Here is a 137,249-nt window from a genome sequence, read left to right on the forward strand (position 1 = left end):
GATTAGGATTAGGGTTAGCACCCTATATAAGGTTGCTTATAGATTTCTAAGAGGAGAGACATAATTTTTTTATAGAGAGAAGTTTTCTTCTTGAGTTCTTTTGAGGACTAGATCTTATCAAAGCTCCCTTGTGGCGATCGAATTAAACTTATCGAGCAAGATCGCGAATTCTCTTGTTCGTGGCGTTATAGCGTGGATTGGTTGACACAGGTTCGTCAACAGGTCGCGTTCATACCGATATTACCAATCACAGGTTCGATTGGGGGTTGAGGTCAGCAATTCGTAACTCATAGATCTTCGTAGAACGATCATCTTCCACACAGATTCATATCATACGGTGGATGAATGTATTTGGCCAACTATGGAAGGTGGTGTTCTAGTATGGAGTTTTGGGATTTTGGATGTGCTTAAAAGGGAAGGTAATAGGAATGGATAGGTGAGTCTGGGCTGAGCTTTTATAAATTTAGGTTCGGCTTAGATTAAATGAATTTGGGTTTGCTTAATTTGGTGAGTGGAAGTTTGAGTTAGATTCGACCATGATATGGGCTTTGGGCATGACTTAGCATGGTTAGACTTGGACTGGGCTTGTTTTTCAGTGAGTTGGCCTTATTTCTAACTAAAAGGGTGGGAGAAGAACATTAGAAGTGCCGAAAGTTGTATACGATGCTCATTTTAGTGCCAAAAGTTTTTTTCGGATCACTTAAATGCTACTTTTTAAAAAAAACGATCACTTAAGTACCAACTCCAATTTAGGTTATCGGAAATCCGAAGTGGCAATTTTTTTATTAATTTCTTTATCCTACGTGGTTCGTTGGTGTGCCCAGTCAGCATATAACCCATAAATGACGTCATTTATGGGTTGTAAGTAGTGATAATTTTAGTGCCAAATTTTGTTTAAAGAGATCACTTCAGTGTCAATCATTGTTAAAAAACAATCACTTCAGTGCCAGTCGGATTGTACGACGTCATTTTGGATGTCCACATGGATCGGATTTTTTTAAAAAATATGCCAAGTCATATTAAAAATTTTAATTATAAATGGCACGTAATTAATTTGGCCGGAATTAGCACTTAAGTGATCGTTTTTCTTCGATTTGACACTTAAGTTATCCTTTTTTCTCCGATTTGGCACTAAAGTGATAAAAAAAACTTAGATCACCAAAGTGAGTGCCGTACACAATTTTTGGCACTTCTAGTGTTCTTCTCTCCTAAAAAGGGGTTTGGCGTAGTAAAGCCCATTTTCGTGTCCATAGCCCAAACTAGAGCCTGAGCGTTGACCCACGTTTAGGTAGGGCTCCGAGGTCTCCATTTTTGAAATAAAATATTATTTAAAAAAAGTTCAAAAAATTAATTTAAAATTTTAAAAGTTTTGAAAATAAAAAAATTGCAGATTTGGTCGAGAATTGTCGTGTCTTGCTTTCTTAGTATAATCAAGTTTTTTTTTTCTTGCATGTTGATTATATCGCATGTTTAATTTGTGTATTTAATTATGCATGTGTATGTTGGGTTGCACGTGTTAAACTCGGAAGCATAATTAGGGCCTTGGTTGTTCTATATACTGCACTGCATTTCAATAGATTGTTTGTTAGTTTCTTTTCTAGATTATATTAGGACTAGTTTAGATATTAAAGAAACAAAACTCACAATGCTTTGATACCTCTAGGCTCATAATTGATAAGATTGCATGACCACCTTAGATATCACACTCTCAAATTAGGTACCGAAAGGGCGCTAACAGTAACATTAATGTAACCAAGTCCTCATTCCTAGAAATCTCTGGTTGCGTAGGAATTTTGACGATACTCCCGCGTCTTGATTGGTTTCTAGCCGACCCCAATAAGCTAGTGGTGACTCCTAGAATTGCATAGATTGTTAAAGAACTAAAACAAAACCCAACATCACGCGGAGTATGATGTTGGGAGAGACCGCGCCTAAATTGATGGACCACTAGCCTGCCTTTTGGGCAATACCCCTAAACCGTTTCTTTTTCCCTCGATGGAAAAAGAAGGTCGTGACAAACATAGAAAAGGAATTCCGTAATAAAGTAAGCATGTTAAAAGTGTGTATGCAATGTATGTGGCGTGAATTATATGTGTGTCGGTGCAAAAGATGCTTGTACTATGTAAATAGCATGAATTATGTGTGTTGATGCATTTACTTTAAAAGATGCTTGCGCTTTGTAAGTGGGAATCCCATGCTTTGGTGACCACATCAGTTCGGGTCTATTTTAGGCAATGTATTGTGTAACAAGAGGGCAAATCTTGCCCCAAAAATAAATCCATGTTGTGTTCAAAATTCATAGCTTTCTAAGTTCTCCTCATCTCCTCCTAGAATGGTCCTTTCTAATTAGGATCTTGTTGTTGGTTCAGTAAGGTGATACGACTAAGTACGCTCTTCACTTGCCATAATATGGAACCTATGGATCTTTGGAAATTTGAAGGTGGTGGTGGTTGGCAAGATTCAGAAGGGGGAGAAATTTTTTCTTTAGGAATTGGTTCATATGAGACCATAAATTGGTACCTTCCTTCATCATTCCCAAGAGGGCCAATAGTGGGATCTCCATCAAGATATCTTTGGTAAAGATTATCCTTATGCTTCATTTTTCTTTTTTGTGAAGATGGCCTGTCGTTATCTTCATGATTCGAAGGGTTTAAGCATATGATGATCCCAAAAGCAATGGCCTGTGCATGGATCTTTAAAATAATGAAATGGCCGCCCTTTTGTATGAAAGGACTCAATTAGCTCTTTTGAGTGTGAAAAACAATCTTCCGTGGGAGTGTCCGAGACATAAGGCCTGAAGGTGAGGATGGTAGGAAAAAAAAAAACTTACTATTTTTTCATGAGAGTGGCCAAAAGTGATAACAATGGAGCCATCATTTTTTTTAGAAAATTTAGACTCGGTGGCTTGAATGGGAGTAGCATTCTTGTGGAGCTTCTCATAATTAGTCACCCATGTGTCTGGTAAGAGCTTGACTAGTTCAAATTGAGAAATTTGTCTGGTGACATGAATGCAAGATGGTGTCTGGTTGCTATCAACAGAGATGAATAGAGCATCTTCTGTAGAAGACAACTTCAAAATCCAAAGCATGATTTTGGACATGATATACCATAATGGAGAGTAGCTACAAAAGAGTTAGGGGTTTGAAGTACACCGGTTATTTATAGTTGGACTTTAAGGGCGTTTAACAGGCGGGGATCAGACAATGCCATGTTGAAATTGGGGAAAAGAGTCACAAATATTATGCCAACATTAAGGGTGATTTCAACTGTTCCTATGCAAGCATGTTGATACTTAAGAAATCGGGTATCAAGGAGAGCCATGCGGGCAGCTATGGGAAGAACTTTTCCGGTATGGAATGTAAGAGCAAGGCTAACTACTCCAAAATAAAGATGGGTATATCCTTGAGAATGCCACTATTGAACAAACTCGGGGCATCTAGATTGACAAAATGCTTTTGCTGAGTAGCACGGATGAGATGGTGGTCAAAGTGGTTAGATTGAACATATTCCTTAACATCCTTAGGAGTATGCTGAATAAGTTTCTTGATAGAACAAATGAGTGAAAAAGAAAGTGGTTTGGCAAAAGTAGAATATGGATTAATCAGAGGAAGCTGAGTGCTGGAAAACTTGTCATCTTCATTGAGGTAAGTAATCTCATAAAGATTATCAAACTTAGAAGCATTGGACTTGCAAAACTTCAAAAGATCGAGAGAAAGAGGGGAATCAACAACAGGAGGCTTTTTGTCGGACATCATGGAGGAGGTCATCTTCTCCTAGAATTGATACCTCATCATAGAATAATGATCTCAGTCTGGTCTCAGTGATAATGGCTCTGATACAAAAAAATGACCAGGCTGAAAGACACAAGTGAGACAAGTATGCTATCCTTAAACTTTATCGGCACTCTTGGCCATTTCAAGAGAATCGCCTTTTAGTCTCTAGACTTGCTCCTCAATCTGAACATTAAACGATCACACGAGTTTAACAAAACACATATGCGTCTTCTTTAGACTTCACAAGTATTACAATACAACATCCAAGCAAGACACTATTACACAAGTCATGGGAACGGTTAGGGTCATCTAACTTTAACACTATACTTCTACGCCCAAAAGTCTGCATGTACAAAAGTCAATCCATTATCTATAAGTAGATACCTTCGTCTATCGACTCGTTGTCGTCGCCATCAAAACCCCTCAACAATCAAACTTGTTTACCCTCGATGTTCATGTACCAAGTAACAAATCAATGGGAAATCCACTCTAGAAGCCTTACGTCGACCCATTAGTGGAAGTACACATAGAATATACTATCGGTGATCCAGGTATAAGTATATCTTCAAAAACATAATCAAAATGCATGGGAGCTCCAAAAAGCAATGGCGGTGGGGGATCCCTCCTACACATCTGAAAAATAACGAGTGAGGCAAAACCTAGTAAATGAAATCTCTAAGTATAAGGTAGGAGATAATCCCACTACTCATCCTGGTATCCACAAAGTAATGTTAAATCAAGGCAAGGACAAGGTAATTATAAGGAGCAATTTAACGAATGAATGTACTATTTTTCCTATCATAATATGCCAATGAAAATCGATCAACAATGATATATAAAATGATTCACTCAATACGAAAGGACGGCAAACATACTGTGATGCACGATTATCATCAATTTGTTCGTTCATAGACATGTGCACATGTAGACATGAATCTATTCATTATTCCACCTCATTCTAAACACTCCTGGGGCATCCTACTCCGAGGCATCCCAAACACTCCTGGGCATCCCGATACACAGAGCATCTCAACTTCAAAGCATCCTGACACACGAGGCATCTCGACTCCCGAGACATCTCGAACAAACCTTAAGCATCCCAAATCACGAGGCATCCCCACTCTAAGGCATTGTTGCCACCATTAAGTGGGCGACGGAAATAATATCATCATAATTTCTATATTTGATCACATAACAATAGTGCAAGTAATGACGCTCAAATCTTGTGATCTTCCTTACATCAGCAATCAATTCAACACCCATTTATTATTTCTAACATATCCATTCCCAAAATTAACATTTGGTACACGACTTCATCTGTGACATCCTGATTCTGGCTCACCTATTTTAATGCGTAGAGAATAACATTTGGAAATGTTATTTCGCAATGGCTATTGAGGAATAGTCTTTGGGTGATTAATTCATGTTTTATTTATCTTTCTTTTGTGAATGATCGGTTTTGCGACGATCGTGATTTTGAGGTGCACGAGCTTTATATAATTTATGTTGATGTGGCATGGAATCTAAAGGGCTTAGTGATGGTGGCGCCTTACGTTTTTGGCTCATGGTGTTTATTAGCAAGTAAAAATGGTTAGGTGAAAATATTGTAAATTTTTGGAAATTACAAGGGTATTTTTGGGAAAAAGGTCATTTATAAGTCAAATTTTATTTTCCTTTGAAATCCGGCCGAACCCCATCTCTCTTCTCTTTCTTCGATTTTTTATCGTAAATTTTGGAAATTACAGGGGTATTTTTGGGAAAAATGCCATTTATAAGTCAAATTTTATTTTCCTTTGGAATCCGGTCGAACCCCATCTCTCTTCTCTTTCTTCGATTCTTATCTTGCTTTATCGAAGAAGCTTTGAGTCCAATTATGTGTGAGTAATGATAACTTTTGGGCAAAAGTTTTTCTTCTCTTTTCTTCTCTCTCTCACGCCAACCTCTCTCCCTCTTCCCTTTCATTTCTTTTGTCTTGTCTCAATTGATAATCTTTGATGTCCATATGTTGTATTAGATAATATTTAGAGTTGCATTGATTGAGAATGATGATGAGTCTTGACTTTATGGCTTTCTTCTTTCTATCTTTCTTCTTATTCTCTTTCTCTATTTCTTCTCCTCTACCGACCGAACCACATCTCTCCACCGTGCTCTATTTGCTCTCATTTCCTCATCGTTTGTCTTCTTGAGATCTCGCTCGTTTACTCTCCATTGAAACTTGAGTTCCGGCGTACCTCGAGAAAGACGAAGGACGAAGCTTTACGATCGTATCTAAGGCGATTATTCTTGCCATTTTTCTTCGTTTCAACCCATTATGTTATGATTAGAGGTGGAGCTTGGATTGTACGTTGTACGTAAAGCCGATCGGTAGTCGCGCGAAACTCGTGAACATTGGTGGAAGCTTCGAAATGAAGTGGTTTTGTGACAACAAGGTTGTTTGCTTTAAATACTGTGGAAAAATGTGATTTTTCGTCGGTTCGAAAATTCCGACGGTAACCATTCATGTTGATGATTCGGCTGGTACTAATTTGGAGGAAGTGAAAATACTGTTTCGTAGTTAAATCAGCACGATGAGGTCATGTAGTGGTTCCGTACGTAAGTGATGAACGTGATTTGCTTTGCATGGCTAGCTTTTATGGCTTACATGCCTTTTACAACTTTCAATATATCTTCTGAGTTAGTTGTGATGAACTCAATGATGTGGTGAACACCAAAAAATTTCAGTGGTGGGATTGAACGGTATGGCTAGTGGTGCAACCATGGACTCTCTGAATAATGATTATTTCAACTATTGTCGATTGTATTTTATTTACGATATTGATATAATAATTGTTGAGTATTGAAGTTGACATGTTACATTTCCGTCATGTCATCCATTTACGTTACATTATGAGGATTACGGTGAGGACCATCGGCTGGAGTATCGGTGATGCCCCGTGGGAGCCATCAAGGGAATTCAGGAAGCTCAAGGCCGTTATACCTTGAGGCCGTGCTGTGTGGTCTCGGTGATAGATGCGTAAGTAAGTCGCATAACCTCGGAGTAGGAGCGAGACGCCTACTGCTGTGTGGTCTGCAGAAGATCAGTTCTTAAAATCAATGGTTACGAATGAGAATGCAATTTGCAGGGAATTCATGGGCATATCATATGCATTCTCATATATATATTATCATTATTCATATCATGATGGAAATCGATGATCTTGTGGTAGACTCTTTAATCGTGATATAGCTGTTTGAATAGAATAGTCATGGTTTGATTTAGTTGCTAAGTTTATCTCACTGTTGTTGCTTTCCATATTTTTTAGATCGCTAGCATGGCATTCTATCCACCCACTGGATCTATCCCCACATATGATTTGGTACTAGATATCGAGGGATCGTTCGTTGAGCGTCCCGATCCCGTCGTACCTGGAGTGGTGTGGGAAGGCCACTTGACCATTGTCTGGGTTGACTGCTTTATCTCCTTAGGACGGATGCCGTTTTGTTTCGTATCGAACTACTTCCATATAGATGGTCGCCTGTTTGGAATCGTCCCCTTCCCTTGCTAGAGTGTGAGGAGGTTCGCAGCTGGTGGTTGATCAAGCCAGGTGTTGATGCAGCAGCCCGTTTTGTTTGAGCTGCATCATGGCCGTTGGCGGGTAGCCTTTTAGGGCTTTTATATGGCAACTTTAAGACAGGCGTAGATGTGATGTTTCGTAGCTGGTAGAAGGAGTAGACTAGATCCTTGCTTCCCAGTTGTCATTTCATTTGTGATGTAAATATACTAATCGCCTGAAGAAAAAAGATAAATAAGAGCTGTCTGTTATGTTTCTTCTGTTATCTCTGATTTACATTTTCGTCTTTTGCTTGCATTTTTAATCAAATTAGATAATTAAGCCACAATTTTTATGACGACCTTGGACGTCACGGCTCAAGTCAATATCATTACATCATCTTATTCATCATTACCAAAATACAATTGCAATGTCTTTTTTATGAATCACTTAGATAAATAGTAATAAAACACTTACCTTTTTTTCATTTCTCATGTAAGCAACGATAGTATTCTTAGAGAATCGGTAGCATGAACATTGACAACCCAAATAATAGACAACACGAAGATTGAAAAGTCAAATATTGACAACACGAACATCGACAACTCAAATAATCGACACGTGAACATTGACAACTCAAATAATTGAAAACATGAACATCAACGGCTTAGATAATCAACTATGCGAACATCTACAACTCAAATAATTGACAACATGAACATCAATAACTCAAATAATCAACCACGTGATTAATCTGCAACACTTAGCTAGTAAATCGAGAACTTAGTCGAATTACAAAAATCGCTTTCTTGTTACATGCCTAGGATGTGTTTAATGGATTTCTAAGGGGATATTTAATTGTTTCTTTAAGATGTGACGTCAATCTTTTAGTGAAAAGAATGTGAAAATGATGAATATTAAACCTAAAAGTGATATCTTTGTAATTCAACTAATTTACCGATTTACTACCTAAGTGTTGTCAATGTTCCCGTTGACGATTTTTTAGGTTGTCGATGTTCACGTTGACGATTATACGAGTTGTCTATATCATGTTGTCGGTTATATGAAATTATCTAGGGATACTAAAGCGGGAGTCTCTCTAGTAGGTGTGTAGTTTAGGGTGAACCAGGTGGAAGTTGGTGCACCTATAACGATTCTATCTAATGAAGGCGGGGAGTAGTTGCCAAGGCTGGAGGGCTCGAATAAGGAGTGGCTTTTGGTAGGTTTCTAGGATGGTGAAGGGGGCGAGAATGAACCAAATTGTATATCGAACATAAGGAGAGCGTGTTTAGGATGCCTCATGAGTCAAGATGGATTCTAGCCAATGATTAGTACAAACTCATCTGTGTATATTAGTGAGCTTTTTGACTATTATGAACTCGCCTGTGTGTGTTGGTCATCTTGACGAGTATGAACTTATCTATGTATATTAGCTTCATGATAAGTGAGGAATAGACATTCTCTGTGTATAGTGATGAGTCGCTAGGTGATACTAGCACATCATGAAATAATATGCTATCTGCTTGCATTTGAATGAATGATCTTATGTTTGGTTTCTATGGCATATCATGATAAGAAAGATAAAGTATGTGCTTCTGCAATTGTTCTTCATGGTTATTTTGTATCGCTTCAACTCGCATGGTTTGTTGGTACTAGGTTGAGTGGTAAGATGATCTTCTACTTTAGACCTAAATATTTCATTTATTAGATTTCGATTTACCCATTATTTTTCAACTTTGTAGAGATGACGATGGAGGAGGCGAGATAATATCGGAGGCCATCAACCCTTGGGTTGGATGGTGGTTTGGTTAGTATGAGTGTAGCCGATGTTATGTGACCCTGATCTTTCTCAGGACTATATATTTTGTTGTGATAATTAATAATGGTGTTTTTTTAAAAATTGAAGACATATATATTATTAAACTCGTGCGATTTTCTTGTAAGGGATGTTGCGAAAATTAATTGTGCTTTCGCATGCGTAATTATAACTATAAATATAAACGGAAAGGACACATGTCACGGGTAACATTCTGGAGCGTCACAACAGGCCCACCAGCTTCCGCCTGGTTTGTCTTCGAACCACACACCTACTAGTTAGGGTCCTACTCTGATACTATATTGTGACATCCTTGAATTAACTCATTGAAGTTTTGTTCGCTTTGGTTCGTCCTATATCGAGCCTCACAGTTTTGTCCTTTGGCTTATAGGGGAGCACATTTTCAAGAGATCACCCATCCTACAAGTGCTCCCACCTGAGCACGCTTAACGTTTGGAGCATTGCCATTACACCATCACGTCAAAAAACGACTCTGTGAGTTAATTCTAGTTTTCACATTTATATCTTGGAATCGCTCTCCCCCTTTTCGGTGCACACTTCAGTTTATTCATGCCCCTTTCATCGTACCAGAAGCCGCTCCTTGTCTAAACCCTCTTCCCTAGCAACCACTCTCTCTGTAAGGGATACTAAGGTGCAAATCAAGGAAAACAAAGACAAGACTCGTGGCAGGTATGCTATCCCACGCACAAACGGCTCTTTAGACCCCTATTAAAGGGACTGCCTATTAGCCACTAAGCCCCCCTTTGAATTTTCATTCGCACCTTAAAACTGCTTTATAGTAGCAGAATTCTGATGTATAGGTTCCATATCATGGCAAGTACAGAGCATACTACCAGGACTAATCAGCACACATACGTTTGTTTAAAGAATCATACTAGTCAGAAAGGCATAAGTGAAGATTTAGGGATTCATAATGCACACAAATTTTATTTCTCAAGGCTTTTTCTGGAGAGTAGATCCTGCCTTTAAATATTACAAGCATGGCATTATATAGGCACCAACAACGACTAATTATTGGTGAAGTTCACTAACAATTTGCCTTGGACACCTTATTCATAGACTTTTCAGACTATGGACTCATTATAGCTTGACAAACTACCGACAGACGACTGGCAAACTTATTACGACACTGACTGGCGATTTTTTCAACTTGTTACAGTATTGCTACAGTGATAAATAGTAACTGCTACAGTGCCATGCTACAGTGATTTCTGACAACGGACCACTTTTTTCCAACACACTTTCTACGTCTTTAGAGGTCGTACTTGCAAATGGGCTCTTCAATATTGTTATCATCGGAATTGTCCAAACTGTCGTTGTCCTTTTGTCTTTTGTATTATCTAAGGAGCCATTCAACTTTCGTAATTTCTAGGGCCACCTCTTCACGAAGTTCTAAGGATTTTTGTTTTTTTTTTGTGGAGACTCATAAGTAGATGGAACGTCCGCAAAACTCGAGGCAAAATCAACGAAACATGATGGAATATATGGCTGGGGTAGGTTCCTTAATTACAGTGAATGACTGTTTTTGTCAAGACCTAGACTGAGTGCAAGTTGTAGCTCACTATAATCATATGGGTCTTGCGATAATGGTTCTTCCCATGGATCTGTGGTTAAGGGGCTTGGGATGAGAACGAGGCCTCTTAGGATGAAGACGAAACAACATCATCCATATTAGCTTGCATATCTATGCCATAATATTACCTAAGCGCAATATCAATCAATGTTTGACACATTATGATTAGTAAGATGATCCCAAGATGCGCTGCTAGAACCTATTGGCCATACTTCTGGTGGTATCATTTGGTTATATTGGCATAGAAATCTCTAGAGCTCTCTATATTCTTGAGGGAGTGCCAAGATTTTACAGGGGAGAGTTTTAAAAAACTTTTTCGGAATTGGTTGAGGCCTGTATGTGGTTACTCCTACTTCATCAAGAGTTTTACTTACATCTCCATTTGGACGAACAAACAACCATGGCCTGTGAAACAAGATTGTTGTATGTAATTCTGGATTGGGTCAATAGGCTCTAATTTGTTCCTAAAACATACATTTCCACGCTCCCAATGGTTTGAACCAATTAAGCATATCACCTAAATGCTTAAACTTCTTTTTTCCCTAGAGAATTCTGCCAATAATGGAAATGATTATGGCTCTTGGAAATTCAATGGCTATGGTATAACTATTAAACAAATACCAATAAAACTATTTGAAATCTTCTGGGAACTCGTCTTCAGGATTGAGGGAAATGGGAAGGATGAAAGGATACTCCAGGTATAATCCACTGTGCCTGAGACTTAATCCTCCACACCTACTGAAAATCAGCAATTTATATTTCTATATCTGTGATGGCAGGTTTTCAAAAAGGGTATTATTTTGGATGTGCATAGGAATTTATGGCAGGTATTGCCTTCTGGGTCAAGGAGGTTTCATCTTGATTGGTTTAAATCCACCAAATGGGTTTCGAGACACATACATGTTTATGGATGTAATTGGTGCAACAAATTCTTTAGGCCGTGATAAGAAATCAGCAAGTACATTCTTCTTTCCTACTATATGCCTGGTTTCAAATGAATACTTTGAAAACTATTTTGTCCATCCAAAGAGTTAAGGATGAGGAATTTGCTTTTGTTTGAACTCAACATTTGGGAGAAAGAGGACATATCTAATTCTACTAGAAAATGATGTCCAAGAAGATGAAATTCAAACTTTTTGATGCAATAGTTTACTGCCAAAATTTCCTTGAAAGTAGAACGATAATGAATCTCGCTTTGTGTAAATCTTCCACTTTTATGTCCACAGATTTTACGCTTACCATTAATTTCTTCGAAAAGAACAGCAACCTAGTATTTATCACTAGCATCTGTCTATAAAACTCTCTTCCTAGTAGAAGAAGTTTGTAAGGGAAAAATATGCTATAGGGCTTCCTTAGTCTGTTGAGGTCCCCATGGAGAAGCATCTTTTTTGAGCATATGTTGTAGTGGACTCACCAATTTGGTGATCTTAGGAACAAAGTCTCTAAGAGAATTGACTATCCCAATAAACTGTTGGACTTGTTTGAGAGAGAGGTTTTCATCCGAAAATTTATGCAACTCTTTGGCAATATGGGGACCAGGATAATATGACCTGTCCTTAAAATGCATTCCAAGAAATTCAATTTCTTGTTGGACAATAATCATCTTTTTTTGGGATAGTATAATGCCATATTTCTAGATCAATTCAGCAAATTGGCCTAATAGTTTACAATGAGAATCCTCATCAGGGCTATAGATGAGGATATCATCAATGTAAATTTGGGCATTAGCCAAAATAGATTGGAAGATTCTGCACATGGCTTTCTGGAACAGTGAAGGAGTTGTTTTAAGACCAAAGGAGAGTACTGTCCACTAAAAGTGTTGATTGGGATGTAAAATTTAGTTTTGTGCTTGTCATCAGGATGAATTCCCAATTCCCAAAATCCGGCTTTAAGGTCAAACTTAGAATAGACCTTAGCTTGAGTCAGACTGGAGAATAACGAATTTCGATGAGCCAATGGAAATTTGTCATCTTGGAGGAACTGATTGAGAGTTGGTAATTGATGACCAGCCTCATTTTTCCTCTTTTCTGTTCAGAACGCTTATTCATGTAGAATACTTCACAAAATCACTAAGAATCATATGGTTCGATTAATCCTTGATGAAGTAAGTTTGAGCATTCTTGCCGTGCCAAGATCAAATGATCTAGATTCATCTATGAATGAGTCACTTGGGTAGGATTGATATCTTTGTTTTTCTTAAAAGAAAGATGGATGAAAAAATCAAGATTTTTCCACAAAGGGTTTGTACATTTAAGCACAAACTCTGAATGAGATTCTGTGCATGCACCAAGAAAAGTTTGTACGATAGGATCTAATATATTCATTTGGATGGCATAAAAACATTGTATATTTACAAACTCTTTGAATTTCCCTTTGAACCGAAATCTATTAGATAAGATTATAAGTTTGGGAATCTAGGTCAAGATGTCCCATCCAATGATAATATCTTCATCTGCTAAACCAGAATCGAGGATTTTAGTAGTGAGAGAACATTGTGGGAAGAATTGAAAGGTAATGGGTTTGCTTCAAACTCTTGTGGCAAAAGTCTCTCCAAAAGCAGAATTAAAATATCGGGTGTATGAAGTCAAGTATTCTTCTAAAAGAATTTTGGCGTCAATAATCGAAGCACTGGCTCCGGTATTTATAATGGCTATGGGAGAAATATATTTATCATATTTAGGAAGATAGATATTGATGGAAAATATGGAGAAGTAAAAGGAGTGTATGCACAAAGATTCTAGATTGTGGGAGATTTTAGATTTTCGAAAGAGAAGAAGTAAACTCGTTTTTCTATTTCTTTAAATGAGTCGTCTGTGTTACTGGACTAAGACCATGTCTGGATAGCACATACAGTGTGCTTGGTTGATTCATCTTCTAAGGAGAAGACAGATTCAACATCATCATCCTGAAGAGAAATTGCAATTTCTTTTTTAAGCCTCTAGATTAAATAATAATTTCTTCTCTGGGCCTTCGGGAAATTCTTTGCAAAGTGGCCTCTTTTGTTATAGATGTAACATTTGTCAGATTTTTTACATCTTCCAAATTGGTCACGTTTGGAACGTCTTCTTCTTAAGAATCTCCATTTACATTTTCTTCCTAGGCCAAGGGAGAATCGTTTGAAGCGTTTCTTCTTTTTGCACCGATCTTCACAAGAAAGGTCATCACACAATTCTTTCTTCATATACTTGATTCTTAACTCAGGTTTTCGACAAGCTCTGTCAAGCTCTTTATTGCTCTTAAGATAACTTCTAAATGCCTTCCGACAAATGGAGAGGTCATCACGAGCCAAATGTATCTCTTACTGCAGCTCTCCTGTTGAAACATCAGCAATTCTTCATTACTTATTATGGAGAGATCTTTCTACAACTTGACCAAATAGAGGAGAGAAATACCTGCTTCAGGTTTTGATCAACTCTAAGGGCATAAAATAATTTAAGCATTTCATGGAAATGCTTATTCAGATGTTTCGGTGTAAGGAGCAACATTTTCTGTCAAAGAACTCTCTCCTTTTTAGTTTAAGAAGATCTTCTGGCTTGCTAGTAAAGAACTAGTGAATGACACGAATCACATAATGAAAATCTGTTTGGAGAAAGAATGTATTCTGATCTTGATTAGAAACAATTTTCCACCAATCCGCTACCAGTAAATCTGCTAATGAATTCAGTTAGTATATTATACCAACTTTCAACATTAAGGGATCTAGTGCTGAGCCAAGCATGTAACTCCTGTAGTCTTTCTGGCCATTTAGTGTATGGAATATCATCAAGTGTGAAATAATATTTGGAAGTCGAAGATTCAAACTGAGAGTTCTGATCATGTAGGTTTACTATTTATGGCATAGATGAATTTGATTCCATATCCGCTTCAGGGGGATCGGCCATAAGAGTAGCAGGTTTGGTGAAATTTGGTGTCTCAGGATGAGAAGGTAAGGTTTTTTCTGAAAAGAAAGAGATTGAGTTCGAGGCTAATTCAGAGTTGGAAGAATCGTTCTGCCTGGTAGAGTGAATTGCAGCAATAACAGGCAATCTTTGTTGACTTTGGTCTCATAGAAAAGCTTCCAATGGATTGGAGACCATGTGGAAGAAGGAGATTCCTCAAAAGGATCATGAATATCTTTTTTCTTTTCTTGTTTCACTTTCTTCTGTTTCTCCATTTTGTGGATACGATTTCGAAGCATAACAATATCACTTGGATCTTCTTTTGGGGCTTCTACAATGATTGAGTCAACCAAAGTAACTTTTGGAGGAGAGATCTCCATCTGAGTTGGATGCCAAGATTGAGAAAATGGATTTGGCGTAGGAATAAATTTTCCTTTTTGAAGGAGTTTAATTTGCCTACGTAACTTTTCCATTTCAGTAATCTGGTCTTCCAAATAATGATGGGAAATATATTTACCCGATTCAATCTGCTGTAGCTTCTTTTGGAACGTATCAAGCAATTTATTTGTGACCAAAGCCGTTTGATCAACCTTTTAGTCGACATGATCAAGACGGGCTTGGATAGTTGAAAGTTTTGTATCAATTGTCTTGAGAACATTATTTTGTGCCAAAGCATTTTCTGATTGCTAATTCATGACAGCTTCAGCAGCAGCAACTTTCTTTTGTTTTCCATCATCATTGACATCCGTAGGATTTGAGATTTTAGGCATGTGTCAGAACCGATGGTGAGCATATGTAAATTCTTCTAATGTTGGAAAAAAGGAGCACTAGAGTTGGGCTTTTCCAAAGGTGGCAAGTCGGAGGGATGAAATAAATAGATAGCTGGGAGTACTAGTGGTGGTTCCTGCTTTAAAACACATGAAAGTTGGGTTGCTTTGGGTACTTACAAAGGATAGGAATTTTTCTTAACCCATTTTTGGATGGGCTTATAAAAGGGTGAAACAACTCACTTATGTGGCGGAGTTTTTCTAGGTGGTGATTGTGGTGGTGAAGGAGGTTTACAAGGTTCAGGAACTAGAGGAGGAGTTTATGGCCGAGGTGGTCTATATAAAACCATAAATTGTTATCTTCCTTCACTTCTTCTAATGCTAAAAAAGGAGCACTAGAGTTGGGCTTTTCCAAAGGTGGAAAGTCGGAGGGATGAAACAAATAGACAGGCAGGAGTACTGGCGGTGGTTCCAGCTTTGAAACACATGAAAGTTGGATTACTTTGGGTAATTGCAACGGATAGGAATTTTTTTAATCCATTTTTGGATGGGTTTATAAAAAGGTGAAACAACTCACTTATGTGGCAGAGTTTTTCTGGGTGGTGATTGTGGTGGTGAGGGAGGTTCATAAGGTTCAAGAACTAGAGTAGGAGTTTGTGGCCGATGTGGTCTATATGAAACCATAAATTGTTATCTTCCTACATCTTCTTTAAGGGGTCCCATGGTAAGATCTCCATCAAGATATTTCTGGTAGAGACTATCTTTGGACCACTTCTTTTTCCTTTTGGATGGTCTGTCATCTTTTTCATTGTCTAAAAGGCTTGTACAGAGGGAACATTGGCAATCAAGATCCTAGAAACAGTGTTCTGTTCGAGAATCCCTATAAAAATAAATAGGCTGTCCCTCTTGATCAAAAGAGTCAATCATAATTTTCGGATCCGAGTCACCTTCTTTAATATCAGCATTAGCATGACAGGGTTGCATTATAAAAATAATAGGAAAAATAGAAGAAGAGGTTTCTTCCTTTTCCTTACTAAATTGAATAACAACCGTATCATCTTTCTTTCTTTTTAAATTGGGATTCCATGGACTGGATGGGCCTGGAATTCTGATGAAGCTTTTCATAATTAGTTACCCAAGTATAAGGGAGTAACTTAACTAATTGATCTCGAGGAATTTGTCTAGGCACATGAACACAAGAGGTTTGATCATTATCCACTGAGAGAAGAAGGGTATTGTTTTGGATGTACATAGGAACTTCTTGTGGGTATTGCCTGCTGAACCAGTCATTACAACCTAAGTGTACTCACTCGTTGAGCAAATCTATTCGGGAGTAAATATGAACTTGCATTGATCACATCAATTCTAGGATTGGTCACCACTCACCGGCAATTGAATAAATGAGTACTCATATGGCTTAAGAACTTCTGTGAAGTAAGTTTGTACAGGCCTCACAAGGGCAGTGATAATCAGACTCAATGGTCTAAGACTAGACATCATAAATGTGCATGACTTGTTCTGCAACCTGCCAGTCGCATAGATTCAATGGTCTAAATAATGTTGTGCTGATAATGAAAATAAACACTAATCATGTGAATATGGAAAAAAAAATTCAATGAATTAAATTATGTCTTATTCCCTTTATTTTAAAATTGAATTAAAATTTGAAACTTCTTAGCCTTATGTTTTATATTCCCAAGTATGGAAAAAAAATCCACTTTTCTTTACCATTTGAAAGCTTATTTTCCTTTTTTTTGTTTTGGCTCGGCAAGGGTTGTCATCTCAAATTTTGCATCCAACCTCATAAAATCTAAGTTTGACCTAATGTTGATAGTGAGTTGACAAACGGTTAACCGGCGAAATATAAGGTCCAGAACACATTTAAACATGAAAATGGGCTCTACACATTAAAACGAGTCTTTTGACAAATATATTGCTATTCGAATCTGACAGTCAATTTTCACCCTTTGGGATTGTTCACTCATATTTCTTAGAGTCGAAAAATTTGTGATTTCCTGATTTCAACTACACATATTGAAAAAAGAGATTGCAAGCATCCCAATGCAATGTCAAGCAAATGTCGAACGATGATGTAGTTGCTAGTCAAGCTTGTTCAACCCTTCGAACGAACATTTCCAGATCTTTGAGTCATGGCAAATAAAGATTTAGGGAAAAGTGCCAAAAAAGTCCTAAACCTTTTGCATTAGTGCCAATTTAATCATAAACCTTTCTTTTTGTGCCAATTCAGTCCTAAACCTTTTGCATTGATGTCAATTTAGTCCTAAACCTTTTTTTGGTGCCAATTAAATCCTAAACCTTTTCAATTGATGCCAATTTAGTCCTAAACCTTTTGTTTTTGTGCCAATTTAGTCCTTCCGGAAGGACTAAATTGGCACAAAAACAAAAGGTTTAGGACTAAATTGGCATCAAAAAAAGGTTTAGGACTAAATTGGCACCAATGCAAAAGGTTTAGGACTGAATTGGCACCAAAAACGGTTTAGGACTAAATTGGCATTAATGCAAAAAGTTTAGGATTTTTTTTGGCACTTTTCCCTAAAGATTTTTTGATATGACAAGTCACGGGAATGAAGCCCAATTTGTAGACATGTTCCTTAAGCCTTACTACGGGCAAAAATTTTGGGTCCGTGGTTTTGTGATTTCACCTAATAATAATGGGCTTGTCAACAAGAGCGTTCTAATGGGGCAAAAATCACTGGAATCAGATGTCGAGCGAAGGAGGCGGTCCCAAAAAGAGCGAGCCTTGACTCGAGGCCTGCGCCTCATTCTGAGGCCGCTCGAATGCCTACGTAAACCCCATCTCCCCATCGTTGTCTCCTCTCGTTCGACCATCGGATTTCTCTTCTTTCGCGTGTTTTCCTACTCTATGTAGGTACCGAGACTCGTGCTTTCTAGGTAAGTCTCGACTCCCTCATTTTTTCAAATTCATATAAAATGGCATACTAGAATGGTGTAATGTCTATTTAGAATAATAAATTTTACAGTGCCTCATGATGCTGCTCATTTGAAAAGAGAAAAACTGTGTGTTCTTAGGACGTTGTAGTGCCGAAAACTCAAAAGCCTAGCATATGTCGTTATGCTTCCTGTCTGAATAGCCTAAAACACATATTCTAAGGCCACCATAATGCCGAAATAATATCTCGAGTGATTAAGATACATCGTTGTGTTGCCAAAATATCACTAGATATTATGCATCTTATTAGGCAGTTATAATAATTTTTTAGATATGAAATTAAGCTGTTATGATACTGGTTGTAATAGAAATTTGAGAGAATGCAATTATTTATCCGATTTGTCATATCATATTACATGTGAATATTCATGTCATGTCATTTCATTGCTTTATCTCGAGTCTAACTTGCAATGTCTTGCCGCATGTGATTATTACCATATTATGTCATTTCATTATTATTTTTTGCATTTGACTTGTTATGTCACGCTAAATGTGGTCAATGCCATGTCAAGTCAAGTCAATCCTACTTATGTTTTGTATTTGATTTGCCATGTCATGCCATATGTGAAAATTGTCTTGTCATTTTATTATCGTGTGTTACATTTGATTTTTCATGTCATGCGACGTGTGATTAATGTCATGTCATGTCATGTCATCTCATCGTCATGTCTTGTATATGATTTTCCATATCATGCTGCATAGGATCATTGTCATGTCGTGTCATCTCATTGTCATGTCTTGCATTTGACTTGCCGTGTCATGCTGCATGTGATTATTGCAATATCATGTTTTTATGTGGTTATTATCATATCAAACCATCTCATCATCATGCCTTGCATCTAACTTGTCATGCTATCTCATAACATATCACGGCTATATTCTGCATTTGATTTTTCATGTTATGCTGCATATAATTATTGCCATGTCATGTCACTTTACCATCATGTTTTGCATCCAATTTGTCATGTCTTATTATTGCATGTGATTATCATCGTTCTACGTCATGATTGAATTGTGCACTTTGTTTGACATTTGCATACACACTTTCAGTCACAAATGCCAATATACATGAGAAAACAACCTCCTTAATTAATAACATAATCGAACAAGTATTTTTGGCGACATTTCAAGATTTTAAAACAAAAATATCGTGCATGCTTAGGAAATTAATTGAGGAATGCTTTAGGATTTAACAAAACATACGCTTGTGGTGCCAGAAGGGTGTTATGGGATGCCAAACTGTCCCACGTGTAACTTAACCCCAGGACCTAAGATCTCAGGTTATTCATCGACCAGTTTCTTCATACATGCACATGGTTAGTTGACTTTCTCGTCACTATCTGAGCCATTTGGGTATCTAATCAACGTAAATTTACCTAAATTGATTGGCAACGACACTAGTCTGGCATTGAAGTTAATGACCATGTCTTGATCTTGTAGATTCACCGACCCTAAGATTTGGGAAGATCGTATAGGGAGTGAAGGCACTATTAGTTAGTGAGTGGCTAACAGTATCACCTTGAGGGGGTGAATCGAATAAGTGATATCGAAAAATCTTGACAAATATTGCGGAATTAAAAGTGCCAAGTTTGAAAAAACCGTAACCGGGTAAAACAACGTGTCGATATAAGGAGGTTATGATGATATTCAATAGTGTAGTATAGTGCTTCTATCAAACAGTAAGTAAATAAGAGTAAAGAGACAGAGAACAATGTGCAATAGCTTATAGTGGCTTGGCTTTCTCCCAGACTAACAGTCTACTGGTTAGATTCTACTAGTCGATCATTGAGAAGTTACAAAAGTAGGTGCTGCTTACACTCAAACACTTCTCCTCAAAGCTGGTGCTGTTATCTCCAAGCAAATTGATCGCCCATACAATCAAATCTTAGTTTCCAAACATGAAGTGCTTCAGCTAAGGAAAAAATTTGTCTTCGCAATAATTATCAATCAATCAAGATATCTCGCATATTTGATTTAAGATGCAAAGATAATCTATAGAATGATGGTCAACCAATGTCTTCTAAATTAGGAATCCATATTAGATCATTAACTGTTATCGATAAAATATCTCGATAGTAATCTTGAAGTTTGAGATAAAAGTTGTTGCGGGTTGTATGAATGCTCTGCTCATATTCACAATTATTGCTAATATTCAGCTTTCCAGAATGCTTCTGATATCCAGCATATACACTGCTGATATTCACTCAGTACGATGTTTATATCCACACAGTATGCTGTTTATATCCATGCAATACCCTTTTAATATCCACACGGTAGATGTATTTGACTTCTTGGATATATTTAATTGTACTTCTCTTAGACACTTCGAATACAATACTTATATAGATCCTGTAGATTTAACACATTGGTGTATCCAAGATTATATATGCTTCACATAGGTTCCTCAAATCAATTAGAATTTTTACTGATTATATCAAAGTACTTTTTCAATCTAAAAAACAGACAACTCATTCAATTATCAAGATCAATGTAAATTATATATAGTTTTGTCAACTTCAAAATGTAATAGAAAGTTTTCTCTATAGCGAGTGATCCCTCCCAGCCCACAAGATTCGAAGTGCTGCAAGCTGAGATTTTTCAGCATAAACAAGAATAGGTATTACAAGTACCGCGACCAAGACTACTGCATATCAAATGACAACTTCTCTAGCCGCGTTCTCCTACCACTGAAATTGGACAACAAATATTACCAGCCTGCATACCGCTAACTCTGAACAAAACGTCACTTCCGATTCTAGAAAAAATAGAACTACGAGAAAAATTTAAATCGGCCTTTTCCTGTTTCTTTGCAGACCGAAATGTAACAAATGGTTGCACACCGAGCAAGCTTAAAAATGACAGCTCTTGATAGCTTTCCCCTTCCAAGATGAGCTAGCCCGCTGTAGATCAAAATACCAGCCTTGCATAGCTCGAGAAACTTCACATCTACCATATACTGTCTCCAAACTTTCGTGGAAATCCCACAATCAGCAAATAAGTGATTCCTGGACTGAGCAAAGGAATAGCATAATAAGCATGCATCATTTAAAGAAGGATTCCACTTCATAATCCTGACCCTACTAGGCAACCTGTTCAAGATGGCCAACCAACAAAGAAAACTGGGTCTCGGGATGTCAGGGGAGATCCATATCAACTTGAGCCAAGGGATCTCTGAAGCACACTATCGTATCTCACTCCAAGCACTATTAATTGTGAAAGCTCAGAAGAAGCATTCCAGACAACCCTATCAGCTTAATCTTTTGGGAAGGATAAATGCCATGTAGAGCAGTTTGAATTTAGATCCAATCCTCAGATCTTGCAGCAGGCCAATGCCATCCTTCGTCTGCTATAGCAACACCTACTTTAGCATTAATAGGGACACCCATATGAAATTCTTTTGAAAAAAGCACCAATTGAAGTCCCAAATGATACCAAGGATCCAGCCACAAGAAGGTATGTTGTGCGTTCCCAATGATATGTTTGATCATGGGCTCGAACTCATTCCTCAACTTAAGAAACTTCCTTCACATATAGGATGGAAAAGTGGAAGAATCGATCTGCCAGAAGCTCTGCTTTTGTCCAAGCAATCTAGAAAGAACCCGACTCAACAAGGATTAACCAAATTAGCTTCATAAACAGCAGCCTTCTTCCACTGATACGCCTGTTCTAAACCCGGTCCACCCCTTTTCTTCTCAAGCACACTTCAGTCCACTTAACCCTCGCACTAATACCTTTCTCCTCAGAACCAGTCCATAGGAAAGAACTACACAGCAGCTTTCAATCTATCTGATAACCTTCTTTGATAAGATAACGTCCACTGCACCAATAAGAGACAACATTATAGAGGACAAAACTAATTAATTGAAGTCTTCTAGCAAATGAGAGCCTTCTAGCACTCCAACTACATATCAAGCTCAAGATTCTGCTTGTCAAAGGTGTTACAGACATTTTCTAGAAAGTTTCCCTGATTTAAGAGGAAGTCCAAGATATTTCGCAGGCAATGAGCCAACTCTAAAACTACTCAGCTGAGTTAAATCTTCTAATGCATCAGCAGAGATTCCGGAAGCATACTCTAAAACCACTCAGTTGAGATCAACTCTGAAACCACTTAGGGTTCCAATTCAATGTTGACATTTTATAAAAGCTTTGGAAAGTACTCTAGACTTCTCTCATTGAGGCAACATTATCATCAGGAAAACATGAGTGAGTTAGCTTGATCCTGGATCACAATGAATCGTATTTCAGTCAGCCCTGCTTTAGACATTATTGATAACACTTGAATGATTAACACAGAAATGTGGGGAGAGATAGGATGCCCGTCTCAAGCCCATTGCTCCTGTGAAAGATCCTTCCAGTCCTCCATTTATAGCAATAGAAAAAGAAGGAGATGTTATGCAAATCCCAACCCATTCAGTAAACCTGCTAGGAACCCGAACACTGCCATAATATCAAAAACGAAAGGCTACAGCACAGAACCGAAGGCCTTAATGAGACCAACTATTGTAGCAAATCAAGGGATTTTTTTCCTGTGATATTGCTTTATAACCTCATGTACAAGTAGCATGTTATCAATAATTTTACTTCCTTCGAGAAGGACAAATTGATTCAAACTCACAAAAGCAGGCAAGTCAGCTTTCGATCAATTATCAAATATCTTAGTAACACACTTTGTAGACCATATTGCAGCAAGAAGATAGGTCTATGATTCATCATCCTTGAAGCGTTGGAGATCTTTGAAACCAGAGTAATTTCTTTCGAGTTCAGTACCTTGAGCAGCTGGGAATCCTAATAGAAAATTGAGAACATCACTTGTGAAGTCGTCGCCAATGATGTGCCAAGATTCCTTGAAAAAGTGGGAAGGGCAGGACCAGGACTCTTATCTCCACTGGTGGACCACAGACCTGCCTTAATCTCCTCAGCAATTGCTGGAGAACCAAGCAAAATCTTCATCCAGAAATATGAGAATCCAACATCTGAGACAATTCTGGGATAGAACCACCCTCACTGGCAGAATATGAAGTGCCAAGCAAGCTTTTGTCAAAACTCACTGCGACCTCTGTAATCTCTTCATGCTTTTGCAGAACCGTACCGTCTCGTGATGTTAAGGATCGAATAGCACTCCTAGAACTTCTTACCTTCACTACACTAAGTCTCGATACTCATGGTGTGTAGTCCAATAGTAATATAATTTAAAAGTTCTATTTTTAGCTTTTCACCTCCTCAACATCCAAGCAAATTAAAGCATAAGCGTGAGCAGAAATCAGCGCCGGAATAACAAACTCTACAGTATAAGTTGGAAATACATCATACCACTCATCGGGAATCAATAACCTGTCAAGTTTTTAAGCTATTTAGAGTACGTTTATTTCACGAAAAATAAATGATATGAAAAATATTTTCTAAAGTAAATAAATAAAAAAGATTTTTATCATTCATAAAAATATTTAGACATAAATTGTTGCCGATAATGAAAATATTTTTCATTGACTAATTTTTTCAACGGATACTAACGATTACTTTTAGAAAAATGTTTTCGAAATCATTCATTTTTCGCAAAATAAACGGAGTTCTTGAGTCCTCTTAAAAGCTTATTTTCCATATGATTGTATCCATGAAAGATCGTACTTTACCTTACTTTCTCATCCATTCCACTTTCCACCATGTTCTAGCTTATTGCATAGGACATCATAAGAGGATGGGTTTATGTCGTGCCATATGTTGGCGAATGTTTGAATATAGCACATTGTATTATCGTATCAAAGCATATCTAGTATATAGATTAGGCTCATGGCATAAGTTGTTATGTCCCTCACCATCAAGTGCAAATTTTTTTTATCTCTGTACACCAGTTCGGAATTTTTCTTGAGTTTTAGCTGATCTATAAAGTTAATGGAGTATTTTGTATTGCACGTATCCGGAGTTTTTCTAACCAAGATGAACTTCTTTTGTAAAAAAAGTAAAAGGAAAAGCATTCGAGTCCATTATTTTGTTTTTGATAAGTGAGAATTGGGTGATTTCCCTCTCATTTAACTTAATTAGAATTCAATTATTTAGGGAAGCCTCTTTTTGTAGTTAAATGCTAAATTTAAACCAGTGGTTGCTTAAGAGGTAAGAGGAGCATCCTAGTCCTTCTCGCTGCAAGCCTAGGTTTGCATCACCATACTTGTGCATTCTCTTAAAGTGATCACTAGGGCACAGACCTATGTGTCTTCGATAATTATTCGGTGCTTGTAGAACAAGGGAATTGCCGCATCCACGGGGGATTACTAGGGTGCTCAAACAATTTCGAAACTCGAACATTCTATTGATATACTAAAAAAAGAGATTAAATTAGATTTATGAAGCACCTTAATAACATTTTAAACTGAAAGATAAGACGCTAGCCAAATCGTGAATATTGTGAGCCCTATATGGGATTACTCGATATTTGATAGTGCTAGGAATTGAACCAATATTGTGAACCCAAATTAGACAGATCAATCAAGTAGAGTGGACTGAATCTCCAAGGTAGGCCCAAGAATAAGCTCTTGGGCTCGCTAGTTTACACTAACTTACATAATGGCGAAATTATACGAAATTTCTCCGAACTTTAAAGATAGCACATGATTGCCCATAAACTTTCAATTGTTATACATTATCCTCATAAACTTTCATTTTTTTACAGCCATTAACCCAATGTGCCGTTAGCATTTGTGACGCATATTGAATTTTAAGGGGTAAATGTGTATTTCCATCTCATTTTTTTGACGGGAATATATCTTTTACCCTTGACACCTATAAAAAAATGAAAAAAAAACAAAGAAAGCAAATGGAGCAAATAGAATTCACTCAAAAATTAATATAAAAAAAATTTAGAAAATGAGATTAAAAAAATAACTCTAAAAAATAGATGAAAATATTGATATAACTAATAAAATATTTAAAGAAAAAGAGCACAATTAAGTAAAAAAAAATCTCAATAACAAGAACTTCAAATAACAAAAATTGGATACTTGTTATATAATTTCAACTGGTTAATTAATGCAAAAAAAATGATTGACAAATTAAAGTACATTTTAAAATCAGTTGGATCACGTTTGGTTATTTCGTTTTATGAGTTGAGGACATCATTTCTTTTTGTAATTTTTTAAATATTTTTGTTGATCAATCACATTTAACAATAATTAACCCTTTATATATACATAATGCTAACCAATTTTTGTCATTTGACCTTTTTTCTTATTGAGGCCCTTTCCCTTTCATTTAATATATATTTATTCTTTTTCTTAAATTATCTTATTTAGTTCTATTAGAGCGATTATATTTGTCAAATTTGTTTAGCATATCATAGTCGATGCTTATTTTCTCTAATATTAGTATCTAGTTAATTTAGCATTCTCCCATCTTCTATATTTTTTTCCTTTTTCACAGCAATCAAGGGTAAAAGAGAATCTGCTTTCAGAAAATGAGATGAAAATATAATTTCACCACTTGAAAGCCATGTGTCTTACACATGCTATCGGAAATGGAGGGTTATCGACGGTAACAAAACGAAAGTTCCGGGGTATTGTGTAACAATTGAAAGTCCAAGAGAAAATGTGCACTGTCCTAGAAATTTCACGAGTAATTTCCCCTAAAATATGTACTTTGACTGAATTGTAGACGAAAAGGGGGCCTTAAATTATGTGTGATGGTCCTTGAATTCTACGTCCAATACATTCCAATCGTGAGAAGTTACCGGGTACTGTGTAACAGTTGAAAGTTCGAGGGCAAATGTGCGCTATCCTGGAAATTTCATGAGTAATTTCCTCTAAAATATGTGTTTTGCCAATAATGCAGAGGAAAAAGGGTCCTTGAATTGAATGACTTGTTGGATCAACAATCCTACGTGCACTCCATTCCTGTCGCTGTGGAGTTGGACTTGGGCTTTCTTTTTGCTTTCCTTTTGGTGTGTGTTTTGAAGTTTCCAACTTGGCCCTGGCTCTGTTTCCTCCACACGCCATGAATATTCTCATGCTCTCTCCGCAAGCATCACATGTGATGGTGAATACCATATGACAAAAACTGTGAAAAAGCACCTAAGCAAGGGAAAAAAAAGAAAAAGAAATTGTGCATGCACCAACAGACATGAACCGTTTTCCATTATCATAAGAGAAAAAGAAGATAGATGCTAAATGTTTAGCCCTCGAATGCGATGGAACTCACATGGATCTCGCATTAAGTGGCAAAAATGTGTAAGAGCACGACAACCTCTTTCAGTGGGGATCAGTCGTGATTCAAAAGTTTGTCAGCGACGCTTAATTTGAGAAATAAGAATCTCTAATCCAATAGTATAAAAGAATTTCATAAAAATATGAGTTGCTTTGTTAGTCTAATCTATATTTATTTAGATTAACGTGAGGTGCTTTTTATTTAGGTTTATCAAGTTCAGTTTGGTTTTATCGGCTCTCCCGATGCGATAAGCCGACACCCAATTGACAAACTAAGAACAAAAGGATCATCTAACCAAAACCAGGTATGTGATTCGTATATGCTTTTACTTGCTAAATCAGTAATTCACCATACTCCCAACTATTCCATAGACCAAAGATTTGATGTTGCTAAATTCCATTAACTGTAAACAAAGTCTATTGATTCATATTTGATATAAAAAGAATTTTTTTATATTTTTTTCTTGCAAGTCTCAATCTTTTCCTTCCTTTTCTTTATCTGTTATCGGAAATGTAATTCTGTAAAATCACCCCTAGCTCGTTTCATTTGTTTACTTTTAAATTCAACCCTTTGATGAACAATTGCAAACAAGGTAAAAAAAGCCATTTTCCGCAATAGACATTACCAAAAGTAGACCAGGCAAACCTAGTCAGTTTAGCCATATGAATTGCGTAAGATTTTCCTTCGAACTTGTAGCATATTTTCCATTGATGGTGTTGCTTTCTCACCACTCATCCTCTGGATCCGTCCCCCATCTACCATGACGCACTTGGCGATGATGACGATGCAAAATTCTTAGTGGTTGCTAAACTACTTGTAGCCCACACAACAAGACAGTTCTTTGACTTTTGACCACATTGTTTTCTTACGTACACCCCCTCGAAGAAATTCCAAAAAACAGCATCCCTGGTCAAAGTTGTCATCAATCAATGGGACATGGAAGACCAGGAAGGCACACTCCCCCCACGAAAGGGTCGATGAAGAATCGACAGGAAGAATAAAAAACCAAAGCCAAAAACCTTGACTACTCGCCCCTGTAAACCCTCTTGGTTGACGCGTAATTCAGCCTGACGAGTTTAGGGCAACCCAAAGAATCAAACTAACGCACCAGAAGCCGTGTTTCGAGCTAAAGACTTTGAGTTTTAAGCTCTATGGTGACAATAATTATCTCGAGCATATGTGCTTCGTCGCGTGTCATTCAATAAACGATTCGATAAACGAACGGTCTGTGCTCCCTTGAATTTAAAGATACACAAGGGTTGCCTCCAAAACTGATTTCTATTCCCACCCCCCCCCCCCCCCCTAACTGTATCTGCTTGCAAGATGGTATTATCAATGTGATAATCAAAGTCTTTTGGTCACCTCTTAATCCCGTCATCTCGTGCTCGCGTGCTTATGATATGTAAAAACCGAACTACCGGCGAACTCTCTTGGAGGAGGATCACGTGACGACACTTGTGTAATGTCCATGATAGGCGAAAGAAGAGTTATCCGTGACTTCCATACAATGCGGTCCTCTAGAAAGATTAAATTAAACTTTTTATCCTCCTCCGCGGCAAGCCATTTATACTGCACGCGAATACACCGTCAAGCCTTAATCAAAAAAAAAAAATTCCCACTCATCAAAGTTTTTTTTATTTTTGGGGTAGCACACTCATCAAAGTTGAACCATCTCTTATCTATATCTTCAGTCAAAAAACAGTCTTAAGTCTGGTGTTCATACACCCAAAAGACAAATAAAAGACTTTATTAACACTTTATGGGTGGATTTATATCCCTTTTTATTTTTGAAAGAGATCCCTCCATCCCAAAAAGCCTAAGCATAATCACATTATTTTGCTTTAGGTAGGACCCCATAAAACTTTAGTGACAAAAATACACTTAATAATTAAATCTTCGTTTGTCAATTGGCATGCAGCTTTACTGGTAAAGGGATCGGAGGGTGGGAACGCTAGTATCACAAGTGCGGAATTCGACTCCCGCGCTTTCCAAGAGGCAGAGCAAAAGTCAAAAAGTGAGGAGAATTAGACATACGACTGGCCAAAAAAAAATCAAATCCTTCTTTTCCTTGCTCCAGTGAATTTTCACGTGATATATCTACCACTTGATCTTGTCTTGAGCAGTTCAAGCTTTGTAACGATGTGTGAATGCTCTTTTGCTTCACGCCCATAACTGCAAAGGGCAATTATTGACCCGGGGACCATCATTCACATTTCCCACCATAATTTGTTTTAATTTTTGCAATTTTTCTTTTCCTCACTTTATTTTTGGGAGAATCTTCTGCAATATAATATCAGAATAGGGTCGGCAATTGCAGTAAAAAATCGAGATAATCCCTTCTCGAAGTCGGTTTGCTTTTGCCAGGAACAAGAGGCGGGGTTGGGACAATCACACAACCCACTTCGAGAAATGGTTGACTCGATGCAATTGTTTATTCAAGTGATCTCGTATCTGATACACTTGCACCCCAATTAGCCTTTGTTTAGTGGAACTTGGACCTTTAAGGATAGAAACATGACTAGTCACGTGTATATAATAAGAGATGATTTCGCAACCGATTCTAAACTTTTCTCCGGGAACGTGAATGCACCGATCTTCTTTCTCGTCTCACAAACACTCAAAGTCCGACTTGGCGCTGTCCATGCATGATGTCGCATCGGGTTTTTTAACGGGCCATTATGGATAGATTTGTGACGAAAAGTACTTTTAAGTCACTTTTACAAATTTGGGTTACTGGTATCTCATGGGAAAAAGCTTAAAATTTTTTGTGAGATTTTCCCATATGAACAATTGTAGTATAATGGGGTTGATTACACGCGCAAAATATCGCTCGTTGTGGTGTTATTAATGACACCCTCCAACTTTTTCAAAATTCATTGAATTTTTTTTTTTTTTTTTGGCTACTAAAACTCACTGAATTTGTTAGGGGAAGTAGTACATGATCTTCAGATGGGAATTATTGGTTATCGTTGGCCTCCATCGTTAGTCTACCCAATTTATCAAAGTCACACATTTTATGGCCAAAAAGAGAGAGCCACTTATTTTTACAAATGTTAATGTACACTTTCTAGAAATTACCAATCTTCAACGAGTTTTTTAAAGTGTGATTATTACATGACAAAGTGCGGAGTCTTTTTCATATCATCTTCAAGTCTGAATACAGAGATCACGCAATCCCAGTAATGGATGGCATTTTGAACTTGGATTTTCCCCTTTGGGTCAAAGCAGGATTCCCATCGATTGACTTGGGTCAAACATCTTTGACCAGAGAAAATCAGACCAAAAAAAAAAGTGCACAGGAATTCACAATTTGTAAGTCCACTGTGCAAATACGTGTAAATTGCACGTGCCTTGCTTAACCCGCCCAGCAAAGAAGAAAAGCAACAAAAGCCATCTACGAACGAAGTCGATGATACCCATGTAAAACAAAGCATTTGGCCGTGTCCCACGTTCCCTGGTCAATGGTACACATGGTCAGGTTCATTTGACACGATTCATTAGTGATCCTTTTGGCCATAGACAAGACCTGGGGTTCAACTCGTGCTTTTGAGACTGAATTCTGAATTCCCACTCTTGTTGATTGGACTTGACCTAGGGAAGCTTTCTGCGCATACCGAGCGATTAGCCGTTGCTCGGGTCCAGAGGGGGTGGGAAATTCACACCAAATGCACCCGGGAAATTTCGTAAACTATCGTATATGCTCGCCGGAAAAAAAGGGTTATTTTTCTAGGCGAATCCTAATGCTGAGTGAGATTACTAAGTTATGATCCTACTTAGAATGCAAGCTCCACTAGAATTTCACGGGAAAAGGGCAAAAAAAGTCCTAAACTTTTTGCATTTGTGCAAATTTAGTCCTAAATCTTTTTTTGGTGTCAATTCAGTCCTAAAACTTTTGGATTGGTATCAATTTAGTCCTAAACTTTTTTTTTGTGCCAATTCAGTCCTAAACCTTTTTCATGGTGCCAATTCAGTCCTAAACCTTTTGTCTTTGTGCCAATTCAGTCCTTTCGATCAATTTTAGCCGGATTTTGTTGACGTGGACGCCGGCCGGTCGGCGGCTGGTCACCGGTGCTAATGTGGACAACTTTAATAATATTTTAATATTTTTTTTGAATTTTTATTTTTTCTTTTCTTTTCTTTTCTTTTTTTCCCCTCACCTCCCTCCTTCCTCCAGCCGGTCACCGGACCGATGACCGGCCAGAGGCCGGTGCCGACGAGGTCAACCTTGCTGGCCACTAGCGAGGCTCGCCCTCGCCAGCGACGGTGAGGTCGGGCCTCGCCCAGCCATGGTGAGGCTCGCCTTCGCCGTCGCTGATGAGGGCGAGCCTCGCCGGCGCTGGCCTCTGGCCTCTAGCCGATCGCCGGTCCGGCGACCGGCTAGAGGAAGGAGGGAGGGGAGGGGGGGGAAAAATGGAAAAGAAATAAAGAAATAAAAATTCAAAAAATATTAAAATATTATTAAAGTTGTCCACGTCAGCGCCGGTGACCGCCGTTGGCCGGTCAACGTCCACATCAGCAAAATCAGGCCAAAATTGGGCGGAATGACTGAATTGGCACAAAAACAAAAGGTTTAGGACTGAATTGGCACAAGTACAAAAAATTTAGGACTGAATTGGCACAAATGCAAAAGGTTTAGGACTGAATTGGCATCAAAAAAAGGTTTAAGACTAAATTGACACAAATGTAAAAGGTTTAAGACTTTTTTGGGACTTTTCCCCGAATTTCACAAGACACAATTTCATTCAGAAAGAAAGGCAACCGAATAAGACTCTTCTATTTCGTTGGACGGGTGCAAAAAAGGAGCTGAACATGGGAGGCGGGGGTGGGTTGCACTCGCGTCAATAATGCTTCCAACAAAACAGAAAGTGTCTCGTTCGGTCCCACTCCTCCATAAGCCCCAAAAAGAGAGGGCGGCTTCTCAATTAGGGGGACGACCATGACGCCACCGCCATGTGTTGCTGAGCTCGGAACTTTAAATCGCGACCGTGCGGCACTTTACTCCTCGATTTTCGCCTTGTTTTGCCTGAGTTTCACTTGCTCTTGAGGGAATTTTAACGAGAGAGACTTTCGAGATGCGTGTATTGCTAAGATACTTGGATGATTCCAAACGACACGAGCCCACCATTTCTTCACACTCGTAGATTTACAATCCGACCTAATGATGAAGATCGATAGAAAGCCCTTAGAATACAAGTACGTGAATTTCCTTGTTGCCTCTCAAAAAACTCTAGATACGATAAGGTTTTGTATTACATGGTTCGCTTGACCAACGCATGGCTATTTTGGCCAATTTCTTTAGCCGGATTAGCCCGGATACCTTTTGTCCTTGACATAGGGCCTAGGTGCCTCTTTGTGAAAGACAGATCTAAAAAATTAATTTTAAGTGATAGGATAAACCGTTAATTATTCACGTCGACATTTCACTTTTCAATATCCATTCTCGGGGATACGATGCGATGCAACTTCTATGTTTCGCAAGCTTCTTTTGTCGAATATGGCGGACCGCAGCTTAGGTGAGAATTGGTATCTACTCAATATCATCGTCTAAATTCAAGAATCAAACCAACTCGATCATCCAATCGAAAGATTCACACAACCACATTACACCGCGATATGCCGTGCTAGATAAACTGGCTCGTGGAAAGTACCTTCCCTTTTCTTCTCATGCAAAGTCGGAAATACCAAGATCGATATTCAACGATGGTTCATGAACTGGTCGGTTTAGAAGCTACTTTGAGAAAATCAACCTTCGCCGTCGTCGGAAACAAGTTGGTGGGATGGCGTCATCAACGCACCTGGAGGCACGCATGGGAGTTTTCCCGCATTCGCAGCTCTTATATAGTCCTACCCCACCCGCATATTCTCCTACCACCATCTGCTTCGTACAGTTATTTCTCGCACGAACACATACCGGGAAGAGCTGCTCGCATCGCACTCTCTCCAGTTTAGGTAGTGACCCCCCACATGTATTTGCATCTCGGCGATCTCTCCATTCAAACAAGTCTAGACTTCGATAGTCCTTCTCTTTTTCCTTGCCAAAAGATCAGGTCTCTCGTGGTTTTCTGTTGCTTCTCTTTATAGACAGGCGTTTTCATGTCTGCCCTGCAAAAATTTGAGCCGACCCATCTCACAGTATTGTTCCTTGAACAGGGTCCTTCGTGTGCGACCATGTCATGATCTGTTTGTCTGTTAAAGTTCCACCGTTTTCGTTTTGTTAAAAATGGATAAGACCCATTTCTTCTCTTCTAGCAAACTGGGTTCGAACGGTTGGGTTCTTGGCTATTGAAAACGACTCCTTTAGCCACTTTGATGCAGTCGAATGTTTCGTCAATTATGTGTCGCGGAGACTCTGCTCACCGTGATCTCTTGTGCATGTTTTTGCAGTTAGTGACAAGCTTGCGTCGAAGTTGCGAGAGAGCTTGAAGAGCTTGGTCTGTGGTTGGGAGCCAAATGTCTCTTTCTATGGATGGGAATGTGGCAGGAGGAGTTGGTACAGTGTTCGAGAATGGGTTCGATCATGACTTGCTCCCTTCAACAGAGGACCAACATGAAGGGGTCATCGTGGAGAATCTGGAGATCGCTGCCCCTATGGGGCCTGAGGTCTTCGGTGCCAGGCTCAGAGCCTCAATCTCCGAATGGAAGAGAAAGGTACACGTGAACTCTTCGTTTTGATACCTCGTGTTCCTGATTTCTCTTGCTGCGTGGGATGTCAACTTGATTGCTGCAATTGGACTTGGAGTTTGCTTGGATTGCCCTCTGGGTTCGTCATTGCCCTGGCAAGCAATTGAAGCTTATTTAGGAATTGCCCGCCCGATCATTTAGCGATGCGGAATCCTCGGTTGTTCTTCCGTGAACCCCTGAAAGCTAGGCCTACCTCAGTTTGATTAATTGCCCTAATTCATGCTTGTGAGAAGTGACCACTCTTTTGTCCACACTTAGTGAGATAGACCACTGTTATCAGTTAGACTCGCGCAGTCCATGCTCTGTTGTTTTAGCTATGATATTCAGTTTGCTAAATCTGGCTTCAGCAATTTAAATCTCTGCTGAAACACATTTATTTCTTCATCTTGCAGGGAAAAAAGGGCGTGTGGATTAAATTTCCCCCTGAACTCGCGAATCTTGTCGAAAGTGCCATACAGGTTTCAATTTTCTAATCCTTCTGACATATTGGTTTCCACAAAGTCTTTTGACAGTTAACGATTACATGGTCTTAATATAGGTTAGCTGAATGTATGATAAGTTTGTAGCTGGCAATGTAGTGGAAAGAAGCTGCAGATTAATCGTGTTTTGAAAGAATTTGTGATTTCATCTATTTCGATAGTGGATTTTGGTTCTGGTGTCCTGTTTTCACCACTTAGCAGTTCGGCGCGTTTAGAATAACGAAACAGTTGAGGAAGTTGTAGCATTGATTTTGGACTACATTATGCCTTCTTCTTAAAGGGGTTCTGGTGTTTTGCTGTATTGCTTTAATCTACCATACTGCTTCACCTATGAGCATTTTAAGTGTTTCCTTTACATATGTTGTATTAGGTGGGCTTTCGATACCACCATGCTGAGCCAAGTTACCTCATGATGACATACTGGATTCCTGAAAGTACTTGCATGCTGCCTGCAAATGCTTCGCACCGAGTACGTGTTGGGGCAATTGTCTTGAACGACAAAAGAGAGGTATAGTAGCATTGGGGTTGATGTCTTGTGTCTTAAACATTCTCAATTTTGCAGAGGTTAAAACCTAGAAACTTTTAGGACATAGAGAATACCCTCATTGACGCTTCATCTCTTTAGCTTAGGCACCATTGACACGTCGACAGACTTCTTTTTTTGGCTGTACATATCAAGGGACTTTAATAATCGTGCTCTAAAGATAAATATCTGCATATTGGAGACCAAGCTGCAAATCAGTGTCACTGCAAAATTATAGAACCCTCGGTGATGTCTCACTATTAATGCTGGTCAAACATCTGCTGTATATATCGTGTTGGAAATATCTGCTCTCTTTTGTTTTGATGCGAAAATTTCTGATACGCATTCTTATTGTTGGTTATTTAACGCGAACTTCATGCATGTTCTCGCATAAGAATCGAGTTAATATACAGCATGTCCGTTCATTCAAATATTTCACGTTCAGATATTTCGGCTTTGTCAATCTGGTGTTTGATGTCATCGATTACTGGTCGGCAGGTACTTGTAGTCCAGGAAAAGAGCGGCGCTCTAAAGGGAATGGGTCTGTGGAAAATCCCCACTGGAGTGGTCGATGAGGTGAATCCTAATACTACAGCACAAAAAGTCGTCCTAAAGATTTGTCCATTGATATTAAATGACATTCATTATGACAGGATGAAGACATAGAGGCAGCAGCCACGAGAGAAGTGAAAGAAGAGACTGGAGTAAGTGATAAGTATATATCAGTACCTGTCCATAGTTCTCGTGATTTTTGGTCATTAATGCGCCTTTTGATTTACATGATTTTCGTCTGTCCAGATTGATACGGAGTTCAAAGAGATCCTATTGTTCAGGTAAGTTATCTCTGTATTCAGTTTATTTAAGTTACGTCTACACTTAATTATGTGAGCTTCAACTATATTAAAGTCATGAATCACAGTCAGAAGAACTTATGCAGATGCAGGGCGGGGTTTAGATAAAGTTTGTCAGGGACCTGTTTCTTGCTTATTACTGTACGCTAATGATACTTTCAAAGAACCATTATTATGGCGCTAACTCTGCATTAACTCGTAAGGAATAAAAGTTTAGTATATAAGAAATCAAAAGGAGGTAAGGAAATAGTAGGTAAAATAGTCGGTCCGTACTTCTAAAATTCACATCTTGGCCACCACAAGAGCATTCACAAAAGGGCTCTTTAAGTTCACTTTGAACCTCATTATATGTCCATCCTTGGCTCAATAATACAGTTCTGATACGTGTGCGACTTGCTCATGTCTCGCTTAGGCAATCGCACAAAGCATTCTTTGAGAAGTCGGAGTTATTTTTCTTATGCATTTTGCGACCGCTGTCCTTTGACATTCAGAAACAAGATCTGGAGATCGAGGCAGCTCAGGTAACTTTTTCACTTCAAAGTCGTTAGAGAACTGTTCCGTTCCATCACACATGTATGTTACACACGAATGTTTCACAGTGCCATAAATGGCCCGATTCTGCTGATACGCACGATTCCAGCCCCTGTTCTAATTGCCTTTTCTGTTTCCCCCTTCGCAGTGGTTGCCGTTGGAAGATTTTGCTGCTCAACCTTTCGCCCAACAAAATGACCTCTGTGAGTGCATTACTGAAATATGCTTAGCGAGAGCAAACCACGACTATTCCCGATTCGTCCCCGTGGATACACCTACGAGGTCGATTTCTGACAACGGATTACAGTACGTCTATCTGAATGCTAAGACCTTACTGAGGGGATAGTGCTTTTAGATATTTGTCCAAGTGCCAGTTTACTCTAAATTCATGTGTAATTTAGTCTGCTAAAGTTTCTTCTTCCCCTAGCTCGGCTGAACTGGCATGCCAGTACCGAGTTGTAATTGCGGCAAATGCTAGAAATAGTTCATAGTACAGAGGACAATCAATCAGGAATCATTAGCTTGAGTAACCAACGTGGGCTGAAACAACGTGGCCGTGGGCTTGTTTCTGGCTAGCACTTTGTTAAATTTGAGATAAACCCCACAAAATCACATGGTTCACAAATTATTCCTCTTTTGGAAAAACAAGTAACCACACTCTTATTTTCCATCAGCAACAGAACAATCTAAACCAAGCTTATAGCCATCAAAACAATTCATCGCTCACAGAAACACCTCAAAAACAACTCAGTAAAAAAAAGAATAATTGAAAAATAAAAACAAAAGAAAAAGTTAGCTTCCCCAGTTAACACCAAAAAGTCACACTCTTACCTGAAAATGAAAAGTAGAGAAAAGGGGTGGCTACAATGCCAAAACCACAAGCAACAAACTCAATGCCATGAAGCCAAATCTCCCACAGCAAATCCTAACACTTGCATTAGCCGTCTGGTCGGCCACAGTACCATCCGGTGAATCAGCCGGCGCGTCTGATGACCCCGACGTTGGTGGGGCTGGTGGGGACTTGTGCTTCGCTGCAGCCTTTGGCGACTCGGCTGCCTTCTCTGGCGTCGGAGCCGGTGCTGGTGCAGGCGATAGCGCCGCCTTGAACAGCTCCTGGGGGAGCAGGACCTTGTCAAGTGTATAGATTACCAGTGGCTGCTCATCAAGCAATGTCCCTGTGATCTTCACTGTGTTGACTTTGGTCTTCAGGGTCACATCTTGACCGTCGTTCTGCACCGTGAAGTCGAACTTCCTCGACCCATCGGTCGCCAGCGTGTTCATCAGCCCATTGTTCGACCTGAGCATGGACATCGACATGTATATAGGCACCGCAAAGAACTCCAGGAACGAGGCCCTGTCTGCCGCGGAGAGGTTGTTGAATTTCGGTTGGAATGCCTTGAAGGGGTCGTCGAGCGGGCAAAACGCCGTTAATCCTCCGACGACATTGTCCTGGAAGTCGCGATCAGCAATGAAAGACGCAACCATGAGTACTTTATCTTTTGATCTTACTCAATCAAGAAGTTAAGGATTTGATTTGTGCATAGAACATAAGAACTTGCTGTTTCTGTGATCAATGGCATGTGTATAAAAGATGAATCATTAAGCCGCATTAGCCATAAAATTCTGCATCACCAGAAATGAAACTGGATTTTTCTGGCCCTGTCGACTGACCTTCAAGTCCAAACCTGCTTTTGTTCCTGGATCTGCTCATTTGAAAATCCATCTTTTTCTATTGTATGACTCGTCTGTCTTTTTTTACCCGAATATTGCACATAAGGTGGTAAAGCAAAAGACAAAAACAAACATATGAAAGGGCTGGAAGATCAATTCATTCCATTTCTTTAATTTGGCTTTAAAAGGAAAACCAAAGATGTCAAATTAGGAAAGAAAAAAAATGTCCCTTATATTTTAAGAAAAGACCCAAAAAAATCACTAAGAAAATTATATAAATTATTTCTTCAAACAAGAAAATAACTCTGCAGCAGCTATCTATACTGCCCTTTAGTCCACTAGCAAAATACGCATTTCTAATATAGAATCACCACATTTGCGCACTCTATCGACACACTTCTATATGCTCTTTTTGATGTGTGCAACATATAGAAATAAAGAGCATTATATCCTATAAAGATTAGTAATTAAAACACGCATTCGTTACTAGAAAAAAAAATCACATTTCTAACTTTTCAAACTAAGTACTCTTATCTGTCAAAAAAAAAAAACTAAGTACTCTTATATTTTTGACAAAAAAAAAACAAAATGTAAAATACCATTACCTCATAAGTCTTCATGGCATCAGAACTATTTGACAGCGCGTCGGCGAACTCCTTGCAGCCGTGCGCCGCCATCACTTCCGTCACATTCACCTGGGTCGGCTCCGGAGCCGGCGCAGCCGCGATGGCCGACGGCAGTACCTTGCTGATCTGTATCACCGATATGTTGTACGGCACCTCCTGCAGGGACTTCACGAAGTAGACCCCGACGTCGCTGCTGCCGCCCTCCTCCGGGGCGAAACCCACCTTCCCGCCCTTGACGTCGGTGATGTTGACGAAGCCGGAGGAGCCCGGGGCGGAACCGGTGGACTGGAAGAGGGTGGCGGCGAGGGCGAAGCCGTCGGTGAGCTGGTGGAGCTTCTTGGAGTCGAAGTAGTCGAGGAGGACGTGGAGGGAGAGGATGTTCTTGAGGGTGGCGGTGGAGGGGTGCTCCGCGAGGAGGTCGTTCATGGCGGCGTTGGAGACGGCGAGGACGGTGATGGTGGTGCGGCTGTTGATCTCGGCCGCGAGGTGGGTGACGCTGAGGTAGTGGTTGAAGGTGGAGCAGTCCGGGTGGCCAGCGAGGATGGTCGTGATGTTGAGCGCGCGGGCTGGGGAGGTGGCGGCGGCGACGGCCAGGAGGAGGAGGAGTGCCGCCAGGAGGTGCGGCGGTGCGCGGTGGACCTGCATTGTAGAGAGAGAGAGAGAGAGAGAGAGAGAGAGAGAGAGAAAGCAAAGAGACGGTGGAAACTCAAGGACTGATGAACTGGTTAGTGAGCTGAGTGACATGTGATGGACGTTCTTGAGAGATTTAGAAGTAAGGAAGAGAGAGCTCTCGAGGTGGTTAATAATTTAATATCGAATTAATTTTAACATAAATAAATTTTTTTTTTTAAATCTCCAAAGACCATAGACTCCCATCTCGAATAAATCTCGAAAAATTAGACATGCACCAAGTACCATAAAGAAAATTTTACATAAATGACTTTTATTCATCTTCGATTCAAAAATTTTAATTACGTAATCCTTCGATCCTGTCTGTTGATTTCGGAGTCTTTTCTTTCCGGCTTTTGCTTATACTAAGATTGCGAGGGTTAGCACTAGTCTAATCAATTGATAAAGTGGATATAAAGATGAAAATCGCCAATTTTTATGAGATTAGCGAGCTCAATGAATCAACGGGTCACAGACCAGGTCCCTTCTTGCCGTATAACGTGAAAGTTACATAAGACATCGTCGGTCGAACACGATTATCTTTACACAAAGGCTTATTTGCTTGAGAGTGATTTTAGATTGTGAAACCGAGAACCCATCTCTTAATGCATGAAATCCCTAATATCCAAACCACTTCGTCAAAGACAAAAGCATCGGAAACCCATTAAGGGAGCACGTAATGGGGAATAAAAAAAAAGGAGGAATTCAGACCCAAAAAGTCACAGAAAATGATTTTTTTTTTTTTTTAATTTGTTGGAAATTAAGGAAGTTGGTCAGATTGTTGCACAGACAGCTTCCGGACGGGGCGGCTGAAAAAACTGAAAATTAAATAAGGGGTCAAATTGGAAAAAGGGCTTGTGTGGATTGTACTAAACTTCAAGGGCAATCCAAATTTTAAAAAAATATATATATATTTTTAAACGTAATTTTTAAAAAAAAATTGAGTAAAAAGAAGACTTCCTCGGGAACAAACTCCCGTGATTTTAGCATCGCTTCCACAGAAATCCATGTGGTAAAGTATAGATATTTTTATTTTTTAAAATGCAGCGAGGATGGTGGATTTTAAAAAAGGCCAAAAAAAAATAAAGGGGAAAGATTAGACCGAAAACCAACTGCGCAAGCAAGAATAGGATATATTCGGAATCTTCGCGACACTCTTTTTTTGAGGTTGCGTGATCGCTAATCATGTAACGGCAGTGGCACGACCGGAAAGTTCCGTTAGTCGGAGACCCCGGTGGGACCCACCCACTTCGGCTGCGACTTTTTATTTTCCTTTTTTCAGTTTTGCAAGAAAAAAAAAAGGAGGAAAAGAAAAAGGAAGAAATTGCTAGTTTCTTCCCAAAAAAAAAAAAAAAAAAAAAAAAGGGTAGTCCGCGAGGCTACAAGTTTAATTCGTTTTCTTGGGCAACTTAAACCATGCTTTTAGTATCAATGCCCACGTCTCCCTCAAAATGACGACTCTTCCAACTTCGGCTATGTCCAATACATCATTTTCTCCGGGGTTTTCGGCTCCGTTCGTTTCGCGAAAAACATTTTCTTTTCATTTTTTAGTGTTCGGTTCGCTTAGGAAAATGGATCAACGGAAAGCCTATGTTTTAATTCAAGGAAAATTATTTCCCCTTTGAAAAATACAAAAAATATTTTTCAAAATATGATTAAATATTGACGGTTAGATCCAAAACTCTACGTTTGAACACGAGAGCCCCAACGCTAGTTCTCGAATCTCCAACGCCCCGATTGGGACCAGGTCTCTAACACCTGGGTACGAGTCCATGGAGGCCGGACCTGGGTCCATTAAGATCGGGCTCGGGACCCCAGTGCCCAGGCCTCCGTGCCCGGGTCCATCGAAGCCAAGCCCAAACTCCTAATGCCCATGCCCTATGCCTCGGCACCAGAGCCCACGTCCATAAAGCTGGGCTCGGGTCCCCAACGCACAAGCTCTCGTCCCCGGTACTAAGGCCGGAATCCACAAAGGCCTTGCACGAGTCCTCGCCGCTTGAACTGGTCCCCTTGATTAACAAAGCATTCGTTCTTATAAAAAAATTCTTTAAAAAATAGAATTTTTTTCTTATTTTCTTTCTTTTTCTTTTTGCTTCTTCCTTGGCTAGCCACCAGCCACGGCAATGGCAAGCGACCGATCACAAGCAAGTCTTAAGTGCGACCGGCCTCAAGCGAGACTCGAGTTCGTTGGATCTGTCAAGGTCGAGCTAGCCGGCCTTGGGCTAGCTCGACCTCACCCGAGGCTCCACATCGCATGTGGCTGGTCTCCGGCTGTCGCTATGGCCGACGACCGGCAGAAATAGAAGTAAAAAGAAAAAGAAAAACTATTCAAAAAATTCAAATTTTTGATATTTTTTCCAAAGAAAAGCAAATTGCATTTTCCATTTGACTAAGCCTAATTAGGACCTACTTAATAACATTCTGACCGAAAAGAAATGGAATTAACACGACAGGATCGCACCATGATTTTCCCCTTTGGTCTTTGGCCAAGAGATAAAACGAGGATGGTTGGCAAGTGATTATTGAGTAAATTATGAAAAAGAAAATTCATGAAATAAGGAGGGAAAAATAAATAAATAAATAAATGGACCGGGGTCTTGAGTTTGGCGAATAGCGTAAGAAAAGAGGGAAAATGTGTCCGTCAAGAGTCAACGGCGCTAACCCCGAGGAAATCTCCAGCTTAACGTGTCCCGTCCGATGAGCGAAGCCGAAGCTTCCGGTCAGAGAAATGTTCGCCACGTGGCTGGTCAACGGTGGAAACTGAAACTTCCACCCACCGACGGCCGAAGCAGGGGACGGTTTGGACGATCAAATTTAGGGTTTGTGCAGCCGATTTGGTTCTACCCGAGAACGGGATCCACTCAATCATAAAAATAGATCCGATTCCCAGTTTCAAATTTTTTAAACTAATACTGTACGAGTAGATTCTAAGTTTTGGTGCTAAACCTACTCAGGAATCGACGGTTAGAATATGTTTTATAAAAAGGTTAATACTACGAAAAACCTCGAACTGGTACGCTTGCGATAAATTTACCTTAAACTAATTTTTTAACCATAAAAATACTCCAAACGGGTGCATCTGTGACAATTTTCGTCTTTATTAATTTTCGTTAAATTTCACCAGTCAAATTTCTGAGTTGGATGACACGTGGCAGTTGATAGATGTACCAGTTTGAGAGTCATATGTACCAATTTGTGATTTTTCGAAATATTAATTTAATTTTACAGAAGATAAATTTGTCACAAATGTATCAGTTTGGAGTTTTTAGTATTCAAAAAATTAGTTAAAGGTAAATTTATCATATATGTAGCAGTTTGAGGTTTTTAGTAGTTAAAAAATTAGTTTTGGGTAAATTTAAAATGTCACGCCCCAAACCCTCGAGCGCACAAACATCCTTCTTTGGTCGTGGAATTGCGACGTCCCATAACGCGTTGCCGACCCATTCATTTTAACTTTCAATTATGCACATGCGGAAGCACAACATCTCCAGACGACGACGACAAGGATAGATAGGAAAACATACAACAATTATATACATACATTAACAGCAGTACATTGGAAATTAATATATTACAAGTTCATCATGCAGACCTTCCCGATTACAACCACAAAAGGTAGGGGGTTAACCTAACTCCTCTATCCACGAGGACAACCTCAAAAGGTGTTCCCCCCTCAAAACAGCCGGTTCGCATGAAACGCAACGCGTACTCATACATGAGCACCTGAAAAATGGTTAACAACAACGAGTGAAATAAATCTCAGTAAGTTAACGGCCTAAGCCTCGGTTAGGAAGCCAACTCGCCTCGGGCGCACCTAAACACGCAGCCACACATCAACGGTAGATCAATAGCAAAGCAACCCCTACTTTGCCCTAACTATACGCACGAGCAGGCTATCCAGCCCAACATAAACAAACGTGCCATTAAACAATCGCAGGCATTCTTACTTTGCCTTGGCACACATGCCATGCACGTTATAAACCATCATGTGCAATCATAATGCAACAAGCATATAATACAATCAAAACATGCAGTAGCATTCACATGCACACGGCATCCACACGAGTCCCGATTATAAGGTGAAACCGTTTTGACCCGTCCCATACCATACCTCACAATTTCATCACATAATCAAGCGCAATGCATCCACACTCTTTTACGCGTGTTCCAAATACTATGATCTCATAGGGCCACGGCACAACCCGCATTACTCGCATCAGGTTGTCGGTTTTCCGGCATGACCAGGCATCGTCCTGCCCTATCAGGAACAGCATCATCTGAAACCCCCGCCCAGACGACATTCAATTAAGAGCATCGGCCCCATCTCAACAGCGACTTGGCATCCGGACCCCCGCCGGGCATCCGAACTTAATCGGGCAACATCCCCAGACCCCTACTAGATGACGGATTCCTTTATGTGATTACACGAGCACAACAGCCACACAACTCATTTATATCTTAGCATTTAGCCAAATGCAAATGTGGTTCGTGCTCACACAACAAATTACTGCAACTTCCACACATAAAAATGCAGTAATAAATTCACACGTGATCACATACACACAATCAACCCATCAAACTTTGCACGATTTCCTTTTTAAACATCATTGCCCTATTTAACTCATAAAACCTGGCATCCAAACACGACTCCTTGTGAATTACCATTTATATGCCCATAGAACAATTCTTTAAAAAATAGCAACCCAAGTCCTTTTACTAAAGCAACCATTTTCCATGGCAATTCATGCTTTAAACAACATAGAACATGCATAGCTCATCTCATAACTCAAGCACAAAACACATATAATCACAACTTATCACCTTACCAACGATAACTTATCGCTCTTCCTCCGGTAGCTTATCACCTATTTTCCGATAGCTTATCACCCAATTCTCGATAGTTTATCACCCCTTCGATGATAGCTTATCACCTAATCCACGATAGCTTATCATCATTTTAGTGATAGCTTATCAACAAATACCCGATAACTTACCATCCCTTTGACGATAGCTTATCACATTTTCTCGATAACCTATCAAGTCCGCTTATCACCTATCGCGATAGCTTATCACTTCCGCCTATCATTTATCGCGATAGCTTATCAACTAATCCCTTATTAATTAGCACTAAGCATAATTAACTTAGTCTAATCTAACCCTAAGCGAGTTTAACGTACTAATTAAGGGATTAGAGCGTTAACTCACTCGGAAACAGTTCCGACGACACGGGCGAGACGGCAGCAGCAAGTTCTACGCGTGGCTCGGTCCAGAACGACACAGCGCGGCGGCTCAAAAATGGGTCTTGCTAGGGCAACTGCTGGACAACAGCTTCGGTGGGCTGGACGGGCTGCTACGAGCGGCAGTGGACGGCGCACGGTGGTGGCTCAGCAAGGGCAACTCACTGCGCAACTTGGGGGCGATAAGGGCAGTGAACGGCGGCCAAAAGGAAAGGAAAAAAAGAGGAAAGGAGAGAGAGAAGGGGGCGGCAGCAAGGGGGACCGAACAAGGGGCAGTGAGAGAGAGAGAGAGACAGAGAAGAAGAGACTAGTCTTCTCATCCAAGCCAACAAAATGCTCGGCCCTCCTTCCTCCTTGACCAACAAGCCAAGATGCATGGCCAAGATCCACTCTTGCAAGACTAGCCAAGATCAATGGCTAGAAATTGATCTTGCAAGACAAGCCAATGATGGCTTCTATAAGGGGCAATTTGGTAATTGCAGCACTTGGCACTATTCACGAGCACTATTCACATGGGCATGGGCTTGGGCCAACAAACTTGGGCTTGAGCTTGAACGGGCCCAATTTTGAAGAGAAATGGGCTTGAAAAGGTTAATGGGCTTTCTTTAGGCCCATTGGGCTTTGGCCTTGGGCGTGAGGCCCATCTCGGCCCATTGGTGCGCTTCCATTCTCGGCCCAATAATTTCTTTGTCCAAAGTTTTGAGGCCCAAAACTATTCTCGGAGGTCTATCTCAACTAAACCGGAAAGGAAAGTATCTGAACTATCATTAATCGAAAACTAATAACCAGACCGAGGCTCGTGGCTAAACTTTAATGGGAAGTGCTCCTAATACGGCCTATTCGAGTTAGGCGGCCTCTTGGGTGTCGCTAGCATGACTTATGGTTGATTCGTCAATCAATCCATATTCGAGTCTCGTCAATCCATGGATCATTCTCGGTTGTCATGTAATCATGTGGAATTGACTTATTTAACCAGGGCACATGGTCTTGTGAAATTAGCTTAGGATTGTTCAGGTTTAGTATAATGATAGTACGGAATCACCTGCAATTCGACTATATATACTTCTGTTGAATCGATTCCTAACCTTTCACTAATTGACCCGTGACGTCATAAAGTCATCCCGCATCGATCCTTATAGTCGAGCTATTTTCCATGGTCAAGTACTCTAGTCTAGCGCATTTCCCGACCCTCAATTGCCCTTCCTAATCGAATAGTTGACCCATGCACGATTCGTGAATCAACTCATGGTCTAACCTTGCTATTAGTGTGCATTGACAGTTTAAGCCACTTCTTTTACCAAAATAGAGTCCGAATTGAGGATGTCATAATTTGCCACAAGAGTACCAGTTTTGAGTTTTTCGTTGTATTAACCTTTTATGAAATTGGAAGAAAATTATTTATCTTTCTTAAATGAATTTAATTTTCCTATTGCTTTATATTTCTATTTGTTTTGTATCAATATTTAACCGCTATTTGGCTCGATTTTTATTTTAAAAAAATGAAGCAAAAAATAAGAAATCGGTTTTTGGATAGACCTTGAAACCGAATAAGAAAGACAAGGTAAGTTCTAGGGCAAATAGCGTAGGTCTCAAGTTCCAAAAATAGTAACCGATTATAACATGGTACGTTCCAAGTTTTAGATTTGGAACCTACCCAAAAAACTGATCACCCCTAGAATTCTTCTCTCTCTCCACCTCATCATTGACCCTTACAACTTTGATATATATTGTTGTTATACTAGCTTATTAAGAATTATAAACCTTTTTCCTAGATTATCGAGAATGCAAATTGAATTTTTTGTTAAACATAAAATTCTAAGAGTTCTCGATATGGATTACTTTTTTACTGATATAGTTCTAATGCGTTTAAGTAATCACAGCTAATATATGACGGGAAAATTCCTCTTGGTCTCACATTTTGGGAGATTCCAATTTTATCCTCGCATTAAATAAACCCCAAATATATAACAAGACATTATATGAAGGAAGAAGCACATGAGGGGAGGTTCCAACCATTGCGGTTGCGCACTGTCTTATCTAAACATTTTTTGGTCCATTAAGGTCGTTGAAATGGGTACTAATTAATTCAACTTGGTCCTTCCGTTAATAACTTAATAGATATACTAATGTGGTTGTTAGTTGTCATATGCTAGCACTATGTGTCTCATGTCGCCTATGTAGACATTAAAATCTAAATTTTTTTTTTAGAATTTTGATGTAAAGAGTCAAAAAGAAAAAAGAAATTTCTTCCAAGGCAAGAGAGAGGTAAGGGAGGTTGGCGGCATTGGGCGGCCATGAGCAGCACAGCTTAGTTAGCAACATAAGTCCATCGGCGCTTGTCACCGACGCCTCCGACTCCATTCGCATCCGAACACGCGCGCATACAAATAGAGAGATGGGTATTGGAGACTAGGCCCTCGCCATGAACAAGGTAAATTTTGCTTGCGAGAACAAGGAGACCTACCAACTGCACGTTTGGGTTGCTTTTCAAAAGCAAAGATGAGATTTCCAGAAATAGAGCATTCTACTTTCATCAGATGTCTAACTTAGGGATGATCGATTCCTGAGCGGTCCAGTTCCCACCCAGCAGTCGATTATCGGACCAGAGAGACCGGTTTCTTGTTCTGGAACGGAGAACCGAACCGGTTCGGTTCTCGGGTGGGTAAATGGAACCCGTTGCATGTTCTTTTTTTTTAAAGCATGTAGTCCATGATCCAAATCCATTGCAGTATTGGTAATGAGAAGACACATATAAAAGAACTTGCAATGATAGCAGCCGAAAGATACTCTCCTGAAAAGGCAATGAGAAGCATCATCAATGAAAAGGGACATCAGTTTGGCTCCTTGGGCAGGAAAGGAAATGTATAAACCAAAGAGACAAGAAATGATCAATACAGCACGTTTCGAATGTTGTCTGAGTTCTCGATGGTCGATATGATCAAACACATCCACAGTCTACAATGGTGTAGGAAGAAAAGCAAAAAAAATAGAGCATTGGATATTTACCTGGATGAGATGTGATTGCAATCATGATCGGCCAATAACAGAGCAAGAGAGGGAGGCAAGAGTCAAGACTTGAGATGAGACCGCGAGAGGAACACATCAAGCAACTCAAGTGAGAGGGTGGCGTCTGAGAGTCGAGTGAGACTAAAAGTGACTGAGTCAAGCGAAACTGAGAGTCGACCAAGAGACAGCGAGCGACTAAGTCGAGCAAGAGAGGCATCAAGAATGAGAATGGGATTAGGGTTTTGTTTCAGATTTCGGAAAAAGGCGTGAAAGAGCAAGGTTTGTGAATATAATAGGGATTTTTCACATTTATAAGAATAAAAAATATAAATTAAAAATAAAAAAATCAGTCCTATCCAAATGATCCAGGTAGGCAATTCCACACCTAGAATTGGGAATTGGACCTATGCCCCCGGTAATCGGCTAGAATCGGCCGGTTCGGTTCGATCCGATCCAGGCGGTTCCTTTTGCTTACCCCTAGTCTATTGTCTAGGTTTTTGCACAAAAGAGGAAATACTGCTTTGGTTTTGTCCAAGCTGTTTCTTGCAGGTCTAGACCTTAAAACTAGTTACTAGACTCCAATGACTTCCATCAAATAAGAAGATGATCTGAGTCTTCTTATCTATGTTAGAGCCAGTCAACCTTGCTTCCATTCCTCAGTGGTAGGAGCTGTTTTTGACTCCAATGACTTCCATCAAATAAGAAGATGATCTGAGTCTTCTTATCTATGTTAGAGCCAGTCAACCTTGCTTCCATTCCTCAGTGGTAGGAGCTGTTTTTGACTCCAATGACTTCCATCAAATAAGAAGATGATCTGAGTCTTCTTATCTATGATAGAGCCAGTCAACCTTGCTTCCATTCCTCAGTGGTAGGAGCTGTTTTTGCTAACGGTCCTTCCAGTCTTTTCACGCTTCACTCCGAATTGACTCTTCACTTTCTACTCTCGGGTCTTTCCAAGCATATTGATATATTCCGATTCTACTCAATTGTTAACGTTCCATTGGTCCATCCAAACCTTCACATACTCCTCATTCTACGACTTATTTACCTTTTATTCATATGAATCCAGCTTTTATTCATTTTCTATGCTTAATAACTTGTTCACCTTTAGTATTGGCAAAATATGCCTTACTTTTAAATGATCATGTTAGGACGCCATCTGCATATTAACTTGTGCGTCTATCATATGGTTTTACGTTAGAGCTTTCTTTTTACACATAACATTATTTTAAGTTAAGTCTTTAATGAACACATGGATGTACATCACAGCAACATAGTCACACTTCTTTACAAAAGCAATGTCCCTAACCTTGACCTTGCAGGTTAATTAAATTGGTAAAATGAACTAAGACTTTGTGTATAGTAAAAAATATTCGTATGTACTCAAACATAACTTCTTGTGGAGAATTAATTTTGCCTGAATCCTATAGGTCTAAATGTTGCTGCTATACTTTTCTCTCCTCCAATTTTTCTAACTTCGAACAAAGGAAGCTTTATTTAGATTGATGCGACGAAAGTCAAATTCTCAAAATTACCTTATCCCAACGGTAAAACAAGAAGGGAAAATGACACAAATGATCTATAAATTTTGGCTCAATGTGCAATATGGTTCCTGAAATTTGATCCAATGTACAATGTGATCCTTGAACTTTTGATTTGTTTAATGTGATCTCTGAACTTTTGGTACATGTTCAAATTAATTCTTGGACTATATGAAAATATTCAATGTTGTTTTTCCATTAATTTAAGTACAGAGACAACATTGAACATCTTCATATACTTTAGAGACTATCTTGAACATGCACCAAAAGTTTAGGGACTACATTAAATAAATTAAAAGCTCATGGACCACATTGCACATTAAGGTAAAGTTCATGGACCATATTAAACAAATTGAAAGTTTGGGGACCACATTGCACATTGGGCCAAAATTCAAGAACCATTTGTGTTATTTTTCTTTCCTGTTTTTTCCTCGCTAGGGATGCATGTGACCTCAAAACAATAGCGCTTGGGATGTGTATCGATTCCGGTCCCACCCGAGAATCGGTTAGGACCGAACCAAACTAGCCAATTTTAGGTGGTTTCCGATAGGACCGGTCCAGTTCTCGGTTCCAAATAAGGAACTTGACTAACTAGACCGGCCAAGATTTCTTGATTTTTTTTATTTCTTATTCTTAAGCAAATCCTAATTAGTAAATTATTTTTTCTTTTTCGACCAAAAAGAATATTTGTTTTCTTTTAATGTTCATAAACTCCCACTTTTCATGCATAAAAGAAAATAAAAAAAGGAAAAAGAATCATCGATTTTGGGACCAATCCTAATCAGGGTGACTGGTTCTCAGCCACAAACTGAAAACCAATCTTGCCCGATCCGATTTTAGGTTTCAAGGTGCGTGGTAAAACAACCGCCCCTAGACACTAGACAGCACTTTGGCACGGTGGGTAAACGTGGGAGGCCGGTGTTAAATATTTGGCGTACCTTGTAAGAGATTCTACCCAACTTTAAGGATCCACGTGACGGCTAATTACAATATCAGTTGCTAAAACTAATTATATTTGAACGAGACCCTCACACTCCCATAAAATAATATTTGTTGCCCTAGAGAGTTGCGCAGATTCTCAATTGCATCCCCAGGTTGCCCCACATGAAGGGCACGATATTATTGAATATATCTCTTTATTATATTCGAAGCTGAGATCATTTTCATAAATTACGTACTTGACTGTGGCTAGTCACCCGAGAAGAAGGAAATGATCATGTTGACCCGTTGCTCTCCCTCTCTTTTCTAAGTACACTGTGCATTATATATATAAAATAAATGATGAAGCAGCTTTTCTTTTCTTTTTTAATTTTGCTTGGCACGTTATCGTGGACTCCGAGATTGACTACACTCAAAAGTGTTGGGAGCGCACAATAAAAGTCTAATACCTTTGCCAAAGGGAGCCCAAGTTCGAGCCCATTAACATATCCAATTGGACCCACCTTCACTCAAAAGTTTAAGTCAATGAGTTATTGACCAACTATGATATATTATCTGTTCAACACCACACCAATTCTCCAACGTAGAACTTCTCTAACACAAATCACACGTGCATCCTAACAATCTCCCCCTCACGTTTGAACTCCAGTGTTAGGTTTGCTCCCCCTTAATTCAGATATCATTTTGCATCAACATATCTCAACTTGAATCTCCAACGCCCAACTTCATCCCCGGTCTCTTTCTTCGGACCAAACCATGAAGTCTGCCATGATACACCATAACACTCACATGCCCGAAACCGCGTTGGTCATCAAATTCCTTTTTAAAGATATTTGCCAAACACCGATACATATTAGAAGTAGGCCACCAATCAACCATTAACTATGATACCATTGTTGAGAGCGCATGGTAGAAGTCTGATACCTTCGCTAGAGGGAGCATAAGTCCAAGCCCGTTAACATATCTAATTGGACTAACTTTTACTCAAAAGCTTAAGCCAATGAGTTATAGGCCAACCATGATATATTAACTGCTCAACACCACACCAATTCTCCGATGTAAGACTTCTCTAACACAAATCACACGTGCATCCCAACAAGAAGTCCAACACAAGTGCAAACTGGCTTACGCAATTCCTACTTTAATTACATAACTCTTTTTTCTTTGTGATATATTTCGTGATCTGAGTTAATAAAATACCCCGTAAATAATATTAATTTATGCTATCATTGTCTAGGATTTCTATGTTCGATATATGCATATACATATATATACACACATATATATAGTCACATTGGCTCGACTCAAGAAATCACAATTGTTAGCAAACGTTTAAATTAAGCAAAAAGTAAATTTGCAAATGTTGTAGCTAGCAATATCACGTAGAGGGGGTGGGTAAGTGATTTTAAGAATTATTTACAATGTAATGCGGAAGCAAAACAGTCAAGTTGAGTATCATCAAATTCGAGTGAAGTCAGATATTGAATATTGACAGTTATATGATGATATTCACCGGTGCGCAAAGTTCTATTAAAAATAATTTAACAAGAGTTGAAAGATAAAAAAAATTGCACACAGAATTTATAGTGGTTCGGCTTAGAGTATTCTACTCTCTCACGCTGATAACATACTGGTTGGATTTCACTAGTCAATCAAAAAGATGTTACAAATGTGAGTGATAATACTCCAGTTTTTGATAGGTCGCACTATATCACACAATCACTCTTTTGGTGCCTCTAAAAGATTACAGTTTATAGTTCACAAAAGACAAGTATGTAATATTGAAGTTTTCTTGAACTTTGGAATTTTTTATGGAATATGTTCACTATAAGTCCTAAAATTTGTCACGAAAATACAATTGAGTCCTAAAACTTACAAAAAATGCAATCAAGTCCTAAAACTTGTCAAGTTGATTCAATCAAGTCATATAGTTAACTCAGTCAAACTAGGCTAACGAAAAATGCTGACGTGTCTTATTTTATTATTTTTTTGAGACACGTGGCAATAATGTGGCGTCCAACAAGCGCCACATCAGAAAAAAATTAAAAACTATAAATTAAATTAGATCAAAAAGCTAAAAGTTAAAAAAAAAAAAAAAAAGGTGAAGAGGCACAACCGGCAGCTGTGGCCAAGCCCTCGCCGTCGCCACAGCTACTAGGAAGGGCCGGTGGAGGTCGCCTCAGCCTTCCCGAAGCCCGACGACCCTCACCAGCCTCGGCAAGGGCTTGCAAGCCCCAATCTAGGGGAGGACGCGACCCTCACCCCAGATCTGAGCGAGGGTCGCCGGCCCTCGCCTAGGGTGAGCGACACTAGGCGAGGCCTTACCGGCCCCAAGTGAGGGCCGGCAACCCTTGCTTTTATATGGGGCGAGGGTCGCGTCCTAACCCAGATCGGGGCTTGCAGGCCCTCGCCGGGGCCTCACTCAAGGCCGGCGAGGGTCGCCAGGCTTCGAGAAGGCCCAGGCGACCTCCACCAGCCCTTCCCAGTGGCTATGGCAGTGGCCACCGGCGACGACGAGGGCTTGGCCACAGCCGCCGTGGGTCTTCTCCTTCTTTTTCTTTTTTATTTATTTTTTTATTATTTAGTTTATTTTTTAAATTTAATTTAAATAAAATTTGAAAATTAAAATAAGCCACATAGAAAAGAAAAAATATTAAAATAAGCCACGGCAGCGTTTTCCGTTAGTAAGTTTGACGATGTTAACTTTAGGACTCAATTGGACTAATTTGACAAGTTTTATGACTTGATTGCACTTTTTGTAAATTTTAGGACTCAATTGTACTTTCGTGACAAGTTTTTGGACTTCTAGTGAACATATCCCATTTTTTATTCTTGGTCTCTATTGCTCTTCGGTACCTTGGTCTCCTTTTACACTCCTCCACTTTCAATATATTCTTTTGACAGTCTTCAGAGGATTACTCTTCAAAGGATTACTCTTCAGAGGATTACTCTCCAAGCAACCTGTTGGATAAAAATGCATAAAGAAGATTGAGTAGCCGTTGAGAAATAAGTTCTGAATTTCCATTTATTTGGTTGTCTATACAAACAAATCTTAGTTTCCATAAGTAGAGTTCTTCGATTAAGGAAGGTATTTTGCTTTCGGAGTAATTGTCAATCAATCAAGATGTCTTGCGTGAGAAATCTCGTTGCAAAACAATCTTTGAGATTGAAGATCAATCAATATTTTCTGTATAGAAAATCCAAGCTAGGCCACAAGCTATCACGATATAAGTAATGAAGTTTGTGTCTAAATATATACAGCCATAAGTAGATTTCGTAATCTGATAATATTTAGCTTTAGCATAGAGTCTAAACAAATTGAATGCGATAATATCCACGTATAAGCTTTACTAATATCCACATTGTTGCTCTAATGATATCCATGTATAAGCTTTGCTAATATTCATGAATTATCTATCTTAAGCTTCAGTCGCGATATTTAAACAACAATAGATAGAGTATGAATACAATCAAGATTTATATGAACTTCTCGTCATGAGTAGTTCCCGAAACAAAACACTTTTATGCATTTATTAGATTCAAGATAAACCACGGATGGTTTTGTCATCTTCAAAATATACTATGAGGTTTTCTCAACAACAAATATCAATTATTTTTCAAGACAGAGAAGTGGACCATCAGGAACAAGGTTTTGATGTGGTAGCGATTGTTGTAACCTAGTAAAACGGGAGCATTATAGGATGGTCACGAGGAAAATGTTGAGTATTGAAAGATAAAACCATATATAAGAATAAAAACTTTTAATAAGTTGGTGGAGTATATTAAAACATCATAAATCGCTTGTCTATGAAATTTTCAATGCTTGTTATGGTTACGTAGTCTTCCTCCACTTATCAATTTATTCAAATCTTTCCAAGCCCTTTTTTTCATATTTCGACACTCCAGTCTAAAGCCAATGCCTAGCATACGTTCGAGGTGGAGTTAAAAACCTACACGTCCGTCTAACGGTCGAACAAGTTCAATACTTTAAACAACAAATTACAAACGGTTTCATCATTTGGCCACCATTCCATGCTTTGACTTAGGTTTTTCTGATCCATGATGTTACTTGGGTATACAGTTTACTTCATTGAAAGGCGACAGAAGCATACATAAGGATCGAGTTACGCCCTATCGGATGTTAGGCCTAGATAAGCAACCAAGAGGCGGGTGAAACTTGTCAAACAACCCTAACTAGAATTACATTCGTTGACGCTCAACCCATCAATATATCCAATTAGACCCATCTTCACTCAAAAAATTAAGCCAATAAGTTACAGGCCAATTGAGATATATTAACTGATTTTTTTAACACAACTCACACTTGTATCTTAACGGTTGAACGCTATTTACTTGTTTGAAGGGCCACTTGCAATCCGACGCATCGCTTTAGGAAACCAGTTTTGTAGATCAGCCTCACTAAATCTGGGATTTGCTCGTTTTCTGAGCAGGTCACTGGTATGGCTGGGCTCATATTGGCTAGTTGGGCCTTTGGGCTCTGTTAGTGGGCTTTTAGCAAAGAGAAACCTGGATTCATATGGCTTTAGTCCAAACCGATATGAGATTTTTCTTTGGGCCATGGGTTTGAGGTCCTCTGTCCAAAAAAGAAGAGATATGACATAAATGGTCTATCAACTTTGGCTTAATGTGCAATGTGATTCTTGAAATTTTTCTTTATTCAATATGGTCCCTGAATTTTACCCTTATGTGCAATGTGGTCCATGAATTTTTAATTTGTTCAACGTGATCCATGAACTTTTGGTACATGTTCAATTAGTCCCTAAAATATATGAAAATGTTCAATGTTAAAAATATTGAACATTTTCATATAGACCAGGGACTCAATTGAAAATGTATCCAAAGTCCAGTGACTATACTGAACAATTTAAAAGTCCGGGGACCATATTGCATATTGGGCGAAAGTTCAAAAACCACTTGAACAAATATTCTAATTCTTAAAAATGTTATGAAAAAATCATTTTCGAATCCATTTCTCCCTATAATGCCTACCCTTTTAATTATACTACTCAAATATAGAAGCCCCAAGTGCTTTTGCTAAGGGCAAAGGCACCTTCAATTCCTCCCTGATTATAGCAGTTAGTACTGAGAGACTCTTGGCATTGGCATTTTTACCATGACTCTGAACTTCATTTTCACTTCTCATGTTCATTTAAGAGTGGTGGTGGCAGTTATGATCAGCTCTTTGACTGCATCATTCTGTTCTTCTCTTTCCCTTCGCCTCTCTGCATCATCTGCTGTTCAAAGGTTATGCTTTCAACTGAAACTAACATATCCACAACATTGTCCATTTGATGGTCTTACCTAATGTGTAAGGGCTCCGATAAGTGTATTCTTCTCCATCGCCATCCTCAGCCTGCACCACTATGGCTAACCATACGAGTGTCAGTCCATTTGACACGTACAAAAGCTTTCACTAGAATCGTTAATCTCGAGTATAAAGGAATAGACAGAAGCATCACATGCTACGGGAGGAGAGCGGTTCAAATGCCAAAGATCACGACAATCGTCTTCGAAAAATCTCATCCTCAGCCCCGTTGGAGATTCTGAGACCCATTGGTATCGACGTTACTTCCTTTCTAACTGATAAGAAAAGGAACTAGACTTGGAACTGGAGAAAAGCTGAAATTGCCACTTCTCTCAAGTTCCAATCACGTGCTTCCCCATTCTCAGTGTTATGACCTTTTGATACAGATCAGCTTCAGTGTATCATAAGGTCAATTGCCACATGCTAAAGCTTTAATTCAACCCGAGTACGAAGGAGCGGATAGAAGCACAGCGAGCACGTGTGATGCCTGGGATTCAGATTCCGAAGGTCATGACTCATGTCTTCAAAAAGCATCATCCTCAGCCCCATGGGAGAGTCAGATCCAGTGATGGGTCAGTTCTTTTTCTAACTGTAAGAAGGCACTAGGCTTGAAAACCTAAGGGGAGTCGCTGAAGTGCCCAATACTGTCGACTTTCGAGTTTCATTCGCTTGCTTCCTCATTCTCAGTGTCAGGACCTTATGATGCCCATGGGCATCAGATGAAATTGGTGCATCAGAGGGACCTTCCAAGGGACCGAAAAATGGGCATTAAATCCTTTGCTGGAAGAAGACACGCAATAAATTCAGTACTACTAAGGCACAACAATGATGATGCAGTGAATGGACCATATGTGAGTCGTTCCTGCTTGTATAACAGACTATATTGTGCCCATACGATACACCAGTACCCACCAACCATAAATTTCTCATTTAAAACCCTAACACCACCTTAGCTAACTTTTCGGTCTCTAGTTCTCTTATTGCTCCTCATGCCAACATACCGCCAGTAATGTCATCGTGGCCCATTCTCTGGAAAAAAAAGTGCAAATTTTCGAGAAGATATCTGATTTTTTTGTGTCATATATACGTACATGTAAATGCTATTCGGTTCGTGAACTGGTAAATCCCCATTTAATCTTTCCGGGTTCTATCAAGATCGTACTTGAAAACTACCTCCCACCAGTTGTCTTTCGTTTTCAGCCTCGTGGGGTTGCGTATCTCATTTTAACTCCTTCATTCATCAACTTCTGCGGCTCCGCTAGCATGTCAGCTTCATTTATAAGCATTTTAGAGCAAGAAAGAGTTGCAAACTAAACCCCTTTTTCTCCATTGTCTTTCAAAGAAAAGTTACCCGTGTCATTTTGTCCAGCATGTACATGGCGTTGAAGATTTCGGACCATGCATTCAATACCACAGTAATCACCTCTGCAAAAAGAACAAATCAAAGGACAATCTTTGGGCCTTCTTAGGCCCCCCCTCTCCCCCGTCTCATAATCTCTCTTCTGTTGCCTAGCTCATCTCTCTCTCTCTCTCAATCAATCATTCCAATTAAGCTTTCTAAAAATGTTTTATAGCAATGTTATATAATTCATCATCTCTGATGCACACAAAAACAACCTCCAAGACCTCTGAAATGTCATCCCTCTATTTCTTTGCCTTGGTGATGCTACACGTCGTGACTTGTACATCCTCGGCTCGTTCAGTGATGCGAACATCAGAAATGGTCGAGTGGTAAGTGCCTTCAGCTTGATCTTGGCTGACTCGCTAACATACGGCATGTTCACTTGGAAACAAACTCTAGCCTGTTTTGTTTCCATCATATTCCTAAGTTTTGCTGCTAAATTTGAACATGACCAGGAATACAACTCGGAGGCAGCTCGGGACGGGCTCATGCCGAACGGGGAATCCTATTGACGATTGTTGGAGGTGCGACCCCGACTGGGAATCAAACCGAAAGGTCCTAGCTGACTGTGCCATCGGGTTTGGCCGCAATGCCGTGGGCGGCCGAGACGGGAAAATCTACGTCGTGACCGAATCCTCCGACGATCCCGTGAACCCGCCGCCAGGCACCCTGAGGTATGGCGTGGTTCAGGACGAGCCCCTGTGGATCATCTTCGATCACGACATGGTCATCAATCTCGAGCAAGAGCTCGTGATGAACTCGTACAAGACCATAGACGGGAGGGGACAAAACGTCCAAATATCGAACGGCCCGTGCATAGCCATCCAAAATGTGAGCAACATCATCATACATAACATCTACATTCACGATTGCGTGCCTGCAGGGAATGCTCTAGTGAGGAACTCCCCAGAGCTCGTCGGAATGAGAGGCAAATCGGACGGCGACGGCATATCCATATTCGCATCCCGTGACTTATGGATCGACCATTGTACCTTGGCTAGCTGTAGCGATGGGCTGATAGATGCGGTTATCGGCTCGACGGCCATAACTATCTCAAACAATTACATGTTGCATCACAACGAAGTGATGCTAATGGGTCATAGCGATGACTACGTTGATGACAAAAACATGCAAGTCACTATTGCCTTCAATTTTTTCGGTGAAGGCCTGGTTCAAAGAATGCCAAGGTAAAAAGTTCAATAGTGCTGAGTTTTGTAATGCAGAGAAAGTCCCCGAGGGTAAACAACAAAACATCATTTTTGCTGGTTGTATGTATTTGCAGGTGTCGGCATGGATACTTTCACATAGTGAACAATGTGTACACTGGTTGGGAGATGTATGCAATCGGAGGAAGCGCTAATCCGACTATCAACAGCCAAGGAAATGTATTCATCGCAGCAGATAATGACCGCACCAAAGAGGTGAGTTAGAATCAAATTGCTGTAGGTTTTCAGACCAGGAATCTTTTTCCCGGTCATTGCTGGTATGAAGTATTCCTAGCTTCGAATTGACTTACATCATTAACGGCAGGCAAGATCTAGGCACAACGACGACAAAATAAATAAATTAAGTAAAACCCGGAAAAAGTACCTTAAAAAATTTAGTCCTGGCAGGCCAGATCTAGACGGAGAGCCAACTGCAGAACCTTGCCTAAATCTTGTTTATTAAACCCTGCCCTGCTTAATGGCCAAAAACTATGGCCTGGTGACATTGTCGAACCTCCCTGAGCCGCCTAGGTTATGATTAACTCTGTATCACAAGGACACTTATGGCTTCGACCTTGCTTAAATGTTCTTTTGGTTAGGTGACCAAGCGAGAAACTGCAGCTGAAAATTCAGAGTGGAAGAACTGGAATTGGAGATCAGACAGAGATCTGATGTTGAATGGTGCCTTCTTTACACCTTCCGGGCAAGATTCTGCTTCGAGTTACTTGAAGGCATCGAGCATGGTGGCGAGGCCAGCTGCTCTGCTTACTACTAAGGATCCGAGCGCCGGTGCTCTTAATTGTCAGATTGGTGAGCAATGCTGAAAATTTCCCGGAAGCAAAATATCTCGCTTCAATTGTCAACCTTATTGTTTAAAATTATGTGATGTATGTACTTGAATGGGAAATATCGCTGCTTTTGGACTTCCAAACGTTCTGATCTGCAATCAAGAATCAAGTTACACCAGAAGAACTTGCTAAAGCATCGACAACTAGGAGATACTTGGGTTCGACAGTGAATTTGAACCAAGGCCGTTTCCAAATCCGGGGTAACTTTTGCCAACAAGTGTAGCAAAACCCGCAACTTTTCCATCTACTTCTCTTCTATCTATCCAGTGACAGCTAACCTTTTTTAGGTTCATTCGGTAGTCATCACTACTTGAAAGTGTCTGGTAGACTGGTACCTTCATCAATCTTTTAGAGTTTGCACATTGCAAATTTGCAATAATGTCATGGACTGGTAGGATCCGTCGGGTACTCTCAGTAGACTGCACATTTTCTTTTTCGGGGAAAAATGTTAAAAATACAAAGTTGTAGGCAAAGCAATCTAAAGTCAAGTAAAAGGGTAGGTAACAACACGATCCGGTTCGGGACAATGAAGTGACCAAAGCCATCTCGCCCTTTTTTCATTCCCGTGCACGGGGCCACACCGCGAATGTGGAACAGTACAGCTTCAACAATCAGTGTCCCTTCCACATCTGGCCTTCAATGAGGCAACAATCAAACACCCGACCCTCTTTCGAAGTCGAGTTCAAACCCCCCGATGACATTCGACCTTCTTCCCAAAGAACCATGAACACTCGCCGGCATCGCTTGGCCATCAAAACACTCGTTTTAACAGAATATAACTCAAAGCCCTTACCAAAAAAAAAAAAAACTCAAAGAGGTAAGCGATCCGGTGCGTACTAAGAGAAGAAAATCTACAGGTAAAAACTCAGTTTCCTTCTACAAGTATGAAATACATTGATCGGTCTTCACAACACCTTGAGTTTTACAATAACTTTACACTCCCATAATCTGCCATGCCAGAAACTAGTTCAGCTTCCAAAACCTAAACTTCAAACCCTAAATCACTTTTCTACGTCTTCACCCTCCATCCAAAGACTGCGTCAACGTTCACCTCCCCACTATACACCATTGAACCACCCATCTGATCAACACCACCACTTCTTCACCACCGTCATCACCGTCATGAGACTACTGCCCGAATCCATTTCTTCCAAGCCAAGTCAATCACATGTCAAAGAACAGGGCAGATTCGACCCGAGCCCGCCCAATTCGACATATTTCGCGACTCTACCCGTCAAGCAATTCGAGCAGAGTGTAGTTTTTCGCCATCACCATCTTCCCAAAAAACTCTTTGAATATCCAGAACAATGAAGAATGTGGATCTCCAGCAGAAAGCACTTCAAAGAAGGTCATCCTAATGATTGAATTAATTGATTAGTAATCGCTTATTTAGTTCTATTTAAGCTAGCTCCAGGCCCAGCTCCACTAATCTGATGAAACCCACCATAGCCGTACACGTGTCCCTGGTGTTGACCGCGGCCCGCGGGCATCATCCCATACGCTCCGCCGCCGCCGCCGCCGCCGCCGCCGCCGCCGCTACTCTCACTGTCGTAGGCTCCGCCGTCCTTCTCCCGCGCCAACCCCGTCTTCTCGCCCTCCAACTCCCTGAACCTCTGCAGATACACCTTGAGCGGCTCCACGTACTCCTCGAACCCCAGCGTCGTCATCGCCCACAGCAGGTCGTCGCCGTTGATCGTCTTCCTCTTCTCCCGCTGGCACTTGTCCGACGCCTCCCCCGTCACGAAGCTTATGAACTCCGACACGCACTCCTGCACCGTCTCCTTCGCGTCCTTGGAGATCTTCGCGTTCGCCGGCAGCGCCTTCTTCATGATCCTGCTCACGTTCGCGATGGGGAGGAACCTGTCCTGCTCCCGCAGCGACGAGTATTCGCCCCCCGGCCCCCCGTTCCCTCCCGATCCATGGCCTCCTCCCCCCGGCGGCGGCGACTCGTTGTCCGAATCCACCATGGCGCCGATTCCCGATTCCACCGCCGGAAGGCCACCGAGAGAAGCGGCTGATTCGCAGAGACAACGCTTGCGCGAGCAATTAAGCCTTCGAACCGCTACAGGAACAGCATCATTCTTCGTCGAAATCGTCAGACGCCGAATGCCTCCACAGGACTCGAAGTAGATTCGATCGTGAGACGGCGAGCGCACGGCGAACTGCTCGGAACCCGAGGCCGATCGATGAGCCCGTCGGAGATGAACGCCGGAGAGATTCTCCGTCTCCGGCGAAAGGATGAGAGAGAGAGAGAGAGAGAGAGAGGGAGAGAGAGAGAGAGGAGAGAGGAGATCCGGAGGGGGGAGAGAGCGAGTTGGGTCCGTTGGATCGTGGCGCGTAATAAACGACTGCCGTTGGGACACGTGGAGAAACCTGGGCCGTTCCTCGGCGATAAGTGTTGTTCTCGGGAAGGGCGGAATCCGATTGGTTGGGAGGCGGGGCGATCTGGACCGTCCGAAATGGCATCCGTCACGTGGGCGGTCCGATGTGTGGGGGTGGCGGGCGGGGGTCGGTCCTTTCGTTTGGTCAATTTCTCCACTTAGTAATGGCAACTAAAAAAGTATCCTATGCAAATTGCGATAGAAATTAGGTGTAAAACCAAACGAGCCTCTCGGATTAATAGCGCCCTTGACCTAACTAGCTATGATTATGGTTTTGATCATTCAGACTAATGACAACGTTTGGCATTCCACTATCTAAAAAATTATTTCTTAGCCGTGACTCACGCGTCTTACATAAGCGTACAGATCGTTTGTGCTGAGCATAGTCATGCACGTCATGATATCCATCCCCGGTATCTTCGAGGAAGTTAAAAATATGAAATTTAATTAACAGGGTGTATCTCTTTTTTGAAAAAAAAAATTATAATTTTTAATGCAATGTCTTGTTGGTATCGTGTGCAATGTAGCCAAGAAATTCAAGCGAAAAAATTTATAGTTGTATCGAAGCGTGTGGGTGAGTCTACGGTCCTCGGGAGGAATTGTGCCTCTCGAGTTTTTTCATCGCCGGATCTAGAAATGAAAAAAAAATCGCAAACATCCAGGTTGAGACTTGTTGAACAGTCAAGATATATTACATTTTGATCCAATGATGAAAAATTATAAAGGCACGGTACCTCCTGAGAACTACAAAATCACCCATATATAAATATATTTATTTATTTAAATCAATGCACATCTTTTTTCATTTTGCCCTTATCTACAAATATTGTAATGCAATTTATTCTAAAGAGAAAAATGACGTAAAATGGGCTAAGGAATATTAAAGAGAAGAAAAAAGTCAAATCGTTAGAAGAAATAGGACAAAATGGTAAATGCAAAAAAAAAAAAATTGGTCTGTAAAAAAAATATCCATTTTTCGCTAAAAAGGTTCCTTCCGTGAAATTCATCAATTGTCCCCGCGGACGACCAAACCTCATTTTCTCTCATTTTCTTTGTCTGCATTTTATAGAAAAATTTTGATTTTGAGTTATACAAAAAAACAGCAATTGCTCATTTAATTTCTGCTTTTTAAAGAAAGAACTTGCCAACATACATGCAGCCCTGCTGATATAAGGATTCGGAAAGTGAGACCGAAGTACTAGATTCGTGATTCGATTCTCGTGAGAGCACCACACTTGTATACAGAAGAAGAGTGAGATAAAAAAAAAAAAAAGTGTCAAGTATAATGTTCTGTCATTCAACTAAAATTATTAGATAATTATCAATTCACAAGAACAAAAAATAATCGCAGATGCGAGTACATGAAAACCAATTCATTAGTTCAATGGCAGGTACGATATAATCCCCAATAGCAAGTGCAACATTCGATTAGTCGCAGTTTTGGCCGCATGACACATCTCACTTTTGTTCTTCATCGATTCACTTTTCCTGAGCCGATGTCGACAATGGTCTCCATGAAAAGAGAAGCAAAGTCACAGATCCATCTGCAACACTGAAGCTTCATTAGAGAGGTTGGATCACGTTCACATGTAACAAAGGGATTTGATTAGACTAAAACTGGCACTTCGCCGGAAGCTTTATGAACAATGATTTGAGAGTACCAACTGGAAAAATGCAACTGTAAGTGCAGACCATATGCCAAACCACATCAAGGAGCATGAATGATCAATCCAGCAATCAACAACACTCCCCAAGGAAGGAACAAACGGCGCTTCAGCACCTAAGGCTTCAGGGGCTCGCACCCAACCCGAACACTTCCTCAGGATCATCAAGCAACCAGGAAGACGCGATGCGACGCAGAAACGAGTTTTCTCAAGTTCCCATGGATCCGAATTTTAACATAAAACTAGTTGCAGCACTGCCGAGCAGCTGAGTAATCGATACATCTTAATTTGTAAGTTAGATTGCCAGCATGTACAAATCACTTTGCATGAAAGCTGGCTCTTTCACAACTACTAAACAGTCGGTACAAGGCGCACAATGCGGAAGACTAGGCACAAAAACTACAACTACCTACACTGTATTTTGCGGGTCAGGCTTTCACTTCCGGTGCATCTGCCACTGGTTCGTCTTTCTCAGCATCGCCTTCTCCATCTTCGTCATCGGCCTCATCGGCAAGCTTAGTGAGCTCTTCCTGGATCATCAGCTTTATAGATGACTTTCTCGGGGTGAGATCCGCGTCGAATTGCTCGGCTGAAAAGTTGCCAATAAATTCATTAAGCTGCCATGAAGACACTAATAGATGGATTTTCAGCCACGTGTCAAGATATTTTCTACATTTTAGGAGTACCTAGATGGTATGGTTTTCCTATGGTTCCCATGAAGAACCACCTCAATTGTTAGATTAGAGACTTTTCTTTACCGTCAATGACTCGTTTACATAAATTCAGAAACCCATGTACATCATTAATGGTGAGATTCTACCCAACTCTCCTCCTTTTAAAACCAAGGAAGTGTAGAAGTGCCCTTCCACGGTACCAAAGCTTCAAATAACAAGAAGCTATCATCCATCGATTTTAGATTCCAAAGATAAATTCTAACAGTACTTGGACCAGTCGCTGTAGAATCTGAGGGGTAACTAGGATAATAGCAATGCTCTCACTTAACAAAGTTCCAGTGCAAACTTCTGTGTTTCAGCAACTTAACACACTTTTTAATAGCAATGCTCTCACTTGCCGTATCTGGTATGATTTGTCCATGGACATGTAATCCAACCAATAACACACCTATACCCCATTTTTCATCCGTGGAGACATAATACGACTTGACAGTACAATCATACCCCAATTATTGATTATAACAACATAAATGCCAAGCCTGCTCCAAAGTATCACAAAACAGCATTTGGGCAAGTGTGACAGGTTTTAAAAATTCCTTTGTGAAAAAAGACCTATATCATTCAGCAGAGTCGAGAGGCTGGGTTATTGCTGCAGATAAAGGTTAAGGCTTACAGATTTAGCCACCACGATTAACAGAGGATATATTGGGAATGCAACAGATCAATAACTTGCAAATGACTTGCAAAATCAGCCAGCAAAATGATGAATTGAACATTCACGTATTTGATATCACATAAATGATTCAATTTGGAGAAATCATACCTAGCTGTTTCAGAATATCGGTGAAAGTGGCCTGCAGAATTGAAAACCCATCATAAGTTAGATGTTACAAGCTAATTTAACATATCAGTGTGGAATTTACTCGCCCAAAAAACAAAAATAATAGAGGCATGGATGGAGCAGTTAGGCTTCTTCAAGAGGCTATAATAAAAATGCAAAAGAACTTTAATGTGTGCAATTCACTTTCCAACCAACAACAACCAAAAAAAGAAAAAGCTTAGAATGGCTGATCCTTTTTGCCACTTAGACATCAATAATCATGCAAACATCTTGCAAGCAAACAGAATAAACTTTTTAGGTAATCTGAGAAATCAAGTTGCAGTCTGCACCAAGCAAAGGAAGAAATAAGCAATCTATCCAAAGATTAGAATCGCACCGTATTGAAGTCAACTTCCTTAAGAATTTCACAAATTGCATTTCGAAGCTCAACATCGCTAGGCTTGACAGTCCCTTCCTTTGATTTGTCCTTTCCTTTGGCAGCTTTTTTCCCTTCCACAATAGAACAAACTTCAGTAGGTTCCATTTAGAACAGTGCATTAAAATGCCGTTTCTTACCTTGTTGCACAAAATCTACTTCTAACTAACTGCCCAAAGTTTTTGTACCTTATACCACAAATTGTACTTCATATGTATACATATGTGAAAAATCATGTAATTAAGGGGATTCTTATCAATACAAATGGTACTTAAAACTAGGAACAAGCATGAAGAATTAATGACATTTCTTTAAATTTTGAGTTGTTCAGCTAGACTGATTGCTCCAAGACCTTTGGTCTCAACCTGGACCCGATGAAAATAGTGGGATCACTTCATGCACAAAAAAGTTCACTCAAGCTTCAGATTAGCCAACTAATTATTAAGCAGTGCATCCCCTCAATAACTATTGAAAAGGAGAGCAGACTGCATTGCATACCCAAAAGCACAGAATAACAGATGGAATGAAATGGAGTAATCAACTGACCAGTTTTCTCCTTGGAGGCAGACTTTGCAGGAGTTGAAGACTTCTTGGTTACTTTTTCATTCTTCTTCCTAGAGAATACCGTAGGACTACCGTCACTGTCATCATCAACTTTTGTGCGCTTTGATGATGATTTCTTTGTTGTTGCTTTGGGTGGTGGACTTGATTTGTTTGACACCGATCTTTTCCTTCTTTTGGCTTTTCCAACAGATTCCTTTTTACCGGATGATTTTGCACGGCCTTTTTTCTTCTTCCCTGTGTCTTCTTCAGACTCATCCTCAGAAACATCTTTTTCCTCACTTTCTGATTGGTCCGGCATCTCATCATCAGACTTTTCTGGAACACCATTTTCATTTTCTACTTCTTCTTCTTCTTCTTGTTCTAGTTCATCTTCTTGCTCTTCTTCCTTCTCCTCTTCCTTCTCTTCTTCCGAATCATCTTCTGTATCAGAAGCAGGCTTCTTTCTTTCCTTTTTCGAATTATCCTCAGTCTTTCTTCGACTCTGGAACAAATCCAACCCAAAAATAATGAAATAACAAAGCAGTGCCACATGATCAAAAGTTGAAGCACAAAAAGAATAATTTATAGGAAGTAGTAAACACTTCAGGTTGTCGGTTATTCGTGATGGGTCAGTCATTCAGCCGATGGTAAAGAAAAGAATGATACCTTGACCGTCCGCTTCGAGGAACTCCTAGGTGCAGATGAAGGCCCTTTCACCGCCCTCTTGCGCTTTTGGCCCTTACCAGACTGCCACATGTAGAGAAGATCAAAACATGAAAAGATGCAATTGTAAGGAAACCAATCGCAATATCAAATGACTTTCCCAAATACAATTTCAGATAGCCAACCTCTTTTTCAGCAAGTAGCACAGTTGTTGTGGCATGGGGAGCCACCAAGAAGTCAATCAGCTTCGTGACAATATCTTCCTGGAAGTGCAGACCAACTAATCAGTACAAACGACAGTTGGCATTGTAAACAAAGAATATGCTATCTCCATATGACACAAACAAGTCTAACTCGTTGGCCCTACTACACAGCCAACAAAGATCATATGAAATGATCACTCTCAAGACTGCACCTTCACCATGACTTACAGACAATTTAAGGGACCAGAAGGAAAAAGAGCCAAGCATTCCCAAAGAAAATCGTGTTAAAAGATACATATCAGATTACCAAAAATAATATTGCACCAACCTTCCTAGTGGATGTCTTCGAGACTGGTATGTCAAGCACATCACACAATTCGAGCAATTTCTCTTTAGTACACTTGTCAAATTTTTCCTTCACCTTATTCCTCTGCTTCTCCTGTAGTAGCAACATAGTTAAAAATGAAGCTCGTACACAAGCATTCAGTACCCCAAACCTCAGCGATTTTCAGAAATTAGTTTGCCACATTAGAATCACCTCCATCTCCAAACACCCCAACCTCCCACCCCCAAAATATATATATAAAAAAGAAAAAAAGAAAAAGAAAAGAAAAGCAATGCTATAGACATATATTTACCTCATTATCATGCCATACAAAACCAGAAAACCTTGATATATTACCCTTGATCTGGAATGCCTGCAAAAGTACAGGAGGAAGGTTTATCGAACAGTGAGTACAATAACGTGTTCATGCTCAAGAATTTCAAAAACCGACACTCAAAGAGGGGCAAATCATGGCTGGCACATTGAGAGATAAGAATTAATCTTACCTTCCCTCTCCTTCCAAACAGGATGTTATGCAGCAGCTTAAAGGTGTCATCCGTCTTCCTTCTTGACAATTTGAAAGCCACTGACAAAATGTAGACAGAGTTGTTTAGTACACCTTATCATTCTGCATGGACAAATTCCATAACATGCAGAACCAAGAAAACATGTCAATCAAAGTTATGTGCATTTCCAGGTTTCAGACATTCTAAATCTCAACTAAATTCTTTAATAGACCCTAAGTAATTTAACACTTTATTTTTCATGTACACCAACCAAAAAAAGATGGATGTTTTCCAGGAACTACGGAAACGGTTTCAAGAATTCAGTGAGCTAGAAGAAATATGAGAGTACCGTTGGGTATGTCCTTCAATGGTGTTCCACGGCCCTGTAATTCCAAGATAATATGATCAAATGAAAATCCTACACGCGCAAATCCAACAAAAGCAGCAAATATGCAGGGTGTGATTTAGTTTTATGCACCTTTTCTATCTGGAAATCTTTAGTGGCGTCTCTCTCAATAGATGCCACCAACCGCTCTACAGACTTCCTCTCTCGTACAGGACGATCTACAGTAGGAGTCCTAGGGGTCCTGTTAAGCTCCTTCTTCTCCTTTTGTTTCTTATTTCCTTCAACTTTCCCCCCAGCATTCTTCTGCCTCCTCCGCCTTTTTGTCCCTTTCTCCTCTTTACTTTGTTCAGCCTTCTCTGTCTCAGTCTGCTCCTCCATACTCTTGGTCTTCTCCTTTTCCTTCTCCTCACTCTCCTCGACCTTCTTTTCATCATTCTTTTCCTCTTCATCCTCTTCTTCCTTCTCTTCTCCAAGCTTCTCCTCTTTAACTTCTTCATCCTTTCCTTCCCCATTTTTTACCCCATCACTATCCCCTTTATCCCCCTCCTCATAATTCTCTTCATCTTCCTTCATTTCCTCAGGTAGCTTTTCCTTTTTTCCAGCAGGAGCTTCTTCTTCCATCTCTTCAGTTTTAGGTTTTTCCTCTTCTTTTTGTTCTTTCTTATCATGGCCTACCTTTAAATCACAGCCTATATCCATTTCCTCAGTTTCCACTTTCTCTTCATCTTTATCATCTTCCTTTTCCTTCACTCCATTTCTTTCCTCAGTTTTCCTTTCACTCACTACATTGCTGTCGTGAGGTACAGTTCCGTTTTCTGCAGGTGCTAGTACTGCTTCTGATTCAGAAGCAGCATTTGCCAAACCTTCCTCGCCCATAATTCACTTGATAGGAGTTGAATTATTCAATTAAAATTAACTTCTTCACGACCTAACAAGAATATGATGAATCAGTTCATAAGAAACAATTTTGACCAAAACCAGATTTACAAGAAATGAAAACATCTTAACAATTCCATACACATCATCATGGACTATACTGAGAGTGAAATGTGAATTCAACACGTGGAAAAACATTGCTCAGTGATCAAAGGAAAAGGTCTGTGCACATAAACAAATCCTTCAGCTATCTGACCTCAAAAATTAGCTTTAAAGGTGACTTCTCTGAAGATTCACCTTAAGCGGTTTCAAAGCCAGACATATACCCCAAGGCCAACCCCAAGAATAGTCTACCTATGGGGTGTGGGCCCGAGTAAAATCACCAGTAGACTTCCAAGAAGCATCTATTGGCCAGAGTCAAATCACAAGTACAATTTGGAAATGATCCTGATGATAAACCATTGCCCACAAGGTGAAAACACCTGAGGAAAGGCTACCTACACATCCAATTAAATGGAGTGGTGTTACTTCAGAAGCGAGACTGACGATAGTGTTGCTAGAGTACAGCCAACCCAAGATCTGTAGATGCTGAACGAACATATGAAACTAATTACAACTGATAACTCTATACATTTGCAAACGTTTGTGCTATCACCAAGACAATGGTGATGCTTAAGTTCCATTCCAAACCAAGATAACCCTAAAAAACACCTTCGATAATACAAAAGTCCAAGAAATGACCAATCTTGTCCCAACAACCGCCATTCTCTATACAAATTGTGGTAAACACTAAGAAAAAATCAACAGGAAAAACCTATCTCCGCTCCCCGAGGAGGAAAAAGAAAAGCGTTCAAACACTCCAAACCGAAAGCAACACGAGAAAACAGGAAAATGAAGACGGAATTTCACCCCCCCCCCCCCCGAAACCCTAGCCCCGAAACGAAGAGCAGAAAAACTCGTTTTCTCTCTCTCTCCATCATTTGCATCCTCGACCCGCAAAACACGCGAGAAAGAGATTAAACAGCGAAATTCCCAACAGGAGCGGGTCCAGTTCCAAGAGATTCCCAAAACCCTAGCCACGCGAGACCGTCCGAGGGTACCAAAACACCAAACGATTCGCGAAAGCCCGACCGAGCGCAAGCACGAGGAGGAACAAGCAAGACGAGAAGCCGACGAGCACTTACAGAGAGAATTTCAGCTCCGCGAGCTTTAGCTTGGCCGAAGAGCTTCCACGGAGAGACGAGAGGAGGAAGATGACGACGACGAAGACGAAGAAGGCGTGCTCTTCAGCTCGAGCGTCATGCTCTCTCTCTCTCTCTCTCTCTCTCTCTTCAGTTTTTTTCTCTCTCCCGACCGGTGTGTGCGAGTGTGAAGGTGGGGGGGAGTGAAATGGGACGGATTTCAGAGGGAGTTTAAATGCAGTTGAATGTGGGCGATCTTGATGGACGCACGAGATCTGCTGGTGGTGAGGATCGCTGAAATTCGGACGGTCCGGATGCGATGTTCGTTTCGAGGTGCCGGTACGTGGGGCGGGGGGGGGAGAACGAGCATCTGGGGAAAATTTAAACGACGGAGCGGAAGGGATGGAACCAAAAAAAAAAAAAAAAACCAGGCCATAAAATAATTAAAAAATGACTTTTCTGTTTTTATTTTGCTAGCGAAAAATAAAAAAATTAATGAAAATTGCTCGTATTAACTTTGCATGGCATGGCAAGGAGAGAGAAAACCAGCGTCGATGCCTAATCTAGCGATGCCGGCTCGTATTTCACAAATACGACGTCTCAAGTTTGAATCCACTCTCAAGAATAGCGTTGCTTTGGATGTAAGTATGTATTATTATTAAGTTACATGTTATATGTATAACTGTTGGCCCAATTCCTGACAAGTCGAGATTTTACGGAAAATGTAAGTTTATTATGGTATTAAAGCACGTATCAAAGGTTTAAATCTCGACACACCTCTCGTTTTTCCCTTTCTGTTATTTTGGATGTTTTCTTACTGCAAGTCATCTTGTTGATGTGATTGCATCAAGATCTTACCTTGCCCGTCCTTAAAAAATAGGGTTAATATCATGAAAAATTAAAAATTAATACATATGTGATAAATTTACCCCAAATTAATTTTTTGATCATCAAAAATCCCAAACTGGTACACCTATAATAAATTTTACCAAAACTAATTTTTTGACCATTGAAAACCCCAAAACTGGCATATTTATGACAAATTTACCCTCCATTAAATTGAATTAATACAAAAAAATCACAAACTAGTACACCTGGAACAAACGGAGTGTAAAACCCCAAAATGGTACATTCATCAACTGCCATGTGTCATTTCACTAAATAATTTGACAGTAAAATTTAACGGAAACTAACGGAAGGTAAATTTGTCATAGGTGTACTAGTTTGGGGTAAATTTATCACATGTGTATCAGTTTAGAGTATTTCGTGGTAATAACCTAAGAAATAAATAAAATTGCTTGTAATAACTTTGGTTACGTGTGCATGGTAAGGACAGAGAAAACCAGCATCTAACACCTAATCTCCTTATGCCGACCTGTATTTCACAAATAGAAAGTCTAAAAGCATATCACGGGATATCACGTCCTTCCATGGAAGTTGGAGTTGCAGTGGAAGGTGGAGTGACTTTGAATCCGCTTGCAGCAATGGTGTTTCTCTGTATGCTACTACTATGTAATAAGTTATACGTTATATGTATAACCGTCAGCCCGATTCCTAACAAGTTGAGCTTTTCGGGAAAGTGTAAGTTTATCATGGTATTAAAGCAAAAGTATAATTCCCTTTTCGCTATATTGGATGTTTTCCCATTATAAGTCATCTTGTTGATATGATTGCGTCAACGTCCAACCTCGCCTCGTCTTTACACGCGAGGAGAAGTGTCAAGTAATATGCCATATATATAATTGTGGGACTCATTTCTTGACGACTTAAATATGTGAAATAATAACCTCCAACATTATCAAGGTGTTGTGAATATCGAGAACCTCGATGTACCCGTTGTGCCAAGGATCACATCCCTCGTCATGGTGACGAGTTCTCACTACTGAATGATGTTCTTTTTTGCCAGGTAAAAAGCCATAAAAAAATCCTAAATTATGCTCGCCGTGGTATATTTACCTTGAGCTTTTCTTTTGTGACATCAACGACCCCAAACTATGCTATTGCGACATATTTACCTTAAACTTTTTCTTATGACATAAAAAATCCTAAACTATACATGTATGACATATCTACCCTCCGTCAAGGTTCCGTAAGATGAATTTTCAGTCAAAACAACATCGTTTTTATTTTACTTAAGCCACGTTGGTGACCTATCAACATTGTTTGCTTTATAGCATCCATGTAGACAGATTTCTAATGGTTCTTATTGACAGAACTTTGATATGAGGTAAATGTGTCACACAGGTGTCACAAATTTTTTTTTTTATGATGAATGTGTTACAATGGCCATAAATTAGGGATTTTGGTGACTTTTGCCCTTTTCGTAATTTTAAAATCGTATTTTTTTATTATGGAGGTAGTATTCTCAAGATAAAGCTTAATCATGTTGGTATGTCCTCCCTCGTTTTTAAGTAAGAAAATAATGCGTTTTAGCCACAGAAAAAACAGTGAGAATAATACAATGAGTCGGAGAAGTTTGGGAAAAAAATTGAATAGTCAAGGCTCCATTTATTTCGCGGAAAATAAATAATTTGGAAATTATTTTTCTAAAAATGATTGATTGTGTTGCATACTAAAATAAATAAACAAAAAATATTTTCATTGTCCATGAAGATATTTAGAGATAAATTGTTATTGACGATAAAAATATTTTCATATTGGCTAATTATTTCAAGATATACAAACGATCATTTGTAAGAAAATATTTTCCAAATCCTTCATTTTTTGCGAAATAAACGGAACCAATATTTTGAGAAAAAATAATTACCTCCAAATTTTTTAATGTAAAGGAAACATACCATAGAAAACCTATTCATCTTACTTTTTACATAACCAATTTAATCCTAGCATCCTCATAAGACCATCATGCATAAGTCGCTAGGAAATACAGCAAAGGATAACATTATATTAAATAAAAAGTTTCTCTCAAATTCTCGTGTTTCTTTCATTGTTCATTGTTCAAAAGAACGACGGATATAAGGACATATAGTACATGCACAAACCATCCTGTGAAGTTGTTTGTATGGACCTATGCCAAAAGTTTAAGGGCATGTATAGATTGACTTTTTATTATTACCTTTTACCTTATTAAAATATTGATACTCACGCACTTTGATTTATTTTAATTGAGACTCCTGAATTTTTTTTCAACATACAAATATTTTTTTTTTGTTCACCTAACATACAAATATAGACAAGTAGATTTACTTATATTTTTTCCAATGATTTATATAAGTCAAATAATATTTAACCATTGACAAAAAATAAAGAAATTTTTTTTTATTTTTGTTTAAAGTCAAACAAACAGGCCTTAAATGTGGGAGCCTAGGTAATTGGTCTATGCCCACCAATTGCGAGCTTCCGATCACATTCCATTGGATCATAAGCATTTTATAAGAAAATGACATAAATAGTCCTTAAACCTCGGTCAAATGTGTAATGTCATCTTTAAACTTTTAATTCGTTCAATATAATCCTTGAACTATATCTAAATATTTAATCTAGTCCCTAAACTTTCGATTTGTTTAATCTAATCACTTAATTTCTCATAACAAAGTCAAATCAGTCCTTGATACTATTCACAAGTTTTTACAATCACACCACTGCCCGGATTTTAGGATATCTTTTCATTTCAATCCATTTCCTTAATCAACAAAAAATATGCTATCTTTGTATTGCCTTTTTGACCTTTTTGGTTTTTGTGAATATTACTAGAGTTATATTGAATTTATATTCCTTTTATTTTAAGACATCTAATACAATGTAATTTATCAATAAATTTTTTGAACTTATGTTAATCTAAATTTTTATTCCTAATTTATTAAATAGATAAAATTTTCAAGTTTCAATTTCATGTTTTCATAAATAATTTTAGTTATATCTGTAAATTTGAAAATTAAATTAGCAAGTGTCAAACAAATACAACTCCAAATAAGCTTCTACTTTTACGATTAGAGAGAAGATCATGAATTAAAATATACTTAAGTACATACAAACACTACAAGGTTAAAAAAGTAATAAATAGATAGCCATATTTGTTGATTTAAAAAAAGGATTGAAATGAAAGGATATTAAAAAATCTGGGCAATAGTGTAATTACGAATTATTTTTTTATTTTTTTATGAAAGTTGAGGAACTAATTTAAATTAATTGAAAGTTTAGGACTAGATTGAGTATTTAGGAATATTTAAGGATCACATTTAACGAATTTTAATTTTAAGGATAACATTGCATATTTAACCAAAGTTAAAGGAATATTAGTGTCATTTTCTCTATTTCAAGTGAAAAAACACGAGCAACTCCGTGTAAGAGTTTTAGAATCAACTCTCAACTCAATTTTTCTATTGACGAGATTTAATTACAACACTGGTCACATTATTTTCAATTTAATCATTGAACTTCGAATTTGTTCAATCAAATGCTTAAGCATGTGAAAATTTTTCAGTCTTTCTTCACTGCCAATTCCAGCAACATTCAATCCCCAGTCATCGGTACCAACAAAAAGCGTTATGTTGAAATAATTAGTGCCATTGTGCAGTGAAAATATGTTTAAAATGCAATTAACAATAACTATTATTTTCAACTCATGAAAATAGTTTTCAATGATCAAAGTAGTTTCCCATCATCAAAATATGAAAAGTTTAAAAACAATTTTAAAAAATTGGTTTTTATATTAAAAAAAAAAGTGACCCTCAATACTCTCTTTATTCTTTTATCCAAAAGTACCTTTTTATTATTTTATTCAAACACAACATGGAGAGATCCTGCGAATAGAGATGACAAATGGTTGAATCCACCACCTCCGCCTTGCTATAAGTGAGGAGATGCCATATCCACACAGCCCTCGTGGCACAAATTTACCAGCCCATTTTTTGGCATTCCAATTAGGCGTCTCATCTTATAATTAACTTACGAGTTTAAGAAATTTATTGAAACTTGGTGTGGTGTGATTTTTCCAATCATAAAAAAAGAGTGAGAAAAGGTAATTGTCAAATAGTAGTTTCATAAGAAACACAATAATATATATGTTGCTTAAAACTTGTAAAACTAAACTCAATATCTGATAGGTTATGGTGCGGAACAATGTGAGGGAGTGGTCCATAGAGGTCACACGATTGTGGATTGGAGTGGGAGAACAGTGTTGCTATAGTACAGCCAGCTGAGACATCAGCGTAAATGTTGAACAAAAATATCAAATTAATCACAATTGATAGCTCTATTCCATGCGGGTCTCAAACCTGCGCCCTTTGTGTTAACCAACTAACCTAAGCCAATTTTTTAAAGAGGCTAATTTATAATTAAATTTAAATAATATATTTTCAATGGAGACTCTCCAAAAAAATGGATGGAAAAATGAAATTTCATGTTCGGAAAGCCTAGGGCTGAAATCGAAAACTAGGGTGAGTAAAAATTCCATTTGTTTGAAATTTCGATGGTCCGGATGCGATGTTCGTTTCAAAGTGTCGGTACGAGAGGAGAATGAACATATGAGAAAAATTTAATCAGAATGAAGGATTGAAAAAAAAATGGAAAATCACTCTTTTGTTTTTAATTTGCTCCTAGAAAAATAAAAAATAAATTATATATATTTTTAGTTCATATGTTTCATTTTGTGCAAAAAAATTGTAATCAATAAATTTCAAAATGGTTCCAAGCAAGAATTGGCACATGCACATGTGTGCGTGGTAAGGAGAGAGAAAACTTGCTTGATGCATGCCTATTAGTGCCATATTTCCCAAATAGAAGGTCACAAGTTCGAATCAGGTTTGTTTGTATGTGACTATATATTACATTATATGTATCCTTGTGGGCCTTTCCTAACAAATTTGAGCTTTTAGGGAGAAGTAAATTTATTGTGGTATTAAAGTAAGTATCAAAGGCTTGAATCCTGATAGACCCGTCGATTTTCCCTTTACGTCTACATCTTAACTTGCGCGTTGTTACACGCGAGGAGGAGAGTAATGTACTGTATATATAAAATCGTTGACTCATTTGTCAATGGCTTAAATTGTTGGAAAAAATAGTCTCCGATAGTGAATGCGTTATGAATATTTTGCCAAGGATGGTGTATCTCATCGTCGTGATGAGCGCATACTATCGAGTCACGATATTTTTTGTCATGTTGAATTTGAATATTTTCATTATGGGTGTAGTATTCTCATGATAAAGCTCTAAAAGAATAATCATATCGATATACGTCCAAAATTGTCATTATATTGAGAAATATAGTTACCTCCAAAATTTTTAATGTTAAGGAAATATAACAAAAGAAAACTATTCATCTTTACTGTTTTTTGTAACCAATGTAATTCAGAGGAACCATATGCATAAGTTGACACTACAAAAAAACTAGGTTTTTGCGACGAAAATTTGCGAAGAAAAATTTTTCGTCGGAAATTAGCGACGACTTTTGCGACGAAAACTAAATTTCGTTGGAAATTAGAGACGAAAAATTGTTCGTCGCAAAATTCGTCGGAAATTTTCGACGAAAAATTTCTAGTCGCAAAATTCGTCGGAAATTAGCGACGAAAAATTTTTGGTGGCAAAATTCGTCGGAAATTTGCGATGAAAAATTTTTCGTCGCAAATTTCCGACGAATTTTGCGACTAGAAATTTTTCGTCGCAAATTTCCGACGAAATTAGCGACAGAAAGTTATTCGTGGCAAATTTGCGACGAATTTTGGCATGGAAAGTTATTCGTGGCTAATTTGCGACGAAAAAAAAATTTGTCGCTAATTTGCGACACGGAAAATAATTTTTATGATATCCATCCCCACCCCCAATTTCTCTCTCTCGACTGATTCCTCATATCCCCCTCAGTGTTCTCTCTCCCTCTCTCTTTCGTTTCTCTCGATTTACCTATCTGCGCACGCGCAAATCAATCTCGGTAAAGCTTTTTCGCCGGTAAGTGTCGTGGCTAATTTCGTTACTAATTGATGACGAAAACAGTTCGTCGCAAAACTATTCATCATTGGATTTGTATTTTTTGGTGTTATTAAAAAAAAAAAATTTCCCTTCCTTACTGGTTTGGCCGGTCGCCGGAGACATCGCCGGCCATGGGGCGAGGTCCAGCAGATCGGCCCTCGCCGGTCCACCTCGCCGACGCCCAGGTGGGCTAGCCTCGCCATGGCCGGCGAGCTCAGCCCTCGCCAGTGCCGGCGAGAGCTAGCCTCGCATGGCCTGACGGCGAGGGCTAGCCTTGCATGGCCTAACAGCGAGGGCCGAGTTCGCCATGACCGGCGAGCTCGAGATCTGGGCGAGCTCAAGCTCGCCGGCCATGCCGAGCTCGGCCCTCGCCAGTGCCGGCGAGGGCTAGCCTCTCGTGGGCTGACGGCGAGGGCCGAGCTCGCCATGGCCGACGAGCTCGAGATCTGGGCGAGCTCGAGTTCGCCGGCCATGGCGAGCTCGGCCCTCGCCCGTGCCGGCGAGGGCTAGCCTCTCATGGGCCTCGCCATGGCCGGCGAGCTTGAGCTCGCCCAGAACTCGCCCAGATCTGGGCGAGCTCGAGCTTGCCAACCATGGCGAGCTCGGCCCTCGCCAGTGCCGGCGAGGGCTAGCCTCGCATGGGCTGACGGCGAGGGCCGAGCTGGCCATGGCCGGCGAGCTCGGCCCTCGCCAGTGCCGGTGAGGTCGAGCTCGCCCAGAACTTGCCCAGGCGAGCTCGACGGCTATGGCAAGCTCGAGTCCGGCGACCGGCCAAGAAGAATGGAAAAAAAAATAAAAAGAAAAGGAAAAGAAAAAGAAAGAGAAAAAAATAAAAAATAATTAAAAAATGCATCTTAAGTAATTTGTTTTTATTTTAGGTACGTGTCCATTTGAAGGTCTCGCAATCCAAGTGAACGTTGCAATTCTCATCAAATTGACCACTTTCTACTACAAAGATTTCAGTCAAATACTTGGTAAGTCTTCTTGACATGGTAATTTTTTCAATTTGAAAGTAATTGTTTCGTAAAAAACAAAATTTAAATTTTTAAATTTTTATGGTTTTAATTAACAATATTAAACAATAGATATGATATTTTAAATATTTTACGAGAATTTTTTTATTTTTATACAGACACAATGCAAAGAGACAGGGGTTAGATGTATAATAAGAACTTACCTGGACGTCGAGGATTGACTGATGAGTCTCGTATCGGGTTGGAACTATTTTTGGACTTTGCTAGTAGTAAATATGAGTTCATGGATGGAAATAAGTTAAAGTGTCCATGTAAAAAGTGCAGTAATGGAAAATTTCAAGACATTGATAAAGTTAGAGAACATCTTTGTAGATTTGGGTTTACTCCGAACTACTATAATTGGACTTGCCATGGTGAACCATTTATATCTGATGACAGATATAGAAGAAGCGACCAATTTTTAGTTAGGGAAGAATGTAGCTATTATGACCAATTGAACCCATACCAGAGGATGGTGTTTGATGAAGCCGGTCATAATTTTGTTTCAGAATCGAATCATGTAAGTACTAGTTTTACTCCTACACTTGAACAAGTGGGAACTAGTCATGCATCACAATTGGAAGAGATAGGAGTTACAGGTTTTGATGAGAATGTGTGTGATGGAACTTTTCAATCTAATCAGTTCTGGAAAGTGTTGAAAACAGCAGATGAACCTTTATGGGCAGGTTATGACAACCACACGAAGGTATCAGTGATAGCAAGACTGTTTAATATCAAGGCAGAGCATAATGTGTCTGTGGATTGCTTCAACTCTTTTGTTGAAGTAATGCGGGAAACAATGCCTCGTGATAACATCATGCCAAGTGACTTTTACGATATAAAAAAGCTAGTGGATAACTTAGGTCTTCCAGTTGTAACGATTGATGTATGTAGTAGGGGTTGTATGTTATATTGGAGAGATGATGAAAATGCTGAATCTTGCAAATTCTGTAGTCAACCTAGGTACAAGATTAACAGGAGGCAGGGTCGTAATCAGAAGCGTAGACCATGTAAGCAAATATTTTACTTGCCCTTAATCCCCAGGTTGCAAAGCCTTTATGCGTCTCAAGCCACTGCTGAACACATGACTTGGCAAGCAAATCATGAAACAGAAGATGGTCTAATGTGTCATCCTTCAGATGTAGAGGCATGGAAACATTTTGATAGAACATACCCCGAGTTTGCGATAGAGCCTCGAAACATCAGGTTAGGTCTGTGTGCTGATGGATTTGCCCCATTTGGGAAATCAGGAAAAAGTTATTCATGTTGGCCAGTTATCTTAACTCCATACAATCTTCCACCCGGTATGTACATGAAGACACCTTATATGTTTTTGACATTGATCGTGACTGGCCCGCAAAATCCGAAAAAGTTGATAGATGTTTATATGCAACCATTGATTGAAGAGTTACAACGGCTATGGGATGAAGGTGTCCCTACATATGACGTTTCTACCGATCAAACATTTGTAATGAAGGTTGCTCTTCTTTGGACGATAAATGACTTTCCAGCTTATGGAATGTTATCTGGATGGAGTACAGCTGGGATCTTAGGATGTCCGATATGTATGGAGAGATCGAAGTCATTCAGATTAAAGCACAGTAGGAAGCCTAGCTATTTTGACTGTCACATGCAATTTTTGCCGCTAAATCATACATTCAGAAGGAATAAAAAAGAGTTCATCAAGAATAGGATCAAAAGACCAGTGATCAAATTTGGGAGCGAGTGCAGGAGTTTCCAACTGTTGTTGAAAACCCTCACGGCACAACTATTGCGTACGGAAGTACACATAAGTGGACTAAACACAGTATATTTTAGGATCTACCATATTGGAAGGCCCATCTTATTCATCATAATCTTGACGTCATGCACATAGAGAAGAACGTTTTCGATAATGTCATAAATACTGTGATGGATGTCACTAAAAAAACAAAAAACAACTTGAACGCAAGAAAAGATATGAGGGATATTTGCGATCGGCCAACACTAGATGTGGATGCAAGCAGCAGGGGACCAAAACCAAAAGCAGTTTATACATTGGACAAGGAGCAGAGACGGGTCGTTTGTCAATGGTTGAAATCGATGTGATTTCCTAATGGATATGCTTCGAATCTCGAGAGATGCGTTGATTTGAATGAATGCAAGTTGACAGGTCTGAAGAGTCATGATTGTCACATATTTATGGAAAGACTAATTTCAATAGCCTTCAAGGAACTTCTACCAAACTTTGTTTGGGGCGCCATTACAGAGTTAAGTAATTTCCTGCATGATATTTGCTCAACAGCGTTGAAAGCATCACACATGGAGAAACTAGAGAGAGATATTCTAATTATTCTTTGCAACTTAGAAAGGATATTTCCTCTATCGTTCTTTGATTCAATGGAGCATCTCTTAGTTCACTTGCCTTATGAGGCCAAAGTTGCAGGCCCCGTCCAATTTCGATGGATGTATCCATTTGAGAGGTATTTTTTTTTTAAATAAATTTGAAATTACTTCTTTATATATTATGTTCCGATAAATTTTTTTCTATTGCAACTAGGTTCTTATATCATTTGAAGAAAAAAGTGAAGAATAAGGCATGTGTCGAAGCTTCAATTTGTAATGCATATATTGTGGAAGAAGTGATAACATTTGCATCATACTATTTTGAGCCGCACGTGCAGGCAAAGAGGCGGAGAGCGGAAGAAATGATGAGGGCCCCATTGATCCCAATTGCAAATCATTCTCTATTTTCAATTATTTGGGTCGACAAGCGGCGCATGTAAGTTTCGTCACTTAACAAGTGAAGAAAAGCAGGCAGCCCATACATATATTTTACTGAACTGTCCAGAAGTTGAGCCATACTTCAAGTAAGTGTACATTTGTAAGTATATGTATTGTGTGTCAAACATTTGCTAATATATAAATGGTATTTGTTAATAGGATTTTCCAAAATTCAATGTTTGGACTACCACCAAATGAGTTTGACCGTTTGTGCGAGGAACAATTTGCAACATGGTTCACAACATATGTAAGTTGTATGTGGACGAAATCCAAGTTATTCGAATTTTTTATACATCATATATTAAAATATATATTATTGACATTGCGTGTGTGACCTTAGGTTCACAGTAATCATGATCATGTTGGAGAGCAAGGATTGCTATATCATCTGTCGTGGGGTCCAAAGTCAAGAGTACGAACTTGGCCAGCATATTTCATAAACGGGTACAATTTTCACACTCGAAAATATGGAATGGGAAAAGCCACAATGAATAGTGGTGTGTGTGTTCAGTCATCCAATGGTGGCAGTTTGAAAGATGATTTTTATGGCTTGTTGGATGAAATCGTAGAGATAGAGTACCATTGACCATTAATTTTGCGGGTTGTGTTATTTAAGTGCATGTGGTTCGACCCCGTCAAAGGAATGAATGCGCATACGAAATTTAATTTGGTTGAAATAAATCACAAGAAAAGATATATGAAATATGAACCATTTGTCTTGGCACAACAAGCAATTCAAGTATATTATGCATCATATCCTAGTTTGAAACGTGACAAAGCCGATTGGTGGGCTGTATGTAAAACCAAAGCACGAACAAAAATCGAGGAACACTGGAAGGACACAGCATATCAACAAGAGAAAGTTCGTAACACGATTGAAACTTATGAATATAATATTCCAACTTTACGAGATCCATGTGGAGCGATGATCGATGTGGATACAACTGAAATTCGCGAATCAAATTTTGAAGTGGGTACAGAATTTGATTATGAGACAGAGGATGAAGATGATGCTCATGAAGAAGATGAAGATGAAGACAGAGATGAAGACGAAGACGAAGATGAAGGTGAAGATGAAAGTGAAGATGAAGAATATGATTTTTGAGATTTTTTACTATTTATGTGTAATTATTATTATTATTGCGACATGTGTTTTTTTTTTATCATAAATTTTATTATTGTTGTTGTCGTAATAATTATTGTTGTTGTTGTTGTCATTGTTGTTATTATTAGAATCCGTGGCTAATTAGCCTCAGATTTAGCCACGGAATTGAAATAGTCGGGAAAAAGCCACGCGACTATAATTCCGTGGCAAATTTCCCATGAATTTTGCCATGAATTTCCACAAAAGGCCGTCTCTACCAGAGGCCTTATTTTTGTGGCAAATTTCGTGGCAAATTTCTCACAAATTTTGCCACGAAAATAGTACCTAGAGCAATATTTGCCTCGACACTTGAATTTCGTGGCAAAATTCATGGCAAATTTGCCACGAATTTTTCCACGAAAAAAGTACATAGGAGAATAATTCCCGAGACTTTAATGTCGTTGCAAAATTCGGGCCAAATTTGTAGCAAATTTTGCCACGAAAACGAAGTTTGACTAACAATTGCCCGGAAAGTTATTTTCGTGTTTGCCACGAATTTTGCAACGAAAATAGTATATGGGAGAATAATTACCCCAAGATTTTGAAATTCGTGGCAAAATTCGTGGGAAATGTGCCCCGAATTTCAAAAAAGGCAGCAAACGCCTGACATTTTTTTGGCGTGGCAAAATTCGTGGCAAATTTGCCATGAATTTTGCAACGAATTTCAAGTATATAGGAGAATTATATATTGCCACGAATTTGAAAAATGCCCTCAAGGCCGAATATTTGAAATTCGTGGCAAAATTCGTGGGAAATTTCCCACAAATTTTGCCACGAAAATACTATATAATGCAATAATTGCACGAGGTTTTCAAATTTCTCACGAATTTTATCATGAATTTGAAAAAAGCCCCCAAGGCCGAATATTTGAAATTCGTGGCAAATTTCGTGGGAAATTTCCAACGAATTTTGCCACGAAAATACTATATAGTGCAATAATTGCCCGAGGTTTTTAAATTCGTGGGAAATTTCCCACGAATTTTACCACGAATTTGAAAAAAGCGCCCAATGCCGAATATTTGAATTTCGTGGCAAAATTTGTGGGAAATTTCCCACGAATTTTGCCACGAATTTGAAAAATGCCCCCAAGGCCGAATATTTGAATTTCGTGGCAAAATTCGTGGGAAATTTCCCACGAATTTTACCACGAAAATACTATATAGTGCAATAATTGCACGAGGTTTTCAAATTCGTGGCAAAATTCGAGGGAAATTTCCCACGAATTTGAAAAAAGTCCCCAAGGCCGAATATTTGAATTTCGTGGCAAAATTCGTGAGAAATTTCCCACGAATTTTGCCACGAAAATACTATATAGTGCAATAATTGCCCGAGGTTTTTAAATTCGTGGCAAAATTCGTGGGAAATTTCCCACGAATTTTGCCACGAATTTGAAAAATGCCCCCAAGGCCCGAGGTTTGAATTTCGTGGCAAAATTTGTTGGAAATTTCCCACGAATTTTGCCACGAAAATACTATATAGTTCAATAATTGCCCGAGGTTTTTAAATTCGTGGGAAATTTCCCACGAATTTTGCCACGAAAATACTATATAGTTCAATAATTGCCCGAGGTTTTTAAATTCGTGGCAAAATTCGTGGGAAATTTCCCACAAATTTTGCCACGAATTTGAAAAATGCCCCCAAGGCCGAATATTTGAATTTTGTGGCAAAATTCGTGGGAAATTTCCCATGAATTTTGCCACGAAAATACTATATAGTGCAATAATTGTCCGAGGTTTTTAAATTCATGGCAAAATTCGTGGGAAATTTGCCACGAATTTGAAAAAAGCCCCCAACGCCGAATATTCGAATTTCGTGGCAAAATTCGTGGGAAATTTTCCACGAATTTTGCCACAAAAATACTATATAGTGCAATAATTGCCCGGAAATTTGAAATTCGTGGCAAAATTCGTGGGATTCCACGAATTTTGCCACGAATTTCAAATTTCTAGGAGAATTATATATTGCTTGTTGTTTTTAAATTTGTGGCAAAATTCGTGGGAAATCTCCCACGAATTTTGCCACGAATTTCATATTTCTAGGAGAATTATATATTGCCCCGAGGTTTGTCCCACGAATTTTGCCACGAAAATAGTCTATAGTACAATACTTGCCACAAAATTTGAAATTCGTTTTAAAATTCGTGGGAAATTTCCCACGAATTTTGCCACGAAATTTTTTCATTCTACTATATTTGCGCCGAGACTTAACTTGTGTTGCAAATTCGCTTCTCGCCGTCCTCAGCGCCGTCCTCGTCGCCGTCCTCCTCGCCGTCGCCGCCTTCGCCGTCCACCTCGCCGTCGACGCCGGCGTCCTCGCCGTCCACCTCGCCGTCGAGTTCGCCCAGCGCTGTAGGTAAGCCTAAACTAATCCTTGAATAAAATGGTGTCGCGGCCGTGATTCCGGGGGGGTCGCCGCCGAGTTGGCCGGAAGGGGGGTCGCGGCGGTGTTAGCCAGTGCAGGGGGTCGCGGCCGAGTTGGCTCGGAAGGGGGTTGCCGCCGAGTTGGCCGGATAGGGGGTCGCCGCCGAGCTGGCCGGAGGGTCGCCGCCGCGAGCCGGCCGAGGAGGAGGGGTCGCCGGCGAGCGGGCCGGAGGGGGGGTCGCCGGCGAGCTGGCCGGAGGGGGGGTTGCCGACGAGCTAGCCGAAGGGGGGGTCGCCGGCGAGTTGGCCGAAGGGGGGGTCGCAGCCGAGTTTGCCGGAGGGGGGGTCGTGGCAGTGATTCTGGTCGCCGACGAGCTGGCCGAAGGGGGGATCGCCGGCGAGCTGGCCGGAGGGAGGGGAGGTCGCCGGCGAGCTGTCCGGAGGGGGGGTCGCGGCCCTGATTCCGGCACTGTTGTCGATTTTGTTTAATGATTTTTGTGCTAAGATCTAAACTTAGGTAAAATGAAGCTTAAACAGGGAACAAATTAGTGGGTTGTATTCGTGGCAAATTTGCTTGTTGAACGTAATTTGTGATCTTTTTTCTAGGTCTGTATTAGAACTTTGCGAAATGGGATATTCGGGGCATAAATTTGCACAAATGTGGCATCAGAGTTGATACTTGTTGTAATTCGTTCTACACATTTAATATGCTTCATTTTATTTTTCATGGAATCTGATGTGGTTAAAATTTCAATAGGTTCCTCCGACGAGGGCCAAAGATTGATATTTATCAGAGGCGATAGTCTGTTTCTTTCAATTTGTCAAGTTTATTTATTACTCTCTGAAACAAAATGGTAAGCATGTCCCTAATACATGTTCATATTTTTAAATATATTTGTCTAACTTTCTTACTTGTCAGTATAAACATGGAGGTCTCATGCGTGGTGCGGTTTCACAAAGAAGACCAACCCCTTCCGCTTCTTCATCCTCGTCCCCGTCCCTGTCCTCTTCCCCTGCCCTTTCATGTAACCCTCAACCACAACATGTTCATGGACAACACGGACACATTGACCCATCCTCTGACCCTCAACAACATATTAGAGGAGAACCTCGGGACATGCGAACTGAATTTACTTCAGTTCCATCTCCTTCGGTTCCACTTTCTTCTTCAGTGCAACACTCGAATGATGAAGAAGATAGTCGATTCATTATATGCCCATGTGGAGATTCGTAAGTACTTCATTTTTTTACGTATATGTAAATTATGGATGTAAACAAAATTGTCCATGTTGCGAATTATCCGTATGCTTCATTGTCTCATTGTCCATATTGTTATAACATGTTTTCGAATTCACGAATTCTACGTATGTTGTAAGGGAACTTAATAGAATAGTCAATAACTGTTGGATGGGGCAGTTTATTACTTTCAGTAGCGCTCCTACAGAAGTGAAGACTTTGTGATGGAATGAGTTCAAGGTTAGTGTTGTCCTTCTATTTTCTCACAAACTAAGTTCGGTGTAGCATACTGATGGTCAATAATGAATTTTGTCACGAATTGTCTGGTACATTGTAATGGATATGTGACATGTGACACTCATAATAACTTTCAGTTGCTTTTCTATTGATTGTAGCGTAAGTTCATGTGGGATGAAATGGAAGAGGATGAGGTTAGAAGAATTTTCAAGAAGAAAGTTGGTGATCGCATGCGATATGTGATAAATAGAGTGAAGAGAACAAAAGAAAAGCCGGCTTTTTTTACGGCTGACAATTGGACGGAAATTACGAGAACTTGGGAAACTGAGAAGCATAAGCAAAGGTGTGAACAGAACAAGAAGAATCGAGCTTTAGTTCTAGTGACGGGTCTGCGTCTGCCACATATGCCGGGGGCTTTATCAGCATCGGGGAGCATAAAAGAAGAATGGTAAGTCTGTTTAAACATGTCAGTTCATTTAATTCAATGATTACTCATTTATGTTTATATTTTGTAGACAGATGAATTGGGGACGGAACTCATATTTACAGCTACATTTGAACGCACATTTCAAAAAAAGGATAAGACATGGACTGGCGCTCGAGCAAAAGCTATTAAGGTATGTAAGGTTATAGTTCGGACTTTATGGAAACTAGAATGAAAATCATGAATGTTTTTAATATTTATGGTAATATATATGAATTTATTTTATTTCCATCTATATTGTTAATATAGGAAAAATATGATGAACTTTTAATGAGCACTGCTAGTGGTGATGGTGGTGATGGTGGTGGTGATGATGGTGGTGGTGGTGGTGGTGATGGTGGTGGTGGTGATGATGTTGCCGTGTCTGAGCCATCGGTTGACAGTATGGCATTATGGGTGGAGGCAGCGGGTGGGATGAAAGGAGGAAAAATATTTGGGATGGGATCCTTGTCAAGGATGTACAAAACGAAGGTTGCTGCAACTTCATCCTCCAATGCGACTGTTTCAAGGAGGACACGACATGAGGAGCATATGACCCAAGAATTGAGCCAACTGAAACAGTTGCTTGTACAGAAGGACGAAGAAATGAAGCATTTACTTGGACAGAAAGGACGAAGAAATAAGGGTGATGCAACAACAAATGCAAATTATCATGTGACATCTCGACATCGATCACAATGAGGTTCCTCCTCTACCTCATATTAATCCAATAGGTGATGGCCATAATGCTGAGCCACACAATGATGCGGCGATTGGTGATGATGATGATGATGCTGATGATTTTATTGTCAGTCCTTCCTAGTTCATTCTCGAGTACCAAAACTGCCAACGTTTTATGGTTGTCCCGCGTTCTTTCAATGTTTTGAATGTATTATATGATGTTCATTAGTGCTTAGCTACCCCTTTGTATTATGAGATTGAATATCGAATATCATCATGTGAGACTTTGCAACTTATACATTGTAGAAATTAATATTGCTAATAATTAGATTTAAAATCGAAATTGTCCCTAAACAAAATTCGTCGCAAACTTAGTGACGAATTTTGTTACGAATAGATTTCATTGCAAATTACCAACGAAAATTGAAATTTTTGGTCGGAAAAATTCGCGATTTCCCACGATTTTTTCAACGAATAATTAGCGACAAATTTTGCAACGAATTTCCCACGAATTTTGTTTTCGTCTCAAATTACCAAGGAAAATTGAAATTTTTTGTCGGAAAAATTCGCGATTTCCCATGATTTTTGCAACGAATAATTAGCGACAAATTTTGCAACGAACTTTCCCACGAATTTTGTTTTCGTCGGAAATTACCAACGAAAATTGAAATTTTTGTCGGAAAAATTCGCGATTTCCCACGATTTTTGCAACGAATAATTAGCGACAAATTTTCCCACGAATTTTGTTTCCGTCGCAAATTACCAACGAAAATTGAAATTTTTTGTCGGAAAAATTCGCAATTTCCCACGATTTTTGCAACGAATAATTAGCGACAAATTTTGCAACAAATTTTCCCACGAATTTAGCCACCACTTTTGTTTTCGTCGCAAATTACCAACGAACATTGAAATTTTTTGTCGGAAAAATTCCCGATTTCCCACGATTTTTGCAACGACTAATTAGCGATAAATTTTGCAACGAATTTTCCCACAAATTCAGCCACGAATTTTGTTTTCGTCGCAAATTACCAACGAAAATTGAAATTTTTTGTCGCAAAAATTTGATTTACGACGAATTTTTTTTCGTCCATAATTTCGTGGGAAATTCGTTGTGCCACGAATTTTGCCACGAATAATTAGCGACGAATTTATCCACGATTTTTCCAACAAATTATTAGCAACGAATTTTGCCACGAAATTTTGCAATGAACTTTGCCACGAATTTATTTTCGTCGCAAATTACCAACGAAAATTCAAATTTTTTGTCGCCAAAATTTGCCAAAAAAAATTTGCGACGAATTTTTTTGTTCGTCGGTAATTTCGTGGGAAATTCATTTGCCACGAAATTTGTCACGAATAATTAGCGACAAATGTTGCCACGATGTTTGCAACGAATAATTAGCAACGAATTTGGCAACGAATTTTCCAACAAATTTAGCCACGAATTTATCTACGAATTTTGCAACGAATTTTTTTGCGTTGCAATTTACCAACGAAAAATTAAAATTTTTTGTCACAAAAATTTCCAACGCCGAATTAGCGACGAATTTTTTTTCGTCGGAAATTCGTTTTGCCACGAATTTTACCACGAATAATTACCGACGAATTTTGCCACAATTTTTGCAACGAATAATTAGCGACGAATTTTCCAACGAACTTTCCAACGAACTTTGCAACGAATTTTGCCACGAATTTTGCCACGAAAAAATTTCGTCGCAAACTACCAACGAAAATTTAAATTTTTTGTCACAAAAATTTGTGACGATGAATTACCAACGAATTTTTGTTTGTCGCTAATTTCGTTAGACGAATTTTGCCAAATTTTTCGTTGGAAAATTCGTGGCAAAACCCTTGTTTTTTTGTAGTGTGATCGGACATAAGGACATATAATCTATACATACACATCCAATCCAATGAAATAAATTTGTGATGGACCTAAGCCAAAAGTTTAAAGACATGTTTATATTGACTTTTTTATTTTTACCTTTTGCTCTAATAAATAGGGCAACTCACGCAATTTGACTTTCTTTTTTAACTCGAGACTCTTGAAACTTTCACATGTATACCAATATTGATAAGTAGATAACATATATTTTTCATAATTTATGTAAATTTAGATAAAATTTTTGATGGAATAAAATATTTTTTGTTTTTGTTTAACGTCTAACAAACGGGCCTTCAATATGTGAGAGCTTGGCAATATATTTGGTATTTGCCCACAACCTTGGCACTGCTTGCGAGCTTCCGATCACATTCCATTGGCTCTTTATTTTCAAAAGAAAAAAATCACGAGCAACCCGGGGTGAAAGTTTTAGAATCAAATCTCGAGCCGACATGACTATTTGACTATATTTAATCAATATGAATCCTCAACTTTTAATCTATTCAATTAAATTTTAATCTATGTTGGACTGCTAATTTCGGCATAAATTTAAGCACCATATACCGGTGCCAACCAAAAGAATTAATCACTGGTGCGATTGAGCAATGAAAAGCTATTTAAAATGCAAAGTGGTTGCTCAGAGTGGTATGGATGATCTCAAGAAAAAGGGAAGTCACTGGAGCAAATCCCAATGATTTAAGTAGAACCCTAAAGGCTCCTTTAGATAATGAAGGTAGGGTTCCACTATCGAGTTTGGAAGTTGACTAAGTTGCTCCCCTCCTGCACCCCTAGGAGATGTTAACTCGAATGGAGGGTAGAGGTAGCTCCCACGCCACGAGAAATATAGTGACCGGGATACACTCCAGTAAGACTTTGAACTGAGTAGATCCTTAAAAAGCTCCATAGATAATGAAGGGGAACATCTTTGGGAAGGGTGGTCCAGTCGAGTCTATCGTCCCAATACCCTGGATACAATAGGGGTAGAGGCAGTTCCCACACCTCGAAAAATATATGGCTGGGATACACTCCCACAAGACTTGGACCTGAGCAAGTCCTAAAACTACTCCGTCTGAATTCTAGGACATTAAACTCGGGGTATTCCCTGGAAAAAAGGAAGAAAAATTTTCTCTTCAATTGGAGGGTTAAGCATGTGGGAATTAACACGTTAAAATAAGGAACGCAGTATTATCAACCTGTCGGAAAGTTTCGATTTTCCCCTGCTTTAGTGAGGTACCCTTGATAACCAGGGGCCTAAGCTTCGCTTTACGATAAGTGAGACGAGTTTATACTCCCATTTCATGCAAGGCATTCGGGTTATATTTATCATAAGCTTAACTTTGGCTTAAGAAGTTTATTGAAATTCAGTATTATGCAATCTTCCAAATCCTCGAAAAAATAAATGTAAAATAGTAGCTCAATAGGGTGCAATAAAATCCATGTTGCTTAAAACTTGTCTATGCAACAATTGGATAGAAATGATCGGATGTGGCACAATCAATTCAATTTATTGTTTTTCATGACATTTATCTAATTTAATGAAGGATAAATTTGTACCACGAAAAATTTCAAACTTGTACACCTATAACAAATTTATTGTCGGCTAAATTGGATAATACCACGAAGAACCATAAATTGGTAAACTTGTGACAAACAGATGAGTGAAACCTCAAATTGGTACAACTGTCAACTGCCGCGTGTCATCCAACTAAGCAATTTGACAGTAAAATTTAACGAAAACTAACGGAAGGTAAATTTATCACAGGTGTACCAATTTTGGATTTTTGGTGGTCAACAAATTAGATTAGAGTAAAATTGTCATAAATGTACTAGTTCGAGATTTTTCATGACGTTATCCCAAAAAAAAATGACGCATTATCGCAATTACCAGAATACCCTCAAGCGTCTTCTGAATCACAAGAAAACCAAACCCCAATTCGGACAGCGACGCCCGAATAAAAGAAAAAAATCCAAGGAAGAGAGATTCGATTTGAACCAAGGGAGTGTTTTCGCTACGAAAGTAGGGTTTCTTAAATTTTAACCTTAATTTAATCTAGGGGTGCTTTACTTTCCTCCGTTTCAATCATCAAAGGGTTAATATCGCGAAAAACCTCAAACTGGTACGCGTATGATAAATTTACCTCAAACTAACTTTTTGACTACAAAAAATCCCAAACTAGTAAACTTATGACAAATTTACCCTCAGTTTATTTCCGTTAAATTTTACAGTCAAATTGATTTTTTAAATAACACGCAGCAATTAATGGATATACCAATTTTATGTTTTACCATTCGTTTGTCCCAGATATACCAGTTTATGATTTTTTGTGGAATTAATTCAATTTAATGGAAACCAACGGAGGGTAAATTTATCACAAATATACCAGTTTGTGATTTTTGATGGTCAAAAAATTAATTTAAAATAAATTTATCATAAATGTATCAATTTAAAATTTTTCATAATTAAAAAATTAATTTAAAATAAATTTATCATAAATATATTAATTTAGAATTTTTCGTGATATTAACCGACGTTAAAAAAAGGCCCTCTTTTGGCTATAAAGGTAAAAGATTCTCGATCTATGTTCGGTCCCCCCGATCGATCGAGAGAGGTTTGAGGTTATTCTCGCGCATTCGTCTCTCGATTTCTTCGGCGCCGAATCCGATTGCTCGTGAGATTTTTCTTTCTGGGCTGCTTCCGCCCTGTGGCCGCCCAAATCCATGATCGTGCGACCTCTATGGACCACTCCCAAGCTCACATCACTCCCATCGAACAACAACAAGAAGACGAGTGGGGTAATTCGAATTTCTCTTTCTTTCTTTCTCTTAATTGATTTCGCGGGTACCCAATATCCTCTGTTGCTTCTTGGATGTTATCTTCATCGGAAACGGCGTTGTTATCTGTTGAGACCCGTGTTGCGATGTTCGCGGGAATCGCTGCCCGGCGACCTGGGAGTTTGGATGAATAATGGGTCTTATGGTGATCGTTTCGTTTAGATTCGGCATTGGTCTGACTGTTGCTCTGAGCTTCGGTTTTGTGTGCTGATATGTGTCGAGTTGGACTGATGTTGGTATTGTTGCTGCTCTTGGTTTTCGACGTTGGGGGAGGACAAGTGCGGGGCTTGTGATTCAAAGCTGGGGCTTTTTGTTCCTCTTGGCATGATTTTGTTGGCACCCGTCCCTATCGAATTTTGTCGTGTTGATCTGATCATGATGAAGAGAGTCCCCTCATTTTATGCTGTCTTCCATCAAGTCCAAGATTGTGACTATGGAGGAGGAGGGAAGTAGTTGTTGAAGGATGCTGCATACACTGAGACATATGGTTTGCAATCCCAGGCCTCCCCTCATATCAGTGACTGCGAATCGAAGGTGGACGCTGCAAAACTGATTCGAAAGATTCTCCAGGGGGAAAAATAGAGATGTCTCCTACGTTACCTGTCTTATATGGAAGTATTAACCTAATTTCATAGGCATTACAATAAATAAAATGAGTAAAGGAGGAGGATTTTAAGTGCGAGATCTCAAAAAAATGTCTTTCGGTGGTAACACTCTAGGGTTTGGGGTACTAATTCCAACTCTAAGAGATTGGATCGAATTGATATAACTATTCGATCCAAGATCTCTTATTGGATTGTTCATTCAAAGAGTATTCTCATTCGAATGCTTTGAAGCAACTAATGGTTCAGAACAGAAGTAGCATGGATTCATAAAAGTCCCGCTGATGGGAATTGATAGGTAGGTAGAAGAGAGAATGGGCGCAACGATGCAGAGGATAGGGAAGTACGGAGAAGGGAAGGCAAACACTAGCATTTCTAGCTGATCATATCACATTTGGTTCTTCGATATTTGAGAATCACCGTCGCATCTCACTGTAGGTCCGGGATAACCTTTAGTGCCCTTCAGTGCTTCTTTGGTTCTTTGATTTGAGAGATTTCTTCTTTGATTCGATGTGTGGCCTAGTCCATTCCTTCCCCATTCACGGGTTCTCTCTTCAACTGTAAATTTCACATTTGTCATGGGCACAGCAATGTGTCTGCTCAGAAATTTTGAATCTTTTAGTTAATAAGGGAAATTTGGGGGCAAGCCTGTTTTTTTTTTTTTTTTGAAGTGACCTTTATTTTTCGAGCTATGTTATAGCCCTCCTTCCACTTTGGATGTGGTTCAAGGGCTTCCCTTGTAATAGCTTAGACTAGACAAATTGATCTTTGAGGGTGAGCACTTTCATTGTATTCTCCACCAACTTCTTCAACATATGTTCTGATATGTGTTAATTCTTGAGTTGTTCGTGGTCAGTGCGGTGCGTTGCGTGGCGTGAAACTTATTTGATAGTCTGTATTTCATTGTGTGGCTTGCTCGTCTTCATTTTGACTGCTGACTATACCTTGATCTAGTCTGAATCTCTGGTGTCCTTTACAGACAATGATGGCTTTGTAATTCCAAGCTTGGGTATAGATGAACTAGATTTAGGTGGAGGTAATGCTCCAGAGGTAGATACTCCATCACCTTCTTCTCCAAAGGTTAGTTAATGGAGCTAATATGCAGTTGCGGTTTCTCGTACTAATCATAAGCAGCTCAGAATTGTTCTCTTGCGGTATTGTGTGGACAAATAATGTTTTGTGTATGTGAATGTCATATTCCTGCAGGCAAAAAAGGAAGAGACCATCTACCTGGGACCACACGGCGCCCCTCCGTCGCAATCTAAGATACAGACACTGAACTCCTCTGGCCGCAAGCAGCGTCTCAAGCAAAAATTGAAGGAAGCAGATAAAAGAACTATTGGCTCTGGGAGGGAGAATAAATTAGAGAACATAAGGGAGCTTGTCGGTGGTGGAAAAGCAAGTTCCAATATGTCAAAGGGTTCCTCTAGGGATTGGCTGGATCCACACTGTCAGGAGTCCCAGTTTGAGAAGTGGTGTCCTCAATGAGAGTAAAGGTTCCGACAGCTGAAGACATTTTGCTAAAGTATTGAATGGTGGCGACCTCCGTTATGAGGCTTGATGCCTGTGGAGACTTTATATGCTTCAAAGCAATGTACTATGACACTAGTCTGCTGGCTCGACCTTTTTGTACTGTTATCATAAGAGCACCTGCCATAATTAGCTTACTTGTGCACTTATCAAGCAAAAATAAGAGCTTATGTTTTACAAGTCATTGCTTGGCCATAGTGATGAATTTTTCATTCCTTAGCGTTGAGATTGTACCGGGCATGACCTTCATGTTGTGGATCGGCAAGGAGTTTCTGTTCATGAGCTAAATGGAAGGATATGATGCAGAGGCCACTATAACTATTCACCAGTGCAGATTAGCGGTGTGCACTGGAAAGTGCAGGTAAGATCTCAACCAGTTTATACGTCTTAACCTGAGGTGTAGTGCTGAGCAATTCAAAGACCTCTTTTGGGTAATCTGCGTGTGCTATTAAATACTGCAACGTCAATGTGTTTTTTGTGATGAACCAAAAAGAAAATCACCTCACCAAATTTCCCATCTGTTCCTTGATTTTTTAATTTAAGTTTGCTTGAGGATTACATTGACACTTGAGTATATGCGCGAAGTATGTCTTGCATTAGCAATTGTGTAGTCCGAGCAAATTGGTAGATCGGTCGCTGTAGAGGTGGCATAATGGAATGCTCGAATTTGGTTAAGCATGACTGAAGTAGAATTCCTTTCAGGATACTTGGAAACCAATGTTGTCGTTCAGCACCGAAAAGAAAAAGGAAAAGAAAGAACAAAAATGGTAGTAAAAGAGACAGTTGACTAATTGATTGCCTTCGGCACTCGTTACATTAATCAGGAATTTGTCCGCTCTTTTCTTCACAGAATATGAATATAATGAAATCCTCAACTTCAAGCGCTACAATGATGAATGACAAGCCGGCATTTGTTTCAAGCTCACCTGCTAAAAGAATGATCGACTAAGAGAAAGCAAAATACGCCCCTCACTGGCATCATCACCGTCAACCTATGGTTCCGACTTCCGATCGGCTGCCATTTGAACAAGTGTGATTTCATGTTACTGTTACTTCGAGAACCCATCAAGAATAGAATTTGCCAATAGTTCTCGAGTTGATACCTAGAAATTCTAGGCTTGCTGCTCGGGGTCTCAGACCATACTGATCTAAATATTCATCGTTGTGGAACTTGCTTAGATGCCTCATCCCATTGTCACAGAGGATAGTCACTATAGTGTGACCTGGGCCTATTGACTGGGCAACTCTGACCGCTCCTACGCAATTCATGGCTGAAGAACTCCCCAGAAAGAGCCCGTCATTTTTTAAGAGGAACCTGACAAACGATCGGCAGATGAAGCAATCAAAATCTCCAGTTGAGGTCCAGAGATGAGAAATTCAAAAATTCATTGTTCTTTTGGACGAAAATAAAATCTCTTGGTTTGACAAGCATTAATATAACTGAGAGATGCATCTTATAATGAAAGGCACAAGATTAAGCACAAATACGCACATGTACATGCACGTGTTTTAATGGACATGGGAGACGAGTGAAGGAAACACACCAACCTTGACATCTCAACAGCCTCCAAATCCATCCCCCGGAAAGCTCCATCGAGATTTGCCATCTTAAAATTCTCTGTCAGTCTGTTAATTCCAATTCCTTCAGTTACAGTGTCGAATGGATTCTTCAGCCTTCGCCCTTCAGCCTCCTCCTTTGTGTACATCACTCCCCTCGTCACTTTATTGAACAGACCAGAACCCGGGGGATCTATAAGGAAGCATTTGACCTTCTGATTTTTCTCCTGCAGCAAAACATTAAGGAACTTACTTGGATAAGCAATCACTCAAACAAACTAGGCATCTATATTACTACCATAATTCGGGATTTGTCAGAGGAAGAAATTATATTGACCTGAAGAAATCTTGAAACACCAGCCAAAGTGCCACCAGTGCCTGCTGCCGCTACAAACGCGTCTATATTACCACCTGTTTGTTCCCAGATCTCAGGCCCGGTACCTTCATAGTGGGCCCTAAAATTTGCAAGGTTTTCGAACTGGTCAGCAAAAAATCCTCCTTTGTAATTACGTAATGGACTTGAACTAAGCGTCTCTCCACGACAATGGTAACCGTTGACATGCTCTAATTGTATACCATCTGTTTGCTCATCTATCCCGGATTTCGATGCTAACTCATTTGCTTCTGTTGCTCGTCTCCTTGCAATGTTGACATAATGATCTCTATGCGTAATCGACACTGGCCTCACCCTCTCCACAGTAGCTCCAAGAGCTTCAAGTATTTGAGACTGAGATAAACAGACGAAAGAGTCGAAACACAATGCTTAATGGAAGGAAGAGAAGGACAAGATTCTCCCTGGGGCTTCGACATAATTCCACAGACAAGTCAATAATTGTTATGTTTTCTCACGATCGTCAATTATTCTTATACATGAACACTTTAACAAGGCCACAGGTCAGAACCCACAACTTGTTCATGGTGGTGTCCAAGTTGCAATAGGTTTGCCATGATCATGCATTCTGACTATCTTACCTAATAAAACAGACAGACAGACATTACAGATTATGACAAAAATAGCTGTTATGGAAGTTAACCGTGATTCCGTGGGGGAAACGCCCAAATAGGCTGAAAGAGTGTTTCGCCCAGCTTGAAGCAATAAGGATTATATAAGTTAAATTGCCTAATTGAATTATTGGGCCAATTATGATCCTCTAAAATTCATCAACCAAATGAAAAGAGAAGGTTAAAGCAAAAAAGAGTTGCTTATGAATTCTACATGAGAAAACATCATGAAAAATGCCACTCCGCAACCTATTTGGCACGGGGTGAAAGAGTCAAGATCAAGTTCCATTAGTAATATCAGGTTCTTGTCATCTATACGAAATTCTAAAACACCTCAAGACGAAACCACTTTTCTTCCAAAACCTGTTTTCTATATATATCGGAGCAGTATAAGCTATCAACAAGATAGCACATGCATTCTCCAGTATGCGACACATGCTGCCTGCGCTGGATATTCTCATGCCAAAGCAACTACTGTAGGGAAGAATGCAGTTTGCCTATCAACCAACATCAAGAAAGTCATGACAAAATGTTTCTTCAAGTCCAAACTCATGCCAAATCCAGCCACTTGTTTTCAACAAGAGGTTTTAACTCTTAAGAGTAAAAAACAAGATTAAATGGGTTGAACCTGGCAACTGTTGACACATGACATAATGGAACAGCAGCTTATGTTAGGCAATACGAACCTTTTCAATAGCAACATCATCTGGGATAACCACGTGGCATTTGCATCCATATGCCGGAGCCACCGTGGCAAGGCTAATGGCCGTGCTACCCGCGCTGCCCTCAGTGACCACCCCTCCTCTTACTAACTTGCCAGATTCCAAGGCCTGCCGAATATGAAAGTCAGACAATGAACCTGACAACACGTTGATCAACAAAGGAAACCGAGTGCAGTGTTTACCTCCTCGATAATTTTCACAGCAACTCTGTCTTTCACACTTCCCCCGGGATTTAAGAATTCGCACTTTCCAAGAATCTGAAGCATTCGCAGGTAATTAAATTACTTTCAAACTGGTAGAATACCTATCCCCACATCGGACGAGTGAAAACCGCAACCTCTTCATTTTGCATTGTTATAGACGAAAAAAATATGAACAGAACGACCATCAAACGGAGTTTGAGCAGGTTACTACCAATGACTACGAGTACAAGAAAACTGATTAAGCATCAGCAGAGTTAACAATGTGTTAGAATACGACTAGAAAGCGAGGAATCGCATCGCAGCGGGAAGTTCACGAATCAATAGCGATTGTCGTTTGTCACGCCAGTCAAGAAGCATTTCGGCACAGAAACGATCGACAACGTTCGAGAATCCAGTGAATCTACCAAAGGCTCGCCACGGAATCACATGCATGTTTATCGCCTCGAATCATCAAGGAAGAAGCTCGAAAACTTCGATTGTTCCTCGGCGAAAGGAGTGAGCGAAACGAACGTCGAGCAAAGCAAAGGGCGAGCTGGATACGAGACTTTTACCTCGCAGCCGGTGGCGTCGGAGAGGCTGTCGATTCGGATCAGCGGGGTGTTCCCGACGGCGCCGACCACTCCGTCCTTGCCGCGTCCGTTCCGCTTCTTCTCCGGCGGCGCCCTCCTCTGGGAGCGGAGGCTGCACAGCAGGTACGAGAGGACGGCCAAGGAGACGGCGGCGGCGGCGGCGGCGGCGGCGCCCGCGGCCTTCGCAGGCGCCATCGCGGCGGTTCCGATTGCCGAACCGAGCCGAGCTAAAAGCTGAAAAAGAACTGCAACAACAATAAGGATTGAACCGATTAGGGGGGATAATAAAGTAAAACTGGAGAAGGCGGTTCAGGGCGAACTCAGTAGAGGTGAGCAAGACGGACCATCCAAATCGGGATCGGATCGGATCGATCGGTTTGGTCCGGTTCTCGGTTCCTAAAAATGAAATTGATTTTCGAGCGGTTCGATTCTCGGTTCTAGGGTAGGAACTGGACCGATCGGACTGGATCGATAAATATATATTTTTCTAAAATTTTCATATATATATATATATATATATTTATTTACTTTTTAAAAAATTTTAAAAAATAGAAAGCTTAATTTAATTTCCTCAATTCCCTATTGCCTTTACCAATTAGTGATTGGTCCCATTAGAATCGGACCGGACCAGACCAATGGTCTCAAGACTAATCGATCTAGTCTCCGGTCCTAGAAACTGGGAACCGGTCTTTCCGGTCCGGTTCCCGGTTCTTGGGTTGGACCTGAATGGATCGGGAACCGCTCACCCCTGGAACTCAGGACGGAAACAGAAAAACGGACGTAACGGCGTAATGGTAATGCGCCTGGGCCTTCTGAAACGGGCCCATGTGGGTAATTCCGTTTATTCTTTGCCAATTTCTTTTATTTTTTTCCTTTATTTTAGTTAAAAAATCTCCCAAGTTAAACTATTTCCATCTTCCTTTTAGGCTCCGTCTGTTTTGTAAAAAATGAATAATTTAAAAAATAATTTCTAAAAGTAATTGCTCATATTTTTAAAAATAATTAGTCAATAAAAAATATTCTCATTATCAATAATAATTAATGTTTATTCATTTTCGTGAACAATAAAAATATTTTTTGTTCATTCATTTTTTTTTATAAATATGAGCAATCAATTTTATAAATATTTTTTTCTAAATCTTTCTTTTTTTGCTAAATAAACGGACTAAAGCTTTAATTGCTCCGCAAAAGATTCGACCCCACGTGAACCAAATCCTCGAAAGTAATATCCAAGTAGCGATAAGATGAGCATATCACTCTCGTAATCGGTGTGATGGGAAGCAGAAAAAGTATAAAAAAAGTCCTAAATCTATTGCATTTGTACCAATTCAGTCCTAGACATTTCAATTGAATCAATTTACTCTTAAACCTTTTCACATTGGTACCAATTCAATCCATCTGGCTAATTTAGGCCGAAAATTGCTGATGTGGATACCGGCCGATTTACATGATATGACTAGCGTTAACGTTGATAATTTTCTAAATTTTTAAATATTTTTGAATTTTTATTACATTTTTCTTTTTTCTTTTTTTTCCCTCAACTGTGGACCGGGAGAGCGTCCGACCCTCGCCCAAATCAGGCGAGGGTCACTGGCCTAGAGCGTAAAAAAAAAAGAAAAAAGAAAAGGAAAAAGGAAAAAAATTAATAACAAATTCGAAGAAAGTATTTAAAAATTAGAAAAAAAATGTTCATGTAAGTACTAGTCATACCACATAGGATGACTAATGTCCCTAGCAATTTTTTACCTAAATTGACCGGATGGACCGAAATTGTACAAATGTTAAAAGGTTTAGAACTAAATTGGTTCAATTGAAAAGTTTAGGACTAAATCGGTATCAATGCAACGAATTTAATATTTTTTTTGATACTTTTCTCGATGGGAGGCCATGAGCCAATTGCCCGGCATCAATGTTGGAGCCATTGCTCACTCGAACTAACCATTATACAAGCTACGTATCCCTCGCATTATAAGAAACGTCTCAGTAATTTAACACCACTCGGGATCGCTTTACTGAATATAGCGGACCGAAGTTTCAAGAGAAGCAATTGCGAGGATGACCTTTGGTGTAAGCATTGCGCGACCATGGAGACGATGGAGACAACCTAGGAACGACCATGGAGACAATATTACTATAGCAAAAAAATTAAACTACCTTTCCAAGATTTATTTTCAAATCATTTCTCTGAATACGGAATTGAAATTACAATTTTGCCGACCAAGAAAAAGGATTTAAATGCTAGAAATAAAAAAATTATTAATCAAATAAGAATTCTCGTACGCGGCATTAAAAGAAGTAAGATTGTCGTTCGCATTTCACATGTACAGATAATAATTTTCGAGTTTTCACTTTTATTTCCACATTTCGCACATACATTGACTCAACGAAGAATTATATAAAATTCATATTTTGCATATCAATATAGGTTGCATTGCGTTAGGATTTATTCTACTTCCATGTGTTGCAAAATGCTTCGTCTAAAATATTATCTCGTCGAAAATTAGCATGAAATTTCCGTTCGTTGTTCATGAGGTCCCGTCCTGAGACTTTACAACAAGGCGGTATATCTTTTTTGCCCGACTCATATTGGGTTTTGACACAAATCAAGTTGCGACCGGTAGGGTTTAGGAGAATCCGAGTCAAATATAAACTCTGCCTCACAGGAGGGACCATTTGCCCTCACTTGACAATCCGTCAAACCACCTCAAGGATCTCAGCCTCCGAAGGGTCGCTACGGATTCACTAAAAATCCGTCGGTGGAAACCAAAAATGAAATGTAAAAGTAGTTTGGATGATTCGACAATATCATTTCACTACTTTAATTCGGAGCGAGTAGATACTTTGTTCAGATGAATCTAAGTGATGGAATAATTAAGTCACAATTCATTGAATAGTTGTATCAGTAACCTTATTTATTCGGTGCGAATACTGCATATTTGGTTCAATTCATAAATCGATTATCAATATTGCATATTTGGTTCCATTCATAAATCGATTTTCTTCCCTTCGAGTTATAGTCTCAATAAGAATGCTAGGTTTTACCGTTTGTTCTTATGTTAAGATATGAATATAACGGCCAATTCATTATGTATGGATGATGAGATTCCATTGTACATGGCCAAATTCCAATATTCCTATTGGTGGAGTGCACCTTGTAGAAATTGCATTACGTATAATTTTTCGCGAAACAAAAGTATCCATATGGACAATATGGATGATGAGATTCCATTGTACATAGCCAAATTCCAATATTCCTATTGGTGGAGTGCACCTTGTAGAAATTGCATTACGAATAATTTTTCGCGAAACAAAAGTATCCATATGGACAATGTAAAAAAATAAGATAACGACATAAGTGGTTTTTGAATTTTGGTTCAATATCCAATACGGTTCCTGAACTTATAATATGTTTAACGCGGTCTTTAAATTTTAGCCCAATGTGCAATGTCGTTTATGCACTTTTTATTTATTTAATATGATCATTGAACTTTTGGTAATGTTCAAACTAGTCTATAGACTATATGAAAATATCTGATGTTATCCTTCTATTAATTTAAATTCAGGGACAACATTGAATATTTCCATATAGTTTGAATATGTATCAAAAGTTTTTTTTTTTTGCCCGTCCTATTTCTAACTCTTCTCGCTCTTTGACTTTTGGTCTTATCTCTTGCAGAGCACGGGAGTTGAACCCCGCACCTGTGATATTAGCGTCCTCAACCCCCCAATTTCTTTACCAATAGGACCGCATGTCTATTGACACCAAAAATTCAAATACCACATTGAACAAATTAGAAGTCCAGGGACGACATTGCGCATTGAGCTAAAGTTTGGGGACCACATCGAGCGAACGAAAAAGTTCACGGATCACATTGCACGTGCGGCTCAAGATTCAAGCACCATTTACGTCATTTTTCCCGGGAAGAATCATTGCCCGAATAAAACTCAAAATCGCCGACACGCGCACCACCGTTCTTATAAGATAAAATCATTCCAGGAACACAGAATTTCAAATTTCATTATCATGACCGCTCGTGACCGGAACTATAATTTATACAATCGCTGCTCTTGTTTTCCCCTTGTCCTTTTTAACCGATACAATCTAGATCCGCCCAAGGTTAATAAAAGAGAGATGATAAAAAAAAAAAGGGGGCGTTGGAGTCCAAACCGTTGAACCTTTGTTGACTCCTCCACCTCTCGCCCTCCCTCCCCCCAGACCCCGAAAAGCACCAGAACCAAAACGACAAAAAGGCAAAGCTCTCAGAGAATATCTGCAACTGCACAGCACAGCACAAGGACACTCCCTCTCGCTTCACCCTTCAATCATCTCCCATCTCCCATCTCCCATCTCCCGTCTCCGTCTCCGTGTCTCCGAAGCTCGGACCTCGCGCGTCGGAATCCAGCCATGGAGATCCCAGAGCGGCTGCTCCGGTACAGGTTCCACCTCCTCGCCGCCCTCCTCCTCGCCCTCGCCGCCTCCGCCCTCGTCTACGCCGCCCCCAGGTTCGTCACCGTCCTCGCCTACTTCTGGCCCCTCCTCCTCTCCACCGCCCTCTTCCTCGTCGCCGTCGTCGTCTTCGCCAAGACCTCCCCGCCCGCCGCCGCCGACGCCGACGCCTCCGGCGAGGAGCTCCTCGGCTACGTCGCCGGCCATCCGGAGCCCGACGCCGCCGCCGACGCCGACGCCCCCCTGGAGAGCCCCCACGACGAGTAAAGCTTCGAGATAGAGAAACCCCCCATCCCCACCAACCATCTTTCTTTTTTTCTATAAATAATTTTGTGGTAATTTCTTGACTCTTCTTCTTCCTGCGAAATTTCCTTCCTCTTTTTTTCTTCCCGTTGGGTGTCCGCAGTTGACTGAAATAAATAGCTCTTTAATGAAATTTCTTTCTTTCTTTCTTTTTCCCTTCCTTACATCCTCGAAATTACGAGAATTAATATATATATTTAACTTCGATAAATTTCATGTAATGAGTAAAAATAAAATTACGGGCCTAAATTCCGCCGTGAAATTTGTTTACTTCCGACGGTGCGAATGAATCCGGTACCGTGTGGGAATTTGCCAATCGCTGGGCGCGGTGGCGTTTAGGGTTTGTGATTGGTTTCGGCCGAGGCGCGATCTGGCTAACGTGCGCACGACGCGAGCTGCGCACCCCCGCCATGAAATTCTTGGGAAGCTTTGTGGCGCATCCTCCCGTGTGAAAAGAATCTGCGGCAGTAAATCTTGCCCCCGCGGCTCTATCATTGCGAAAAGAGAGGTTTTTAATGTACGGATCACGCGTTGGGGTCCAAATATATATTTTGCGATTCGACAACACTCATGTAGGATTTCGACATCACAACCTTGTGGATAGGATGTTGCGAAATTTTCCCCCTCCTTTCCGCGCCCGCTGAGCTGGGATTCGATCTCTGCTGTCGGCTCGCTTCGGTAATTATTCGACTGTAGGAACTTGACCCGATGAGATCGCTTGATTGATCGGATCACTTGAAAGGGTTTTGATACCCAATGTATATTAATCTTTAGGGTGTTGACTAACTTGTCTTCCCTTCGATCCTTGGCCTTGGTCAAGCTGTTAACCTCGCTGAAAAAAGGGGAGCTTTCGTGCCTTTACGAGAGTGCACGTCTCACACCCTCAATTCTTCCCGAACTTAGGAAGGAGAACACTCTCCGATTGATTTACATCTTAAGGATTCCGAGATCAGGACATGACCAAGATGAAGCAGTTTAAGGACCTTTTAATTTCGGTCGAAGGCAGTTTAAGGACTTACTTAGGTCCTAATCCAAGTAATTATTATTTGCTGGAAGAATGTTCATATAAGGAATGGGATTTTTTTGTTTTTTTTTTGGTCAGGAAGGAATGGAGTTTCAAAAAGTGTGGAAGATATAAACAAAATGGCCCCACTCAATTGGGCCGAGAGAGCCCATTAATGGTAACTTTGACCATGCAAGCCTCTATTGGGCGAGAAGAAGTAGCATTTCCCGTGGGTCGTCATGCTTACGTCACAATTAGCTGGCACACCTCCCCGTTCAATTACTCCAATCATTGTTGCCTGTCCCGGAAAAGTTGTGCATAGTTGCTTCAGCTCGTATCATTAGGCTTGTTCCATCAAGGATTGCAGAATTCAAATTGTTAGACATTAGTTTGTGTTTCCTGTATTTCTCTTGAACTTTCCCAATCTTTGTTCGCCTATATACTTGATGGGACCTTTGGTGCGGTTGGTTTGGTTAGGGGAAAAAGAATAGTACTTTGATTGTGCAATGATGCATACTAAAAAGTATGCAATGAACACTTCTTTGAATGTTTCGTGTATAAGACAAATCGATTTAACCCTTAATAGGACCGAACAACTCCTTGGGGGTCTCGCGAGTCTTTCGTCTCGAGAAGCGAGACGTTGGAGGCAGAACCTCTCGGTACCCTCAAGAGCCATTGGCTTTGTTTACCTCTATTAATATGATAGATTTCTGACACGATTCGACAACATCACTCGAACGTAACATTTATTTACTAGGTCTAGGTCGAGGCTAATCATGTCCGATACTATTTCGTGTCAACCTACAAGATTAATTTTGTGTTTACTCCGCTAGACACGAAACTGACCCGTATAGCACATACAAATTAATAGGTTAGTGTTGGCATGGTCTACATGTAACTCATTTAGACACGATTAGTTGAAAGATCGTTTTGTACATGTCATTCACTATTAAGATTTCAAATACATGATATTTCATTGATTATGGAGAAGTTGTTTAACTCGACTTTATGATGTTTTGTCAATAGACTATTGTGATTTGTAGCAGATTTTATGAAAAATTAGATATTATATATCAAGTTTGTGTAGGCAAGTTGATTTTGTGTTGGATGTTTATTTAATGTCTTAGCGGATTGTGGAATCGTATCAACCCATCAATCCATTATTTTATTGAGAAAAAATCAATTTGTGCTAATTCAGTCCTAAACCTTTCAATTGTGCCAATTGAGTCTTAAACCTTTTGAAAATTAGCCAATTTGATTCTTTTGGCCAATTTTGGCCGGAATTTTATTGATGTGGATGTCGACTGTCCTACATGGTACGATCGACATTAACGTAGATAATTTTTATAAATTTTTTTACAGAGTTTGAATTTTTAAATAATTAATTAATTAATTTCATTTTCTTTCTTTTTCTTTTTCCTTCTTCCTCCTCCAGTCGCCGGGCCTTGACGATGGCCAGCGATTAGCCATAGGCGAGAGTCAATCTCGCCGGCTTTGGGCTAGGCTTGCCCTTGTCGGGATTTGGTTAGGTGGGCTGGCTTGCGACTGGCGGAGGAAGAAGGAAAATGAAAAAGAAAGGAAAGGAAAGAAAAAGAAGAAAAAATTTAAAAAATATATTATTTTTAAATTGTAAAAATTATCCACGTCAGTGTCGGTCATACCACATAAGACGGTCGGCATCTATGTCAGCAATTTTTTGCCAAAATTGTCCGGAAGACTAAATTAGCACATTGTTAAAAGACTTAGGACTGAATTGATATATGTGTAATGTATTTAGGATTATTATGGTAATTTTTCCTATTTTATTGTGTTGCATCGATCGTGCTGGGGAAAATTATCAAATCAGTTCTAAACCAATTGTACATATGCCAATTCAGCCTTCAACTTTTCAATTTTGCCAATTTCATCATAACCCTTTGAATGAAATTCTAATTTAATTATTCCAATCAATTTCGTCGGAAGTTGGTAACGTGATGGTGTGCTATGTAAGATAACCGGTGATGACTAGACAGTCATGTTTGTGATTTCTAGCGAAATTTGATCGGGATGACTACATTGGAATTTCCCGGAAAGGTTTAAGATCGAATAGGCAAAATATAAAAAAGTTTACTTCTGATTTGGTATCCGTATGACAAGTTTACGACCAATTAGGTAATTTTCCTGTCGTGTTGTGCCAACTCACTATTTTTCGAGACGTCTTCCTGTTTCGCAAGTCGACATGATCGACCGATCCTATTGGGTTTGGGCTAATCTACTCTACAACACAAACACGATCCGCGAACACAAATCCATCGCCCTAATCTCTGTATCTTCTTAATGTGAACTAGACGGGAACTGCCATGCTCAACTGAGATTAGTAGGTGGACAAGCAACATCCAATATCCAAAATTCTTTAAAAAAAAATAGCACATTACAAAGAACAGAGCAAAACCTGGTAAATAAATTAAGGCTTTCCACGTAGGCACTGAAAGCTCATCACACCTTTCGCTACAACACATATTTTGTCCCATGCACTGATGTGATCTCTTGATTCCTCAAATCATGAAAGAAGGCCCCGACCACTCGCGTTTTTTCCCATTCAATCGAAAGGCCCTTTTCCTAATTTCTATTAACCTAATCTTGTCGTGTTAGCAAGAAGGTCGTGTTATAATATGTATTTTGCCAGTCTTGGGCGACCACATGTACAAATATCCGTGGATTAGTGTGTCGAAAATGATCTCGAAACTCGAAAATGGTACACGCATGAACTTGGGCCTGTGTCTAATTGTGGAATAAGATAATGCGATCCTTTGCTTTGGACATCGTGCTTATTCTTGCGAGACTGCGTGATTGACTGATTGTCCAATTTAAATTTGGAGAATCCTTTTCTCAAAGGATCATTGTCTTTCTTGCGGCAGTGAACGTGTGTCCTTCGAAATGTTCAGAGGATAGAATTTCCATGTGTTAGGGTCTCGTTTTGATTCCATCGACAAGGAATGTGTAAGTGGACTCTCATTCCAAATGATTCTATTCCATGAAAATCATATTCGTTTTCTATAATTTGGATGACAAAAAACTTCAGGTCTTTAGAAAAAATTTACAAGTAAGCCCCGGAACACTCAATGATCGAGATGCATTTTTCTTTTCTTTTCTTTTTTTTTTCCTTCGATTTTTCCTTTTTGCTCTTTTTGTCTTCTTCCCTACTTGACCGAGCAACTTTGTAGATCCATTGCTTGCTCGTCACCACCCGTCTCATGGCGCCGATCCCTCACTGTCCACTAGCAAGGGGCTTGCGTCATTTGTTGCCTCTCTCTCTCTCTAATGTGTAACAAGTTGCAAATGATGTTCTAGATCATATCAATCGTCGAAAGCCTAAATGGGCAAGTTCTAGATTGCCCCTTAATTGAAGATTCAAGATTTGCATCTTGATTCAGTTCTTGATTACCAAATTTAATTGTCTTATTTAGGTGGAGAATATTTCAATTTAAATATTTATCATAAACTATTTTTATGCCTTTATTTCATGAAACGTATTTTGGCAACAACATGAACTTCTTGTTTGTAGTTGACTAGATGGATAATGACACAAATGGCCTATGAACATTGGTCCAATGTGACCCCTGGACTTTTAATTTGTTTAATATGATTTATGAACTTTAGCCTAATCTTCAATGTGGTTCCTAAGTTTTTAATTTGTTCAATGTGATCCTTGGACTTTTGGTACATGTTTGATATAGTCCCTCTACTATATAAAAAAATGTTCAATGGATCCTTCCATTAATTTAAGATCAAGGACAACATTGAACATTTTCGTATAATCTAGGGACTAAATTGAATATGTACTAAAAGTTCAGAGACTATATTAAATAAATTAGAAGTTCAGGGACCACATTGAACAAATTAAAAGTTCATGGATCACATTGCATATTGGGTCAAAGTTCAGGAACCATTCGTGTCATTTTCCCTTGACTAAAGAAGTCATTAAATAATTGATTAATATGGTTGTTGGAAAATTGGTTAATATGGCCTTTGCAAGAGCAAGGGCTAGGCTAAAATTGGTTTGAATAGGATAATATAGGAAATGTCAAAGATTTGTTGTATCTTAGCTTTCCCCATCAAAACACGGTTATGACCATGGATATTTTCTGGCCTAATTCCCTAAAAAACCTCAAACTTTAAGATTTGTTCCAATTTTACCCTGAATTTTTTTTTGTCTCATAGAAACCCCTCAACTTTCATTTAAGTCCCAAATTTGCCCACTATTTGACCTTCGGTCCAACTTTTTGTTAATTGTCCATCGTGGCATTTCCACGTCAGAAAAAGTCCAGGATTTCAGACACTGTTCACACGAACTGTTCATCTTCTTTGCAATTCTTGTTCATTGTCTTCAACCTTCACCCGCCTATCAAAAGACACAGAACTCTACTTACCCATTCACCTTCACCTTCACCTTCACATCCCAAGACACACGAAACTCTTAACTTACCCGGTCACCTTCACCTCAACCTCTCTCTCTCTCGCAGCCATGCTCGAAGAATCGTGACAAGTGCACCGTCAATATGGGCGACCATGCACAGCTGGTTCACGCCAGTGTTTTCTCCGTGCTCCTCAACCTCATGATTGGCACCATTTTCACCACATCAAGCCTTAGTAGCCACAAACCCAAGGAAGAAGAAGGAGACCCACATCAACAACAAAGAAATCACGAAGATAGCCCAAAACCCCAACACCTCGCCATATCTGCATCAATGTTGCAGAGGCTCAAGTCCGTGAGTTTCTACAACTACAGATCCCAAGAACCCAACACCCATTTTGGCAAAACCCTTGAAATGGAAACCCTTCATGGGTTCTTACAGCAAGGCTCCGAGCTTGGACAAGAACAAGAGGGGGAAAGCGACAAGGGAACTCCTTTCTTGACCAGATCTCCTTCAATGCCGGACAGGCTCAAGTCGTTCAATCTCTACAAGTGTGTGTCCCAAGAAGCTAGCTTTTCACAGACCTATCACAGCTCCGAGCTACCCTCGGGAGCCGAATAACACGGAGCCCAAGCCGAGGAGGAAGAACAAGTTGACCCAGTGGAGATGAGGAACCGGAAGAACAAGATGAGCGGGAAGTAGAAGAAGTTGAAGAAGACAAGGAAGAGGATGAACAGAGTCTTAATGATGTGTACATCATGAAAGACAATCGGGTTAAAAAAATCAAACCGGCACCAAACCAACATCAGGCGAGAGCAGCTGAACTTCCCCATTTCCAACATCTTCAAATGTGTGAAGGACGGCAATGTGATCGGGAGAGAGGTGCTGGGATTGTGTATCATGGTAAAATGCCAAATGATGTATTTGTTGGATGACAAATCGAGCAATCCGGACCTTACCAAAAAAAAAAAAAATCGAGCAATCCGGAGGTTGAAGATGATGAACAGTAACCGCAAGTTGAAGAAGATGAGCGGTTCGTATGAACAGGGAAGTTGACGTGGCATTTTTATGGACGTGGCGATGCCACGTGGGACGACTAATGGTACTGTTGGACGGAAAGTCAACTGAGGGCAGATTTGGGACTTGAGTGGAAGTTTGTGGTTTTTTACATGACAAAAAATAGTTCAGGGTAGAATTGGGACAAACCCTAAAGTTTGGGGTTTTTTAGGGAATTAAGCCGATATTTTCTTTTTGGTAAGATATTACAATGGATATAATCATGAGAAAATATGGATAAGTGTATTGGAAACTTGTCACAAAAGTGTAATTGAGTGCTTAAAACTTTTAAAGTGCAATCAAATCCTTCTATTAATTCTGTCCAATTTGGTTAATGGAAAACGCTGACATGAATTTTTGTATTTATTATTTTCTCCCTACTATGTGGCGCTGACGTGGCTAAAACATGAAGCAGAGGGTTAAAATGACATCGTTTTAGTCAAAATCTGATTTTTTTAAAACCCAAATTATATTTAAATTAGATTATTTGATTTGAATATAATTTGGATTAAAAATTAGATTCGAACCAAAACAACGTCATTTTAAACCTATGCTTCATGTTTTAGTCACTTCAGCACCACATAAGAGAGAAAAAAATAATAAAAAAAACTACATCAGCATTTTTGGTTAGCCAAGTTAGATGGAGTTGGCAGAATACTTGATTGCAACATTTGACAAGTTTTAGGTTTTGGTTACATTTTTTGTAAGTTTTAGGACTCAATTGTACTTTGGTGACAAGTTTTAGGACTTCCAATATATTTATCCCAAAAAATATTAAATTATTATTAAATATGTGATTGGAGGTGTGATTGTGATGCTCCAACCCATCTTGGTGGTGATCACCACCATCAATGGTTGCGTATCTGCGACAGTGGTCGCATCTGTCACAACGATCTCAAGAAGAGGTAAATGCAAGATGATCTTGCTGCACAGATGACCACCTTCGCTATGGTGGTTGCCTGTCAACTGGTGCCGTCGTCGCACTATGCCACTTGTGAACAATAACCATGGCCGCAATCGTCTCAATAATGAGCAGTGTGGTTGACCACCCTAAAAACAACAATTTCTCTGTACTGGTCTTGATCTTATAGGAGATCCAAGCTTGGAAAGTTTACTAGGTAAGCAATGTTGAACGATCACTTTTCTTGCATTTCATCTTCACATTGTTCCACATTAACGAATTTGTGAATGTTGTATCTTGTTTGACTCTATAAAACTAACTTAGGAGGCCATTCTTGTTTAAATGTTACCCATGATACATATAATTAGCATATAAAGATGAAAATGGTCAATTGTCCATCAAGAAGGTAGTAATGAGTTTTTTTTTGGGCAAAAATAGAAAATCTATGTCAATGCCCAATGAAAGTATGGGCCGGGTCGGGGCGAGGATAGAGAATATGATCCATATCCCTACCTGGCCCTGTGCTCATACCTAATCTCAGGTAACCATCCTGCCGGTTTTCATCAGTGACGTTTATGGCTACGCTGCGTTGGTGTCACCTTCTGCCTCATTCTTATTGAATTTTCTCTTTTATCCACTTGATTTTTAAAATCTTTTTAATCTTGTCCGGGTGAGATAATTTTATCCCACCCCTAGGCCCTCAGCAAGTTATTTAGGATTTTTGTCTGGACTTACCCTAGTTTATTCTAATTTAATAGGATGATTTCTATCTCAATCGGAGTTTTATCCAAAAGACCAAACATATTTTGAGAGTGTAACATAGATATAAGCTCCATGGCCGAAGAGAAATTCCAAAGTACGACCCATAAGTTTTTCTCCTCTCGAAGCAAGAACAAATGGATCCACCAAGCACAATTTGCTATCTAGGCAAAGCTACTCTGAATTCTCAATTTAAATTGCCACGGGATGGATGTTTCTGCGATTAATTTCTTTGCAAAGATGTGCTCATAGCCAAAAATACAATCGGGCGGACTAATTGCCGCCCGATAACCTTTCTTGCCAGACTACGAAAGCTCAAGGTTATTTACTAAAAACCAAGTACTATCAAACTCTAATCTCATTCTATTAAAATTTCCGGTCACTTTGGTTTATTTGAAAAGGGCAAACGATCAGATGGGTTGAATTTCAAACCCGAACTCAGAAACAATAAGCCCATGATAAAGCCCAGTCGATGGGCCAAACCATTGGGCTCTGAAAATCTTGGCCCAATCCATGTACGATGACCAGAGTCAATTTCCTCCAGCTTCCATAGCCTCCAAGTCCAAATTTTTTATTTTTGGTCGAACTCCAGGTCCAATTGAAATAGAGCTTTTTATTCTGTCCGTCGTCAATAACGTTCTCATGCGACAATGTTAGGAATCCACATGGTCGCTAATGTGACAGGTATTCGTTTTCTTAGCAGCATGGAATTAGTGATTATTGTGTTACGTAGACCGGTTCTATGGACCACTCGGGAACCAGATCGACATGAGGGTCCATGGAACTAGTGGGAGGTTCTCAGTTCCCATTTTGTGGAGGTAGTTCTTAGTGAGTGGGCAGTTCCTGGTTCCAGGGTGATTACCGTCCATCCTCACCCTGTAACTAATTACCCCTAGTTTTAAGAAAGACTTCACGAAGTCATGGCTCGTGTTACATGGTTTTAGTCCACTAAGCTCTCCCTTTCGGCAGGACGACCCCAAATCGCGTCGTGCATTCAATTAACTAATTAATACATGAGCGAATTTGCCGTATTTATGTGGGCCGACGCCATCCTCAAATGAATATGTGACCTTGCCCCGAAAGTTGCATAGGGCCATACGATAGCAAATCGACAGGAGCGGTGCCTAACGTTTCGTAGCAGCATCAATTGGATCCTCGAGTTTATGTTAGTTTAGTTATTCATTTTTTGATGCTGATTTGTCCTAGAAAACTAGTTATTTTGGGTGCTGATACGATCCCTATCAATGGGACCGATAAGGCAGGCAACTTTTCTCCCATAGCAAAAACATATATCTACCTTTAAAACCAAAAGTTTACTCAACTTAAAAAAATTGTGCCATTTCTTTTTCCAAAGATGATGCTCCAGATCTTCTCACGCACATCCACATCCAAATCCGGGACAATTACCAACCAAATCTTGAGCTTATCACATTTATGTCACTTTAGTCTTAAATATTGGCAAAAGGACGCTATAAGTGCCATAACTTTTTTTCGGATCATTTTGGTGCCAACTTTTTTGAAAAACGATTACTTGAGTGCCAATGCTGACATGGCATGCCGGAAATCTGTTGTGTCTCTTTTTTATTAATATTCGATGCTGAGATGGCTGGCCGGAGTTGGCTGGAGAGTCCAGTCAGCCCTTATAGCGAAAACGACGTCGTTCAACCTTTCTTCCCCCAATATAGGAACCCTAAATCGGCTAATTGGACATATTCCCCAATTGCAAACCCTAACCGGCCATATTATTTCCTTGTTTTCCCCGAAATTGCCAGCTGAAGGTTGCAAATGGATGACAGAAGCTTTACTAGCGGCTCAAATTCGTTTGAACGAAGTGAAGAAGAAGGTCGGTTCTTCTGTTATTGTGGATTACCGAGTCCAAGAAGAACATCTTGGACTCGATTGAACCCCGGAAAAAGATTCCATGGATGCGCTAGGTATAGAGAAGGCTCGAAGTGCAAATTCTTCAAGTGGGTTGATGCGAAATTTTCAGATCGAGCAACAGAGGTGATAGTGAAGCTACTTGAAGCTCGACATCAACCTCCACCGATATTAATGGACGAGTTGGACGATGTCGACTCATTGCAAGCTGAAATGAAGGCTTTAGCATCTCTGGTCAACCATTTGAAGAAGGAAGTTTGAAGGATGAGAATCGAAAGAAAGTGTTATCAATTGTTGATTGTGTTATTGATATTTTTTATAGCCTATTTTATGGTCAAATGTAATGTCAGTGATGAGCAAAAGTTTCTTAGTCTACCATAATTTAAGATAGGCTTGTACTATGTACTTGTATTTGGCAATTTGTAGCTACGATTGTGTTATTAATTTGCTCCAATTTATGTATGTAACAAGAGGTTTGCTGCAATCTATGACAAATGGAAGGTTGGAATTTATTGGTTCTCAATGTTGAGTTGCTTAGTATTTTGTTGCTGCATATTTTGATGCAGTTTTGCCTCATTGGCAGCATATTTTGTTGCATATTTTTGCTCATTTGCTGTCTTTTGCTGCACTTCCTCATTTGCAGCAATTTTGCTGCATATTTTTGCTCATTTGCTGTCATTTGCTGCACGTCCTCATTTGCTGCATATTTTTGCTCATTTGCTGTCATTTGCTACACTTTCTCATTTGCAGCATATTTTATTGCATATTTTTGCTCATTTGCTATCATTGCTGCACTTCCTCATTGGCAGCATATTTTTGCTCATTTGCTGCACTTCCTCATTTGCTTCATATTTTTGCTCATTTGCTGCATATTCACTTGTTCATTTGTTGTATTTTTTTCATCTGGTTAGATGGTTGCATATTATGGAGTAAGGCTCACTACTGAAAAATGAGGTGCTGCAAGTGCTACAACTCTGCGTAGCAGCAAATTATGAAGTCGTCACAAGTTCAGCAGTTGACATTTTAGTGCCAAATGTTTCTAATCGTGATCACTTAAGTGCTAGTCGTGGTTCAAAAGTGATCACTTAAGTTCTAGTCATGTTCCAGTCGTGGTTCAAAAGTGATCACTTAAGTTCCAGTCGTGGTTCAAAAGTGATCACTTAAGTGCCAATTGTGGCCGAAAGTTGATCACTTAAGTGTCATGCTGTGTGTTTCTTTGAAAAATGGAGACTTTGGTTCCAATAAACCGATCTTTAAACCAGATCATTCCAGAATCAAAGCAGTAACTGTACTAGCACTGCTCACCAGCACCAAATCGCCCCAAACCATACTCATAAACTGGTTCAAACAGCCCCCGAACCATATTCAATCACAAGCACCAAACAACCCCCAAACCATATTCAAAAACCGGTTCAAAATGCTTGCACCAACACGTGTTAGCGTGCTGGTGCAAGCACTATGCTGCACTCCCAAATATGACAAAATCAGCAGCTACCATACTATACTCCCAAACAGTACAAAATCAGCAGCTAGTGCAAACAACATACTTCACTCCCAAACAGCACAAAATCAGCAGCTGGTGCAAGCACCATATTGCACTTGAAAATAGCACAAAAAACTAGAATTAGCAGCACCAATTCCCACCCTCCCCACCAACTGCATCAGTAAGTTTCTTTGAATATTAACTTACTGATGCAACTTGCAAGCACCTCATTACACCAGTACTATACTAAAACAGAACAAACACGTGTGCAAAAATATGAAAATCACAACCACCTTAACCACAGTAAACATCGAATTTAGTCATTACACACAACATTCCATTAGTCAATAACATTCCAGGACCACAAAAAATCAACCTACTATTAGCCAATACGGTAAACCTCCTTAATATCACAAAAACTAACAATCACCTCAACACCCTCCCATTAGTCAATAGTGATAAGTCCACCATTTCCTTTTCCTTTCGACGACTTCTTGAATTGATTCATAATTCTTTGACTCTTTCGAACTGGAGGAAGTGCAGGTTGTTCTTCTGAAGATGCAGATTCTTCAATAGCTGGAGCTGCTTCTTCTTGAACTGCTGGAGCTGCATCTTCTTCAACGACTGGAGCTGCTTCTTCTTGAACTGCTTGAGCTGCATCTTCTTCAATAGCTAGAGCTGCTTCTTCTTGAACTGCTCCAGCTGCATCTTTTTCAACTGCTGGACCAGCATGTTGTTTTACTGGCCTTCTTACTCAAGATTTCTTCTTAGGCGCAGCAACTATCTTCTTGTTACTGGTGTTGGTGGCTGTTTTGGAGCTGTCAGCATGTACTGGTTGATTAAAAACTAGTGTTGAGTTTTTTGTTGGTGGCAGTTTACGAACACTCTTCTCTGCAGCCACCCTTCTTCTCTTCGGACCAGCTGCTTTCGATGTTGGTTGGATTCTTTTTGGTGCAGCCCTTGACTCTTGGCTTGGGCCAACTTGAGATATGAGAACCTCTGAACTCCTCCCAGGCTACAACAACATAATCATGGATGAGAAGAAGCAATATTGTCATAAAAGTGAAAAACTCAAAAATGAAATGCATGAGATGTACAAAACTTACATGCAAAATAGTCATTCCAGTATTGAAGTCCGTATAAATTCCATAACCATATTGCCTTAATCTTCTGCCGAGGACCCTTCTTGTTTGATATGGTGCCTCACTTTGAGGAACCTGAGCTGCTTGTTTAGTTGATTTTCTTTTCTACCGATAAGGATAAAACAATGTCAACTAAAGCCAAAGTCTGCTCACTAAAGATTAATACAAATACATATAGCTTACTGGATATTTTCTCCTAGCCTGTGTAACAGTCGAGGAGGAGGTTGCCCTTGAACATGGACCTCCGGTTGGCTCTTCAGCTAGTTCTTGAATTTGGCCTTCAGCAGGCCCTTCAGCTAGACAATCAGCATGCCTATCAGCTGGCCCTCTAGCAGGCTTTTCAGCAGCCCCTTCAGCTGGTTCTTGTGCTGGCGCTGCACTTGATCCAATTTGAGTCCCTTCATTTGGCTGTTGAAGCAACTGATGTTGCTTCTTCAAATGACAACCACTTTTGTTGTGACCTACCTCACGACAATATAAGCATCTTATCTTTACACCTGACCTGCTCATCTTCTTACTTCTGAGCTCTCTCTCCTGCTTTCTTCGTCTCCTTTTAGGCCTTCCTATTTGTTTCTTAAGTGGCAAAGGATGAGGGGCTTCATGATTTGTCGGCTCCTAGAATTTTGTACTTCTAATAGGCTGCATCATGTGCTGGTACGCAGCAAGATATGTGCTTTTGTGGTAGCAACCATGCAGGTAATCCTTGGGATTTTGGTACTTCGCTTGGATGGCACAAATGGCATGTGCGCAGGAATTCCAGAAAGTTGCCAAACTCGACATGAGCACTTTAGTTTGTCCAATTGGACAACATACTTGTCTGTCTTTTCCATGACCTCATAGCCATCATCTCCATTCCAGATAGGATGGCAGAACCTACTACTCGCCAAGTTGTCATCCAATCTTTTAGCAATCCTAGGACCACACTGTCCAGTCCACTTCGCAGCCTCATCTCTCTGTTTCTGCAGCCTTGTCATGACTATCACTCGAATATCCTCAAGCATGCTGATGATTGGTTTGCACGCCGCCTCTAAAATTCTGCCATTGAAGGCTTCACTGAGATTGTTATCAATGATATCGCTCTTGAATTCTTCACTGAAGAAGACCTTGCACCAATGCCTGGGTTCAGTTTGAAAAAGTGCTTCATAACCGTCCTTCGTCAAGTCAAGCAGCTGCTGTTTGTGAATTCTAAAATCAGCCATGTTGGTGCTCTTAGCTATCATCCAAAATTGATTCTGTAGTTTCTCCCCTTTGTAGATCTTTGCCCAGTTTGCATATACGTGCCTCGCACACATCCTATGTTCAACAAATGGCATCAACTCAGGTAGATCAGGAAGAAGTCTCTACAAGAATTCATACATCAAAGCATTAACAAAGGCATGTGCAAGATAAAATGTTATAAATATTATTTGTGCAGTTGCACCAGCATTACCTTTTGTTGGTCGCTCATGAATGCCCAACCTCCTCCATTAGTGATCTCAAGGTCCGCCATCAAATTTTTCAGGAACCACGACCAAGTGTCCTTACTCTCTACTTTCACAACAGCCCAAGCAATTGGAAACATCTGATTATTGCCATCCCTCCCAATGGCAGCCAACAATTCTCCTTTGCACACACCCTTCAAGAAACATCCATATAACCCTATGACTCGTTTACAACTAGCAACAAATCCCCGCTTGCATGCATCAAAGAAAATATAAATTCGGTCAAAGTTAGTCCCATGGTTAGGCAGTGGCCGCTCCACAACCTCAACATAAACTCGACTACCCGGGTTTTGCAGCCTACATTCTCCAACATATTCCCAAATTTGACTATATTCTTCCTTGTACCTCCCTAGAATTTGTTTCATCACCTTATGCTTGGCTCTTTTACACTGATTGAGTGACACGTTGATCCCTACCCGCTCCCTCACCAACTGCTTCAGCTGAGCACTCTTCACATCAGGCATCGCTTTGATGGTATCGAAGAAGTGCTTCGACAACCAAACACTCGTTATCCTTTTGTTGTCAAACATGATGGAACAAGTATCTTCTTTCTGTAATGACCTAATTTGGAATGACCCGTCCCTCTTTGAACGTGCGCTATATATCTTCCACGAACAACTAGGTTGAGAACACTTTGCTCTAACATAGTCCTGCGTATTTCGAGTGAACTAAGAGTCCTCTGTTCAGCTATTGAATACTTGATAATCCCTTCTTTGAATTGTTTGGCATTAGAAAATTTCAGACCTTCAGTCAACACAGAAGAAGAAGAGCCAGGATCGTATAACGGATACTTACGTTTCCTTCTGTGCACAACGAGATCATCATCTTCATGCTGATTTTCAGAATTATCATTCTGTTCATCAGAGCCACTTTCTTCATAATCAGTGTCATTATCTTCAGCTGGAGCTCCATCAATGCTATGTCCTGGTTCAGCTTCATGCAATCCTCCAAGTGCAACTATTGATTTTTTTTCCAAATTCCCTTTGCTTTTGCCTTGACTGTGCAAGTTCCTCATCGTCATCATCACTTGGTAAATTTACATTTGTCACACCCTCATCATCTGATTCACTAGATGCAGCAACTTCCCACGACAATCCAGTGAACTCAAATCCAGTCAACTCTTCACTTGCTGCATGGCTTGCCTCCCTCTCATCCCTTTCATGTCCAGCTTCATCTATAATAGAACTAGCACCAACCTGAGTACTAGGTAAAGCAGCACCATCCCCTACGTCTCCTCTCTTGGCCCTTTCATTAGATTCACCATCACCATAGGACTCAACGTACACAACAACTTCTTTTCCATGAAGATAATGGTAGATGATATCCTTAACACCATTATCATCATCAAAGTTTCTAATACCGTCCTTCAAGCTGCTTCCAAGAATACAATAATGCAAACTTCCTATTTTACATCTTAATTGTTGAACTATATCCCTCATGAGATTAATATATGCTGGCTTGCTTCTATCGAAATAAACAGTACCTTTAAGTCCCCCATAGTATTCCCACTCGTTAGTGCCGATGACAAATTCTCCTCCATAGCGAACAATGATGCCGATAATTGTGTCTTTATCCCCTATATCGACCCTGCATTGAAGGAAAAAAGCCAAAAAATTCAATATTTTAGCTTTCTGGACCACACCACATAGGAAAAAGAGCACAGCTTCACATGAAGGTCCCCCACATGGTCGACAAGATTGAAAAAGCCACCATCAGACCACATGGGTGACAATGATAGAGGTCCCCACATGGACCACAGTTTATCGCATATACTCAGCCCGGCACCAACACAATCAAATCCACTTCAAGCCCTAATATCCGAACAACTAGCCATAATTTATGAAGTTCAAGCTTTAATTTCAGAAGTTCAAGACCTAATTTCAAGTTCGAGCCCCAATTTCCCAAGTTCGAGCCCTAATTTCCTACTTCAAACCCTAATTTCCCGAAGACAACCCTAATCTACCAATTAATTGAGTGAAACATAGGACAATGAAGCACAATGTGTCGATCAATTCAGCAAAATAGAAATTAACAGCCCTTATTTGAAGACCGACCTTCGTAATTTGCCACGGAGACGGGACCGATGCCGACAGGACGAGTGATGCTCAGTCCACGGGATGAGGGAGCGACGCCGACTGACCGCGAGGGGAAGGCAAGAGACGGTGATGGCGACGGTGACGGCGACGAAATGAGGGCGCCACGAGTGACGAGCGATGGCGACGGTGACTGGACGAGGGAGACAGAGTAGGTGTGACAAGCGACGCGATGCTAAGACCTTTGAACTGAGCGACGTCGTTTGCTGTCCTAAATGGAACGACGTCATCCTTCTTGTCCAAGTGGACTGAGCGACGTCGTTTTGCTCGTCCACGTGGACATCAAATGTTGAACGCAATATCCACGTCACACTCTTTTTTTAAATGAAAAATGCCAGGTCAGCTTTTTGGCCGGAATTTTGGCCGGAGTCACTAAAGTGATTTATTTTCCTTTGACTTGGCACCAAAGTGATCCGAAAAAAAGTTATGGCACCAAAGTGATCGCCGTACACAAGTTATGACACTTATAGTGTCCTTTTGCCCTTAAATATTTCAATTGTACATATTAAGTCCTAAACCTTTTTACCTTTTGTCAATTGAGTCCATTCGGGCAAATTGTGGCTGGAAATTGCTAACGTGGATACCGGCCGTCTTAAATGGCATTGTCGATGCTAATGTGAACATTTTTAAATAATATTTTATTTTATTTTCTTTACCTTTTCTTTTATTGAGGGCTAGCAAGGATCTCTGGTTGACCCTTGCTCAAATCTGGCGAGGGTCGCGATGCCCTCACTATGGCTGGTGAGGGCTTAGGCGAGGACTACGATGCCCAGATTAGGTGAGGATGTCTCGGCTCTCGCCTGTGGCCGGTGAGGGTTAGCTGGCAACCCTTAGTTTAAAAAAAAAATAAAGAAAAGAAAAAACGAAAAAAGAAAAAGAATATTAAAAAATTATAAAAAATGTCCATGTCAGCACCGTCCATGCTACGTAGGACGGTCAACGTCTATGTCAGCAATTTCAGATCAAAATTGGTCAGATGAACTTAATTAGCAAAACGTAAAAATGTTTATGACTAAATTGACATTATTGAAATGTTTATGACTGAATGATACAAGTGTAATAGATTTAGTACTTTTTTTGTAATTTCCCCTCCAAATCCTAACCATCGAAACACAAACCTCGACACTTGGTCAGCCGCCATAGCTCCCGCTGCTTAGGTTTCTGGCCACTCGTTCGTCACCTCCAACGCCACGGTGAAGCTGCACCTTCGAATTCCTATGCTCTGTCGCCCTCTCGGATTCTCTCTCTTGCACACATATGAAGGCGCTCCAACCATGAAGGCAGAACGCGGAATCAAGGCAGGGGCGGCGATAAGGGAGGCATAGAGAGAGAAGTGTTAGGTTTTTAGTTTTCTAGCTAAATATGCAATTTGGTCAATGTAGGTTGCTTGTTAATCTATATTCAATTTAGGACTGATGATCTCTTGATATGATACAACCAAAGGAAGTAATCCACAATAGAAATGACGTGAATTACTCAATTTTTTAGGAAATATCATGGTGAACTAAAAGGAACTCGAGATATATTGTGTTGCACATGCAAAAGAAAATGGGAAAATTTTAATTAAGGACTTGAAGTGCCCTCATTTTCTCAAATAAAGGTCTGAAGTTGACATTGTGTCAAATAAGGACCTAAAGTGCTATCTTTTTCTCAAATAAGGGCCTAAAGTGGTTATAACAGTTTCAAATAAAGGCCTCACTCCGTCGACTGGCCAAATTTTCCAGCCAATCAAGGGCATTTTCGTCCAAAAATAATTTTAATTAAATTAAATAAAAAATTTTAAAAAAGTTTTTTTTAAAAAAGAAAAAAATTGGGGGAGGACTGGGGGCCCTGCCCCGCCTGTGGCCACCGCCCCTAGTTGGCGAGGGTCGCTGGCCCTCGCTGAGGCGCCAACGACCCTGCCGGCCATGGCTACTGACCTTTGCTGAGGTGCCGGCGACCCTACTGGCCATGGCCGCCGCCCCATCGCCGATGGGGCGGCGACCACAGTTGATTGGCAACCACAGGCAGGGGAGGGCTAGCCCTTTGCTGAAGTGCCCTATTTTTTTTATATATTTTTTTGAGTTTGATTTTTATGGAAAAAAAACACAAAAGGAAAGAAAGAAAGAAAAAAAGAAAAAAAAGAAAAAAAAATCAAAAAAACGAAAATGCCCTCGACTCCGGTAAGTTTAGGGCCTTTTTTTTGAGATTGAGATAGTCACTTCGAACCCTTATTTGAAACAAGGTTCACTTCATGTTTTTATTTGAGAAAATGAGGGCACTTCAGGTCCTTATTTAATACAAGGTTCACTTCAGGCCTTTATTTGAGAAAATGAGAGTACTTCGGGTCCTTATTTGAAATATTCCCAAAAGAAAACCTTATCTTGTCTGTAATTCAACTAGTGTAGACTCAAGTTCGGAAAACATTAATAGAGACTACTTTTTCATCTTGTGGCCACTACTTTTTTCTATACCGAAGAAATCTGATGTTTGGAATCGCACACAGTGATGTTTCTCTCTCTCGCTCTCTCTCTCTCTCTCTCTCTCTCTCTCTCTCTCTCTCTCTCTCTCTCTCTCTCTCAGAGATCAGATTTCGTTTTGTAGATGAGATTTAGGCTGCGCATGGCAACCATTCTGTGCCCGGGAACTGATTCTGAGCATTTGAAGGCGTTTGGTAATGGCCCAAAATTTCTATTCTTGAAATAGTAAAAGAATAGAAATGCGTTTGGTAACGACATAAAATTTCTTTTTATTAATAATATTTTAATAACATTTTAAATATTTTAATATTTCTTTCTTTTCTTTTTTTCTTCTCCTCCTCTTGGCCATGGCCGGTAAAATATTTTTTAATTAATAATACTTTTATTAAAAATAATTTATTTATTTTTTTTGGCCATGGCCGGTAAAAAATTTTCTTATAAATAATTTTTTATTAATTATTTTTTTAAAAAATTATTTTACTAAAAAATATTTTTATTGAAAATATTTTTTTTCTTTTTTTTTTTGCCATGGCCTGGTCGCTGGCCGTGGTCGGTAAAATATTTTTTTATTAATAATATTTTAATAAAAAAATATTTTTATTGAAAATAATTTTTTTAGTTTTTTTGCCATGGCCTGGTCGCTGGCCATGGCCGGTAAAATATTTTTTTATAAATAATTTTTTTATTAATAATATTTTAATAAAAATATTTTTATTGAAAATATTTTATTATTTTTTTCGCCATGGCCTGGTCGCTGGCCATGGCCGGTAAAATTTTTTTATTAATAATATTTTTTTTTATTTTTTTTTCGCCATGGCCTAGTCACTAGCCATGGTTGGTAAAATTTTTTTTATTAATAATATCTTTTTTATTTTTTTCTCCATGGCCTGGTCGCTGGCCATGGCCAGTAATATTTTTTTATTATAATATTTTAATCTCGCCAGATACGGCGAGGGTAGCCCTCGCGCCGGACATTATTTTCTATTATAAAAAATAAGAAAAAGAAGAAGAAAAAAAAACTGATTCTCATTTTTGTTCCCAGAATCAAGAAGCTACTTTTTTATTTATTCTTGATTCTGCTCCAAAACTGATTCTGGGCACAAATTTGCAAGAATTTGTGCCCAGAATAAAAAAATTAAACAAACGGATTTCTATTCCCAAACTGATTCTAGGAACAAAAGAACAGAATCAAATACTATTTGGCAAGTTGCCATGCGCAGCCTTACTTCACTATGAAGAAGAATTAGGCCCATGCATGTTTGGAGAAGAGAACCTGCTTGACGACCTTGATATATTATAGCCAATGGGACGAGTGCTGGAAAGTGAAACATGCTTTAGTTCTCAGCCATAGAAGTGTAAAGGAAACTCAGATTCTTCTTGCCACCTATGCCAACTGCTCGTGTTTTAATACAACAAGTCTCTTTCAACCATACAAACAAAATATATCACCTCTCCCAATCTTGATGTAACATTATAACCTTCCCATTGCTGTCCGATTCAACTGACTTCTACTAACTTGCTAATTGTTAATTGGGTGTATAGCACGTGTTCAAATGAAAAAGTTTTGGATACTCTCGTGGCACTACTCGTTAGAAATTACAAAGACGAATAACAAAAATTAAATTGTTTGAAGGAGGGAAGTCAAAATGGGTCTTAAATTCATATATAATCCAAATTTGTTAGAATGGGGTCATATATATATGGGTCACTTCAAATTTAAAGAGCCTAATCATAATAGATTCAAAAATTTAAAGCGTATAAATATGAAACCCATTTCCAATCCACTAGAGCTCAAAATCTCTCTCTCTCTCTCTCTCTTCACTTGCGAGGTCCACTCCACCAACCCGCTCGTCACCAAGCATTCCACGCTCCCTGCTTTGTTAGTCTTAATGATTTTATCCTTCCCAAGGATGATGTGTGTGCTCTTCGGGCCAAGGGTGTTCACTATTTGAAATCAAGGGTCTCTTTGTGGTTTGAAATCGGAGCAAAGGGGGCAGCAGGGTTGTAGAGGGCAGAGCGTTGGCTATTCAAGCCTGAGTGTTGGTTGAGGGCTGCAGAGGACGATGGTGAGAAGTGGAGGTTCGTCAAGAGGGATGCCTTTGTGTATCCGATGTTCTAGGTGAGGTCAAGGGTTTGTTTAGGGAAGGAATGACATTCTTGCAGTTGAAGAGGGTGGTGGCTGAGGTGTTGCAGCGGTTAGGGTGGTGCCGGCAGTGGAGGAAGGGGTGGAGTTTGTTAATCTTTACTTTAATAAATTTTAAATTGTTAAATGCTTAATTGGTATAGTTGAAAAAAGTGAGTTATGTGGGGGTTTGGGTTGGGTTCGGAACGGGTTGGATATGGGTAATCTAAATTGTTTAGAAAATAAATGGGTCAATATGAGTTAAATTGGTGAATTTGGGTTAAACCCATTTATGACCCACCTAAATCCCAATCCAGCTCACCCATTTGTCACCTTTAGTCAACTTTTAGTAGTTAAGCGATGTGAAATTGCAGTTTAACATTCCCTCAAAAAACGGGGAGCCACACGTGCATGAAATTAGATTGAGGCATCGAAGAATTGATACCATATTAAAAATTTCAAATTAAAAGCAAATAATCAAGTGATTTGGAAAAATACTTTAATGCAAACTATTAATGCCAATATCTATTTGGGCCCACTTTCTTTTTCATGCCCATGGAGGGCCTGTTTGTTTACACTCAAGCAAAAGCAAAAGGTACATGTTTGCTAATCCACCAAAATTAAATATACTATTCAAATTTCAGAATTATTATTAAAGAAAAATGAGCGAATTTACATGTTTTTGACTATTGTGACATTTTTAAGAATTTCGGATTTAAGAAGAAGTCGAGAAGTAAAAGTAATTTTAGACAATGCTTGAATGGTTGTATTGGATGCTGAAGTAACAAAAAAAATCTCCAAGAGTACCCAATATCTTTTCGATTTGTTTCTCTTAATAGCAAGTGTATATATATAATTTGGAGCACGTGTACGAATTTTTGCTTGCATCTTATCCGATTCTAACAAATGACGAGTCCTAATTTATCTACCTTAAATGAGCTTCTTCCGAAAAAAACTTGCTAATAATTTGTGCACCTGAGAAGAACGCTAGTAAATTGGGTATTATAGTTCTTTGTTGATCAATTTGATTTTATTCTCCTCGAAGGAAAGTGAATCTTCTTTTTGGGATTTGTAACTATAGTGTCACATCTACATTAATTTTTTTATTCCCCATTATATGTGGATATGGGTGGAATTGAAATACCAGCAAAGGCTTGAATGCAAAGGGGGATTGCATGGGAACTGTGGGAATTTGTGTTTTTCCTTCTCCTTTAGAGGGTGGTGATGATTTCTCTTCTTTAATGGATTAATATGTATAAATATAAGGTTTGAAGAGAGGATAGAAAAGGAACCAAATTGACATTCATTTTGATAAGAAGAAATCATTATTCATCTAAACCCTACTCCACACCATCGAGTGCGGTAACAAATGGTAAATGGGCCACATTATGTTGAGAGAGTTCCTACTTTCTCGCATGCCGGTAAGGTTTCAATGACGGCTTGTACACTTGCGGGTAAATTGAGTAGTTATGACTCAAGTCAAGTATTTTGTATTAGGTATGGTACGCTTATGTTAACACTTAATGGGGGATAACTAGGGCTTGGTCGGCCTGTGCCACCCTCTTTTATGTTTAAAAAATGATCATTCATGACCTATAGATTCTCAAAGTCTAGCAAAAAAAAGAGGTAAACATTGAAATTGTGAATGAGCATTTGATTGCAGAAATAATAAAACAAACTAGTCAAATTTCCCGAAGTTAATAATTTGTACTTAAAATTGGAACACCGCGATCTTTAATTGATATATTATGTATTAGATGTAGTGGTGTGGTTTACACTTCCCATCGACGGGAAGGCACGGGGGTCTCACTCTCCGGTGAGCGGGCAAGGGTCGCGGGAGCGGCAGTCCCGAGCTGCAAGAGGGCTTTTATAGTTTGAGCCCGGAAAATGAAAGTTTCCTAATTCAATTAGGTTTACTATTTTGAATAGGTTTCCTAATTGGAGTAGGTTTCCTAATTAAAATAGGTTTCCTAGAAAGAGGTTTCCTATTTTGAATCAAACTATTGCCTATATATAGTCTCTTTCTCTTGTAATTGAGAGATATAACAGAGAGGCGCTAATTATAGTGGAATCCTCTGCTGGACGTAGCCCTAGTTTAAGGGTGAATCGGGATAAAAACCTTGTGTCTCGATTCTCTTTCTCGTTTTTTTACTTTCTATTTCTTTGTGATTGTGCGGCGAATCCTAACATCTGATATTAGAGCAAGGTTTGAGGTTACAGTTTCTTGGTGAAGAGAGATCCGAAAAATCGAATCTTGGGAAGATGTCGTCGGCTGGTCAATCACGGATTGAAGTAGAGAAGTTCGGAGGAAAGGGTTTCGAGTTATGGAAATTGAAGATGGAGGCTTTGCTCGTGGACAGAGATCTATAACACGTGATTGAAGAAAATAAACCCAAGGAGAAGGCAAAGGAGGCCGAGTCCACGTCCAATCAATTGAAGGCGTGGAATAGCAGCGATCGGAGGGCGCGAAGCCTAATCTGGCTATGCCTTGCAGATAGCATCTTGGTGAACGTAACTTCTGAGAAAACGGCGAAGGATCTCTGGACGAAGCTGGAAAACCTTTATCAGAGCAAGTCGCTCGTGAACAAACTCTTTCTGCAGAAGTGACTGTATAACCTGCGGATGAGCGAAGGTGATTATTTTTCTGCACACTTAAACGAGTTTAATACTATTTGTGGGCAACTTGCATCGATCGATGTCAATATGGATGAAGAAGACAAAGCATGTACGTTGCTATGTTCACTGCCGAATTCATGGGAACATATAATTATTTCGATTAGCACTGGTGTTAGTGCATTATCCTTTGAGAGCATTGTAGCTGCTCTATTGTCTGAGGAGATGAGGAGAGCAGGTTCTGATAGTACAACGCAAGATGCTCTTTTTGTAAGGGGAAGGAACAGTGAACGATCTAAATCCAGATTTGGTGGCAGGAATAAGTTTTGAGGAAGATCTAAAAGCAGAGATCGATTCGAAATAATGTGTTGCAAGTGCAAAAAGCCTGCGCACTTGAAAAAAGATTGCAGAAGCAAAAGTATAGGTCCAGAGAAGCGAGATGAGGCATCATCCTCTAGTACAAAGAAGGAAGATGACAACGGCACGGGAGACATGTATCTCGTCTACAATACATCACAGCGTGACTGCAATGCATGGATAATTGATAGTGGAGCGTCTTTCCACATGACGCCTCATAGAGATTGGTTTTGCTGTTATGAGCCATATCAGGGAGGTACAGTGCAAATGGGGGATGACTCGGTGCTTGATATTGTTGGTTGCGGAAAGGTGAAGCTAACGATGAAAGATGAGACAATCAAGAATCTTTTGGATGTGATGCATATTCCCGATCTTACGAGGAATCTTAATTCTGTGGGAACTATGGCAGATGCTGGCATTACTTTCGCTAGCGACAAATATTCATGCAAACTAACCCGTGGATCTATGGTGATAGCCAGAGGCGAACGGTATGAAAAATTGTGGACGTTATTAGGCAGCACAATGATCAGCGGTGAGAGTTATATCTCAGAGCAGGTGGAAAAAGATCTTTCGATGCTATGGCATCGGAGATTGGGTCATATCGGTGAAAAAGGGCTGATGATCCTTACCTCAAAGAAGATGGTGGATGGAATTCCAAAGCTGTTCTATGGGTTTTGGATTTTGTTAACATTGTTTACATAGGAAATAGAAGCGGGTATCTTTTGAATCCATAGGAGGGAGAGCAAAAGGGATTCTGGATTTGATCCACAGTGACGTCTTCGGGCCTACACCTGTAGTATTGTTTGGAAAATCAAGATATTATGTTTCTTTTACCGATGATATTTCCAGATATTTGTGGATATATTTTCTACAAAGGAAAGATGATGTGCTTGAAAAATTTCGTAAGTTCAAAGATTTGGTGGAAAATTAGTTTGATAGAAAAATCAAAGTTTTGAGGACTGATAATGGAGGAGAATTTTGTTCAGCAAAATTTGATCAATTCTGCGCGACCAATGGCATTGCCAGGCAGAAGACAATGCCCTATACACTCAGCACAGTAGGGTGGCAAAGAGGCTTAATCGGTCTCTCATGGAAAAGGCAAGAAGTATGCTAAGTGGTGCAGACTTAGCAGCTGAATTTTGGGCAGAAGCAGTGGCTACAACGTGTTATCTGAAAAACAGGTCTCCTACATCAACTTTGAAGGATCAGACACCGTTTGAGACATTGTTTGAAAAGAAGCCAAACATATCCCATGTTAGACTGTTTGGTTGTGAAGCATATGTACATGTGCCAAAGGAAAAGAGGAACAAGCTTGAGAGCAAGTAACAGAAGTGCATCTTCATTGGGTACAAGGATGGTGTCAAAGGGTATAAGCTGTGGAATCTTGATACTAAACATATCATCTACAACAAGGATGTGGTGTTTAGGGAATCTACGACAAATCAAATTGTTTGCCAAGCTCCTGGAAAACCATAGACGGTTGAGTTAGATGTTAGTTTAAAGGAAAAGACAGAGACTACACTAGCTGGAACAGAAAAGTCAGATTCTGAAGCTAATGAGCTTGAGGATGCGGATGATGTAGCAGATTCTGAAACTGAGTTTGAAGTTGAAGCACCACCTGAACCGGTCTTAAGGAGGTCCACACGGATGAGAAAACCACCAGAGAGGTATACCTTGTTTGCCAGTAATGAGAATTGTGCTATGACTGTTATATATGATGATCCAAGTGCTGTTAAGGAAGCAAGAAGTGCGGAAGATGCCAAACAGTGGGAGAAAGCCACGAAAGATGAGATGGACTCACTAGATAAAAATGGAACGTGGAGTCTGGTAAAGCTACCTACTGATCGAAAGGCAATTGGTTGCAAGTGGGTGTTTAAGAAGAAAATATCTGCAGATGGAGAGATAGAACGATATAAAGCTCGTTTGGTTGCGAATGGATACTCACAAATAGAAGGAGTCGATTATGGTGAGACTTTTTCTCCTGTTGCTAAATTAAATTCCATAAGACTTGTCTTATTTGTAGCAGCTGCATACAATCTGGAGGTAGAGCATCTTGATGTAAAGAGAGCATTCCTCCATGGTGACTTGGAGGAGGATATTTATATGAAGCAACCAGAAGGATTTGTGTTCAAAGGAAAAGAAGATCTTGTTTGCAAACTGAACAAGTCTTTGTATGGCCTGAAGCAATCTCCAAGGATGTGGTACTAGAAGTTCGACTGATATGTTTTGAAGCTTGGCTTTGTTCGTTGTGATGCTGATTATTGCATCTATGTGAAAAGGTTAGAGGATGATTTTGTTATCTTAACCTTATATGTTGATAATATGCTGCTAATTGGAAATAGTTTGAGAATGATTAGCACGGTGAAAGGATTGTTGGCAAAACAATTTGAGATGAAAGATCTAGGCCCAGCAAACTTCATCTTAGGCATGCAAATTAAAAGGGAGCGTGAGAATGGAAAGTTATAGCTAAGTCAGAAGAAGTATGTTGAAAGTGTGTTGAAAAAATTCAATATGGCTGACTGTAAACCCGTGAAGACCCCCATGTCCACAAGTTCCAAGTTATCAGCACTCCAGTGTCCTAAGACTGAAGAGGAAGCTGAAGAGATGGCAACAGTTCCATATGCAAGCGCAGTTAGGAGCTTGATGTATGCCATGGTATGTACTCGTCCAGATATTGCTCAAGCAGTGAGAGTATTGAGCAGATATATGTCCAATCCGGGGAAAAAGCATTAGATGGCAGTAAAGCGGGTGCTTTGTTATCTTCGTAGTACATCTGACTTTGAGCTATGTTATGAAGGCATGGAAAGCTCAAAGGGACAACAAACGTTAGAACTGAAGTGTTTCGTGAATGTTGATTGGGGAGGTGACATTGATAGTAGAAGGTCATCCAGCAGATTTGTTATTTCTCTATTCGGTGGAGTTGTGAGTTAGATGAGCAAGAGGCAAAGCACGATTGCTTTATCTACTACTGAGGCAGAGTACATGGCCCTTACTCATGCTAATAAGGAAGTAATCTGGATGTGCATATTGTGTAAAGAACTTGGTTTTATACAAGGAGGAGTAAATATTGGGTGTGATAACCAGAGTGCTATATTCTTGGCTAAGAATCCTGGATTTCATGCAAGAAGAATGTATATCAGCATACAATATCATGTCATCCAAGATAAAGTGGAACAAAAGGTTGTAGTTGTAGTGCTGGAGAAAATTGACACATAGGTGAATAGTGCAGATTTTTTGACCAAGGCAGTGAGTGCAGAAAAATTTGAATGGTGTCCAACTGCGTTGGGTTTGAAGAAGCATGTGGAGTATTCACCAAGTGGGAGAATGTTGGGGTGTGATTCATACTCCCCATTGACGGGAAGGCACGGGGGTCCCACTCCCTGGTGAGCTGGCAAGGGTCGCGAAAGCGCCGGTCTCGAGCCGTAAGAGGGCTTTTATAGTTTGAGCCCGGAAAAGAAAAGTTTCCTAATTCAATTAAGTTTCCTATTTTGAATAGGTTTTCTAATTAAATGATTTCCTAATTGAAGTAGGTTTCTTAATTAGAATAGGTTTTGTAATTAGAATAGGTTTTATAGAAAGACGTTTCCTATTTTGAATCGAATTATCTTGTAATTGAGAGATGTAATAGAGAGGTACGAGGTGTTAATTATAGTGGAATTCTCTGCTGGGCGTAGCTCTAATTTAAGGGTAAACCAGAATAAAAACCTTGTATCTCGATTCTCTTTCTCGTTTTTTTACTCTCTATTTTTTTTAGATTGTGTGGCGAATCCTAACATTAGAATAATCCTACGCGACAACAAAAAGAAATTAAGTAAATGATTCTTTCTTAGACCGTTAGATGGTCCATCAATCAAATATAGTGGTTATTATTGATTACATGACATCTACATTAGCCAAAAAATGCCAAATTGGCCTAGGATATATATGGCTGTGATTCAACCTAACCCTAGAAACTAGAAAGCCAAGAATAGTAGCATTTGATGTTAGTTGTGATTCATCAATTCATGCAATCCACACAATCAAAATCACCCACGACAATCACTTTCACATGAGCTCTAAGTGTCTGATGAACTCAAGGCATCGTCTTAAATCGATCTGATCCCAAAATTCACATATGATACTCTATCGATATTTCCTAATTAATTAATTATAATCTTTTGGGTATTGTGAAAAAAGTAATATTAATCTTGAAAAGGGATAAAGCTTTGTTTCCAGTTGATAGCAAAAGCACTTTCAAGTTAAATATGAGTTATTTGGGTTGACTAGAGTTATGTACAGATGGGATCAGGTACCAGTCATTAACATCATATAGGATGAAAATGGGTTAAGTCAATTTGAATTAGACCCATTTTCAACTTACTCAAACCCGACCCGACCAATTCATTTGACAGTGCTACTTTTAAATATTTTTCCATGCAAAACATTACAATCCCATCTTCATGTTTGCACCAATGTTTGCGATTTAATTATTGTGAAAATATAATTTCAATTACACCCATGCAAGTAATGTGTTGACTTTCCACAGGATGTGGTCAGAATAGAAAGTCTTTGGTTCGATCCCATTAAGATAGTTTAAATAGAATACGTATTTCTTTTCGCTATTATTAAGGCCAAGATATATAGAAGAAGGGACACGAGGAAAATTATTCAGAAATAGGTACCTATTGCCATTATACAAAACTATACGATCCATAAAACAAGTGTATCCTTGGAACTATCCATCCTTAATATTTGTCACATATACTTCAAGAACTGGTGCTTTGATTAGCATGTAATTACACACTAGACCAGAGAAGTTGTTGCTGATGTTGCTGCGTTTCGATCATGATTCCTTCCTTCATCCTCCGAATGAAATCGTCGAACTTCTTGTCCAATTCCTCCACCGTCATCACATTATCCCCATACCTTATCTCCATGCCATTTTTGTAATCTTCAATAGTTGCATCCTCTCTCTCTCCTCCACATTCATCTAACTCCTCATCGTCATCGGGATCAGATATTGCGACTACGTTTCTCGCTTCTAATGTCGAAAAACCGATCTTATCTTCTTGTTCTTCTTCTTTGTTGTCGTCATCGTTGTACCGTGCACATCCTTCCGTATGAAAACACACGTTTCCTATTTCTACTTCGACCGCGCAATCCTCATGATTATTGTTGTTGTTATTCAATGTTTTGGCTTCTTCTCCAAGGGCGAAATCCTCTTGCATAACGTCAGGGAAAACTCCGTCGTAGATGTCCATGTCGAGCAACTTATTTTCCATCACGTACAAAGTCTCTTTGGGAGGATCTTTATTGGTGGTGCTGTGCCGGGACCTGGTCTTGGTGCCGATAAAGCCCGAGTCCTGCGCGAGGAAGACGAGGATGCCGTTGCAGAGTAGGAAGATGCAGTTCTTGCTGACGGCGGGGGTGACGAGACGGAGCGGGAAGGGGGAGAGGTGGAAGTGCCACGGTGGGAGGAAAGAGAGGAAATTGGAGCTCCATGACAAGAGCGAGAAGACAGAGATGGAGAGTAACAGCTTTGTGAAACGACTCAGCTTTTGATGGTTAGTTTGGTCCATCTTTCTCTAGTTCGGTGCTCAAGGTGGGAGAGAGAGAGAGAGAGAGTTTGTGTGTATGAGTGGATGCAATGTGAATAGGGTTTGAGAGAAGATGATGATAAGAAAATATCATATAGAGAAGATTTGATCATACGAAGGGTTGCTCTTGCTTGGTGCGGGAGTCTATATTTATAGAGTGAAAAAAAGGTTGGAGGTCCTTGTCTCAGGTCGATTTTTATCCTACACGTCTCTAGAAGAAAGGGGACAGCATATGGTTGTTTTACACTCATAACTATTAAAAGAATATGCAGAGGAGTTAATTTCTATATATGACACAAAATTAATCTAGGTTAATCGTGTTTAAGTTTACATATAATCTAATGGAATTTCATTTCGACATATCCATAAGATAGGATATTGTTGAGGCGATTTAATTTGTATTGATATCTGATGGCTCATATAGCAGTACTAAAAAACAGATAAAAAGCTGGATAGGTTTAGGTCCTACCCAATTTTAGGTAAACCTTCTATAAAAAATGTCATGTGAGATTTTGTGTTATGTATGATTTACATGAATAAATTTCAAAACCAAAACTTCTGCTCACTTCCCTCCCTCCTCCCCCTGGTCTCTCCACTCCTCAGACTAGCCCTCTTGTAGCCTCCGCCCGCTGTCGCCCCCGCCAAGCAACGGCCTCATCATTGCCTTGACAAAATTAATCTCTTAACCATGCCATCTCCACCCCCACTATGCCACTGCCTTCCTTCCCCATTTTTGTAAATTGTCGCACCGCCTTTCGTCTTTTCCATCGACGGACGAAACCTACACATATGATCTTTGGATCTCGTCAATGATAAGTTGATGTACCAGCTAGTCATGTTGGCGGAGAGAGAGAGAGAGATATGGTGTGGTAGGGCATGGTGAAGGGTTATTTTGCATATGAAAAATACAAGGCACGTTTGTTATGCATCATTTTTCAGTGGACGGTGTATGTAAAGTTGGACACGACTAAGCCTATTGAGTAAGCAAATTCCTAAATTTAACACAATGTCAATAATTAAAACAATAATTTCATTGATCGAAATAATTGGACAGCTTATCTAACAATTATTTCTACCGGAGGAAAAAATTGAAGAGGAGATACTAATGTACTCTTTGATAGGTGTTAGAATTAAAGTTGGCCAAGGCCCAATAAAAGTATGGGGCTAGGCGGGGCAGGACGAGACATATATTTAGTTCATGGGGCGGGAACAAAGAATATGAGACCCGTCCCCGCGTCGCCTGGCACCTTTACCTATTTTCAGGTAACCTCCCTAACGGTTTTCATCAACGACGTTTATGGTGGCGCCATTGTTGATCTCACCTAGGGCAAAAGGAGTTTTGCCTCCTTGTTTTTTCCCCTTGATTTTTTAAATTTTTTTTAATCGTCTCACCCTTGGGTCCTTGATAAGGTACTTAGGATTTTATCAAGAAATATCGGGGTTTATTCTAATACAAAGGTGTCTTTAAACGTTAGATAGGATAATTTCTATTCTGTTAGGAGTTTTTTGGGGTAGACCAAACATATCCTCAGAGGGGAACATACATCAATGGCCCAAGAGAAATTCTAAAGAATGATCCTTAAGCTTTTTCTCCTTGAAGCATAAACAGATGGACCCACCAAACACAATTTGCTATCTGCACAAAACTCCTCTCAATTCGGTCAAGAGGAAATGGATGCTTGTGCGATTAACTTTCTCAACAAAGATGTGCTCATAGCAAAAGAAACATATTTGCACTAACTAATCGCCGTCCTATAACATTTGCGGGATGACGAAGATTGAGATTATCAGCTAAAGCCAAGTACTATCGAACTCATACAATGAACATTTTCCCGCTCACTTTCTGGAATATTTGAAATATGGAAAAGAGAAAAAAAGATCAGATGAGTTGAACTTCAGATCCGAATTCATAAAAATAAGCTGGAGCTGTCAATAAGCCCATGAGCCAATGACAAAGCCCAATCGATGGGCCAACACATTGGACACTTAAAAAATCTAGGCCCAATCTTTGTACGACGACCCGAGTTAGTTTCCTCCAACTTCTTTGTCTTCCGGATCAACTGAAATAAAGCTTTCTATTCTGTCCACCAGCAATGATGTTGACAGACGATAATTTTAGGATTCCACATTTTAAGCCACTTAAGTTTTTAGGAGAGGCTTCAGGAAGTCGTGACTCCGTGTTACATAAAGCTCGTCCACCAGACTCTCCTTCTGGCACGACGACCATTGATTGTGAAATGCGTTTGATCGATTAATCAATTCGCGAGGATTATGTGGTCCAAAGTCACTCTCGAATATGTGACCTTGCTCAAAAGTTGCGCAAGGGCCATACAGTGGTAGATCGACAAGAGGTGCCAAACGTTTAGCAGTAACATCAAGATTCATTGAGCTAGAGTTAGTTTAGGTATTAAATTTTGGATGCTAATTTGTCCCAGAAGACTAGCGATTTTTGGTGTTTATACAATCATTATCAACGTGACCGATAAGGTGAAATTTTAATCTTATCATGTTAGTTATGAAAGCTACGTGTGCTTTACTTGACAATTTTAGGGGTGAACGGTTCCATGATTGGGTCAATCCAATCTTGGAATCTCAAACCTACCCACAGAGGGTCGATTCCCAGATTTTGGAACCTAAAATCGATCTTGTATATCTTGGACTGACCCTGCTAGTCCGGTTCGGTTCTAGGGTTGGTCCAGAGAACCGGTCAATTCTTCTTTTTTCTTTTGTTTCAGTTTTTGTATTCCTTGAAAGGATAAACTTACTTTCTCAAAGTACATATCTATTAACATATAATATTTAGAACCGCGATATTGAGTAACAAAATGGCGATAATTGAAACATCGGTAAAAAAACAAACAAAATTCTAAACAAGGAATCATCTAACTCATCTTTAGTCAAGCAACACAAAAGGTAAAAGAACAGCAAAAATCTTCACTTGCCAAAAGCAACAACCAAGAAACGATGAGCATGTAAATTAAAATAAATAACAAATAGTTTAAAACGTGTAACATAAAACACGAGTTACAGAACTTCATTCCTCATTTATCTATAAAAGTTTGTTCCAAATTCTAACCACCTAGAAAGAAAACAAATAACAGACACAGTTAAAATGGGTTTAGTCTAGGATCAATCCAGTTTAGCACCTTGACCTTGGAATTGGACTACACAGTGCTAGTTCACAATTGTTTGGACCAAGGGCTGGACCGTTTCCCGTGGGAACCAGACCGAACCAGACTGCACAATGCTAGTTCGGTCCGGTTCCAAGGTCTCCTCTGAATTGGTGCTCACCATTGGACTTCATTTGAGCTTGGAACTAACATCAGTTTCAATTGGGAAATCATCAAATTGCTTCCGAATCAAGGCATTCCTGTTTTTTTTAATAGGAAAAGTATATACCCCGAAGTTTCACCCTAATTGCAACTACTTTTTAAACTAGAAGTTTACTCCATCAACTCAATAAATTGGTGCATTTATTTACGAGATAGCCATTTCTCTTTCCAAAGATATTCCTACGCATACGGGGATTAGGAGGGCCCACACATGAGGAATAAATTAGTCCAGAATCTAGCTTTGATACCATGTTATAATGTCTAATGCAAAAGTTTAAATTAATAGGTAGAGGGAGACCACATGCATATTAAGAACATAAATTCCATCCGCAAGCAATATGCGATTTATTAAGCTCTCTCTCTCTCTCTCTCTCTCTCTCTCTCTCTCTCTCTCTCACATTATGAGATTTTGTGGGACTACTGCCAACTATTCTAACATTACTAGTCACACATACGTTGGCCTAAGATTAAGCGTGTAACTAATCAATGGAGAGGCAAACAAGGGGTCTGAAAAGATTTGAACTTAAGGCCTATTGTTCTGATACCATATGAGATATTGAAGGACCATTGCCAATTGTTCTAAAATTTAAACTATTAAATGAATGTGTTGTTTAACATTTAAATATTCTAACACGCATGAAGGAGTGCCAATGTCCCTAGAGCTCATTCTAAGGTCACAATGGCTACATTGACATTGAGAGAGAGAGAGAGAGAGAGAGTAGCAAAGGTGATAGGCTGTGGAGGCGACGCCATGTGATGATCGTAGGGGCCGGGCGACGATGAAAGCATAATGCGAGGACAAGGCAGGGGCGGCGATAAGGGAGGCATAGAAAGAAGAGTTTTTGATTTTTTTTGGGGGGGGGGGGGTTCAAAACAGAAAGAAGTGTTAGGTTTTCAAATTTTTTGGTATATATGTTCGAACTTAAAAGCATTTTGTGGTTACTTGTTGATCTCCATTTAAAATTAGAACTGATGTTGTTTCGATACGATACCACAAAAGGAAGTAACTCACAAGAGATAGGCTGTGAAAAATTCATGTTCTTTTTCGAAAATATGATAATGAACCATTCGAGATGTATGGCGTGGCACATGCAAAAGAAAACTTTATCTTTTATCCGTAATTTAACTCAACTTGTCTAGACTCAAGTTCCGGAAATTTAACTCAACCTGATACATCGTGGACAATGAGACGAGTGATGGAAAGTGAAACCTACTAAGTTGTCAGCCATAGAAGTGTAAAGGAAACTCAGATTCTTCTGGCCACCTGTGCCAACTACTCGTAATACAACGAGTCCTTTTCAACAACACAAACAAAATATTTCACCTCTCCCAATCTTTAATGTAAAATTGTAACCTTCCTATTGCAGTTCAATTCGACTGACTCCTACTAACTTACTAATCATTAATTGGGTGTATGGTACCTGTTCGAATGAAAAAAGTTTGGGATACTCTCGTGGCATTACCGGTTAGAATCAGAGAGTTGAATTAAAAAGTTTAAGCTTTTAGATGAAAAGAAGTCAGCGATTTGATGGTGAGTCACATGCACATGAAATAAACTCTAAGCATCACAAATTTGATACTATACTAGAAATTCCAATTTAAAAGCAAATAGTCAAATAATTTGGGAGAATACTTTAACGCTGACTGTTGATGCCATTATCTATGTGGGTCGCATGAGTCTTTTCATGTGCATGGAGAGCTTGTTTGTTTACACTTAAGCAAAAGCAAAAGGCACAATTTCGCATTCCCACCAAAATTTAAGTACTATTTAAATCTTATTATATTATGGAAAATGTGTCAATATTTGAGCATTGTCAAAGTTTTAAGAGTCGGGTTTAGAAAAATCAAAGGGTACGTAAGATTTATTTTCAGTAAAATGCAAAAAGTAAAAGTCATATTGGATGGAACTTGAATGACTGTGATGGATGTTGAACGAAAAAAAAAAAAAAACAAGAAAACCCCACGAAGAGTACCCAACACCATCTCATTACGTTTCCTCGTTAGCAAGTGTCTACATCTTATTATTTGGATCACGTATACGAATTTTGACTAATAGCTGATTTAGACATTTCACGAATTTTAATTTATATACTTTAAACGAGCTTCTTCCCTAAAAATACTTGTTAATAATTTGGGAACATGAGAAACACGCTAGTTCTGGATAATTGGCAGATATGTCTCCTTTTATAGTCACACCTAGAGGGGAGATTGATGGGGACAAAGAGGAAAAGCAAAATTAGAGAGAAAAAGGAAGAAGATGAATCCACAAAGTTAGAGGAAAGAAAAACAAAAAAGAGAGAGTACCATTGGTCCATGTGGCTTAAGCAGTGAGAGTTCTTATAGATTGAAAACCCCCCATGCAATTCAATCAGGGATAGAACTGGAGATTCTCTATGCTGATAAAAAAAGTACAAGTGGATGGTTGACGCTTGGAACACTGGTATGAAATTGGGTATCATAGTTCTTTGTTGATCAATCTGATCTTTATTCTCCTTGAAGGGAAGTGAATCTTCTTTTTGGGATTTGTAGCTATTGTGTCACATCTACATTTATGTTTTTGTCCCCCATTATATGTGGATATGGGTGGAATTGACGTACCAGCAAATGCTTGAATGCATCGGAAATGTGGACATTTTTCTCCTTCTCCTTTTGAGGGTGGTGATGGTTGCTCTACTTTAACGTATTACATGTATAAATATAAGGTTTGAGGAGAGTGTGGAAAGAGAATCAAATTCATGACTATCTTGATAAGAGTAACGTTCTATTTGTTTTGCAAAAAATGAATGATTTGTAAAATATTTTTCTTAAAATGATTATTTATATTTATTACAAAAATAAATGTACGAAAAATATTTTCATCGTCTACGAAAATATTCTGATATAAATCATTGGCGTTAATGAATTTATTAACTGGTTATTTCAAATCAATACAAGTGATCGTTTTAAGAAAATATTTTTCAAATCATTCATTTTTTCGTAAAACAAATGGAGCATAAATCACTACTTAGCCAATCCCTAATTAATATATCACGTGTTAGAATAATCCTATGCGACAACAAAAGGGAAATAAATAAATGATGCTTTCTTAGACGGTTGGACAGTCCATCAATGAGATATAGTGGTTATTAGTCATTGTTTGATATCTAACATTAGCCAAAAAATGCCAAATTGACCTATGATATGTGTGGCTGTGACTCAACCTAAACCTATAAATTCAAGAATAGTAGCATTTAATGTTAGTTGTCATTCATCAATTTGTGCAATCCACACAACAAAAATAACACCCGAGAATCACTTTCACATGGGCTCTATGTGTCTGATAATCTCAAGGCATCGTCTTAAATTGATCAGATATGAGACTCTATCGATATTTCCTAATTAATTAATTTCTTTTGGGTATTGTGAAAAAAGCTTTATTAATCTTGAATAGGGATAAAATTCCTCTAAACGGCTAAGTT

At 39.5% G+C, this 137,249-nt stretch overlaps 10 protein-coding genes across 13 annotated transcripts; 5 read left to right on the forward strand and 5 right to left on the reverse strand.

Annotated features, from left to right (window-relative positions):
• The first annotated feature begins 32,324 nt into the window (after nucleotides 1–32,324).
• LOC115689410 (nudix hydrolase 10-like) lies at nucleotides 32,325–36,077 on the forward strand. Its single transcript, XM_030615430.2, has 9 exons — nucleotides 32,325–32,468; nucleotides 32,904–33,167; nucleotides 33,593–33,658; nucleotides 34,050–34,187; nucleotides 34,701–34,778; nucleotides 34,856–34,906; nucleotides 35,001–35,035; nucleotides 35,466–35,574; nucleotides 35,733–36,077. The coding sequence occupies exons 2-9, from the start codon at nucleotides 32,970–32,972 to the stop codon at nucleotides 35,928–35,930; spliced, it is 873 nt and encodes a 290-aa protein (XP_030471290.1). The 5' UTR covers nucleotides 32,325–32,468; nucleotides 32,904–32,969; the 3' UTR covers nucleotides 35,931–36,077.
• Nucleotides 36,078–36,218: 141 nt separating this feature from the next.
• LOC115689409 (fasciclin-like arabinogalactan protein 1) lies at nucleotides 36,219–38,580 on the reverse strand. The gene is made up of 2 exons (XM_030615429.2): nucleotides 37,861–38,580; nucleotides 36,219–37,033 (listed from the first exon to the last, which is right to left on the reverse strand). The coding sequence occupies exons 1-2, from the start codon at nucleotides 38,524–38,526 to the stop codon at nucleotides 36,446–36,448; spliced, it is 1,254 nt and encodes a 417-aa protein (XP_030471289.2). The 5' UTR covers nucleotides 38,527–38,580; the 3' UTR covers nucleotides 36,219–36,445.
• A 17,319-nt stretch (nucleotides 38,581–55,899) lies between these two features.
• Nucleotides 55,900–58,129, forward strand: LOC115689393 (putative pectate lyase 21). Its single transcript, XM_030615414.2, has 4 exons — nucleotides 55,900–56,330; nucleotides 56,457–57,188; nucleotides 57,284–57,422; nucleotides 57,806–58,129. Exons 1-4 carry the CDS (start codon nucleotides 56,176–56,178, stop codon nucleotides 58,028–58,030), a joined length of 1,251 nt encoding a protein of 416 aa, XP_030471274.1. The 5' UTR covers nucleotides 55,900–56,175; the 3' UTR covers nucleotides 58,031–58,129.
• A 777-nt stretch (nucleotides 58,130–58,906) lies between these two features.
• Nucleotides 58,907–60,354, reverse strand: LOC115689395 (nuclear transcription factor Y subunit B-3-like). The gene has a single exon (XM_030615415.2). The coding sequence runs from the start codon at nucleotides 60,019–60,021 to the stop codon at nucleotides 59,440–59,442; it is 582 nt and encodes a 193-aa protein (XP_030471275.1). The 5' UTR covers nucleotides 60,022–60,354; the 3' UTR covers nucleotides 58,907–59,439.
• Nucleotides 60,355–62,302: 1,948 nt separating this feature from the next.
• On the reverse strand, nucleotides 62,303–68,831 carry LOC115689374 (DEK domain-containing chromatin-associated protein 3). Of its 3 annotated transcripts, none has more exons than XM_056321177.1 (12): nucleotides 68,676–68,831; nucleotides 66,748–67,543; nucleotides 66,619–66,652; nucleotides 66,270–66,349; nucleotides 66,077–66,136; nucleotides 65,767–65,877; nucleotides 65,421–65,498; nucleotides 65,239–65,319; nucleotides 64,576–65,074; nucleotides 63,991–64,121; nucleotides 63,597–63,627; nucleotides 62,303–62,688 (listed from the first exon to the last, which is right to left on the reverse strand). In XM_056321177.1, exons 2-12 carry the CDS (start codon nucleotides 67,489–67,491, stop codon nucleotides 62,528–62,530), a joined length of 2,010 nt encoding a protein of 669 aa, XP_056177152.1. In that variant the 5' UTR covers nucleotides 67,492–67,543; nucleotides 68,676–68,831; the 3' UTR covers nucleotides 62,303–62,527. The 3 variants fall into 3 exon arrangements, with proteins under 3 accessions (XP_056177152.1, XP_030471251.1, XP_056177153.1); XM_030615391.2 differs by having other exon boundaries at nucleotides 63,991–64,103; nucleotides 68,676–68,830; XM_056321178.1 differs by having other exon boundaries at nucleotides 66,748–67,534; nucleotides 68,676–68,823.
• A 21,117-nt stretch (nucleotides 68,832–89,948) lies between these two features.
• LOC115689405 (uncharacterized) lies at nucleotides 89,949–92,523 on the forward strand. Its single transcript, XM_030615424.2, has 3 exons — nucleotides 89,949–90,168; nucleotides 91,789–91,889; nucleotides 92,016–92,523. Exons 1-3 carry the CDS (start codon nucleotides 90,111–90,113, stop codon nucleotides 92,295–92,297), a joined length of 441 nt encoding a protein of 146 aa, XP_030471284.1. The 5' UTR covers nucleotides 89,949–90,110; the 3' UTR covers nucleotides 92,298–92,523.
• Nucleotides 92,524–93,104: 581 nt separating this feature from the next.
• LOC115689404 (cysteine synthase 2) lies at nucleotides 93,105–96,639 on the reverse strand. Of its 2 annotated transcripts, XM_056321216.1 has the most exons (7): nucleotides 96,375–96,639; nucleotides 95,803–95,877; nucleotides 95,585–95,728; nucleotides 94,234–94,623; nucleotides 93,888–94,123; nucleotides 93,443–93,654; nucleotides 93,105–93,354 (listed from the first exon to the last, which is right to left on the reverse strand). In XM_056321216.1, exons 1-7 carry the CDS (start codon nucleotides 96,585–96,587, stop codon nucleotides 93,332–93,334), a joined length of 1,293 nt encoding a protein of 430 aa, XP_056177191.1. In that variant the 5' UTR covers nucleotides 96,588–96,639; the 3' UTR covers nucleotides 93,105–93,331. The 2 variants fall into 2 exon arrangements, with proteins under 2 accessions (XP_056177191.1, XP_030471283.1); XM_030615423.2 differs by having other exon boundaries at nucleotides 93,105–93,654.
• A 3,939-nt stretch (nucleotides 96,640–100,578) lies between these two features.
• Nucleotides 100,579–101,161, forward strand: LOC115689388 (uncharacterized). The gene has a single exon (XM_030615405.2). The coding sequence runs from the start codon at nucleotides 100,798–100,800 to the stop codon at nucleotides 101,104–101,106; it is 309 nt and encodes a 102-aa protein (XP_030471265.1). The 5' UTR covers nucleotides 100,579–100,797; the 3' UTR covers nucleotides 101,107–101,161.
• A 5,508-nt stretch (nucleotides 101,162–106,669) lies between these two features.
• Nucleotides 106,670–107,179, forward strand: LOC130140841 (uncharacterized). Its single transcript, XM_056321376.1, has one exon. The coding sequence runs from the start codon at nucleotides 106,684–106,686 to the stop codon at nucleotides 107,158–107,160; it is 477 nt and encodes a 158-aa protein (XP_056177351.1). The 5' UTR covers nucleotides 106,670–106,683; the 3' UTR covers nucleotides 107,161–107,179.
• Nucleotides 107,180–129,658: 22,479 nt separating this feature from the next.
• Nucleotides 129,659–130,441, reverse strand: LOC115689360 (uncharacterized). Its single transcript, XM_030615366.2, has one exon. The coding sequence runs from the start codon at nucleotides 130,439–130,441 to the stop codon at nucleotides 129,659–129,661; it is 783 nt and encodes a 260-aa protein (XP_030471226.1).
• Between the last annotated feature and the right edge of the window lie 6,808 nt (nucleotides 130,442–137,249).

The sequence above is a fragment of the Syzygium oleosum genome, unplaced genomic scaffold (genome assembly GCF_021117445.2).
Source record: "Syzygium oleosum isolate NSW1041296 unplaced genomic scaffold, Sole_v2.1 Sole_v2.22, whole genome shotgun sequence".
Taxonomy (NCBI): Eukaryota; Viridiplantae; Streptophyta; class Magnoliopsida; order Myrtales; family Myrtaceae; genus Syzygium; species Syzygium oleosum.

What these genes read in the sequence shown, in the direction of transcription:
- LOC130140841 (XM_056321376.1), top strand. Translation starts at nt 106,684, where the DNA reads ATGGGCGACCATGCACAGCTGGTTCACGCCAGTGTTTTCTCCGTGCTC.
- LOC115689405 (XM_030615424.2), top strand. Translation starts at nt 90,111, where the DNA reads ATGGACCACTCCCAAGCTCACATCACTCCCATCGAACAACAACAAGAA. An exon ending in ACAACAAGAAGACGAGTGGG is followed by an intron (nt 90,169 to 91,788) that starts GTAATTCGAATT and finishes TGTCCTTTACAG; the next exon opens with ACAATGATGGCTTTGTAATT. An exon ending in CATCACCTTCTTCTCCAAAG is followed by an intron (nt 91,890 to 92,015) that starts GTTAGTTAATGG and finishes ATATTCCTGCAG; the next exon opens with GCAAAAAAGGAAGAGACCAT.
- LOC115689404 (XM_030615423.2), bottom strand. Translation starts at nt 96,587, where the DNA reads ATGGCGCCTGCGAAGGCCGCGGGCGCCGCCGCCGCCGCCGCCGCCGCC. An exon ending in CTGTGAAAATTATCGAGGAG is followed by an intron (nt 95,729 to 95,802) that starts GTAAACACTGCA and finishes CATATTCGGCAG; the next exon opens with GCCTTGGAATCTGGCAAGTT. An exon ending in GTGTTTCAAGATTTCTTCAG is followed by an intron (nt 94,124 to 94,233) that starts GTCAATATAATT and finishes GTTTTGCTGCAG; the next exon opens with GAGAAAAATCAGAAGGTCAA.
- LOC115689374 (XM_056321177.1), bottom strand. Translation starts at nt 67,491, where the DNA reads ATGGGCGAGGAAGGTTTGGCAAATGCTGCTTCTGAATCAGAAGCAGTA. An exon ending in TTGTATGGCATGATAATGAG is followed by an intron (nt 65,878 to 66,076) that starts GTAAATATATGT and finishes TTGCTACTACAG; the next exon opens with GAGAAGCAGAGGAATAAGGT. An exon ending in CGAAGACATCCACTAGGAAG is followed by an intron (nt 65,499 to 65,766) that starts GTTGGTGCAATA and finishes CTGCACTTCCAG; the next exon opens with GAAGATATTGTCACGAAGCT.
- LOC115689360 (XM_030615366.2), bottom strand. Translation starts at nt 130,441, where the DNA reads ATGGACCAAACTAACCATCAAAAGCTGAGTCGTTTCACAAAGCTGTTA.
- LOC115689410 (XM_030615430.2), top strand. Translation starts at nt 32,970, where the DNA reads ATGTCTCTTTCTATGGATGGGAATGTGGCAGGAGGAGTTGGTACAGTG. An exon ending in TTGTCGAAAGTGCCATACAG is followed by an intron (nt 33,659 to 34,049) that starts GTTTCAATTTTC and finishes ATGTTGTATTAG; the next exon opens with GTGGGCTTTCGATACCACCA. An exon ending in TCTTGAACGACAAAAGAGAG is followed by an intron (nt 34,188 to 34,700) that starts GTATAGTAGCAT and finishes ACTGGTCGGCAG; the next exon opens with GTACTTGTAGTCCAGGAAAA.
- LOC115689388 (XM_030615405.2), top strand. Translation starts at nt 100,798, where the DNA reads ATGGAGATCCCAGAGCGGCTGCTCCGGTACAGGTTCCACCTCCTCGCC.
- LOC115689395 (XM_030615415.2), bottom strand. Translation starts at nt 60,021, where the DNA reads ATGGTGGATTCGGACAACGAGTCGCCGCCGCCGGGGGGAGGAGGCCAT.
- LOC115689393 (XM_030615414.2), top strand. Translation starts at nt 56,176, where the DNA reads ATGTTATATAATTCATCATCTCTGATGCACACAAAAACAACCTCCAAG. An exon ending in ACATCAGAAATGGTCGAGTG is followed by an intron (nt 56,331 to 56,456) that starts GTAAGTGCCTTC and finishes GAACATGACCAG; the next exon opens with GAATACAACTCGGAGGCAGC. An exon ending in ATAATGACCGCACCAAAGAG is followed by an intron (nt 57,423 to 57,805) that starts GTGAGTTAGAAT and finishes TCTTTTGGTTAG; the next exon opens with GTGACCAAGCGAGAAACTGC.
- LOC115689409 (XM_030615429.2), bottom strand. Translation starts at nt 38,526, where the DNA reads ATGCAGGTCCACCGCGCACCGCCGCACCTCCTGGCGGCACTCCTCCTC. An exon ending in ATGCCATGAAGACTTATGAG is followed by an intron (nt 37,034 to 37,860) that starts GTAATGGTATTT and finishes CGCGACTTCCAG; the next exon opens with GACAATGTCGTCGGAGGATT.